At 42.0% G+C, this 144,179-nt stretch overlaps 1 protein-coding gene across 1 annotated transcript; it reads left to right on the forward strand.

The window, feature by feature from the left end:
* Positions 1–12,995: 12,995 nt before the first annotated feature.
* Positions 12,996–41,375, forward strand: midn (midnolin). The gene is made up of 8 exons (XM_030727142.1): positions 12,996–13,159; positions 15,448–15,676; positions 17,358–17,445; positions 17,599–17,661; positions 28,576–29,103; positions 30,332–30,455; positions 30,635–30,958; positions 37,882–41,375. Exons 1-8 carry the CDS (start codon positions 13,084–13,086, stop codon positions 38,142–38,144), a joined length of 1,695 nt encoding a protein of 564 aa, XP_030583002.1. The 5' UTR covers positions 12,996–13,083; the 3' UTR covers positions 38,145–41,375.
* Positions 41,376–144,179: the final 102,804 nt, after the last annotated feature.

The following is a 144,179-nucleotide window of genomic DNA, read 5'->3' on the forward strand; positions in this document are numbered from 1 at the left end:
ATAAATCTTCTATCAAACTCTTGTCAAGAAAGTGAATATCTAGCAGTTCCTTCCAGAGTGAAAGGTTTGTTCAGTATTATTGGTGTATGCTTTATTACCCATTCTGATATTGATGTTTAAATGCAATATTAACTTGTTACTTGTGCACCCAGCCACCACTAAAACACATTATTTTATTGTCATATTAAAATCTACATTTCAAAGCAGTTTCTAAAACCAAAGCTAGCATGTGAACCATGTGCAAACATGCATGGAAATACAGTATATAAGGCAAAAACAGCGTTTGTCTGGCTTATTTCTAACAAGCTTAAAAGTCACTATGTGGAATAGTTCTTCAGGCTTTTTTAAGGTCATTCCAAAGCTTTGGATGTTGGCTACCTTTTGTTCCAATATCTGTTAAGATGATCCCACACTGCTTCTTTTTCCCCCCCTATTTCTTAAAGACATGCTCTCATGAACCGGCTAACTCAGAGCTGAGAACTCAGGTGCAGAACCTACATAAGGAGCCACGGAGAACGGTTTTGACAAAAACTTTTATTTACACACAAGATTAATGCAGGGACTGAAAGATCCGGGGGAATCAAGGAGTCACGCTGGTCTGGGTGGGGAGCAGTCTTAGAGGGGAGAGATGAGAATTAGTCCAAGAGACAATTTTTTTTCCAAAAATGGTTATGAGATTTTCCAAGCAGTGGTGTGAGGAGATCGCTGCTGAAGGCTTACTTGATGTTTTCCAACAGCGAGTCCTGAGAGGTAGTTGGTGTCCACTGGCCTTTTTCTTTTGCCAAAAAGGAGTGCTGATGGGCAGGCAGGTAAGCAGCAGGTGTGAGTTTCCAGTTGTTGTCCTGTGAAGAGATGGCCAGCTCCTGGAGAGACGGAGGATTGCGAGGAAGTGGTGTCCACTCCTGAGGCCGACGGACGAATGTACGCTGGGAGCACAAGGAAACACAATATCAGTTCACAGAAGAAGAGATCACAAAGAGCAACAAAACCGAGCCTGTTTACCGCTCCGATGAGGCAGATAATCAGGCAGAGACTGGATCGTCGAGCTGACCCATAAATACTACAGGTGATGAGGCTTTATGAAACACAGGTGCTTGGCTGGAAAGTGGAAAGGCTCCACCCAAGGAGGCGGAGAAACTTGCTCAACTCTTCCTGGTTAAACACACAGACCAGTGGCAGACTATGACACATGATTTTCAGACACTGGTCATCTGCTGTAGATATATATATATATATATATATATATATATATATATATATATATATACATATTTATATTTAGAACTGCCACTTCTTCTTTTGCCCTCCCTATTTTTTTAAGGACACACGACATACTATGCCAAGTATACCAAATTTTTTTGGCTAAAAACAAAGAAACTAAAGAAATGGGAACAAATGATGTGCTTTTGCAACAGGCTTCTAGTAACAAAGTGCCTAAAGATACAATTTAAAATCAGTCCTTGAATGATCTTGAATGATTCAGAGGTCAGCATTAAGTAGCTTAACAAACAAAAAAAAAATGGTCAGGTACAAGGACTGGACTGAAAAGGGAGCCAATGTCTGAAGAAAAACTAGGAGGAGAGCTATTACTCAAGACCATAAATAAAATGTCTGGCTACTTGGAAGCAAAATACACTGCTCAAAAAAATAAAGGGAACACTTAAACAACACAATATAACTCCAAGTAAATCAATCTTCTGTGAAATCAAGCTGTCCACTTAGGAAGCAACACTGATTGACAATCAATTTCACATGCTGTTGTGCAAATGGAACAGACAACAGGTGGAACAACCCAGCAGCAGGACCGCTACCTCCACCTTTGTGCAAGGAGGAACAGGAGGAGCACTGCCAGAGCCCTGCAAAATGACCTCCAGCAGGCCACAAATGTGCATGTGTCTGCACAAATGGCTAGAAACCGACTCCATGAGGATGGTATGAGGGCCCGACGTCCACAGATGGGGGTTGTGCTCACAGCCCAACACCATGCAGGATGCTTGGCATTTGCCAGAGAACACCAGGATTGGCAAATTCGCCACTGGCACCCTGTGCTCTTCACAAATGAAAGCAGGTTCACACTGAGCACATGTGACAGACGTGACAGAGTCTGGAGACGCCATGGAGAGCGATCTGCTGCCTGCAACATCCTTCAGCACGACCGGTTTGGCAGTGGGTCAGTAATGGTGTGGGGTGGCATTTCTTTGGAGGGCCACACGGCCCCCCATGTGCTCACCAGAGGTAGCATGACTGCCATTAGGTACCGAGGTGAAATCCTCAGACCCCTTGTGAGACCATATGCTGGTGCGGTTGGCCCTGGGTTCCTCCTAATGTAGGACAGTGCTAGACCTCATGTGGCTGGAGTGTGTCAGCAGTTCCTGCAAGATGAAGGCACTGAAGCTATGGACTGGCCCGCCCATTCCCCAGACCTGAATCCGATTGAGCACATCTGGGACATCATGTCTCGCTCCATCCACCAACGTCACGTTGCACCACAGACTGTCCAGGAGTTGGTGGATGCTTTAGTCCAGGTCTGGGAGAAGATCCCTCAGGAGACCATCCGCCACCTCATCGGGAGCATGCCCAGGCATTGTAGGGAGGTCATACAGGCATGTGGAGGCCACACACAAAACTGACTTGTTTTAAGGACATTACATAAAAGTTGGAGCAGCCTGTAGTGTGTTTTTCCACTTTAATTTTGTGTGACTCCAAATCCAGGCCTCCATTGGTTAATAAATTTGATTTCCATTGATGATTTTTGTGTGATTTTGTTGTCAGCACTTTCAACTTTGTACAGAACAAAGTATTCAATGAGAATATTTCATTCATTCAGATCTAGGATGTGTTATTTGAATGTTCCCTTTATTTTTTTAAGCAGTGTATAAAGAACTGGCAGGTGGGTCAAGACTTTTGCACAGTAGTGTAAAATTTACAACATAGTTAATGATTAGGACATACAAACAATTCAAGGGTCAAGAATCGTATTGATTATTGTTAAGATCAATGTGAGCATTAATAATTACAAGAGTCAGGAAGTTGGAGCAAAGTAAATTAGTATATGTGTTTGTTCTCTCAATGGTACAGAGTTCATTAAGGGTATGCTCAAAGAGGCCATAACAATACTGATTATCACTGTAATATCTGAATTAAGACAGTTTCCTCTTATTTCTGTCTTTAAATAGCACACAGAGCAACTTAAGTGGAAACAGCTTACAGTTTGTGCATAACACTTGACAGATATTTCACACCCAAAAGAGCATTCAGAGGTCTGAAATAATTTGATCTGCTGATTATATCTGCTGAAAAGAGAAAAAAAAGTCTTTATAAGTATACACTATGTACTAGTGAAGTCCTGCCTCCACCCCCATTTGTAGTCTCAAATTGCCCTTTAAACTGCCACTGAACTTGGCATATCACAGCCAACCCACTATGAAATGTGTCTGATTATATAATTTTTTTTTCACAAACACTCGTGGAAGCTCAGTAAACACATCTTTAACAAGCAGTCAACACTACACACGTCAGCTGGTACAGTATAAATAGACACAACTGACTAATTAACTGTGAACTCATATTTGGCTGCATCAAGTAACATCAAAGAGGAAGAACAGACATGACTAAACATAGACAAAGTCTGGTGGAGTGAGTGAGATGAGGTTAGTTGTCATTAAGTTTATATTTCAGGTATGCTGATGTCCAGGACTCTGGTGAGACACAGGACTGGAATGGCAAACAGCAAGGATCATACATGACCTAATGATTTCTGTCTGCTGTGATTATTCCTGCTTCTAAATAGCTATTCTAACTGCTGCTGCTTGCTGTCATGAAACCAGCAGCGGTCAATTAGTGCAATGGGCTGGACTAAAGTTGCTGCCAAGCATTGTCTAGCTGTGTCTTGACAGTGATATATGCGCTCTTGTTTTAGGCAACCAGCAAGCTGTGGCTGTCAAACAACAAGCCTAAGAACATGTTCCGCTCTTAAAACTCCCACAAAACCAATATGACAGCATTGGCTACACACGTGATTTAAAATGACATCAGACTGAGGCAGATATATCAGTCGCTAGCGATCACTTAAGGAAAATCGTATCTCCTCCCCTGTCAGAGTGGAGTGAAAATCGGTTAGAGTGGAGGCTGAAGCTGGAAATCTTTTGTAAGTAGCCGACTTTTCCATCTGATATCAGGTTAGCTAAAGTGGCTAATGTGGTAATGTGCAAAAGTCTTGAGCCACCCCTCATTTATTAATCTATTGCTAGGGTAGGTGCAGAGATTTGTTGAAATCCACTATATAAGGTAAAAGCCAAGCTTGTAAATTCTAACAAGCTTGAAAATCAATATTTGGTATGACCATCTTTATCTTCAACACATTCTGATCTCTCTGAGGCGGGTTTGGTATAATTGAAGTCGTTTTCAGGAACAGTTCTCCAGGCTTCTTGAAGGACATCCAAAGCTCTTCTTTGGATGTTGGCTGCCTTTTGTTCTGTTCTCTGTCACGATGATCCCACACTGCTTCAGTAATGTTGAGGTCGAAGCTCTGGTGAACCCAGTCCATGACTGCACATATCCACCCTATCCAGGTATGCTTTTACTGCATTGGCAGTGTGTTTGGAATCCTTTTCATGCATTAAAATGAAGGTGTTCATTTTTTTTAGATAGTATAGTATTCCTGGATCAAAATCTGATGGTTCTTGTCTGCATTCATCCCCAACACCACTCAGCCACCCTTCCATTTCGACCATTAAGCTTCAGCGAACAGTAGATGGATCAACTGAACGGTCAAATGCATCTCTCAGGTCCTGTGTCAGGTCTTTGCTGGATTCAGTCTTATTTCTTTTGATACCATTCATCTGCTGTGGACAGTTTTTTAGGCCTGACACTTCTTCTTTTGTCCTCTACCTTTGTAAAGAACATGTGAACAAATTATGTGTTTTGTGGCAGGCTGCTAGCTAACTAAACAATATGGGCACAACACTGGTTCATTCCTTGAGTTAGGTGCTAGTTTGTTTATGCTTGATTCATAGATCAGAACTGGACCAAAAAAAGTCTGATGTTGGAAGCAAAGGGTCATTGATCTATCTATCTATCTATCTATCTATCTATCTATCTATCTATCTATCTATCTATCTATCTGTCTGTCTGTCTGTCTGTCTGTCTGTCTGTCTGTCTGTCTGTCTGTCTGTCTGTCTGTCTATCTATCTATCTATCTATCTATCTATCTATCTATCTATCTATCTATCTATCTATCTATCTATCTATCCATCCATCCATCCATCCATCCATCCATCCATCCATCCATCCATCTATCTCCTCGTCCTTTTATCTTACCTTAGAATTAAACTGTCAGTGGCCACAGATCGTCACAGTTTGGGGAAAATGACTTTCCTGGTTCTCTATATTCAGGATAGATTGTATATGATAATGACAGTTTCAGGATGGCCACTGCGTGGGTGATGGAGCTGTCATGCCAGAACAACTGCAGCCACGGTTCTGTATAGGGTTAAACTGAAACCCCACCTTTGATCATTAGTTATATGTTGTAGATACAAAGGGTCAGTGCAACCTTCCCTCTGTGACTCATTGCAGCTTCCAGTTTTCCACCCATACGCAGTAAATATTTAACCACACGTCATTGGTGGCATTCTGCATTCAGTGTCCAAATGCACCTCTTCTCCGAAATGATGCTGATTTCAACAAATAATGCTTGACGTTTTTTTTTCCCAAATGTCGGGACACTGGCAGGTCATGGAAGGTAGTGTCCATTTGCATGTCAATGTTATGATTTTTCAGAAGGAACCCTGAACGGAGGTTCCCCTCATTTAAATTGTTATGGAACATATTTTAAAATTCTAGCCTACAGTTTACAGATAGCTGTCAGCTAGAGAGCAATCAGGGCAAAGTACAGTGAACTCACTTTTATGGAATTAGTGCTGTTATCATGAAATACAAAGAGAGAGAGGGAGAGAGACGGCCAAGAGGAGGAAGAAAAAGGGGCAAGATGGGGGGGGGGGGGGGGGGGGCAAAGCCTGGAAAACTGGAGTGTACTTGCGGAAAAAGAAAGGGGGGGCTGAGGGTGGGGGTGGGGAATAAAATTGCAGAGAGGGATGAGAGGGAAGGGGGCGGTAGAGCCAGAGGGAGACGGGAATACATGACGTTGTCAGTGGGGATGGAGGGCTATTTTGAGAATGTGATAGGGAGAAAGCTGCTGCGCACTTCTCTGGGCTGACGTAACAGATGAGATCAACTCTCTGTGCAGCCTGCCAGCCCGATCATGTGGCCCTTAATGACCTTCACTATCAGTGCTTAAATTACTGCATATCAACTGCAAGACAAATACCAGCTTTTTGGGGGGGGTGGGGGGTGGACACACTGCTGCATAGAAAACAACAGGAGAAAGTGAAGAAAACAAAAGTAAAAAAGGAGAGAGACAAAAGTCCTTTTCACAAGAAAACAAGTTGGGGTGTAAAAGCAGAAGAAGAGAGAGAGAGAAAAACTAATTAGCAAGAGTGTGAGTGGAAGGACCAAGGGTGGAGAACAGAAAGACAACGGGAGAGATATAAAACAATGCTGCGCCAGCCAAGATTGAATTAGCCTGCAGCTTTGGCTACCCCTAAGTCTAGGATGGAGGAGGATTAGTGGGCTGGGATTCTAGAGAGTGTGTGGGAGTGTGTGGAAGTTTTCAACCATGTGGGAGGAGAGCAGGGCGATTTGGCAAGTTCGGAACTTGCTTGCACCAACAAAGGAAATGCCTGCATCTGGTATTCATCACCAGTGTGTACTGTACACACACACACACACACACACACACACTGCTATTATCTCCTATCTGTTTTCTTTCTGAGTAAAAGTACTAGGAGCACTGGTGCACATCATAACAGGTTGCTCTTAAACTGATTTTTTGTCCCCTCTACACACGCTGACCTCAAAGGGCGAAATTTTTACAACTGATACTACTCAGTGAATGGGTAGGGCTATTACAAAAGTCATATCTTTCTTTTACCAGAAGTAATACGCAAGAAGTCCATTCTGCATTGCCAAAACCACCTACCCAACCACCCACAATTCCTGCCCTGAGTCTCTCTCTCCTACACTCTCTCTCACTTCTGTTGTTTCCAGTCTCTCTCCCTCCTTTGTTCTGCTCTGTTCTATTTTCTGCACCCCACACTAACACATAACCTTTGTCGGACCACCAGTCCCTCTAGCGCTACGCCATAGGCTGTCAAACAGACAAATAAACAAACAGATACAACTAACACCCTTCCAGCCTGGCCGAGTTTCACAACTATAAAGGTTCTTATCGTGCCCGGCTTGTGTCCTGTGGGTGGATTTCATTAGCTTATTTAGCACATTCAGCCCAGTTCCAGCCTGTCCTATTGTGGGCCTTTTTAGTCTGAGCAGACCGGCTCTGTAAAAAGCAGCAATTATCAAGTCTACTTTGCGGGGGTGTTGAAGTTACACCATTTGGATGAGGTTGTGCAGTAAGCGGTTGACAGGCTCAGATCTGGGCTATGGAAGTACAGTACAGCACCACTAGTGTCCTGTGAGTCGTGCAGCATCACGACACAACACAGACTGTGAACCAGACTAATGTTTCTCTGCACATAGACAGAATATGGAACACGGTGTGAAGTGTCCCGTTACAAACGTGATAGGCTAAGCCATAACAGTACATCGTATTCTCTCACAGGATCCATGTGGACGCTCAAATCACAGTGGTGTATGATTCATATTACTATGCTACTATGAGGCAAGGGTTTGAATTGTTGCATATTGCATAAGGGGATAAGTCCGTATTTTGCAGATTTTAAACACTGATTGATAGTCCTCCCATATAAGTGTAACATTTAATTTTGTAACCAAAACCAGTGAATTAACCCTATAATCAGACTGCGCAACAAAGAGGAAGGTAATTACACCTCACTGCCACTTGTTTATAAAAGGAAATAGTTTGCCAAATCATGCTGATCAATACATATCAAAAGTGTTCACATGACAAGATTTAAGAATCAACATTTTGATTACTTACTTTGTACACAAACTATGTGTCATCAACTTTATGTTTCACTTGGGAATGTGCTGACTAAGTATGGAGTGACCAATGTGTTCTTAATAATATAAAGAAACAAACACAAGGAGTTCCTAATGTTACTCATCATATATGCATGCACTCCGTCCAATACTCTGTGATGAATGTGTAGAGGATGAATGAGCTTGATTGTGAAATATTTGGACTTTATCCAGTCAGTGTGCCTCTGGGCACAGTCTACAGATGTTGAATTTAGCCGTTACTCACTTTCTCAGTCAATCACTCACTCACTCAGCAGCAACTGAAAAAAAAAAAATATATATATATACTCGATAATATGCACCCAAGTTGATAATATGGTTCTTCCAAGTTGATAGTGTGGTTCTTTTATCAGTTCTTTTCTTTTTTACTCAAACAGAAGAAAGTCAGCGAGTCAAACTATCAGCTTCTTGAAAAGTTTCAAGGAAAAGTTTTTTTTTTGGACAAAAGTCGGGAATGTCGTGACTCTGGAAACGGAGGTCTGGTTGTTTTGTCCTTGGCTTGGCTGTTCAGAAGTTACTGTAAGCCGTGACTAAATCAGTCTGAAGTGACACTTTCTTTTCTTGTCCCCTGTCATTGCATGTTTTGCACAAATTCTTTTTCTCACTCATTTTTTTCCCCTGACACTCTCGCTGGCACGCTGTCTACTTCAGTGCGGAAAGCAGCAGAGCTCGAGATGTGTCATCAATCATCTGTGCTGTGAGCCGGAAGGGCAAGCGAGCAGCACTTCAAACAGGGCTTCTTCTGCAGGTGTGGGATCAGAGGCCTCGTCCACACTGAAACCCATCCCACTCAACTTCTAACCCCCTCTCTTTTTTAACCCTACACTGTATCCTAAGTTCTTGTGTAATCTATCTCACTACTGAATTCTTATCTTTCTTCACATTTTCCACTACTTTCAGTTATGTCGCTGTTTTTGTAGCATAATCCCCGAGGTACTAAAAGGTATCTGTAGCAAAGTGCAAATAGAAACTTGTATTGCAATACACTCCAGATAAACTATAATTTAAGTTACTGAAAAAAAAAAAAAATCCTCCTCACAAATGTATCTTGATCTGAGTCACTGAAATATTTTTCCAGTGTATTTAGTTTAAAAATAACACTGCATGGTGTGAACTTTAATGTGCTGTAAATTAATTCTCCTACTGAAGCACACAGTTAAAAAAAAAATCCTGAAAGTTCAACACATCTTTTGACCTACAAAAAGACACACTCACTAGGTCAGTGACTGAAACGTTTTGCACACCAGAGCTATGATTACAAAGTTGCTATTGGGGCCCAGAGTATACAAGTATTATTATTATTGTCATTTTCAGTTGAAAGGAAACAAGGGAAGTGATATTATGCTTCACAGCTTTCATGTGGATTAGCAGAGGAGAAACAAGCAGACAAACTTCCAGGAGACCTGCAGCTGTGCTCTCGCCACTTCCCTCTTTCAGTCGCCGATCACCGAAGAGCTCAAAAATGCTGCTGACTCTAAGCAGCTACTTAAAAACAAATGCAGTGCCCTTAATTTTTCTTCCACAAAAAGGATGGGCCATTGGAATGCATTTTTACCATAAAACACAGTCCGATCCATGCGCTTCCTACTGACAGCTCTCTGTCCCTGCGCCGACACCAACGATTTTACTTCTTCGCCTCTGTGATCTGTGTACATTTTAAATAATGTAGGGTATTTTTTTTCTTTCTTGCTTACATTATACTTGCGGTAAAATTGAAAAGGCTGAACATGAATAATAGGGACGAGGCAAGAGATTGGAACAAAGACATTTCTGACTATGTGATATCACTACCCAGACTGCGTTGAACTGTAAACAATGATGGAAAGCCCTTTCTAGACTTAGGCAGATCCTGTCTGTGACTTCACATACTCTAATACACTAAAATCATTGCAATAAGTGATAGGCGTGTAAATACTTTAATTTCCTTTTTTTCCCCCATGATCGTACGCAACCTTTGTGGTACTGATGATCAAATAATCCAAATGTTTGTGTTTCAGAGAAGATGAGTTTGATATGCATTTTTTAGCCTTAAGTCATATACATTCCTTATCTGTTACTTTTTTCCTGGCACTATTTGTATCAGCATGTATACAGGCATCCTTACTGCATGCGTCAGCTTCCTGTGGCAGTTTTGTGAATGTAGCGTTGCGGTGGCTGGCGAGGTGTGTCTTTCCAACTCACAGCCACTTAGGGTGAATCAGGAGGAAATGGTGGCAGGAGGAGCAGAGCAGCAGCAGGCTGAGTACGTTGGGCATGGTTCATTTTTCTCCTGAGGCAGAGGGCGGCCCACTGGTGACTTTGATGGATAGGAATGCTGCTCACCCACACACACACACACACACACGCCCACACATGTCCCACACACTGAGTCTCTCACACAACTCGCACGTTTTTGCTTGCACATGACCCACACAAACTCATAGACTGCTACACATACAATCACACACGGTCTGCTCTGTCCCACCAGATCTGATATTCGATGTGAAATGTTTACGACCCACCCACGCAGCCTTCCACCCTTGTCAATAAACTCTTCCCAGAAGTGTGCGTGATGCATTATCACAGAGATGGCCACATGTGGGGGTTGCTCCTGCATCCTTCATCACAGGCTTGTCCATGTGCATCGTAGTGCAACATGTAGTGTAGCAGATTTAGCTTTTAGTCGTCAGGATGATAGATTTGTGCATTAATGCATTTTTTCCCTAATCACATTGTGATTTGTCACATTAGCAAAGATAGAATGAGGGAAGATACTACACCAGCTAATGTAGATTAAAACAAATGACATGCTGGAAAAAATCATCTGTCCCAAATACAAAAAAGGAAAAAAAAAAAAAAAAGTCCTTTAATTTCCATTAGAATAAAAAAAAAACTCCCATTTTATGAAAAAATGCCAAGATCTGGAGTACTGTACATGTAGAGCGAGCTGCACCTGTGTCACCAAACATGTCAGATTGTAAGCTCAACTGCCAGGGCTAATTTGGGCAAACAAGGTCAGAGTGTTCTGCATCACCTGAGCTGTGCTGACAGCCAGACCTGCTGACGAGCACGGCCAAGCCATCTCATGCCTGAAAGAAGAACTTGAACTCTCAAGTGGCCACGGTGACAAACATCAGTGCACATTAGCTCCTTCTCTGCAAAAGTCATGTACACACAGATCCATTAATGCGCCGCTGCCAGCAAGACCAGCGTCAACACAAGCTGTAAAGTGCAGCGTTTGACTCGAACAAAGGGTTGGGTTTCAAGTTAGTGAGGGAGTTTAACCAACTCCTTTCACTTTGCTCCACTGAGTCAGCATCTTCTAAAGAGAAATAACGAGATGGCAGCAGATAAGGAGGAAGAGGGAGTTGTTGGGGCTAAGCAAAGACAGGCTCCTTTGTCTGCTCATGCAGCCTCTTGGAGATAATGCCAATGTTTCTTTTGAACACAACTGCCTTCTCTATCTCTATCACACACACACACACACACACACACACACACACACACACACACACACACACACACACACACACACACACACAAGGATGATTCAGGTCTCAGACAATGTGATAATATGCCGGTGGGGTGCAGCCTCCCCTGCACAGTGGGAGTGTGTCTCTGTAATCAGACAGACAATCTGTGCTAGTCCTGAAGCAGGAAGGACAGTTCTAGCCTGGTGCATGTTAGCTAGCATTTTCTGATGGAAGAGTCAAGTTGTTTCTTTCTCTTTTTTTTTTCTTTAAATGACACATTGCACAACATCGCTCTTGTCCCTGAGGTGAACCGTATTGTGATGATTATCACATTTCTGACCACAGGGACGTAGTCACTGCGCAGGCATATTACAACAGGCTATCCTGATCTACCTCATATCAACATCCACTGGTGGAAAGTACATTTACACAGGTACTTAAACGCAATTTTGCCTACTTCCTTCTTTCTGCCATAGAGAAACGTCAATTGCTTTAAATTACAGCCATAGCCAACCTTGACTTTACTTTTTTTTTTTTTCACAATTGTAATAATTTAAAGAAAAAAAGATTAATTATGTAAAATTATATTAATAGACTCATCTTACAGTAATGGACCAGTAATTACAAAGCAACAATAGCTTATAATACCTAATAATGAGGCTGATCTCTATAATGAGTGTTATAGCTTGTAAAATAGCAACAATAGCTAGCTACAAATTAGAATATATATACTTTATTAATAGATTTGAGCCGATTTTCCATTTCGGCATCTCTGCTATTCCAGCAGCAGCTCACAGAATAAACTGGCTTCTTCTTCCACTAACCTGCATTCTTCTATAAAATGCTCATAGACTTTGTGCATTATGCGCATCAAGAATCCACATTAGGTTATCAGCAGGGCATTAATTCCTCAAACACGAGGAAACAGTACCAGGAGTGTTTGTTGATCGGTGTACGTGTGTCGTATCCAGGGAGCCTGTTTACCTGTTGCCCGGCGACATTTTTCTCTGTGTCGTCAAAGGTTGGCAACACCTCCGATATCGCCAAAGATTTAATTTCATTGACTCTCTCGCTCTCTCTTTTTTTTTTTAAGGTGGTAGGTCACTGGCTGTCGGTGCTTCATTTGTCTGTAGGCGTATAGGTACCGTTAAAACTGCTGAGAGCCGCTGCACTGACACAGTTGGATAGTTTTATCTGCTACGGATCCCACGTAGGAGCATTCTTTCCCACAGGCGACAGCAAGTTGTACTTGTTGGGCAGCAGGGAAACGAGGCCACCTTAAATCACATGCTGACATACGAAGAGCATTACTCTCCACCCATATCCGAGAAGAGTCAGTTAAGAGGAGTCTCACCTTTCTGACTACGTCCTTATCACCAAGTAAGACACCGGTGACCTGACAACACACGAAGGCATCTCGGAGCCCAAGTGTTCCTTAATGGCCAGGACTCCCCACGGGTCTGCAGCGTAACGACGTGCACGGGGCCGCCAGAGAATTTACTGAGACGTTATTGTGGATTTTCAAGTGTTTGGATTTATCTGAGAGTTTTATCGCTGTGTGGGTTTACTTTACATGCCAAAGCTGGGGGAACAGACGGGAGCACAGCCGACTTTTCCGCGAAGCTTTACAGTTTTCGCCACGGTAATTGGTAAGTTCACTTTTTATCTCGTCTGCGCTGTAGACGCGTGTTATGGGTGATGTGTTAGTAAAGTTTGACATGCGCTTTATGTGTTAGCAAGAAATTGATTAGAGACAAGTCAATTACGGATCGATGGGAGCGGATCAGCTGCTTGTGTGAGACAATTGCGCGTAAATTCTGGAGACAGCCCAATAGGTTTTTATTGACGACAGCAGAACGTCATTGTTCCTGTAAATTATAATTACTAGAAGACAGCAAATCGTTGTTAATTATGTCTGATTAGACAGAGGATTAAAAAGCTCATCAAAGCTTTATGGTGACTGCACTGCTCACCTAACGTAAATTCTATCGTTGAGCCTGTAGGGGAACAAGTTAATACATATTTAAAAAACAAACAAAACTTCATGTTCCAAAGTTAATATATTTATACGTGTATATAACAGGAGTAAACTATGAGTCGCTTGCAGGTTCTCCTTGTAAAAACTGATTACGTGGCCACTGGGTGGCGACCAAGTATCTTTTTACGGGAAAGCGTCTACTTCTGTCGGAAGAAACTGCAGAGGTGAACTCACTCTGTGTAGGCTTTAGATGGCCCCGGGCTATATGGTAATTTAAATGTTCTTAGTCTTTGTGTGTTGCTCTGGGTCTTTCTGTTACGGATATTGCTCATGACACTTATTGGTCACCTCAGACTTGAGAATTTGTGCAGCACCACTGCAGTCTCTCGGTTACATGCATATACCCGCAACTTACCTGACGAGATTAACCTACTCTTCTCCGGCGTGAATTTGCGTAGGATTCGCGATCACTTTAAGGGTTTCTGCCTGTTGCTGAGGTCAGGGGAAAGAGGATGGCGTCAGCACTATTAATGTCGTTGCAGTACATCTGATAACTTAGAGTAGAGGGATCTGGTCTGTATTCCCAGGGTTTAAAACTCGCTCGTCCACGCTAGTGATGTTGGTTGAGTATTCCGCTCTAATAAAGGAAATACAGAGAATCCTGATCAAAACTCTACTCTCTAGTAGTGTTAAAGGTTTAAAGTGAGCTGCATAAAGTTAAAATAAGTCTTTATTTGTACTGATTTCCGTGCGTGTATATTCACTCAATGTGACGCTGCCAAACATTTCTTCAGACTAAACATTTCCAGGATTAATGATTATTGCTATTTTCAGCCTGTTGCACTGTTTCCACACAAGGAGCGCCTTTAAACACGCGGCGTTTTTAGAGATGTGACCTGGCACAGATTAATACTGCCTCTGTAGCCTAAATATAATTAGGCTACCTCATAAAACCAGAATCCAGCCGTTAGTGGTCTATGATTAACGAATAGTAAACAATTCGTCATTTTTAGGGGACCTCTCTTTAAACCGTCCAGTAACCTGTAAAGACACACAAACCTCGGTTTAGCCACCACTGGCTAAGTATACTGTGGTATGGGCACATATTTTGCTCTGTGCTGTAATTTATTATGAATGGCCTAAACTTGCTTGCCCTCCACGTGGGTGTCGATCTCATCTCTCTATTGGCTGAGGTCATCAGCGTCCTGAAGGAGCTCTCCTGTGATTGGTCGGGCGGCTTCGGGGCTGTGGGCGTATTTTATCGATGGTGGAAGTGGGATACTTTGTGACAATGTTCATTGTCGATATTTCAGTGGGGCTGCCGTGGGTATGAGTGCGCAGCGGAGAGCCTTTTACTACAGCCGCACGAAGCTTTGCAGCTCCGGATCGTGTGTTCCATCATCCAAAGCCTGAAAAAGCTTATAAAACATCCAAAGGGATTTGTTATTATATATATATATATATATATATATATATATATATAAATTTTTTTTTTCTTTATCAGACCTTGGAGTTTTTGTTTTAAATGTAACTGCCTGCGTAAATGAGCGCCCATTACATTTTTTGCTGACCGCATACTTGCGTTTCTGTATGGCAATTGCCCATCTATGTAGCATTTCGAAAGACTTGCTTGCACGCTGGAAACGCAACAAAGAAAACGATCAGACGAAGGGAAACGCTACTCTTGTGTAGTTAATTTTCCTCGGGGGATATTCTCTTGCTATTGACCGGAGACACGACGGACTGGGTTTTATTCTGACTCGCGGAGAGCGAAAAAAAAAAAAAAAAAAAAAAAAAAAGACACCAAGAGGAAGCGAGAGAGAGCTCTCTGAATGCTACCTCTGATTTGCAAGGAGATCAAGGGACGGTAGTGGAAGCGACGGATCTGCTTCACTATCCTTCTCACCCTTTTCACACCCCGGCTCTGCTCGTCTTGTGTCCCCCCTTCTCTGAGCACAGGTTATCGGATGGACCAGCATCCCAGTGCCCGAAGCTGCACCAGTCGCGGGGCTTCGTCCTGCGAGGCCGTCCCGACTGAACCCTCCATGAATCTGTACATCCACTCCACCACCGGCACACGCTTCGAGCTCTCCCTGCCACTAGAGGAGACCGTGGAGGGACTGAAGAGGAGACTGTCGCAAAGACTCAAAGTACCAAAAGAGAGACTCGCTCTGCTACACAAAGAAACGTGAGTAAACCTGAAAGAAATGCATTTCACTTGAATTTGTTTACTAAAAGTGGTGTTTTGTTATAGGAACATAATTACGTATACTTATTTACGTGTTTGTGTTAAAGGGCCAACCGGTACTTCAGACTCTCTGTACTATGCGCTGACATCATAAGCCGTAATGTCTAGGATAATCCGCAATTTAAAATGTGCACAAACCGACTTGAGGTGCATCCACCTCCGGGGTCGAGGTAATATTTTTCAAACTATACTTTAACTGGTTAAGCTCTCTGGAGCCTTGGAGGCAAAGATATGCATGCTTTGGTGATCGATACATTCAAGGAAACTATTGACCGTGAGGGTGCACAATATCGGAATTGTGCACTGGGACTCACCGGTCACTGGAACAGTATTGACGAGGCAATCTGCAGACTTGCATTGATTCATCCCCCCTTCTTATAAAAACTGAAGCATGACTGAATTGCTAATGCCGTGTGACTCAAACGTGTTACACATAAATGAATAAAGTTACACAGACTTGGTAACCTTGAATTTATTCATACTACTATTACACAGGTACACAATGTTCATCTGTGATGTGGTGTTGTACTGAAGGTGGATGCATCTTGTGGTCGGAGGTGAATGCAAGTGTGCAGTTGCGTGATAATAGCCAGTAGCTTTAGAAGAATAACAGCAGTTTGTGTGAGGGCTTGGAAAATGCTGCTTTAAAAGCACGTTAAGGCAGAGCTGCATGGGCGAGAGAATAGATAAACTCTTTATTATTTAAATGTAACCTAAAGCATTATGCAGCTCTGAAATGAATCAGGCACAGGTTAAATGAGCTCACAATAGTGCAGGTGGTGTTATGCAAAAAAGAAAGGGGGGGGCTTTAGTACATGCAAACAGTCAGCATTGTTTTCAGCCCCCATCCCCTCCCACCCATTTTAATCACCCAATAAATCACATCATCCTTTAAAACCTGAAAACCCCTTTTTAATCCTCTCGTGCGCCTCAAACTGTAGACCTACAGCAAGTCGAGGCTGACGGCCTTTGTTCAGCTGCATAGCATGAGATTTGGGTCATGCCTATAGAGCAGGCTGTCCTAAACATCCTTCACTAACCTAAAACAGACGGAGGGCCAGACACGGGTATGAGTGTTTCATTGTGCATCATTTGGCTCTGTGGTGAAGCGCTCCTGTTCTGCACTAAACATGAAGCAGTAAAGCTCTGGAAATGTGTTCTGTATCATGTGGTTAAAGTTTCATAATTACAGATACAGCCTGCAATGTAATGCAGGTTGGCTGAGAACTATGCCCATGCAATATTAGCAATAGTTGTCATTCTGTGCATTTATTCTTTTACCTATTAAAAATATTGTGGTTTTGGTTTCTGCATGGAGTATTTCTTCCTCATTTATGCAACTGAAATTGCCAAAAAAAAAAAAAAAATCCTTACTTCCACTTAGGCAAGTGGCAGTGGTGCCAAATATCCACTGCAAGCAGTTGTCAAGCTCTACTATACTCGAAATTGAAATATGACAGCCCAATCAATATTTCTTTTTCATGGAGCTTTTCACCCACAGCTCTTTTCCAAACTAGTTTTGAAGTCTGTCTGCACCCCCTGGCTGAAGGGTGTTTGTATGTCTGAAGAGAGAAGATATTGTCAGCACAGTCTAATTATCTTGTTCGCTCTAACCCTGCAGGCGACTAAGTTCAGGCAAACTCCAGGATCTAGGCATCTCGGATGGGAGCAAGTTAACACTTGTGCCAACAGTTGAAGCAGGATTAATGGTATGGGTTCACTTTGCTGTGAATTTATTTTAGTTTGGAGTCCAAATCTATAGAAGACATTTGAAACATTTCATGTGCTTCACTTAGTATTTTTTTTTCCCTCCTAAGTTTTAAAGTTTTTTTGTTTTGTTTTTTTTTTTTTCCCCCATGCAGTCTCAAGCATCAAGACCAGAACAGTCAGTAATGCAAGCTTTGGAGAGTCTAACAGAAACTCAGGTAAGGATTTTTGTGAGTGTGTTTGTGTGTGCACGTGTGTGTGTGTTGACCCTACGTTAAAGCTGATAAAGCAAAGTTAGTGTCCTGCAACTTAAACTGAGCTTCAGACGTTTTGTGTGGATATTTGCATTATGGGCAAAGAAGGTGGTAGCTTCGGTAAAGCACAGAGCAACACCCAGATATGGCAGAGAGGGAGATGAGATGAGCCGGCTGCGCAAGCCTCTTTGCTTGTCTAATCTCAGCCTCTTAAACAAGCCAAGCCAAGCTAGACAACCAGTGTGAGCTGTTAGAACATAATAAGCAGCAACACCCTCTTGTATCCTAGTAACATCTGTGATACTGTGTGTATGTGCATGCACAGCCCTGTAGGAAACTAGGGTGGACACCACACAAGAAAGGCTTATTTATGTGCTGCTGAGAGGGCCAGCACTTACTTCCATCTTTCTGTTTTCACCTTTATCTATAATCTCTCTCCCCTCCTTCTGTATTTCACGCTCTAACTGACAGACGCATGTACACACACGCGCACACACACACACACACAGGCAATCTTCCAGGAAGTGTGCTGTGGCTGCATGGAGACTGATTGTAGTCTCACTCACTCATAAACAGAGTGCTGGATCATCAGATGACAGGCTTCTCACTCAGTATTAGCATAGGGTTCCTGGAAGCCTAGTATGCGTGCACAGGCCAAGTGGGGGCCTACACCCTGTGCTTGCACTGAAACAGTTTTGTAGGCCTGCTTAAGTACAGTATGTATTTGAGTCATAGTGGCATGACTCACCAAAATGATCAATAGTAAGTGTGAAGTTTTAAAAAAAAAAAAAAAAAAAAAAAAAAGTCTCTGCTGGCCAGAGAGAAACTGAGCGAGAAGAGAGGCGATAAGGCCGAACGCTCGCAGACAACAGTGACGTATGACACACTTTGCAGCTGACTGACTGACTGACTCAGATCAACTTCCTTTTGTGCAGTTGGGCAACAATGAGATGTACGTAAGCTGTGCGCTACTGACTGATGTCAAAACAGTACAAGTTGGTGAAACAATAACACTGATGTAAGGCGTTAACTGGAACTCTTAACGGTGGTTACATCCTGAAGAATTTGCCTGATGCTGTGCGTTTAGTCGAATAATTATCAGATGTGGGCTGTTCAGAGATAGCAGTGTGTGGTTCATTATGGCTTCTTGCCCTGCTGATAATTTTATGGTGGAAATCCTAACCGTGTGTGTGTGTGCGTGTGTGTGTGTATGTGTGTGTGAACTCAGCATGCATCTCGTAGCACTGACAGCAGATGACTGCATGTGTGTAGGTGTGTGTAAGTGGATGTGTGCATGTCTGTTACTGGATATGTGTGCATGTCACACTGTAAGTGGGCTGGAAGCAAGCCTTGCCCATCATGTGGTACGCCTTTGCTGGGTAGTCAAGAGTGACTGTCATTTTCACCAGAGGCAGATGATAATTCAACCGCCAACCCAGAGGAGGAGATCTCGCACTCCGCCTTCCTGTACAGCTTCTTGTCCATGTAACCTTATTATACTTAGATTTGTTATGAGTCAGGTGCTTGCGTTTTTCTCAAGAACTGCTTACCACACATACCACTTTTGCATACATATTTATTTCACTGTAAATGGTAATCTGACAGCTTGCTATAGAATGAGTAAAGGGCAAACAGACCAATATCACAGTGAAATATTAAAAAAAAAGGCGTAAAGCTGCTTTAGTGTGTTTATATCCACAGAAATTGATTCTTCTTTATAATTCATGAAACGAAATGGAATGATATAGATTGCGGAGAGATTACAGATCTGTGTAAGATTAGAAAATAGGAACACAAAAGCTTTCCCTCATTTCCTCTCTCCTCTCTAACTCTGGGGCTATCAAAAATCAATCAATGCACTTAGCCCTTAAAAGTGTCTGACGCGATAACTGATATGCCCATGCACCCAAAAATAGCCTGAGGGTGGTATGGGGGAGTTAGAAAAAAAAAAAGAAAAACCAAAGACGAGTTGGGTGTAAACCTCTGGACCCCTAATAATCTATCACCCCTCCAAATATTTTGGTCATGAAAGGTCTTATTTCCAGATTGGATTCCAGGCTGGTCTGAGAAGATCACCTTATGTCTTCTCATTTATCGACATTGTGAAGACGTCTGCAGCTAGCAGGTTGCTAGCCAAGAAACCATACAGAGTGTGAGAGCCTCTGAGGGCTGTTTTAGGCTTTTGTGGCATTAGTTTGAGGGGGAAAAAATGTTATATGGAAATTCTGCCCCAGCAATGATTAAAATGGTATTTTTCCCCCCTTCCTTTGCTTCATCACCCTCTCTTGTTTCTGCTTAGGAGCTCTCCTAGGGAACTATAATTTATATGTGCTGTGGTTTGCAAGTCCGGCTAGCTGCCTCACTTTGACCGTGATGGCTGGCTTCTTTAGCAAGGACAATCATGGCTGCCTTAATTCCTCCTCTGGCATCCTGCTAGACTTTTTGCATGACATCTAAGCTGTATTAAGCCACTGCCTCCTGACAGCTCATCAAAATACAGTTGCCTGCACTACTCACTACTCTTTTCTCATTCTGTCTGCTAAATAGCGGCTGTGTGTACAGCTTATATTTGCAGTCATACACGGGCGCGCGCGCGCGCACACACACACACACACACACACACACACACACACACACACACACACACACACACACACACACACACACACACACACCAAATTGAAAGGATATATTTAAGAGGATTTCTGGTCATGAGAGAATGGAAAAAAATGTCTGAGCCTCGTTGTAAAATAAATGTATACTTATATGACAAGCAGTGAAATCAATATTTACTCTTTCTAGGCACATGTAGACAGAAACAACAGCTCTTCATCTACCGAGTTTGGCATTTGACAGAAACAGATTATGTCCTTCTTAACACACAGGGACTATTTGCACATTGATGCTAGACACCACCACCAAATTGCCCTTCCCCCATGCAGCCACCTCTTTGTTCCCATCTTAAAGCATGAACACCAAACTGGCTCAGCTCACAAACCATCAAACATAAGGCAATGATTAGTCACCTTTTCCACTTCAGAAAGCCTGGGCAAGCACAAGGTTGGACAATCATTTACTTGAACCCGCTCCCTAATCAGTCCTTTTAGCTTATCTCCTTGCAGTGCAGTCTGAGCTCCAATGGACTCTTGGATGTGACATAATAATTTTGTGTAAGCTTTGATGGTGATGTCAATTCTGAGTGTGGCAAAACGATATAAGTCATGTAACTATGGATCATTGAGACCAAAACAGTGACAGGATTGGATGGAGCCAAGATGGTTGCTGTGTTGCTGTTTGCTCTATCTATAGGGTGATTTTTTTATATTTATGGTGATGTATGAGAGAGCAGCTTTTTGTTGGCTCACTTCTTAATTTAGGCAATCAGCTCTATGCTATGTACTATGCCCACCACCCTGCCAAAAATGCCCTTGAGATAAGTCATACAGGTGCAGTTCCTGTGGCCAGGATACGTACAGAGGTATGGGCCATCCTAAAATGACTAGTTCCTTTGGGGTGGGGGGTGGGTGGGGGTGAAGCACCCTCCCTCCCCCAAAATAAAAAAACAAAACCGCCTAATGGGCTTCAAACTCCAAAATCCCATTGAGTGCATACTGGTTTCAAAATCGATGCACAACCCAGCTGGAGTGAGGCTCAGCAGGCTGCAGATTGACAAATTTTGCCTTGAACAGTAACACAGATTGCTTCAGGAGGAGGCTGTGTGTTGCCGTTCCACATGTCCCAGGGGAATACGCTGTTACATATCTGCTCTACTTTTCTCGCTCCCACCGACAAGCACCTCCTGTCCTCGTGCGCTCCCCCACCCCCCTCCTCTTCCTCAGGCCAGGATACTGCACGGTTTTGTCTTTGTGTCTATAAGCAGACAGATGCAAACTAACAGGCTCTAACAATCTGTGGGGAGTCACCTCGGGGTCACCCTTTCCTTATTTCCTCTGCTAGCCTTCCCTCAGGGGTTGCCACAGTGGGCCTGACAGGTGGATGAGGAAAGAAAGGGAGAGCTTTGCACAAGTCATTCGGTAACATGTCTATTTGTGTTTGTGTGGTTAAGTCCTATTGGTTTGAGACAGCAGGAAGGAAAGCTACACAAAAATGAAGAAATACAGGAAAGATTTGATGGAACAAGAAAACTGAAGATAAGGGGAGTAGAGGCTACTAGAAAAGGAGACAAATGAACTTTTACCTGTGCACGTCTTTGTCTCTGTATACGACTATGTGTAAAACAGCTCAATGCACACGGTCAATGTTTCTCATTGCAGCCCCGCACCCGGCATGTCACCTTATCTTGATGCCAGTTAATCAGCAGGATTGACACTACTGGAAATCATTGGGGAGTAATTGTATTGAGGATTTGGGAGAGCAAAGAATTGAAAAATGACCAAGTCTGTCTGTTGGTCAATATGAAGGGGTTCCTCCCCTTCTATAGCCCCCAGCTCCTCTGTCCTTTCACTGCCATTGAAATGAAGGCTTTTTATATGCATGCAGCTTAAGAGATGGAGTCTTTGCTCTTTAGAATGGTAATTTGCTTTATTGTAACCTAAATGAAAGCTACAGAAATTAATTTTGTTGCTGAATTTGTAAATCAAATCGTGTATGGAATAGAAAAAAAAACAATACAAAACAATGCTGATCTAAAGGCCTTTTCAGTCCCTCCTCGTGCAAATCCTGGCCTTGAAAATTGCATTAATAGGCTGATCGTGCAGTATTTTTGCACCTGTGTAATCCCCTTTGTGATGCTTAAAATGCATAGTAGGAGGGGAAGTGCTGGGATGGGTGGAGGGAATCAAGGTGTGCTGTGGGGCAGTCAAAAGGGAGCTGGATTTTGCAGGGAATTTCATTGTCCTATTATGTGTATTCATCTCGCTGCATGTGTCTATGTGGGTGTGCGCATGTGCCAACATCCATTTTTAATGTTTCTCTTTGTATGCTCCATCGTTGAGCGACCAGGGGAGACTTCTTTCTCCATTTTTGAGTCGTGACCGTCATTGTTTTCCATTCCCTGGCGATGCAGTGCTTTTGTGATTCAAGTAGCAAGCATCGTGACTAGTGGGGCTACTGTGTGGGAGGATGGAGGCCAGGAATATCACATTCGATAGCCACTACCAAGACTAATGAAGTCAATGCTACTAGGCATATGCTGCTGTTGACAGAGAGATGCAGGGGGCAAAAGAGTCAGGTCATTTCAGTTAGTCTGGCAAAAATGTAATGAGGAAATGGGAAATTTTCTGGAAAAAAAGAAAAAAAAAAGGCAGTATTTTTGCACCATCACCGTTGGGATTACTTACCGCCTTTTTGTTATCGTTCCTCCATCTGTTACAGAATCCCTACACCTCTCCTGCCTCTTCATTTCCCCAGACCCACTTCATTTATCTCAAAAAGATGTGATGCTGCTTCTTTCTTTATTTGTGCTGCTTCGTGTGATGTTGTTTTTCCAAGTATCCACAAATTTGTCTCACTGGGTACAGAAAATGCTGTGAAGTTGTTCTTTGCCAGCACAGGATCCTGATTAAATTGTATTAATCAGCTGGTGTAAATGGCTTTCAGTGGCATGGGAGGAAAGTGAACAGCAGGGGAACAAGTAAGTGAAAATTTCTTTGGTATTGCTTGGCTAACCTGAACTGGATCTAATGCGTGATAGCTGGAGGTTGAGAGGCTTGCATGTACTTATGAATATGCTCAGTTTTGCTGGCCAGTTGTTGGCACACTTGTAGTGTGAGGAGCGGCTTTTGCCGGAACCTGATCATCTTGAACTTTGCCATTCTGATCTCTCCTTTCACAGAGCCGATCATATTAGGTGACGGCCAGCTGTTCCTCTTTTACTGCACTCAGCCCCCTCTGTTTCTTATCAGGTACTGTTACAGATGCCTATCTTTCTAATGGTGCCTTTGAAGACCCCCCCCTCCCCCTCCCCATGCTGCCTTTAGGATTTGGGGCATGATGCAAGTCATTGATTTTTTTTTTTTTTCCCCCTCCCTTCTCTCTGTTGAGAGCCTTTTATTGCATCTTTAGCTGGTGTGTGTCTGCCCAAAGATTATCAATAGTGTCCTGGTGCGATCAAAACATTTAGGTCGATAGGCAGGTTAATAAGCCGCTTTTGAACCATAACTTTCACCTAGCAGTCCGACAGGTGAGCAGCTGCACTGGAACCAGAATATGGCTGGAGAAGACGACTTCCTCCTCTTGCAGCTTCTCCCTCTCCTCCCCCGCCTGTCCCGCCTTCCAATCCTCTATCCTCTTTTCCCCAGCACAAAGCTGCTCAGTTGTTCATGAATGTCAGCTCAGTGCTGGCAGCACGCTCTATCTTTTCCTCTCTCTCTTCACCCGCCCTTAGACTCTCAGCCTCTCTCTTCCTCCCTCACTCCTTATCTCCCTTCCTTAGTTCGCTTAGTGTGCAAAGGAAGAACGACTGCAAATGAGTTCCTTGAACCACAGGGACCCCAATAAATAAAACTGTCAGCCAGAGATGTCGAAAGGGAAGAGAAAAAAAAAAGAGGGAAGGAGCCAGAGGCACACTCTCACTGAATATTTCATCACCCACCACCACCACCACCACTACTCTGACACCCTACCCTCATTGCCAGCATCCCCATCCCCCCTTACCATCCTTGTTCCCTCGCTCTTTCATGCCATCCTCCCCCCTCTTCTTCTTCTCCTCCATCTTGTCTCCACCCCTCCTCGCCCAGCTGCCCCTTATCATTTTCTCTCCTATTACTGCATAGCAACCAAAGTATCCTACAAACCTCCCGGACTCTAACAACTAAAACAAAATGGCTGAGAGGACTGGTTCTGGGGTCACTTGTTAAGAGAGGTGGCAGTGATGGGTACTAAATGGAAGAGCACTTTTTCAGTGCCTGTATATCACTAAAGAACCTTGCCCATGCAGTTTCTGGTGAGTATAATCAACCATGTTTGGCGTCATTAAATATACACCTTGGTTTTTAGGCATGAGCTCCTTTTCGCCCACTGTGGCTACATTAGAAAGAGTGCACTGAGGTGCTGGCTTCTTTCTGTCTGCCTTAATACAAGAAAGTGGCGCCCTCCACTCTCCCTGTCTTATGGCTCTTGAACCACAGCAGAGAACCTAAGATGCTTTCATAAAGGACTGGAATTTGTTCAGTATTCTGCGAAGAGCAAGGTGGGAAAAAAAAAAAAATGGAGGTCTGTTGCAGACTTAAAGACAAGCTATGAAGCACTCTTTTGTTTGCCTGTGATGTTCCACAAAGCGCTATCTGGTGTTTGTCTTGACGTCAATGGTAGCCAGCCACATTGGCTGTCTTGGCTGTGCTCCTGAGAGCAGACAGGCATGTTTGGACTGGAGCTGAGCTGCTAGCCGAGACCTCTGGGAATCATTCGCTAGCCAGCTCTCTAGCAAGACAGAGCCCCCCCCCCCAGCAGCACACACATATATGCACTCTCTAATGTGCTCCCTCCCCTTGTTTCTCTCATAGTCTCTGTCCGTCTGGAAGAGGCTTGTTGTTACACGATCACTCTCGCCAATCTAGCCTCTGGCAGGCAGGCAGGCCGCACTGTATCATCCTCCGCCTCCTCCCTTCCCTCAGGAAACGGGCCCTATTTCAGGTGTTCCACTCCACAGCTCCCGGCTCCCAGCTACACAAGCTGTTCGCCCTCCTTTTCGGGAATCGTCAGGGAGACAGCGTGTCAGCTGAAAACGATATAGCTGTTAGTTTGGACGAGTGGAATTCCACACCTGAATATCTAGCTTTGATCCCCCCCCCCCCCAGAACATTATCAGAAAGCATCAAATTAACCACAAATATGAGAGTGACTGCTAAGATTATAGTAGTTGAGATGTCCCCTGTCATTTTCCTCGCAAATGAGACGCCTGTGTTTGTGTGGGTTTGTGGCCTTTTAATTTCTTGCCTAAAGAAGAGGTTCTGGTGGGTGGTGTGTGTATGTATGGAGACCCCATATGAGTCACATGCATGGTTACACACATTTTTAGCTCGCGTATACATGTGAAGGTTCGTGTGAGCAACTTCTAAATTGACTTTATGAGTCAACGACTGAGACTCTGAGACCTGGAGTGACAAAAATCAACTGGAGGCGGGAAAAGAAGGAAAAAAGGTGTGAGGAAGCAAGCTTGCTTCTCTCGCAGGCTAATTTGAAGCCTGTTATGTGGTGTTGGGAGCTCAGTAGGAGTACATGAATTCTATCTTGTGGTTTTGAATAATCCACACTAGTCATTATAAAGGTAATCAAGCCTCCTCTCTGTTTCTCTTGCTGTCATCACAGTTGGTCTTGTTCTCTCACTTTCACTGCATGTGCTTGTGTTTATGTGTGTATATACAAATATATAATATACATACAAAGAAAAACTGTGATAAAGCAAAGATCCTGTTCAAACTTGGATCTTGGCATCTTGGATGTTACTTTCTGGAAGGAAATGGAAGTAGAGTGTTGCAGTCTCCTTTGGTTTCAGCCTACAAATTAGAAATTCTTTTTTTGTCATTGCACATTTCCGTGCAACAAAACGATGTTGACCCCATGACATTCACTCTGACTAGCTGTGGCGGTACCCAAAGTCATGGAGCCCCCCCCCTTCAAATCATAGATTTGAGCAACAGACATCTGTTTAGCAGTAGTTGCAATTACGCTGCAGATAGAATCAGATCCGTGCAGGGGCATTAAACCTGATCTCACATGGTTTTTCTGGAAACGAGATTCTGATGCGACGTGTGAAATGCAATCTGTTTCCACTGGACGTTGACTCAGCCTGAATATATTTGGATACAGGATCAGAAGTCTAAAACAGATACCCACAGGGGTGTCCCCCCCTAACCCCCCTTTACCTTCCTCCCCACCTTCTATACATTGGGTTGACAATGTCCCTTGGGACTTTTGATTTTGTATGCATGCCTGTGTGTTGTGGGTTAGCAAACTGTCAGCACTTTCTCTTGATTGCTGTCAGTCACAGACACAGTCAGTGTCTCCTCCCCCTCTTCTGGTCTGTTCTTCATCTCTCCCCCCACCCACGTTTTGGACTTGGCCTCCCCATTAGGTCTCAAACACATGCACACCTCTTCTCCTGACCTTTTATGTATGGAGTTTCCTAGCAATGTCACATGTAGCCCCCCTGCGCTGTTCTCCCCTTCACACCCCACCTCGGGTCTGCTGAGTGTATTGCCTCACCACGATGGGGTAATCGTGGTGAGGGAAGATCGTGTCAATAAGCCATTAGTGGCTGATTTTTTTCATTCTGAGGAGGTTGAGTTTCAGTTTATCTAGCAGCCTCTTTTATTCTGATTTTTGCTGCTTTAGCCATTGATTATTTACAATTTGAGCTGTAGCCATCAGATCATCCCAAGCCCCTCGTCCTTTCACCTGCCCCTCCTCTCCCTTCATCCTCTTTTTCCACATCATGTCAATACCAATGTGCAAAGGTCACCCTGGCAACAGAGAGGCAGCGGTCGATAAAGAAATAAATAAGCAGAAGAAAAGAGAGAGAAGTGATGGAGGGCAGAGCCTGGTGATTCAGAGGGTTAACTACAGGCGAGCATCTTAGAAGCACACTTCAAATGCTGTACTGTCAGGGGGAGAGTAAGGCCTTGTGTGGATTTTTTTTCTCCTCTGTGCTCTTTTTTTTTATCATTCTCTCCATCTTCCATAGTCCTTGTGTCCTGTTCTGCTCTTGTGTAGCTTTTCTTTGCTCCTTCTGTCTCCTCCCTCCCTCCTTCTCTGGGGACCAAAATCACACATGCAGTGGGGATTGTTTAAACCTTTTTGGACAGGGGCGTCACTTTGTATTTGCTAGTGCTGGCCATTCCAGCTTGTTTCTATTTATAGAGAACCTGAGTCATTATTGCTGAGTCTTCAAGGCCCAGTGACACTTTCTGGCTCCTGTATCACACTCACTTGGAAAAAAAAAATCAAAATAATAATAAAGAAAAAAAGTGTGTGTGTGTGTGTGTGTGTGTGTGTGTGTGTGTGTGTGTGTGTGTGTGTGTGTGTGTGTGTGAGCGCGCGCGCGCGCACATCACACCACACAGACATTGCCTGGACTTCAGCAGCAAGTGGCAATGCACAGCATGAGAGCCACAGTCATACAAGAGGAGGATAACAGAAGTTTTGTTATTTAGTGTGAATCTTCCAGCCAAGTCGTGACAACTCTGTACGTGTGTGTGTGTGTGTGTGTGCGTGTGTGTGTGTGTGTGTGTGTGTGTGTGTGTGTGTGTGTGTGTGTGTGTTCATCCAGGCCTTGGGTGGGTCACTAAAGGCCTCCACACTTGGCTCCAGTTAGCCATTGCCACTGCTCCAAAAATGGGCAGAGCTTCCTGATCCACAGACAATTGACTATGTTGTGTTTGAGATGCGAGGGGGGGGGGGGTATATTTCCTGAACGTGGGTCTGATTTTTCAGGCTACGGGCCAAGCAGAAGGGTGGCCTTTGTCTTTGAGCTGAATGACACTGCTGACTAAGAACAGACTGAGTGGCAATGGGGAGCAAGCAATAGTGGGTTCTGTGTGTGTGCGTTTTCCACTAGCTCTCCCTATCATTGCACCCCAAAGGAAGTAAATAGACATCTGTTGCAGGCTAGTGTTTGACTGCACGATGGGTTTATGTGGTGTGTCTGTGTCTCTGTGAGAGGAGAAGCTCAAAGAGCTGTTGTGTGCACTTTAACTGCCATCCATGGCCCAGATTGTTCATTTACTAAGAAAGAAGTCCGTATGCATGGGGAGGCTTTCTCTTTCCATAATTTTAGTGAGAACAGTTGTAAATACCAGAGTGCCATTAAACCCATGTATTAAAGTTAGACTTTGTCATGTGGCTAAGCTGTGTTGATGATATATATATAAAGACAAACACTTTTTCACTTTTTTTTTTTTTTTTTTTTTTGAACAATAGGTCAGTGACTTCCTGTCTGGCCGCTCCCCCCTCACCTTGGCGCTGCGTGTAGGTGATCACATGATGTTCGTCCAGCTCCAGCTGGCGGCGCAGCAGTCTGGCGGTCCCCAGCTCCAGCACAGGCACCTCATCACCCGGGGAAACGCAGAGGGACAGCCCCGGGTGCCCCACACTCACCCGCACTCCCATCAACACCCCCACCATCCACATAATCACCCCAGTCCCCACTTGTCCCATCCTCACCCTGTCCCTTCCTCCCCCTCTTCCCCAGGCTCCCCTTCTTTTCCCCTGCCCTCCACACACCACCAGCCCCTTCCTCCCATGTACCACCAGTCGCCCTCCTCTGCTCACTGTAGCCCCCCTACTCCTCCACCCCACTCGCCTCGCCCATCCCACATCCCTGGGGCTCTTTTCCGCTCGCCCGCTCATCATCATCACCACCACCACCACTACCACCAGCCTTCCTCAGGCCAACCCAGCCACGACATCGGCCAGGTCAGCCCTGTAGCCCCAGTCCTCTGCCCTGAGGTAAGCTTAAAAAAATATTCTTAATACTTCATAAATATGTTTTGTGTTTGTACCACTTCTACATTGTCATCAACAAGGAAAAAAGAAAAATGGTCTATAATATGATTTGCTATTTGTTCATAAAGATGTTAGAAATAAAAAGGATTCAGTGCTAAAGTAGAGTCTGTGATAAAAACGATGGAGTGGATGGGTTATGACCATTTGACCCAAGTGCCATGCTCACAACTAAATCATTCTCCATTAAATCAATTAGATTAATGAGATATCCTTGTAGCATGAGGGTGAACCCGTGGTTTAGTCAGCTCTAGAGAAGCTTTACACATGATGCACGTGTGTGTCTGTGTGTGTGCGTGCGTGTTTTCAAACCACAGTCCATTTGCTCATCACTGGAGTGCACTGTGCTTCCCAAAAACATGTAAACAAGCCAACACACATACACCATGAGAACACAGCATTCGTATGACCTTAGCCTTTCCAGGGTAAAGAGTGGTGGGCTAAAATTATAGGAGCAAAACTATTCCTCTGTTGTCATTTGTCTTTCAGCATTATGCTCATTTGTTCAACTTGGGATTCATGAACAGCTGCACATACATGCAGAAACACACTTAGTTTGGCTTGAGGAACACAACTGTTTAGAGTTTCTGTACCTCCTCGAGCTCTAGCCTGTGAAAGGTGAATAGTGACCAAATATCAGCGAACTGTGTGGGAGAGATGGTCCACAACCGGAAAAACAAGGAGACAGGCCAATTTAGTAGTGAGAAAACTGATATGGCTGTTCCTCATCAGGCTTTCACACGCATGACAAAAAGACACACACGCAGAGCTTTCTCTGGGTTTCAGTTTCGCTTTCAGATCTCAGCTGAGTAATCCAAGTTAAGCCAAGGTGAAGTTGTGAGGTGACCATGTTTAGTTTGATCACTGTTTGAAGTAACCAAATACCTTGGGTCTTTAGATGTATGGCATGGCAGCAAGCTCAAGTTTCATGTTTTCTGGAGTTTCTTCTAACCATCAGCCTTAACTGCAGAGGTTAATCACATAGTGCAAATAGTAGTTACACCCTAAAGTAGAAGGTCAAAGTCACTGACAGAGGTTCTGAAACTGTGGTTTCAAGTTTTCACAGCTCATGTGAGATGTGAACATTTTGACTCTTAAAGATTGTATGCCCTTGTGTCCTTTTTTTTTTGTCCAAAAGCATCACTGCATGCTCCATTTTTTTCCCCCCCTCCAGGCTAACTGCAGCACCAACACCCCCAACAGTGGCACCAGTTCCTCGCCACGTTCCCGTAAACCCGGCGCCATCATTGAAAGCTTTGTCAACCATGCTCCCGGAGTCTTCTCAGGCACCTTTTCAGGTGAGAAGCCACAGAGCTCATAATTGACTTATTTCTACCTTATCCACAGTCTTCTCTGTCAGGTCTTAAGAGTATTTTGTAGATACATTTTGTGTGTGTGCACGTGTGTAACTTTAATTGTTTAAAACCCAGTATATACCATGTAATAATATTGTGGCCTGTTTTGTGCTCTCTCGCAGGCACTTTGCACCCTAACTGCCAGGATAGCAATGGGCGTCCCAGACGGGATATTGGTACCATCTTGCAAATTCTCAATGACCTCCTGAGTGCCACACGCCACTACCAGGGCATGCCCCCCTCCCTCACCCAGCTTCGCTACCAGACTCAGTGCGGTTCGCCCACTTCTCCATCCCCCTCGCCACCTCCCTCACCTCCAGTTGCTGGCATGACGGGCCTCTCTGCCAAAGCTACCTCCGTGCCCACCAGCAGCCCGAGCAGCCCTCCTCCAGCTCTCCATCCACTCGTGCAGTGCGAGAGCCAGATCCGCATGTGCAAACCCCCTGGTGAGTGACTCCATTCCACTCCCCCTCTGCACATACAAACATGTCATGAACACAAACAAAAACACCCCCTCACACATTAAGTCATTGTGCATCCCTTAAAGCCCTTATGGAGCAGATGTTCCTGCAGTTGCCACAGCTTTGGAGGAGTGCGTGTGTTTGTGTGTGTGTGTGTGTGTGTGTGTGTGTGTGTGTGTGTGTGTGTGTGCGTACGTGTGTTAAATTACATGCAGTTTAGACCCAATCATTTTACTGAGTTCTGCGTTCGCCTTGCAACCCTGCTGAAGAGTTCACTGTCATCTTTGTCTTTCTGTTTCTTTTCTCATATCACATCATGTTTAGCTCAGTTCTGCTGGGATGCTTTTACATCATTGTCTTCAAGTGCTTATTTTCATCTCTAAAATACTGACAAAACGAGAACAGAAAAGTCAGATTAAAGAACAAAAACAGTCATGCATATATGTCTCTGGAGTTTTGAAGCAGATGAGAGAAGAGGAAGAGAGTGGAGGGGGGTGGGGGGTAGGGAGGTGAGGGGGCTTCTTAGTAATGCAATACTAGCTTCTCCAGACCTGTTCAGTCAGGCTTCGCTTGTCAGGCAATGGAGGTGGCTTTGTTTTTGTGAGCTGTGGAGATAGGTTTACCCCTTCAAGCCTGGGCTGGGCTATGTTTATATTAGAAGAGGTTTTGGGTGATTTAACCTACCTCTTAAATAAAGGCTGCAGCCTGGGCATGTGCAAACCTCCACGTACCCCTGCTTGAGTGTTTGGCCGAGGCAGGTGCTGGTGTTCAGATGATGCCATTTAGGGACTGGGCTGGGATGTTTTAAAACCTCCTTTCCTTACAGCGACACAGGATGTTGTGTGTCAAACAGATGTCCAGAGCTGATAACATCCAGTCAGCATTGTAAGCTTGGAGTGAGTCGGCAGAGAAAAACAACATTGTCCTCTGCTGCCTCCTTATCTCAAGCTAGTCTTTAGTGGACTGCTACATTTTCACAGAATTTACCAGCAGTTGTAGAATAGTCTTCTGGGGAGGATCCTAGAAATCAGCAATTAATGTTTAATGTTTTCTCCTGTTTGAAAAAGCGAGAGTGTCCATTTCTATTGTTGTATTCTGGCTTTGTTCCTTGTTTTATGACCTTTTGTTGCAAGCAGAATGAAGTATTTCAGTTGTAGCTTCTAAACACAGACTCGCTGGGGATGTCCAGTATTCCACCGCATCACCCTGAGTGCCCTTAAAAGTGTTCACTGAACAGTTGGAATAACACAGCCTTATTTTCCTAACTCAGGAACGACCTTTCCTTCACTGCCCCCCACCTACATGCTCACCCCACCCTTCCCTTCTTCTCCCACTCTTGTCTTTTCTCCTCATCTGCACTCAACAGCCCATGCCACTGCCCCCCCCCAAACCCCAATTTGCTATCCAAAAACAGTCTGTGAAATCCATCTCTCTGTCATCCTCCTAATCACCCCCTTCTTTTTCCATGTCTGTGTTGTGCATCAATACATTGTCTGTGTTCATTTGGCCTTTAAATAGATTTATTCCAAAATGCAGCTCTGAAAAGAATTTGCTTTGTGAACTCAAGGCCAGAGAGAGGAGGAGGAGGACGCGGAAGACGGGGGTTGTTAAAACTACAACACTAAGCCTCCATTCATTCATTCATCATATGGGTGTTTATATCCTGTCAGTCTACCAACTGTCCACTCATTAACCAAAGTCAAAGGGTGAAAGAATAACCCCTCTACGGCCGTTTTCCGTTTTGACTGACACAAACTAACTTCCTGCTCACAATACGCACTTCCAGAATGCCAATGGGTAACCTGTCCAACTAAGCCCAGTTAAGCACAGTAAGACAATGAATGTCCTGGTGTGTTTGTGTGAGGCTGTGTGCCTGTTTGTATCCTGTTCCACTTGGTGTTCTAAGGACACCGGTGACTAAGCGCTCTCAGGCAGTCTTATCAGCCGACACCTGATGGAAGACTTACTGGACTTAACACCACAGCTTAACTCTGCTTCACAGAAACCTGCCTTCATTCAGCTACAGGACAAAAACCCGCACTTCCCAGCTGCCTGAATATGTGTGCGCAGTCAAACTCAGGTTGAGGCAGCCTCTTGAAAATGTCACATAGCTTCCCCATCTCCTGAGAGCCTTTACCCTTCCTACTGCAAGTTCATGCGTGAGGTGGAGAAGACAAATGTAAATAGGAAGGTGGAAAATGTGCGTGTGCACACACACTCTATCCCAAATTGCCTGGTTAAAGGCTCTGGCGACTAGCTTGATTTCATGGTTATGCCGTACGTGCTGAGTTGTAGGGATTTGTCAACCCAGGACTCATGGTGAATTTGAACAGGAGGGTTTTAGGATGGCCTGGCAGGTTGATTGTTAGCTAAATTCCTTTGCTGAGTTGGCCGGACCTCCCCAGCATCCCCCTCCAGCCCACTAGCCCCCTGCCCAGTCTAACGCATTGTGTGGGGGACAGGGGCAGTATACAGGGCACCAGCCTGAACCATTGTGGGACAGAAGAGGGGAGGGCTATGGGATTATAGGGCTGCCTTTTAGTCTCACTCCCACTGCAGCTGGCTTAGTTCAACACAAGCACAGAGAGAGGGGCGAAGCGGGGGCAAAGTGAGCTCTGGAAGCTTCTCTGAACCCCCCCTTCCTTTCGTGTCTTTTCCGCATCCCTTCACCACCTCCTAACCCCTTTCGATTTGACATGTCAGGTCATGTTAGCTTTGTGCAGGCTGGGACTGCACAAGCCAAAGGAAGAGGGAGGATGGCAGAGAATGAGAGAGACGCATAGAAGGAGCCTTTGCCCTTAACCTCATTGCGTCCTGTATTTAAACCCTGACCTGCTTAGCCGAGGCATGGCACATTATCCACTGGCAGGCTTTACTCCTCTCGTCACACACAGACATTTGCCCGGACACACGTGCACCACTAACTCAACAAATGCCCCGTCGATGCAGCGCAGCACAGAGCTATCTAGCAAAGGCAGCCAAGCACATCAGGTGCCCTTTCATTGTCGACAAGGAGAGCGAGAGAGAGAGAGAGAGAATGCAAATGAAGTCTAAAAGTCATTGAAGAGCTTGTGTCCCTGCAGGGCTGTCAATGCCCTTTCAGTGGCTGTCAAAGTGCTCATATTAGCTTCACTTTGATTGGTTGCTTAAGAATCTTGTCTGATTGGTTTAATTTTGCTTTCTAGTGAGTAGAGCTGGGTGGGTTATTTATTTCCAGAGAGGTTAGTTCTATGGCTGAACTTTGCCCTAGAGAGTATTTCATCTGAATTCATGTGTTAGAACCATAAATTTTTCACCTTCTTCTAAGAAAAGGTACAACACAACTCATGTTCAATAGTTACAAAGTAGCAAATTAATAACATATTAGCTTGATTATTTCCATACAATAATACTGTAATAACAAATGGACTTTTTGACTCAAGATTGTTACAGTTTTTTTGCATATTAAATGCACCATTATTATTTCCACTTATAGTGAAGAGGGGCTTCAAGCAAGCAGAGAGTGATACTATAAGAAAGAGTGATTTTGCTGCAATGTGATTTTTTTTTTTTCCCTCTTTGTCTCCCTCCTCTTTCTTTCTGTGTCCGTCCACCCCTCCCTCTTTCCCCTGGTTCCCTAGATGCTGAGCAAACACAATGTTCTCTCTGCAAGATCACAAGACTTATCAAGACAAACAAACAAACAACAGCAATAAGACAACTGCAAATGAAGGCCAATCTTTATACAATCAATAAAAAGAGAAGCTCCTTTAATCTCCCTCTCCGTCCTGCACACTGCAGCCCTCCTCCCTTTTTCTCTTCCTCCATCCTCTGCCTCTCCTCCTCCTCCACCCACCTACTCCTCCCACCCTCCCTCCTGTTTGCTCCCCATCTCAGTCCTTGCTGTGTTGCTGGGCTGGGCTCAAAGGCAAGGAAAACTGACTGACGCATCGATTATTCATAGATCACCCCTTCTTTCTCTATCTCTCTGTCTGTCTGTCTCTTTTTTTTTCTGGCTTTCTCTGCAGTGCCCACTGTATTTACTACAAGGCTTATGTCAAAGTCTTTGGAGAGGAGAGTTCGGGGAGAGAGAAATGTGCTGCTTCAGGTTGAGTTTTGGTGTAAAAGGCAGGCAGGGGAGTGGTTAAAAACAGAGAGGAGGAAAAAGAAGACTGGTGTTTCCTTCCTGTGGGTACCCTTGACCTATCTTCTGTTTGAAATCTTCCACTGTGTCTAAGAAAAGATGCAGTTCCTTCCTCATCTGTCTTTTCTGTGCCACAGTGGGCTGTATATGAGCATGGATTCTCTGTGCTCTCGCATTCATTCCTTATGTCTTTTAGTCACCTCTCTGGGTTCTCCAAGGTTATTGTGTTCACGTCAAGCTCTAGTCTTTGCAGCGAGGCTCCAGGCCAGCCTTTGTGTATGTGTGTGTATAGTCTGTCCTTCTTAGCCAACCCTAATAATAGCCCTAGTGTCATAAACATAGTCTGGAGATCCCTGCGGCCAGCTGTGTCCGGCCCAGCCGCCCAGGGCTCCGGTAGTGACGCTGATGAATGGCTACACACACTCACACACAAAGACACACACACACACAAAGACACACACGATTGGTGTAGCTCCAAGCACATTCCCAGAGCTCTTGCCAAGCCAAAGGCCAAGACCTCCTGCTTCACCACCAAACTGCCCTTTACTCTGTTTGTGTGTGTGCGCATGTGTGTGTGTGTGTTTGTTCTTTCATATTGTTGAGCCATTTTGGTAAATTACCCCTTTAGAAAACAAAATCATGACTGAGGGACTACCTTAGTGAAATAACTCAGACACTCCAGACAAACAGATTTTCTATGTGGGCATGTGTTGGCTTTCTGCCATTTCATTGTGTACGGCCATATTTTGACAAAGCTGAGGGGCGGTTTCACTTTTGGCTAGTCAGAGCAGGGGAATAAGGGGAAGAGGAGGGACCAGAGGGGGAACAAAGCCTTGAGGCAGAGTATATGGATGTCACATGGAGCTGAGGCAGCAGAACAATAGCTCTAATGTAGGAGAACCCCCCCACCCGTGGCATAGCCCCTGTTCTCTAGAGATGACACGCTGCCCTCACACATAGTGTACACAGCATCTGGATGCACACATACATTTATATCAGGACAGAACATATTGACAGGAAGTGGAAAAACCCAAGTCTGTGTGTGTGGCTGAGTGAAGACGTGCGTGTTTCAGTTAACTCTGAGCCACTATTCACATCCTTTCTGTTCTCCAAAAAGCACCATTGAGGCTGCTTGGCGGCAGTTTCCTTTAGTATGCACTGCTAGAGAGTGGTGAATATTTATTGCTGGAGTAAAGGCTCTGCGCTGCTCGATCCGATAAGCAAATGAGGGAAAGAGGTAAATTAAGCCCACACAGAGTCCGGAATTCATTCCTGTGGGGGGAGGGGGTGCACAATCGATTTGGAAAACTGACACCTACGGCTGATCCTTTACCCTCCATGCTTTTTCCTCTGTCCTTTTCTCTATCCCCCTTGCCCCTGGGATAGGAATTCCTTAACCCCCCTCCCCCCACACACACACACACACACACAAAACCAATCACCCGCCTGTCCCCTCCTCCTTTCCCTTCTTCACACTGCCCCACCTAGCTATCTCTAGGGAGGCATGGGGCAACTGGACGAGGGAGGGGGAGAAGGGGGGTTTTCAGTGTGTGTAAAGGGTGAAGGGGTAGAATAGATTTTTTTTTGGGGGGGGGGGGGGGGGGGGGGGGGGGGTGGTGAGGTCAATGAGTAGAGCATACGTAGCTAAAGCCATAATAAAGAAAAAATAGAAGGGGGGGGCAATCTTTGCCCCTCTCTCTCTCTCGCTCTCTCGCTTTCTGCTTACAATTTCCATTCGCTTGCATTTTCTATTGAAAGCCAATAGCGTTGTCCTGGGCCCGAGATGGATGGCTGCACTAGAGCTAAGGTTTAATCAATAGGTCTTTTTAATTTGCCATCGATCCACGTTAAAAGCTACTGCGGCTGTTGCTGCTGTTGCTGTGTGCGTGTCTGTTTATGCGTGTGTGCACCTGTGACTTGTGTGAGGCCCTGTGTAGTTTAGTGCATGAGTATACACGTTGTGTATGTGTGTTTGTGTGAATACATGATGTACCCGAATGCGGATTTGAGCGTTTCTGTGCATTTGTGTGTGTTGCGGTGCGAGCAGCAGACACAGAGATGGCCGCTGTGCTCCACTTTATTGACATTCTAGCCCGTTATTTAATTATTTAATTCCCAGACAGATACTAATGGAGCTAGCTAATAGATTGCGGTTGCTTTCCCCTCCTTCCAAGCCCCTGAATATACGTATAAATGGAATTAGGCTCGACTTGGCCAGTGTAGGAAAGCATTCACGGTGCAATGCAAGGCCGCTCCCTTGAGACTGGACTCTCCGATAGGCACATCAACAGCTAGAAATGCACTTAGGAGCACATCTAGTCACTGAAGCATGCCATGGGTAATTATGTTTGTAAATATCATAGGCAGCTATCAGAAAGTATCATCTCTGTGTTGTGCTTGCGTCTTTTTGACCCTATTAGGAGTTTCAGCCCTGAGAAGGTCTCCCCATTCAGTGATAAGGGGATGAAATAACACTGTGGAGGCTAATTATGCTCAGTGGGGGAGGTTAACCAACAGATTCCAGTGTTGCATTGTGTGAATGGTGTGTGTGTGTGTGTGTGTGTGTGTGTGTGTGTGTGTGTGTGTGTGTGTGTGTGTGTGTGTGTGTGTGTGTGTGTGTGTCAGAGCCAAGGTTAAGAACCTGGCATGTCCTAGTATTATCATCAGCTACACAGGCACACACATCAACACCCCCCTCATACCTGTTAATAGAAATAACTGTCGATCATTTGCTATCTAAAGAGATATACCTGACCATCTTTCCACTCTTCCTTCCTGTGTCCAGGTGATCGCATGCGTCAGACCGAGAACCGTGCAACCCGGTGTAAGGTGGAACGTCTGCAGCTCTTGATGCAGCAGAAGCGTCTGCGCAGGAAGGCCAGGCGGGACCAACGGGCTCCTTATCAGTGGCTGCCTAACCGCAAGGCCGGACGCAGCAATAGCAACAGCAGCATGTCCAGCGAGGGCTCCCTGGACCTGGACTTTGACGATTCAGTGTGGAAGCCTGATGTAAAGGCTGACTTGAAGTCTGAGTTTGTCATGGCCTGAATTATCTGGTCCCACATATGCATTCAAAGCATTGCTTGGGATTTCTTTAGAGATAATTTTGAGGGAGTGGGTTTGCAGGAGGTGACATGTAACTGCAGAGAGGAAATCGAAGTTGTCCTTGTGACAGTCATGTGTCACATGAAAACAGGCTCCCTGCAGACTTTAATCCCATTCTGCCCTTCATGGCTGACCTTGTGAAAAAACAGCAACTTTAGCAAAAGAACTTTCATGTGATGCTTGGATTTGGACAGGCAACTACTGGACTTAAAAGTGTGCAAGACTTTTTAAGGGTATGAGTACAGAGACCATACCTGTACTTGAGTATAGCAGAATTCAGTGGGTGGTGGTGGTGGTATTTTTGGTTTTTTTTTTTTTTTTTTTTTTAAGTGCACTCTGGGCAGAAATGAAGAGATCCACACTGGACATAACAGGACGGGAGCACCAGAGGCTTCAGTGTATCCTAATCAGAAGAAAGGCAGAGCTGCCGGACTATGGATTATTTCAGTGGGCATTCTAATTGATCTCAAAACTCATCAACAAGAGTCCAGTTTTTACCTGTTATGGGGTGGTTAAACTTTTTCTTTTTTCCACTTTTAAACATATTATATTTTATAAACAAAAAATATGTAGCATTGTTCACAAAGCATTCAGGTTTTCATATAACAGTTCAAAGTAGTTGTTGATTTGCACATATTCTTGATTTATAACAGCTGGTCAAAATGTGCAAGGAGGAGGAGATGGGGCCTGAAACAGAATAAATAATTAATATGGAAGTACTGATATCAACCTCAGTGACATAGGGTATTGATAGGAATGATTAATAAATAAACAAAATAAATGAATATTAACAGAAAGTGCTTTAGAGGATTTTAAAATCTTTAAAATGTATATGGAAAAAAAAAATCTATTTTTATTTCTCTTCCTATCTGCTGTTTTCAAAAAACAGCAGCCCTCTGTGGCTTTAGTCAAATCATTGACTACCAACAAATATGTGCATCCGTTCAATCATTCATTAGCTCATTCATAAAAATCTTCTTTTTTTTTTTTTTGTCTAGCCACAACAAAAGTTACAGAAAGATCATTTTCATGCAGCCAACATCGTGTGATACAAACCTGAAAGGACTGAGGGATTTAGAGTTTGTGTACATAAATGTGACAACTGGCAGATGCTTGTAAGGGTGTGTGTGTAGGTTTGTTGTAAATTGATTTAGAATATCTTATGTTTTTGTCCGGTTGTCTTCTCCCAAACAACCCCATACTTTCTCAAATTCATGAAGATCAGCTGCAGTGAGCGCATGAGTCACTACTTTGCAACATAACCGTATAAAACAGCAAATTGGTTCCCAGTTTTATGTCCAGTTGATGTGTACCTTTTATCACAAGTTCTCATAATGATGACTTTTTTTTTTCCTGGCCAAGAGGGAAAAGAAATGGGATCTTTATCCAGCATCATTATCTAGTGCCTCCACCAGTGCATCCATTGACATATCAGGTTAGGCCTTTCACAGTTTTGCTGCTACACACGGGGACTTAAAATGAAAAAAAAAAAAAGCAGGGAGGGAAAAGGGACTTTTCTTTGCATGCAGAAGTGTGTAATTACACTGATCTTTTTTCTATTGATGGAATTAAAAAAAAAAAAATTTGGTGCTGTGGAAATGAAGGTTAACAACATGCATGAATTTGTGAAGAAAATAAACAATGCTGCTTTTGTTGGCTAGGTTCTTTTGTAACTTTTCATTTTTCAATGTTAGAACAACCGTGTCCTGCTAAAGTATTACGACACAAAACCAAAACAGATGAAGTTAAGTGTGGGCTCGCTTTGTTGCTCGGCACTGAACATTCCTGTTGTGCGCAGTGAAGATGATGACGTGATGATGAGCAAAGAGCAACTGACTCTCTCTCGACTCCCTAAGCGCTGGTTCTTATCCCCCGTGACTCTCAAGGACCCAAACAGCTTGCAAACTGTTAAACCACTTCCCCTCCTCCCAGCCTGAACACCAGTAGAGGCTTGTGTGGACGCATTCTCACAGGGAACCAACAGACCGGTGGATTAACAGTACTGTCTTATCAAACCTACCCAAGAGAAGCATTTGGTCTGTCTCTTTTATCTGTCTGTCTGATTGACCACCCAACCATGATTGCACTCCCAGAGATTGCAGTGAGAGATTACCTTTTTGGTGAACCTCATCTTTTTTTTAAGTGGCCTTACCTTTCACTAAAAAAAATGAGACACTTGGGGACAAATGGGGGTGGGAGTGTTTTCTTTGTTTTTTAAACTTTCTGTGCATATCGATGTTGGACTTGTTGTCATAAAGGCACCATTTTTGTCATAAAGGACACTGGGCATCTGTCGTTTAGTGCTTTTAGCTGGTGGAGTCTCTATTATGTCAAGGCTTCTGTGCCTTAAAATGTTGCCCCTGCAGTGTCAGTGTCAGATTTGAGCTTGTTCTATTTTTTTTTTTTTCTTCTTTTTTTTTGGTTGGTTGATACACATGACTGTAGTATTTTGGAGCAATGAGAGTTGTAGATTTTAGGGGTAAAGCTTGTTTGGGTGAACAAATACCTTTGAAAAGTAGGTCTTGTTCCTCAAATATGGTCTTTGTCCCATTTCATTGTGTTGCCATGCTTGTTGGTCTCTGTTATTAACTTCACATCCCTCTTAACTCAGTACCACCCTCCCACCCCACCCCCACCCCAATAAGCTGCAAAAAGCTATAAATCTATGTAACTTTGTATCTGAGTAAGTTTACACCACAGAACATAGATGACAAGAAACAGCCCCGATTTGGAATAAGAAAGGTCCTATGAGGACTCCAGACTACATGCACTTCCTGTTTCCTTGGACCCATCATTTTTTTAAAGGACAGTTGAACCCCTGCCCCTCCCAAATGTTCTTTTTCTTTTCTTTTTTTTGTATATGTATGAACTATACTCTGTGTGTGCCTCACTTCTGTGTGAAACTCAAAAAGATGAAACAAAACAAAAAAAAATATGACAAAAGCATTACAGAGAGGATTAAAAACAGTATGTCGGTGGAATTCTGATCATGTCATTTAAGTTGCCTGTTCTTTCTTGTAGCCAACTATTGAAAATAACAGGATTCAAGAATACAATTTACAATGTTCTAGCTCTAGACCGGTGTAGCACATGTGTGACTGTATTAATTTATAAAACCAAAATGGTAACTGTGAATTATGTATTTCTTTGTGCATTTTCAAAAAACAAAAAAAACAAAACAAACAAACAAAAAAAAGCAGTGGAGAAGGTTGTTGGGACATGACAGCAGCTGATGTTTATGTCCAGGGGTGGGGGTGGGTGGGTGTGTTTGTTTTTTTATTTTTTATTTTATTTTATTTTATTTTTTTTGGTGGAATATAATGGACACAAAATGTGTTTCTGAAAAAGAAAAAAATGGAAAAAAAGAAAAAAATATATGAATATATTTTTTTTCTTAAGCAATACATTTCAGTGTGACTTGTGATAGAACATTTTCTTTTTTTAGGTAATAAATAAATAACAAAATGAGTACATCACATTGTCTCCGTGAGTATTCATTACTAAATCATTTAATAAGATTTCTGAAATCTGCAATTGAGTTTAATATTTCATGTGAGATCTGTTTCATGATGTAACTTGATATGCGTGGCATATGAAAAGGGAGAGAAGCTTGGAATTTCTTGGGTAAAATATCACCTTACCCTGTATCAAGAGCTTATGCAGTTGACAATTGGCAATAGTTATCTCAGAGAACTATTTCTGTTCTCTGAGAGGTAGACAACCCTACAATAGCAGAACTATAGCTCAGGAGGTTTTCTACTCTCAGAAGGTCTTTGGTTTGATTCCTGGTTTCTCAGTAAACATGCTGAAGCATCCTTTGGCAGTATGCTGAAACCCAAACTGCTCCCAGTTCATCACAATTCATGTGAGTGTGTGTGATCAAAAACTCCTAAAGTGCATAGAATAAAGCGCTCTATCTTTTTGTGTAAATGGTTAAATGTGGGTTATGGTGTAAAAGTGCCTTGAGTATGAGTAGAAAAGCACTTTATAAATACCAGTCTATTTATTGTATTAACTGGGCAGCATTCTTTTGGTAATTATTTTGTAATAACATGCAAAAGACTAAATTCCACATGGAGTTTTTAGGTACCAACAGCATTTTGGCATTTGGTTAACCTGGAAACTGAAGCGATCCATATACGTACTGTATGTAAAAGACTGACACAGCCACTGTGATGTCACCCACTGGGAAGAGCCAGAAGTAGTGACAGTGGCGATTCTAGAGTCTGTTGGGGCTCTAGGCAAAAATTCACCCAGCGTTCATCACCATTATGTTATAAATAATACTTTAATTACTTTCAAAATGACAAAGGGTATGTTCATTTAGGTAACAATACCCAAGATCAAGCTGACTTGTTATGAAGTGTTCATATTGTAACCATTAGCTTCTGTGTACTGTTAGCCTGCTAGCTAAGCTAACAAGTCGACTGCCGGTGTTCTGACTGTACACTCAACTTGGCCATGTGCAGCCAGCACACTAGCCTGCTCTGCTATCTAAGTTAACTAACATTAAACATCATAGTAAACCAATGTGATGCTAGTGAAACTTAGTTATTCAAGCATTTCTTCCCCACAGTTAAGCCTCCAACTCACCATGGCCTTGCGCCCCCCCCCCCCCCTCTTCCTCGTCCTCTGGTTTCTTTGTTCTTTTTTTAACTCCCTGAAGAATAACTCCTCTTCAGGTGCCCCCCCTTAGCGAGGTCAGGTCTCTACTACTGTCACTACAAACTTTGCACATCGCCACTGCTACAGTTTAAAGCTTGTCAGATCTCAGGGGCTCCCCACTGACCTGGGGCCCCAAGCAGTTGCCTGGTGTAAGTGGCACCTCCGAGTACTGACCATGTGTAAACGAGAGACTGGAGCACAGCTGGAGCTGTCTAGCGAGCTTGTTTAGCCAGCTACATAAATGAACAGTATGGGGGAATTACACAGACTTAATAAGTATTGCTAGTAGACTAGTGAAATAGGTAGCAGTGCTGTGTTGCCATCCATCCGTCAGTTAAAGTTAATTATGTGTAAATTAAGTTGTTAAAAATTAACTCCTGCAGTTGTTAGTTTTGGTCTCTATAGATATAAACATAACAGAAGCATAATACCAGGCAGTAATTATGTTTATTTCTACTGTAAGGCAGTAGAAATGAGATTGACTTGCTTTTGAAGCCAGTCTCAAGTGGCCAGTTGAGAAACTAATTTTTCAGACTTTGCTTTGGCTTCATTTTTCACTGTTCACTGTTGAAGACGGTGGAACCAAGGGTCTGAGTATGTAGCTGGAAGGCAGCTGAAGTGCGGAAATGGCTCAGTGAGAGAGCCTACGGAAATTTTCTCCACATCTGTGAGTACCGCCCAACTCAAGATGAGACAGAATATGGAAGTGCGGTGACAGACTGGAGAAGGAGTCTTGCCTCATGTGCAGCCTTCTTCTTGACACATGTTCTAACAACAAAAGGTGTTTTGAAGCAGCTTCCTGCTTATGTAAACAGTGAGGCTGAGAACTGAGCTTGACTTGGAGCATTAAGAAAAAGCTGAAAGAGGAAAGGAAGATGAAAGGACAAACCTGTTGTCAGTCAAAGCACCAATAACACAACATACATGCTGTGAAACGTTGCAACATAGCATGGTGGCAGCTTCTGTTGTTTATTTTCAGACGCTAGGATGAACTTAATGAGTCAAAATGATTTAAATGAAATTGGGTTAACTCATATTTATACATGCATTTTGACTTTTATCTCTGATTTCTAGCCAGTAATTCCAGTTAAACCACAGTTTTTTGCTTTTTAGTGCTTTGTGTTGTTTGCACCTTGGTTTGATAGTGACTAAGGACTAAAAATGTGTCCCTTGATCTTTTCTAATTCTTGGCATCACTTCCTCTTTCTGCAGATATGATTCTGGTAATAAAAGCCTTCTACTTAGTGTCCCTCTGAGTAAAAGCAAACACATCTCCCCTTTGTCCATGGCCTGGGGTGAATGCAGGGCCAGCATAGTTTGATAAGACTTTTGAAAACTGATTGTCAATAAGAGATCATTCGCTGATTAGGTCATCAGTAGCTAACGTCTGAGCATTGTCCTGAAACCACAAGGATACATGGATTTAAAATTTTTTTAAATATGAAATAAACTATTTTGTAAGCTTCATAGTAGCCTACATAGCTTTTTAGCTTCATAGTAATAAGACAAGCCCAACCTCTCTCACTTATTGTTCAGCCTGTTTTAGGAACCAGCAACCACAATTATTCTCAAGCATTCAAAACTTTACCGACACTGAGTGGAATTTCAACATAGCACAAAGCTGTCTGCAATTCTTAAGAAATGAGTAACCAATAAAGTCACTGCAAACTTTATTTGTAACCACTGTACACCTGTACATTCGTGTAACCAGCCAACCATCTGGCAGCAGTGCAGTACATAACCTGTTTTCACACACACAGCCATGAATGTTTCTAGGACTCACCCAACAGAGGTGCATATGAGCATGCAAATATCTGACTCAATCAGGCCAGATATAAGCCACTCCTAAACCTGCCAGTTTCCTAGTACAAAGTCCGTGTGAGGTTGGATTGCAGTCACAAGGTGGGAACAGACCAGGTAATAGTCTGGTGCATTTATCACTAGAAAGTGGATGTCATGTTTTGCCTGCTCCAGGAAGCTCCCTCTCCTGAAACATACAGAGCATTTTCAGTAGCACACGTACTTCTTAAGTACAAAGGCATCTGTTCTGCTGTATTTACACAACTACTCTAAAAAGTACTCGAACCTGATTCTCCTAAAATTGCTGGATATTCTTTTGTGAAAACAAATACAAGTCAGGAGCTTCAAAGGCAAGATTGCTGGTTGGTTTGAGCTGGTTTGGAAATGTATTTCGGAAATTATTGTGCTCTTGGGAGCTTCACTATAACAATCTCACTTTACTCAACATGGTGCAAAAAAACAAAAACCTCCAATGAGGATGAACAGATTTTGGAAACACCCAGTTCATAGGGGAGGTGACAAGAGAATGGCTACTGTGACTCTTACTGTGGTGATCAGAAAAGCATCTCGGAATGCACGTCACAACAACAGGTTCAGCTTCAGCCAAGAGCACCAAATCTGTCTGCTGAAGACTGGAACATTTAGCTTTGTCTAATAATTGTCAGTTTCTGCCATTTGCAGACTCAGAATTTGGGACAAAAACATGAAGATCTCCTAGATATTGTTCTAACATGGCACAGAAACTGAACATGTAACAGTATTTGGTGAAAGCCCTCTTGTCTGATCATTTGTTTAGTAATATTTAAATTTACAATAATGGCAGTGGGGAATAAATTTCATTCCAGTAGAAGTCTTTCTGAAAGTGCTGTAACTAAGTTCAAGGATATGATTCCTCCACTGTTAACTTCAATGCCATGTGGCAACACAGTGCAGAGCAGCTACCTAAACCTAAACTTAAAGCAGATAACCCTTAAGCTGGAGAGGAAATGGTATCTCACTAATATAGAACATCTTCATTTAGCTGGAAAAGGCAGTTTGTTGCTCTATTTTTAAAAAAAGCCCTCTGTAAAGCTAGGACATCTTACTATTCATCACAGATTGAAGAAGATATAACCCCAGGTTTCTCTTCAGCACTGGAGCCAGGCTGACAAAGAGTCAGAGCTCTGTTGAGCCAAGTTTTCCTTTAACTTTAACTAGCAATGACTTCATGAATATTTTCACAAATACATTTTAACCATTAGAGATGTATCATTACATAAAGTCACTTTTAGTACTACTGATATTTATTTAGACTCTTTCTCTATGATTGATCTTTGAGTTAACTTCACTAATTACTTCCTCCAAACCATCAATATGTCTATCAGACCCCATTCCCACAAGACTGCTCAAAGAATCCTAGCATTAATTAATGATTTGATCTTAAATACGATCGATCTATCTCTATAAATGGGATAAGTACCACCGGCCTTTAAGGTGACAGTAAATTAAAAAATTACTTAAAAATCCATCACTTGACCCAGCTGTCTTAGCTAAGTATAGGACAATCTCCAACCTTCCTTTGATCTCAAAATTTTTTGAAAGAGTAGTTGTAAAAGAGTTAATGGATCACCTGCAGAGGAGTGGTTTGTTTGTTTCAGTTAAACGTTTTAGTAAAGTTTCAGAATTCATCACAGCACAGAAGCAACACTAGTGACAAATATATATATATATATATATATATATATATATATATATATATATATATATATATATATATATATATATATGATTTCTACCTTATTGAATTGAATTTAGGTACCCAACACATCTTGTGCGACCATTTTTGAATCCAACAGATCACCTTTGCCTATTTTCCACCAGATCCAGTGCAATTACTTTTGAAAGCCAGCTCCGCTTCCTAAAGGTTTTAAAACCAAATGTTACTTAGCATCACGTAGAGGTAATTTCCATGGGAAGAAAGTGTGGTAAGACTATTGTGTGTGTGGATTCAATCTGTAAATCTGTGAATTTTCAGCAGCAGCCCCTCTCACATGCCATGGTTCCAAATTTGGGATGAGCAATTTTTGTGGTGTACCTGAAGAAAACCTGAAGGAATTACTGATGCAGTCATGTTGCCATGGAGCTGAATGTCAAGGATTGCTTCATTTTGTGTTATCCACAAAATGAAATGATACAAGAAATGAAACAGTTTGAGACCAAAGTGAGGCCCTAACTGTTGTTACTGCATAGTGAAGTGTGCGTACCTTCACCTATATTAAGGGGTCAGTCATTTTTTAAAAGAGATGGGCAGTTTTTAGCAAGTATTACCTCACAAATGAGTAAATTGTTTGCTGGGCACTATCTCCAGTGTTAACACATTTTCTGCTCAATGTGCACTATTTACAATAGCACACTGATAGAAGGGTCGTACACTATATGGCTTTGACTCATCTATGACAACAATATAAGCAGATGCTTTTGATAAAGGTGTTAGTTTCATGTTCTAGTGTATACAGTGAGTCAGGGTTATTTATGAAAGAAAAAAACTTCTATAAAAGTAGCATTAAAAGAAGTGGCTCGTAGCCCATGCATCACAATAAGTGGGTTCTGGCATTGGTCTTGCTAAAAATAAAACAAAATAGAGAGAACCACAGTTTATAATTGCAGAGTGTAACTTTGAAGAGCAGGTTATCCCTCCATCTGTCAGTTAGGTGAGACTCAAACAAAACAAACCACAAGTAAGAATGTTGACACAAATTTTCAGAGAATATTGCAGGTGTAGCTAACAGACTCTTCATATTCCGCTCTTTCTGTTTACCGATTTACATTTTACTGGATATAACATGAGCAAGAAGCGTAGCTGCTGATTCTCATGGCTTCCAGTCATACTGCAACTACCAAGAGCCTCTTCTGAGAAGTCACTGCCTATTTCTGACTGCATCTGACTGTCAGTCTCAGCCTCCACACCTTTCTGCTGCTATCTGCAATTTTGCTGTCTGTCGATGTCACTCTTTTTAGAGACAGAAAAGAACAGAGAGTGAGAGAGAGAGAGAGCGAGAGAGACAGACAGACAGACAGACAGCGAGAGGAGAGACAGGGCCTCAGCTGCCACCGCAAACTGAAACCCTGTGGCTCTGGGATTGAGAGGAGTTCCGCAGAGTTGGGGTTTCACACGTTTGCTGTGATCTAAGATAAGACATGCTCAGCTGTATCCTCCCTTCACTTAAAAAACATACACATACAGACATAAAAAAACACACACACACACACACACACACTCACAAACACACACAAAAGCATAACGGAAAATATTTCAGGATGTCATGCTGTAAAAAAGCAAGTAGCATATAGCTTATTGTCATAATGAAAGTCCATGGTGTGTGTATATATATATATATATATATGTATATGTGGTCTTATCTCCACAAGTGCTGCATGCATACACTTGTATATGCTGAGAATGTACCCGTGTGTACTTTTCCCATGTACTTAAACTCTTTCATGTGGCTTTAGTATATGCTAATTAGTGATTTTGCTGCTTGATTGCTAAGAATTTGATTAGAAAACAGTGAACTGGAAACTAGTGGTCTGACATTAACGCAGTCCATCTACCTGTAGCCCTAAAGCTAACTGATAAACATGGCACATCTTATTTGTTTATTTGTCCTGAAAATGAAATGAAACTCAGCTCATCAGAAACAAACTATTCCTTGAAAAATGGCTACTTTTGAAGTTTCTGCTATAGTAACATAATCCATAAATACTGATTTTTTTTTTCCATGCAGTGACTGCAAATCTCATACTAAGATGCCCCCCCAACTTCAATTTTAAATCTAATTGTGGCTCCACCCCCCCCACCCCCCTTTTCTACTCTTAAGTTTAGTTTACATGGATTTTGCTGTCTTGTTTAAGTGCATGTTTTCATCATTTTTACATAAGGAAAACAAACAACCCCTTTGCTCTTTGGAAAGCACCATCTGTACATGAGAGTAATGGAGCAAACACACTGAAGATGCATTTTTCTTCAGGTCAGGGCATAAACATCAGAGCTCGTCACTATGTCTCCTCCGCAGTAAGACCCAGGGCTGCTCACATGGTCAGCAGGGACTTTGTTGTATTTTGTCTGTTTTTGTTTGTTCCCTGCACAGTTGAAAGAGAAGAATGGCTTTCTGTTTGGAACATTACCTGATGGATATTTATGCAGCTGCGAGGCTGTGAAGAGGACCTTTGATATCTTTTTCAACATTTGTGCGCACATACGCACGCATGCATGCATGCACGCACGCACACACGCGCATGCACACACACAGGATTCATCTACATTGACTTATTTGTATATTTTAGTGTCAGGACAACTCCAAAAATTGAATAATTTACATGAAGACTTGTGCTATTTCCTGTAAGTAAGGTATGTCCCCACAGTGCTACTGGGTAAACAAATTTAGGTCCCCACAATATGAGTAATATCCACCCACGCACACACATACATGCACATGCACAACAATTACTCTGTGATGTGCATGTGCAACGCCATCACTGCCTTGCACATGCAGACTGTACACTCAGACCTATTCAGCTGTCTTTCCTCATTGCTGTGGAGTCGACCTCAGAGTTAGACCTTGTGAACCCCGGGGACTCCTGGCACAAAGGTCATGGCTGAAATAAACCCTGGAAACTGTGTAAACAGGATGTGTACACCCAGCCAGGCATGTGGTCCAATTTGCGCTGGATCCTACGGGAACAGGGTCTAGGACCCCCCAGACTGGGACACCTTATTTGACTGGAACCGGGACTTTCTTTGTCACTATCAAAATCTGTATAGATATTGTATAGTGAGAGATTTAAGCAGAAAATTCTTTTTTGTATTCAAGAGGTACACTACATGGTACACTCCAGTGTACACTGCACTGTGATAATCAAATCTAGATGTTTGCAATTATCTCAACAATGTCAAAATCCTTTAATAATTTTAATTTGTTGATTCATTTGCATTTTTGCACACAAGTCTTCCGCTCCAAAAATTTCCTAAATTTTTCCTCAATGTCCTTAAAAATGTTCTCAAAAATTATACAGTATATAACATATGTTGGCCACTTATCAGTTATATGCCTTTTCTGCTGTGTTTTTGCAGTGACATCTTCACTGGTATGTAATTTTATATATATATGCCCCCCCCCCCCCTTTTTTTTTTTTTTTTTTTCTTTGATAAATATTGTAAAGAATTGAACTGGGCAATCTCACAGAAGCTCTCTTCACCTTGAATATTGCTGTTACTCACAGATTTCTGTCAGCTGTCATATGTCAAATGCTCTTTTTTTTTGTTGGTGTCCTCCACCTTTCTTTCTTCTAAGAGGAAGATCACGTACCTTTCAGCAGTTGCTCCGGTGACCTTTAGCAGCTGTGGGAGTGAAATTGGCTCAGCTTCTAGTTTCCTTGCTCTTTTTGGGTGCCTCTCTTTATACTCTAAGTACGTGGCCCTGAATTACAGAGCTGTCTCACTCATTTGCAACCTCTGCATTGAAAATGACTATAGCTTGTCTAACAATGAAGTAATAGTAGTAGTAGAATAAAAACTGACCTATGCACCACAAGGCAGTAGCACATGCTCTTTCAGGTCTGTTCAGATGATGATTTAAAAAAAAAAGAAAAAGCATTGCCCAGCATATACTAACACAGACACATGACAGTGGCTGTGTAACTGGCATGTACAGTTCAGCATTAATATGTACCAACTAGGTCTCCTCTGTGGCCTGGCAAGCTTCTCTAGACCCTCATATGTTGCAGCTGTTTGGGCTTGCTGCCTAATTAGGCCTGTGTGTGAGTTAATTGTAAAAGGTGTACTGTTGTTGCTCTGTGCTGACCATGCTTCCTGTACAGACTTCCTGTGATTTCTTGTGCTAAGCACTCAATGAAAAAGGGCAGACCAGTGGTCTGGATGCCCTCCAACAGGTATTCACAGCGGCCAGAGCAGGCAGGGCATCTTCCCCTTTGCAGTCCACCTCACCTCCTCAATTCCTCTTGCCCCACTTATTGAGCCACTCTCCCATCCATCCACCCTTGGCCCCCATTAGTGAATGTGGTGCTATGAGTTATGGAATGCTATGGAATACAGTGTGCTGAAACAGCTGAGGTCATGGATATGGCCAGAGTGCGTGCAGCCTCGTGTGCTGAATGTAAATGAGTTGGCCTTTCTCCAGGCAGGAGCTAAGCAGATCTGTGCCCGATCTTGTCTGCCTCTTCGAGACAACAGGAAAGGCAGGGATCCTGTTAATCAGCCCAAAGTATGTGGGACAGTAGTCAGCATGCAGCAAAGGACAGAGACTCTTCCAACGAAGCCAAGCTTCTTCTTAAACCCAAATGATTTTTGAAAGCAAAACCCTGTTTTGTTACCTTGCAGAGCATGTAGTGAGGAAACACCGGTTGTATGCGTGGGTTTAACACAGTTTCCACTGAGAAAAGGTGAATTGCAAACCTCCCCCAAAGAGCAACAAACTCAACTGCAAGAGCAACAATGAAATGGTGAAGAAGAAAATCTCACATTATGGTCGTTTATTGGGTGCCAGTGGCAGAAAAATAGGCTGCCCTCATGCAATGTAGTGCTGGTAACCAACCCCCCCCTGCATAATTAACATTAAGATCAAATAACAGACTCTCTCCCAACCTAAACTGCTTTATGGTTTAGTTTTAGTTCCACAGTCCCTGGAAATCCCATGTCAAGTAGGATACACATTTACATTCCATTTAGCTCTAAGTGGAGATAATTGTGTGCAAATGGGTGCAGTTTTGAATGCCTGATAAGAAGCATGCACAAGGCTATTGGTGTGTGTGAGTGTGTGTGTCTGCGTGTGTCTGTGTGTGCACAAGATTGAGCATGCGTATGTGTTGTGTGTATTTGTGTGGATACAGTTAATGGTGTTTGGGGGAAGCCCTATGCCCATTGTTCATAAACCCCATATATGGTAATGTAAACACTGTGCTTCGTAACGCCTCTAGAGCAGACACACAAAAATGAATGAACACAGGAAGACTCACTCTGGCAGGAAGTGGCAGCTGCTGCCATGGTAACAAACTGAAACCCGAATCAGAGAGGGAGATTCGCCTTTTTCACCGCCTTGACGTCATTTCTAGTACACTACGACTATAAAGCTGCAGCTGCAGAGCACACACGGTGCAAAAGAAAAATACAGAGAACGTTTGAACGCGCGCATGAAAATAACGAAAGGCAAAAAAAAAAAAAGAAAAAGAGAAAAAAAAAGACTTTGCCCTTTGCCCTTTCAAAGAAATCATTGTACTGGAAAATCCCCATATGTTCACCACTATCAAGGACAATGATTAAAAAGCAGCATTGATATCACTGGCTATAACAATAGTACATTATCAAAAGCGTGACCATATGGTTCATGTGCAAGTGGCAAATGTATAGTTACAACTTTTTTGTAAACTCTAACAACTCTCGCTTTTACAGATTAGCGGTGTGTGAAGAAAGTGGATTTTATTTTCTTATTGTTTACACAATTAGTAGTTTAGCAAGCATGTGCTTCTCAGTTCAAGCTGATGATGCCAGCATGTCTTTACCATAATGATAAGGGAGGATGTCAAAACAGTCAGATAAATCTAAGAAATGTTGCATGGCTTCAGAAGATAAAAACTAATGAGGCACAAAGCAGTTATCAGAACCAGGTTAAAGATGGTACAAACTGGGAAATGGCGGGTGTGCACACGTACATTATGGATGAGCACACACACACACACACACAAAAAAAAAATTGTCAGAAGCACAATGCCATGCTGTCAATTTTCAGGTCATGACACACATGCAGTATGCCATAGTCCTTGATGCCCTCTGGGCTTAAACCTTGTTTTTTCTACTTTCTCTGCTGGTGAGCAATTTTGAAATTTTGAAACAGTAACTATCTGAAAAAAGCAGCCTTTTTTCTAACAAAGATGCACTGCTTTTGTTACTCACTCTGCTGACCCATTTGGCTTCAACAGTCTTTGTTGTTCCAAACATGAAACTCAGTGAAATAAAAACACTATAAAACGGGGAAAATTTCAAGCAACCCAACAATGGCCACTCACTGTCAAAAAAGGTGATTTGTTGCCAATCAAAGAACCCTGAGCCCTCACAGCCTCATTCATCTTTCTCTCTTTGTCCCCCTTGCCACCTAATTAAAGACTCTGCATCCATACAGATTTCAAGTACTCCATTCGTCTGTGCAACTGAGCTGTGACCTTATCCTTTGTAATTAGCTGTTGCTTTTTAATGCTGCTGCTGTTTATTAGGATTGAAGTTTAAAGAAAAGGTGGGGTTCCGATTTCACTTGGCCCTCAATGCTAAATCCACAGATGACTTTTAAGAAGGGGAAGGGGAGGGGACACAAGTGTGTGTCTGTGGGGCTGGCTATTGAAAATACAGGGTCTCGAGAGGAGTTGTGTGTGTGTGTGTGAGTGCAAATACAGGTGGCTTGTATGATGGGAGGCTGGGCTTCAGTTACACACGCAGGCACTCCTCCTGAAAAACATCTGCCTTTTTGGACCTACAATCACCCAACAACTCCACCCTCCTACCTATAGCACTCCAAAAGGTGATGGGCAGGTGTTGGGGCCTTATGCATTTTATTTTACTTTTTGTGCTCTTTAGAAATTGTGATTAAGTTCCTTGCACATCCCACAAACACACATGTACATATACAGTACCAGTCAAAAGTTTGGACACCCCTTCTAATTCAGTGGTTTTTCATTGTTTAAAAAGTGTCTGCATTGCAGATTAATACTAAATTCATCCAAACTATGAAGAAATACATATGGAATTACTTAGTAAACAAAAAAGTGTTAAACAAACCAGAATATGTTTTATATTTTAGGTTCTTCAAAGTAGGCACCTCTTACTTAGATGACAGATTTGCACATGTTGGCATTTTCTCAGTCAGCTTTATGAGGCAGTCACCTGGAATGGCTTTCAGTTAACAGCTGTGGCTCGTCAAGAGTTAATTTCTTATATTTCTTGCCCTCATAATCTTTTTGAGATCATCAGTTGTGTTATGAAGAGGTAGAGTTGGTAAACAGTGAATAGCCCTATTTGAGTAATGTTCTAATCCATATTATGGCAAGAACTACTCAACTAAGAAAAACAACAGTCCATCATCACTTTAAGAAATGAAGGTCAGTCACTCCAAAAGGTTTCAAGATCTTTGAAAGTATCCTCAAGTGCAGTCACAAAGAGCATCAAATGTTATGATGAAACTGGCTCTCATCAGGACCGCCCCAGGAAAGGAAGACCAAGAGTTTCCTCTGTTGCACAGGATAAATTCAGTTACCAGCCTCAGAAACTGCAAGCTAACAGCACCACAGATAAGAGCCCACCTAAATTCTCCACAGAGTTCAAGTAGCACACACATCTCAGCATCAACTGTTCAGAGAAGACTGCCTGAATCTGGACTTTATGGTCAAATTGCTGCAAAGAAGCCTAAGAAAGAACAACAAAAGGAAGAGAATGGCTTGGGCCAAGCAACACAAGGAATGGATGCTAGACCAGTGGAAATCTGTCCTTTGGTCTGATGAGTCCAAATTTGAGATTTTTGGTTCCAAACGCCATGTCTCTGTAAGACACAGAAAAGGTGAGCGGATGGTTCCTACGTGTGTAGTTCCCACCGTGAAGTATGGAGGAGGAAGTCTGATGGTATGGCGGTGCTTTAATCCAAGGCACACATAACCATCACGGCTACCACAGCGTTCTGCAGCGAGATGCCATCCCATCTGGTTTACGTTTTTTTCAACAGGACAATGACTCCTCAATCACCTGATCTAAACCCAACTGAGATGGTTTGAGATGAGTTGGACAGCAGAGTGAAGGCAAAGCAGCCATCAAGTGCTCTGCACCTCTGGAAACTCCTTCAAGACTGTTGGAAAACCATTTCAGGTGATCACCTGATGAAGCTGATTGAGAGAATACCAAGAGTGTTTGACTATTTTTACAGAATCTATCAGGTCACAAGTAGTCAAAAGACACTATTTGTAGGGTTGAAACGTACTTACTTTTTTCTCTTTACAGCTTCTGCATAATGTCTTGCTGGGGCTCATAAACTGAACAGTGACATGCATGAATAACAGAAGATGTAGAATTTGCAGATTTAAATTTTTGTGTAGGCAAGCATTAAGAGTGTGAAGGCCAGGTGAAAAAAAAATACTCAGGGTGTCAGCAGACATATCTCCTACAAAATATGATTATGTATTCCTCATTTCCTTTGCCAGTATATATCACTGCTCAGATTATGTTCAATGGCAGTTTGTTTCCCCTATTCAAGGGGTTTGCTGTTTAGCAGTACACAGGTCTGATAAGATGACTGATAAGAAGGGGATAAACATGGATGGTTGGGCACTTTTTTAACCTTTTAATATTATAAATGCCAAAATTACAAATAAAAATGTGCATGATTTTTCAGTACTACAAAATTTTATGTTCTCCCTCTTTATTTGAGTGTTTTTGTAGATTAAACTTGACTAGTTTGGAGATTTGAACAATAAATAAGATGACATTTTATAAATGACATTTGTTTTGTATTTTCAGTGAGAACAATTCACCAATTTTCTCATTGTTTTTCTTTTTACTATTATTTACAATTACCTCTAAACAGATTTTATACTTTATCTTGGGTAATATTTTTGATTGCTGGAGTTATAACATTTGTGTAAAATAGAGATGTTCTTATTTGTCTATGAGTGACACATCATCAGCCTTCCAGTAGATACCACTGAGTGTGATCCAATTGTCCATGGTGGGATCAGTGGATCATCCGGGACCCTCCTGCTATGCTGCCCTCCCTCCCCCCCCGCCTCCAGAACAGTGTGAGGCCTCGGGTACAACAGGGGGGGCCATGATCAATAGGGATTTTGTGTGTTTGATTGTCTGTGTGCCTATGTGCGTCTGGTTCAGTTTCTGTTTCCCAGTATGTGTGTGCGTGTTTCCATCTGTGTGTTAAGTGATGCAGGGAGGGGGTGAGGGGTTGGAGGGTGAGCAGTGTCTTTTAGTTCAGTGTTGTGGTTGTGACTGATAGGGTGGCGGGCCCCAGCATGTGGAGGCCCAGGGGACCGGCTCTGTATTGGCAGACTCTGTAGAGAGGCTTTCTGTTCCCCCATCGATCCCAACATGTCAATTATACAGACTCAAATAAATGTGCCCTCAACCTTAGCAAGCCGGCCGTATGCAGAGCCTCCCATGTAAACGACACTCACACATCAACCCTCGTGTCACCGGAGCTGGGGCAATAGCAAAGGGCCTTCTGGGTTAAAATTGAACGAGAGCTTTTCCGCTACACAGATTGTTTTTCACTTTGACCCCAGCCTTTGCTCGTGAGCAGTCATTGTTTGATCCTGTGCAGGTAAATTACCTTTTCTGGTTCTAACTTTCCTTTTGGTTGCTCTGAAAAAAACAACTGACATTTACAAAAGTGAAAGCAAGCTAGGTTGTTTTTGTTTTTAGAATTTAAAAAAAAGGTTATTTTGTAGAATAACATAGTGAAACTGAGGTTGTTTGCTCTTGTGAGAATAACTTTTGATAGTTTTTCAGGAAAAGAGTTGTTTTTACCGAGAATTCTCAGAGGTTATTTTGACCAGTAAAGTTACAAATATCGAAAATTAGAAAAGCCTGTCATTATAACAGTTTTTCCTACTTCATCAGTTGGCACTAATTCAAATCATTTTCACAAATACACTAAATCTGTCTGATTGTGTGTTTATTCCTTTGTCCATCCTCCAAGACCATCAAGACTTGAGCAACCAGACTTGGGATACGGAGACCCCTCTAGGCCTAAGAAGGCCTGGTTTGAGTATTTTTGCACTTATAACGCTTTAATGTCACAACAATACCATCTAATTTATATCCACGAATCTTGAATTATGCACAATATACCATGATGCTGTCACATTATCTGGCACCTAGCAACAGGCTAAAATTAATTATTTGTAGCATTCATGGACCTACAACACCTTATGAAAGCATCCTGTCATTTTAATTTAACATCTCATTTATAGCCACAAAAGTTGAATTACACATGCCTAGCAACCCCTTAGCAACAGGCTAAAAATATCAGTTTTTAGCATGCAAATGCCAAATCTATTTTTTTCTTCTTTTTTGTGCTGTGATTAATAAGACAGTTTTTATCAACAGCACGAACAGGCTAATTAGCTTAGCTAGGCTAAGTTAAACTGGATAGCAACTGGCTGTAGCCTTGTTCTTAACGGACAGACATAAATGTGGTGTCAGTGTATTTATCCAACACTTTTTTTTTTAACCAACACTGACTGACTAGCTTAAAAAAATATATATCTTTAAAGCTAATTTTTCATGCTCATTTTTACCTGAACACAAAAGACTCAAAGAAGCACACAGACACAAGCAGACACTGGAAGAGCCAGATGAGCCTATAAAACTGACTGTGTCCAAACAAGCCCACCATTATAGAGATAGATTGAGGTTGGAGCCTCTTGGAGATAATGACAGGGAGAAGTGAGTGACCCCCTGACTGGAGGTGATAAACCGATACTACCTGTGTCTCTGCCCCTCACTACATCACCCTTCATGCCCCATATTCACTACTCTCCATCACCCCTCTAAACCCAACTCTTCATGCCTCCTTCCCATGCGCAGACACCTCCGTGAGCTGCCGCCCCACCCTTCTTCCACCCCCTCCTCTCCACCTCTCTGTACTGATCTGTAGGATTTACTGTGCGCTCGTCCACAGTTCTCAGCCGGGCACACACGCCCTCTGGGTCGATCTCGGTCGAATTCAATTTGTAAGATATTATGTATTGATCCCTGTGCTCTGTCCTGTCCCCTTTCCAACCCTCTGTGAAGCTCAGGCAGGCACTCATTGACCCACATGCATGGTTCCTTGGATCATCATCACGAGTATGGCAGTCTGAGTCAGTATTACTGTATGTTTGGAGTGTTTATGCTTTTACTGGTGATTTATTTTGTTTTTTAAACAACTGCTGCCCAACATGTATTTGATAACACAGAATACGGTAATAAGCTTCAGATGAAAGAAATACACCCTAAAAATCTTTTGTGAAAGCTTTGTCAGTGTTTAAGTGATCTCCTTTTTGGGGGGAAATTAGAACAGAATTTTTGGCCTTTGGTAATAGTACATCTTGAGAAATTACTTAAATGGAAAAACAGATGTGTTTTCTTCTATCCTGCAGATTTATTCAACATATTCTTTATTGAGAATGGATACCAGACCTCCCAGTGCTTCTATTAACCATCTCATGCTGCCATTTAACTTAGCCAACAGGCTTTAAATCTTTGAGATCAATAGTCGCTCCCATGTTTCTCCATAAAACACACAGGTAAATAATTCAGATGAGGTTGTGAAACCCCTTAGAATATAAATTGTAAGGTGGGGGTGGAACTAATTTTAATTTGGATGTGCGATTTAAGGGTATAACATTTAGTGACACTGGGCCATCTATAAATTTGCAGGTTAAATCAATGACCATTTTGACTGGATAAATTGAGATATGCAAAGCATTTATGACTTACCTCTCACATTATCATCAAATATTCAGGAGGCTCTGCATCACTTTCCTATGAGGCAGCACTACAGTGTTGTTAAAATAAAAAGCCAATCATGTGTTCAGCCTCCCCCAAAAAACCCCGAGCCCCAGATTGTACCTAATATTATGGCGAACCATAAGCAACTGACACATAAACAGATGAGCACAGGTCTTTCATGGCTGCCACAGATAAGAGAAATAAGGTCACATGCTAACAGGGGGGGAGAAAGCTCTCTACCAAGGTGAACAATGACTATGACATTTCACAAACCTGGATAATTCCCCAGAAAATTTAGAAAGGGCATGTTGCATATTACTACATCATGATGTGATCATGTTCAAATCATATCACTATAGCTCTTTTTGTTTTTTGTTTTTGTTTTTTCTTATGCCCGCTAAATAAAGCTCAACAAAGCGGAAATACACTAAAGTAATGTAGTGGAACAAAGCAAAAATCTTTAAAGAACAAATGAGATTTAAATGCTTATCACAGCCAGACACTGCACAGAAATCCTTTGTCTCACACTGAGGACATGAGGGACTGTGCATGCACATGTGTACTTAAGAGGTTAGCAATGCATTCATGCGTGACTGTGTGAATGTGTGTGTATAGGGGAGAAACAGAGAGAAAAAGAAAAACAGGAGGTAGTCACAAGAGTCCCTGCGGGGTGAGTGGAGGACGGCACTGCAGAGTTTCTTCGTCAGTGTTTGGGATTCCCTCTGTTTACAACTTCCTGTCCCAGTAAGGAAGCATAAAGCACTCAGACTCCCCTGGCAGGAAACATGAGCCTGCTCTGCTTTGTGACTCACCATGACCTCCAGCCAAACCCTAATTACATGATGATTTTAGACGTACTCAGGGGAAAATTTAAATGAGCTAAGAAAACAAATGTCTATGCTGACAGTATATTTCTCCTTCTGTGTACAATGTATATTTTTTGCCAAGGCCTTTAACAATATTGGCAGCTAAATTTACCCTACCTTAAGTTTACAGTACTGTACAAAACTCTTGAGCCACCCCTCATTACTTTACATTTTGCTTCCAATGAGCCAGACTTTTGTGTAATTTTTTTCAAAAGTGGTCTTGTGCAACAATTGTCCAGGCTTTCTGAAGGTCTTTCAAAATTTTTTCTTTGGACATTGGCTGCTTTTTCACTCATTTTCAGTCCAGTACTTGTGCCAGCCCATTTCCAATAGAATGTTTGTTAAGCCACTTAACACTGACCCATGAAGAAAAAAAAAGGCACATAAGTGGAGAGATGGATCAGTGTTGTGTCTACACATAGCAGGAGTCAGCTTTGCCCATTTTAAATGGTGTCTTTAGGCACTTTTTTAAAACCAACAGCCTCTCACTAAAAGCCATAATTTGTTCTTTAGCTGAATCTATGAAAAACATCAGTTTGACATAGTATTCTTGCACTAACAAGGTGACTCCCAAAGAGCTATTAGTTGAAAACGTTCTATATCTTGGCATAGTGTGAAGTATCCTTAAAATAAAAACTGAGGAAATTGGACCTGTGCAGGATGAAAACAAAAGGTAGGAGGCCTAAAAAAAATATCTACAGCAGATGAAGAGTATCTGAAAATCATGTCCTTAAGAAACAGAGGAAAAAATACAGCAAAAACCTGACACACTACACTATGTAGTCACTCATGTAATGATGGACCCAAATTTGAAACTTGTGGTTCAGATCATTATCAGCATGTATGGAGATGGTCAGGAGTGGGGTAAAACACAGTGGAGGTTCTGTCATGGTTTGGGGCTGCGTTTCAGCCAGTGGTGTTGGAGATCTTGTCAAAACTGATGGAATTGTGAATGAACGAAAGTACCATCAGATTTTGATCCAACATGTAATACCACCTGGAAAACGTAGGATTGGCAGTGGCCTCCTTCTTCAGCCCGATAATGAGCCCAAACACACTTTCAATGCATAAAGCATCCCTGGATAGAAAAACACTATGGAACACTATCAGTCATGGATTGGCCTACTATACTGAGCCCAGGCTTCAACATTATTGAAGCGGTGTGGGATCTCTCATTAATGTTATTGTTACATAGTTACTTGCCCAATTCTAATGGGAAAACAATGCATTGAATGGGTTATTAACAATCTGGTGGAGTACTAGACTCTAGCAGATTTGTTTTCCTATCTGCTTTCACCGTGCCAGCACTGAATTAAAAAAAAATGGAGTGTGTAGCACTCTTGTAAAGCTTTTGCTCAATATAATATGTGTTGTTAACCTTGATGACACCATGCAGCTACAACTTTTCTTTTATGCCATTAGTTTTGTGCCCTCTGTTCCACAGAGATCATTTACAAGTTTGTCCTGAAGTGTCCGCCCTCACCTCTGAACTTATTAGTGTGGAAAAATACTTTTTCCCAGCTGTGAGCATATTGACAAATCTCACCATGACAATTAAAACTCTGTGTCCAATGTTGAGCCCATTACGATGCAACAACTACTTACATAAAGCACTGTGCTTAGCAATTTTTTGCTATTCACAAGATAATAAATACAATCAACTGCATGTATTTTACTGGGCTACAGACATTTCATTTTACCATTATTGCCTTCCATTGGTGTTTTAGGGACCCACTATCAAAGCTATATGGAAAATATGGAACAACAGCCAGTAGCTGGTTAAGTTAGCTTAGCATAAAAACCAGATGCTGGAGGCCTGCTCAAAGGACAAATAAACAAGACCATCTGCCTATCAGCACCTCTAAAGCTAACCAAGCAATGCTGTAGTGGTTGCTTGTTTATTATACACAAAGTTTTGGGGGTTTATAATATGTCTCAACATTACTTTCTATTTACTTTTCAACTGGGTCATTATAAGTCCCGCTTATCCTATTTCTAGTCTTAGTGAAGACTAGCAAACAAGGTCCATCATTTTAGTAAGGCAGCTAATTTTCTGAAATTAATTAAGCTACTGCTGTTATTTTGCCTATAGATACGTTCAAATATGTACACATCACTGCTTTAACAAGTCCCTTTTATAAACACAGCTTTTAAAAAAAAACACTAAATAAATAATCAAGAGACATTGTGTGAGGAATGAGCTTCATGGCTCTAACATTTTGACACAACTGGAAAATGATCTTTTTAAATATCAATAAACCTGGAAGCCTGACATTAATCTTCTTTTGGCAAAACATTTCCACATGCACTAAATTTCAGAAAATTGTGAGGAAAGTTCACTAGAGCCACAATGAATAAAACACACAGAGCAAGAGCAGTTACTTACTTATAAAGGTTAGTGCTACAGGCAACTCAGACGTATGCGGCTCATTAAGGACCTAATGAAAAACTTGGTCTCTGTCCAATAACAGCATATGTAGATTCTCAAGCCGCTGGCAAATATTAAAACATAATTTCCTACTAATTTTTTATTTGCTTAAAAATTACATTATTAGTCATAGGGAGGAGCAATTTCTTACACTTCCTGTCGTGTTTTTTTTTTTTTTTTTTTTTTTTTTCAGTCCAAATCATGGCAATTTAAAGCTGACTTACACATCTTTGTAAACTTAAATAATTCACTTCTGGTCAGTTCAGGTTTATCTATACAGCACGAAACAACAACAACAGTTGCCTATGTACTATGTGATGTTGGGAAGGAAAAACTCCTTTTTAACAGGAAGAAACTTCCATCTGCGATCTGCAGCCATCTGTTGTAACTGGGGCGGGCATAGGGAGACCGGACAAAGCACAGAATAAGTGAGAAAGAAGACAAAAAGGCATCATGATAGCATGGTGGGTAGCACTGTTGTCTCATAGCAAGAAGGTCCTCAGTTCGAATCCATCTGGCTGTGACCTTTCTTTGCAGGTTTGCACGCTCTCTCCGTGTACTCCGGCTTCCTCCCACAGTCCAATGACATGCAGTTAATGGGGTTGGGTTAATTGGTGATTCTAAATTGCCCATAGGTGTGAATGGCTGTCTCTCTGTGTTAACTGTTGAAGTTAACTCCGAAAGATCAATTGCAGAGAAAGAGTATAAATAAATATCAGCAGTACTAAAAGTAGCTGTAAACAAAGATACGTCTGTGAGAAGGTGTGGTTAAAGTGGTGGGTGGGCTCATTTACATTTTGAGAGAAGCCAAATGATATAATAATAATAGATTAAACGAAGCGTTGAGGCTGTCATTTTCAGCATCTAAATGGATGTTAAAATCACCCACTAAAATGATTTTATCTGAACTCAGGACTAAGTCAGATAAAAAGTCTCAGAAATCAGACAGAAACTCTGATTAAGGGTCAGATGGATGATAGAGAACAACAAATAAAACAGGTTTTTGAATTTTCCAATTCAAGGGTTGACAAGGCTGAGAGTCAAGACTTTCAAAATAATTATAACTCTGTCTGGGTCTTTGATTAATATCAGCAGTTATTAAAATTGCTGTACTTAATGATATGTCTGTGGGATGACAGAATACTTGTTTCCTCTATAAAGGTTAAAATTAAATTTGCGAAGAAATTCATAACATCATTACTAGAGTTACGGGAATACTCAGCTCACCAGAGCTCTGACTCTTTGTCAGCCTGGCTACAGCACTGAAAAGAAACCTGGGGTTGTTCCTGCTTTCCTCTATCAGTGACAAATAGTAAGATGTCCTAGCTCTACAGAGGGCTTTTTTTTTTTTTATAGAACAACAAACTATTTACCATGACAAAGATCTCCTAAATAAGTTCAACATCGTTTTAGAGTGATCTGCTTTAAGGTGAACATTTGTGTGTTATACCACAAAATCAAACCACTGTGATTTGACACTTTGTTTCACAGAGGAGCCACAAAATCCAGAGTTTTATACAGCGAAGATGTGACAATATTAATGAGGTAATTGACCTTTATGGGAGTAAAGTTTTGGTAGTTGCTCTGCATTGCCTTGTCACAAGTCACTGAAGATGACAAGAAGAAGGAAGCACTTCTTTAAATTTCATTCAGAAACACATCTAGTGCACTCAATTTGTTTTTCCAGTGCTGTGTAGTCTATTATTGTGAATTTCACTGTCATTAAGAAATGGACAGACAAAAGAGGGTTTTCAGAGAACACTGTTAAATGTTCAGTTTCTGACATATTTCAGGACAAGATCCAGAGTGCATTTAACATGGTGAGTGGGTTCATTTACATTGTGAGAAAAGCCATTTGAGTCTAATAATAAATTAAACACAGTTTTGCGGTATTTTTAACATCTACATGAATGTTAAAATCACCCATTATAATTATTTTACCTGAACTGATCACTAAATCAGACAAAAAGTCTGAGAAATCTGGTAGAAACTCTGAATGAGGACCAGGCAATTATAGATGAAAAACAAACAAACACAATTTTTGTGTGTGCGTGTGTGTATGTGTGTTTCAGCTAGGGTACGCAATGCTAAGAGGAAGATTTTCAAATGAATTGTAACTGTCTGGGTCTTTGGTTCATTGATAAGCTGGAGTGAAAGATTGCAGCCACTCCTCCTCCTTGGCCTGTACTTTGAGGATTCTCACAGTTAGTATGACTTGCAGATGTTGATTCATTCAAACTAACATATTCAACCTCCTGTAACCAGATTTATGTAAGGCAAAATAAATAACATTTTGATTTTGATTGTAAAATACAATTTTTTTTTTGGTGGTATTTTGTGTATTTTTAAATAGTGTGGGAGCAGACAAAGCCTCTGCAGGCTTGGGATAGCGTCTCTATTCAAATGATTTCCTGAATTTGTGGGTCTGTGCCTATTGTAAGTGGTAATTAGGTTGGGAGAACAAACCCTTAAGGGAGTGATCGGTGATTGTGGCGATTGGGCGGTACATGTGAGCAGGCAGAGAGAGTGGTGTTGACAATAAGATATATTTGCCAACAACATGTGAAACCAGCTCTTTCAGGGACTAGAACCATGTAGTTCTTGTGAATTCTGGCCTACCTTTGCTTTTCTTCCTGTTTCCCTTCCTCAAGAATGGCTTCTTGACAGCCACCCTTCTACTAAGACCATTTCTGATGAGGCTTCAGTAAACATTAGATGGATCAATTGAAAGACCAGATGCATCTCTCAGGTCCTGTGTCAGGTCTTTGCTGGAGTTTTTCCTATTTCTTAAGGACATGACTTTCATGATCTGCAGCAGATAGTTTCTTAGACCTGCAGCTTCTTTTGTCCTCCACTTTTCTACTTTCCTCAAATTCTTTAAGGACAGACAATACACCATTGCTGAGATATGACAAGTTTTTGGCTAATAGCTCTTTGGAAATTGCCTTGTTAGTGCAAAAATACTATTTTATGCCTGTCAAACTATGTTATCCATGGCATTTTTGTAGATTCAACTCAAGAAATGGGAACAAATTATGTGTTTTTGTGACAGGCTGTAACAAAGTACCTACAGATACTATTTGAAATTGGTTCTTTGCTAAGTTGTCTGTTATGTGTAGACACAACATGGATTCATCCCTTGAGTTAGGTGCCTTTTTATGCTTGAATGATTCGTAGGTCAGTGTTTAGTTGCTTAGCTAAATAAAAATCTTCCTCTGAAAAAGGACTGGCCTGAAAATGAGTGGAAAAAGCAGCCAATGTCCAAAGAAAAAGTTTGAAAGACCCAAAGAACTATTGCTCAAGACCTCCTTAAAAAATTTGTCTGGCCCCTTAAAAGCAAAATATAAAGAAATTAGGGGTGGCTTAAGACTTTTGCCCAGTATTGTAAGTCCATAGGAATAATCATCTGCAGTCTGTGGATGTACCAAATTGAATGGTAACCCATCAGACAGCTCCAATCTTGAACAAAGCATTAGAGTGACATTGATGTCATCCCTTCTGCTAGTGTGGCGAAAAAGGAAGATTCATAACATTAATTCTTCTTTTCTTTTCTTTTCTTTTTTGTTTTGGAATGTATTGAAAACAAAATAGCAATATCCTTGGACTATGCCACAGTGTATAAGCACTGACTGAGTGATGACTGGCTGTTGTTTTTCTAACTAAGCTGACTGTCTTGGAAGCTCGCTTCCTTCCTTCCGCCTCTCCAGATTTCAACTCTGAGTTTGATGTCATGGACCAACAGTGAGCCTGGACTACATCAAACGTGCACCAGACGCTGCAGCCGGAAGACAGGCAGGAACTGTGAAGCTCTACTCAACTCTGTCACTGTCTATCATAAAAAAAAACTGACCTAGAACGAGCAGAGATGGGGGTGTCAGGCAGGTGGGGAGGGATGTAAGCCAGCATACAGGCTGGTTTTTGTCAGGGTATTCTTTTGTTGAGCATTGTCTGAAGAGAGATAAAAATTGAGAGAAAATGAGAATATCAGAGTTCATGCCAAGTGGCAAAAGTATACTTATTTATCTGCAGTCCTTTCTCTTTGTACAAAGCAATTGCAAAATGCAGTACATGCCAATTTTCTGAAGGAAAAGGTTATTTTCAGAGGATGAAGATAGGCTTTCCACTTGACCTGTGTATAATCAAAGAGTATGACAATGAAACCAGGTTCTGTCTGTGGTTTCCCCCCCTGCAGCTTTCTGACATTTAGCAGATCTGTCTTTGGACTTAATGACTTGTGAATGAAGAGAGGCAAGGCAGTGTGTGTGATTATTGTTGCATTCATTCAATTCATGCAGCTATCTATCATTTTGTAGCTGATTTCTATGTTTGCAACAACTTGTAAAGCCAATTAAAATGGTTTGCCCAAAGACAAGACATGAATTTGAAGAAAGAAAGAAAAGCCCATCAAAGGTGTACATAAATTAGAATAACTGCTTTCAAATAGCCAGCTCTCTCTGAAATATTGATTAATGACTTGGCACTTGTTCAGAAACAACAATGTGTCAGATGTGAATAAGACCAGGCAGGACTTAAACCAAACCAAGATAAACTAAGTCGATACACAACGAGAGAAAACTAGCACAGACCGGACCGGATCAGACCTGTCAGATGTCTGTCAGTCTGCACAGATCGTCTCAGTCAGTCTGGGAGGAATTGATCTCTCAGATTGATCTAAGGCTCCGCCCATCTGCCTGATCCAGACCTTAATGCCAGAGAGTACACAGGAGGAAGAGATGGGGAGGGTGGAAAAGCATAGCAAAGCAGAGATAAACAGATACCAGTGCAGATAGGTTGGTACATCGGGAACTGTAGGAGGGGATAGAGTCTAGTCAATCTAATCTGGACAGCTGGTGTTGATAGCTAATCTGCCCATTGCTAGCACTTTTTGTAAAACATGAAACCCGGCAACCTGATAGCATGAATTAATAAATGAACAATTTCTCTTACAACAGGGCCCCCTGTTCCATCTGGGTTTTCCTTACACAGACACAATAGACACTTAGAGGGGCCCACAGGGGTGTTCATTCCCTCAAGTACTAACTACACAGACCACTGGATGACTGAGAACCACTTGATCACATAATGACATGAAGAGTTGATATCACCGCTCTTGCAGCCATCAGAGTTATACACAGTGTGGAATCTGTGAATAGCTGCTGCTTCTCTGTTCCTTTTTTGGTTATTTAGAGCGGGCCTAATAAGCAGTGTGGGTGGTGAATGAGGAACCATTAGTTCAATAGCTGAATGAAACCAGCACAGCCTCCTCTTACTTCTTTGCTTTTCACCCCCAGCAATAGGAACACCTGCACCAAGAGACAGGCATAGTAGGAGGAGTAGAGGGACAGGGGGTAAAGAGTGTCAGGGTTAAGAGGTGGAAATGGATAACAGGGGAGGATGAGGCAGAGAAAAGAAAGATAGACATTCTTGCCAAGAGGGAGAGGAGAAGATCAATATCACTCTTATATTTATCCTTTAAATATCAGGTCAAGGCAGCTGGTTAGCTTATCTTAGTATAGAAAATGTAAATGAAATAGCTGGCTTTTAAATGGTTTTTAAATGGTTTCAGTACAATATACAGCATTTCAAGCACCAACCTGGAGGTGCTATTAATAGTTTTTGCAGGGAAAACAGCTTCCACGTATTTCCTCCTTTGCACTGTTGACAACTACTGGATGCAGCCTGATAGATAAAAGATTGTTACAACTATTTTTTTCCCCTAACTATCTGCATGAAAATAAACAAGTGTAGCTCGAGATGTTGAGCTATCCTTTTAAAGTCTTCTTATTTGTCTGTTCTCACTTTCTAGAGACGTGGTTTATCCTACTTGTCTGTTTTGCAATTGACAGCTGCAATTGATGAAACTGATGACGAAAGGTGAAAAGAATGAAACCAAAGCATTGTGGGTGTTGAGTGAGTCTGTCAGGCTACTGATGTATGGCAGGGCAGATGTGGGGGGGGTGGGGTTATGGGATTGGCTGAGGTAAACTGGCAGAATAGAAGAGAAAGAACAGCGAGAGACTGAAGCGGAGCAGGCATGCAAGCTATGTGATGACTATCAGAAAAACACAGGGGCAGTCTGTTCTTTTTTACCCTGCCTCGACTGGGAGGCACAGGGCTGGGTCCCTAAGCAGGTGTGCGGGGTGGGGAAACACAGGAAAGGGGTGGGGGCGTGGGGGGGATGAACAGAGAGACAGCAAGGGAAATGAAAAGTCAAGTAGGAACAGAAAGGAGGAGAAAAGTACAAACAGTGGTGAGTATTGATAAAAAGACTGAAAGGCAGACCAACGCTGCTGAGATGAAAAAAGAGGTCAAAGTCGGTGGAGGAGAACGGCACACAAGGCTTGCTGGAAGCTATCCTGGTCATTAGTATCTCTTGAACGGCTCAATAAAATGCTCAGACAGTGGAAGACAGTATGCCTTCCAGCATTTGTCTGTATGTTTAGATGTCAATACAGAAACAGCAATGTATCAGAGGAATCAGATGGATCAATGGAGTAGAGAGGTAAGTGCAACTGAACCACTGTGACCCTCAGTTGACCTTTCATCATCAGGACACATGTCTATCTCACCTGTCCCCGAGATGCGCACGTGCTGCTCCCTCATGCATGCATGCATGCACACACACACACACACAATTGATCTCTCACCTTATTAGTTTATTACTACAGCAATGAATTCATAATACTTGTGTCTTTCTTTCAGCATTGCATTGCAAATATGTATTAAAGGAGAAAACACATGCTCTTGCATACAAGTGTAATTACTGAGCTTCGCTTGTAGCATTTTTGTGGTGCCTTAGTTGTTGTCTATCAGCCATAGCATGGTTTCCCTGGGCAGACACTGTGCCAGTTTTACTAATTGTATAGCCTACAGTGTGTTAATTCAAATTATGCAGAGTCTGAGTTTGTGCACCCAGAATCTAGAGTGTATCTACCATCTGAATCACACTCTGTGCGTAAATATTCGTGCCAGTCACGTTTTTCCAGTAAGACTTTTTTCAGATAAGATGGCTATTTCCTTACTGCTGACACAGAGTTTCTCAAACTCCCTACTTCCATAATTACACTTGCTATTTTGAGGGCATAAATGACTTCACACTACTACTTATGACAACACGTAGTATATTACATGTATCTGACTGATATACAGGTCAAAAATATACGCTATACTTCTCACTTTAAGGAGACCCCCTTGGATAATAGAAGAAGGGGAGCCACCACTTCTCTAAAGACATCATATTTGCTTTTGGTCATGATTTTGTAAGTTTGTGATATTACCAACTACTGTTGTTGTAACAACATTCCTCTCTATGGTCACCAAATAACTGTTTCTGCAACTTTGCAGTAACCTTATAGAGCTTTATAAATGCAGTCTATTTTACTAATGTAAATATGATTTCAATGAGGAGAGATCATTTGGAAAAGTTGAACATTTATTGACATACAGAATTCAATTAATCTATTTGGCGGTCAGACTTCGATGGTCCATCGAAGCAGAACAGAATCCCAGCGATGATAGGAATTAGGGCTGGACCCCTGGAGTCTAGACGCTGGTGGTGGTGAAGATAAAGATGGAGGCTTGGATGGCGCACTGAGTGATTTGGATAAAGTGGAGGTGGGTTGCACGATTGAGTCTGCAAGGAAGAATGGCAGGTAAGCAGTGAGACTTAAAGTGTGCAAAAGACTGACTGGCTTGAAGTAAGCGGGCAGAAAGATGATTGGACAAGAGCAATGATGTCAGCTTTGAGTTTGACAGCATGGAAAAGCAGTAGTGTTGCGAGCAGCCAAATACCCAGAAAAGCAGACAGAGGATTGAAAACAGATCTTCCTTATTGAACTTATACCATAGCGTCATATTATACTAGAGTCAGAGTAATGCAGATGCCAGCAGCAGCTTTTGTTTTCATATTTTCTATTCTTTATATGGGACTTATGTTTGCCAGTATAGTTTCTTTATTTGACTAATGACACTTACCTTTTTATGTTCACCCCTAGGTGCCAAAGAACTCATTAACTGGGTGAGAGGGCTTCTTAAACACAATGAAAACGGAAAAATCCAACAGTGGAATGTAAGCAGGGGGACATGGTATAGGGAACTTTCAAAGAGTTTAGTTTGTTCTTGAAAATATTACTTGTAAAAATATTATTTGTTATTTAGTTATTTAGTTTATTATGTGTTTTTCTGAAATATTTATGTTAAATATTCCACTTTGTGTCAGATTCTATTTATATCTTCCTGTGTCAGTTGTTGAGTCAGTTATGTTTAGTTAGCTTAAGTTGTGTTCTTGTTTGGTTGATCTCATTTTGAGTTGGGCTCTGCTCAGCAGCAACTATATATTATTAGGGCCCGAGCACGAACTGTGCGAAGGCCCTATTGTAATTGCTTCGTTTATTATTTTTATTAGGGCCCGAGCACGAACTGTGCGAAGGCCCTATTGTAATTGCTTCGTTTATTATTATTATTATTATTTTTTTTTTTATTATTATTATTCAGGCAAATGAATTGGCTTTTTGGGGGCTTTATCATATTCAAAAACTCATGAAACTTTGCACATGCGTCACACCTGGTGAAAATTTAAGTATTTTAATGGGCTCGGGCAAGGGCGCGCCCAAATGGCTCGCTAGCGCCCCCTAAACTGGAGCCCCACCGCTGTGTTTCACGTACATGAATGAAACTTCATACACATGTATATCATGTCCAGGCGCACAAAAAATCCTCTTGGAGCCATGCCCTAAACCCAACAGGAAGTCCGCCATTTTGAATTAATTATGCAAATTTGGCGATTTGCAGCCCTCACACTTTTTCTAATAACTCAGAGGTTTTAGACGTTATCATCTTCATATTTGGTTTGTCTAACCTACACCCCCAGGGGAATCTAAATCTCGAAAATGGTGAGTTTTTGCCAAGGGGGAGGGGTCCTTATGCCCCTTTGAACTTTGATCATTCGCCATGAAATTTTGATTGCCTCTCATTCATACCTACATGATCCAATGTGCATCAAACTTCTCCAGTAGGATGACGGTGCCCCCCTGAACACATACATATGACAATATTTAATATCAGTCGCAGCGCCACCTAGTGGGAACAGGAAATGTCATATTTTACACTTGGAGGTCCAGCTCCAAGGTGGTTTAGCAGAACCATCTCAAATTTCACCTGGAAAGCCTTAAGAAGTTGGACTTACTGTGTTTTCAAAACTGTGACTTTTTGACAAAAGGGCGTGACCCTTATGGGACGGCAAAGTTCGATGATTCGCCATGAACACAAAAATGGCTGTAACTCAAAGCCAACTTGCCCAATCTGGCTCAAACTTCAGTGGTGTGATAAGCATGCTGCCCTGAACACATTCATATGCATAAAGTCCATAAACGTTAGAGCGCCGCCTAGTGGCAGCTCGGAATATCTTAAAATAGCAAGTTTTTTGAGTAGCCCCGGAGCTACGTTTTATCTACATGTATGAAAATTTACATGCTCATGTAACATACTAAGACGTACAAAAAAGTCTCTTGGACCCATACCCCAAACCCTACAGGAAGTCGGCCATCTTCAATTGAAGGTGTCAATTTTTGCGATTTCCACGCCTGCTATTTGAACGAACTTGTCCTAGGGCATTTCACCCACTGACACCAAATTGGCTCCAGATCATCTACACAAGTAGCCCATCAAAAGTTATTCATGGTTTTGTAGAATATTGAACGGTGTTTCCATGGCAACCCTCTGAATTTGGACTTTTTTCAATTTCAAATTCACAGAGATTCTAAACATCAGCCCCTGGGCTGTGCTTTCTCTGTGTATCTGAAAATGTGCCTGCTGATGTAAGATGCTAACATCTACAAAAAAGTCTCTTGGACTGATAGCCGAAACCCAACAGGAAGTCAGCCACGTTCACTTTAAAGTGTCATTTTTGCAGCATTTTTCGCCTTTTTCAGGCCTTTTTGCCTCAACTCCTCCTAGGGCATTTGACCCAGTGAGACCAAAATGGCTCCAGATCATCCACACAAGTAGCCCATCAAAAGATATTCATGGTTTTGTAGAATATTGAACGGTGTTGCCGTAGCAACCCTCTGAATTTGGACTTTTTTTCCATTTCAGGCCCAGATAGGTTCTAAACATCAGCCCCAGGGCAGTGCTTGGTCTGTGTACCTGAAATCGTGCATGCTGAAGTAACATCCTAAGACGTACAAAAAAGTCTCTTGGACCGATAGCCGAAATCCAACAGGAAGCCTGACATGTTCTAATTAAGGTGTCATTTTTGCAGCATTTTTCACATTTTTCAGGCCTGCTATTTGAATCATCTTCTACTACAGCTTTTCATCCAGTCACACCAAAATGGCTCCAGATCATCTACACAAGTAGCCCATCAAAAGATATTCATGGTTTTGTAGAATATTGAACGGTGTTGCCGTAGCAACCCTCTAAATGTGGGATTTTACTCATATACCACAGTGCACCACATTGTTACATCTCTGACATACATTGTCCGATCTGCCTCAAACTTCACAGGCTTAATGGGAGGGTAAGGGAGACTGGACACACCCCTCTATCAGCTTTGTTTCACACTCATAACGCCACCTAGTGGCAACAGGAAATCAGTAGGACACTGATACTCATCATCCTATGGTCATTACAGTTTCATTGATGGCTGCAGGCATTACATAGAGCATTGTGACATATTAATTAGTGGGCACTCACCGACGCCACCTAGTGGAAGCGGGAGACGATCGACGCGAAGTACGGCTAGCCTGCTGAGCCGTCAGCAGCCGGGTGAGCCAGCTACTCTCTCGTCTGCGAGAACCTCCGAGCGCGGTTCGGCTGGAGCGTGCCACGGGTCGACGCGCGGCTTGGCTGGAGCGCGCCAGGGGTCGACGCGCGCCGGGTGCGAGGGCCCGCTCATCGCCGCTTGCGGCTTTAATTATTATTTTTTTTATTTTTATTATTATTATTCAGGCAAATGAATTGGCTTTTTGGGGGCTTTATCATATTCAAAAACTCATGAAACTTTGCACATGCGTCACACCTGGTGAAAATTTAAGTATTTTAATGGGCTCGGGCAAGGGCGCCCCCAAATGGCTCGCTAGCGCCCCCTAAACTGGAGCCCCACCGCTGTGTTTCACGTACATGAATGAAACTTCATACACATGTATATCATGTCCAGGCGCACAAAAAATCCTCTTGGAGCCATGCCCTAAACCCAACAGGAAGTCCGCTATTTTGAATTAATTATGCAAATTTGGCGATTTGCAGCCCTAACACTTTTTCTAATAACTCAGAGGTTTTAGACGTTATCATCTTCATATTTGGTTTGTCTAACCTACACCCCCAGGGGAATCTAAATCTCGAAAATGGTGAGTTTTTGCCAAGGGGGAGGGGTCCTTATGCCCCTTTGAACTTTGATCATTCGCCATGAAATTTTGATTGCCTCTCATTCATACCTACATGATCCAATGTGCATCAAACTTCTCCAGTAGGATGAGGGTGCCCCCCTGAACACATACATATGACAATATTTAATATCAGTCGCAGCGCCACCTAGTGGGAACAGGAAATGTCATATTTTACACTTGGAGGTCCAGCTCCAAGGTGGTTTAGCAGAACCATCTCAAATTTCACCTGGAAAGCCTTAAGAACTTGGACTTACTGTGTTTTCAAAACTGTGAGTTTTTGACAAAAGGGCGTGACCCTTATGGGACGGCAAAGTTCGATGATTCGCCATGAACACAAAAATGGCTGTAACTCAAAGCCAACTTGCCCAATCTGGCTCAAACTTCAGTGGTGTGATAAGCATGCTGCCCTGAACACACTCATATGCATAAAGTCCATAAACGTTAGAGCGCCGCCTAGTGGCAGCTTGGAATATCTTAAAATAGCAAGTTTTTTGAGTAGCCCCGGAGCTACATTTTATCTACATGTATGAAAATGTACATGCTCATGTAACATACTAAGACGTACAAAAAAGTCTCTTGGACCCATACCCCAAACCCTACAGGAAGTCGGCCATCTTCAATTGAAGGTGTCAATTTTTGCGATTTCCACGCCTGCTATTTGAACGAACTTGTCCTAGGGCATTTCACCCAGTGACACCAAATTGGCTCCAGATCATCTACACAAGTAGCCCATCAAAAGTTATTCAGGGTTTTGTAGAATATTGAACGGTGTTGCCATGGCAACCCTCTGAATTTGGACTTTTTTCAATTTCAAATTCACAGAGATTCTAAACATCAGCCCCTGGGCTGTGCTTTCTCTATGTACCTGAAAATGTGCCTGCTGATGTAAAATGCTAACATCTACAAAAAAGTCTCTTGGACCGATAGCCGAAACACAACAGGAAGTCAGCCACGTTCACTTTAAAGTGTCATTTTTGCAGCATTTTTCGCCTTTTCCAGGCCTTTTTGCCTCAACTCCTCCTAGGGCATTTGACCCAGTGAGACCAAAATGGCTCCAGATCATCTACACAAGTAGCCCATCAAAAGATATTCATGGTTTTGTAGAATATTGAACGGTGTTGCCGTAGCAACCCTCTGAATTTGGACTTTTTTTCCATTTCAGGCCCAGATAGGTTCTAAACATCAGCCCCAGGGCAGTGCTTGGTCTGTGTACCTGAAATCGTGCATGCTGAAGTAACATCCTAAGACGTACAAAAAAGTCTCTTGGACCGATAGCCGAAATCCAACAGGAAGCCTGACATGTTCTAATTAAGGTGTCATTTTTGCAGCATTTGTCACATTTTTCAGGCCTGCTATTTGAATCATCTTCTACTACAGCTTTTCATCCAGTCACACCAAAATGGCTCCAGATCATCCACACAAGTAGCCCATCAAAAGATATTCATGGTTTTGTAGAATATTGAACGGTGTTGCCGTAGCAACCCTCTAAATGTGGGATTTTACTCATATACCACAGTGCACCAAATTGTTACATCTCTGACATACATTGTCCGATCTGCCTCAAACTTCACAGGCTTAATGGGAGGGTAAGGGAGACTGGACACACCCCTCTATCAGCTTTGTTTCACACTCATAACGCCACCTAGTGGCAACAGGAAATCAGTAGGACACTGATACTCATCATCCTATGGTCATTACAGTTTCATTGATGGCTGCAGGCATTACATAGAGCGTTGTGACATATTAATTAGTGGGCACTCACCGACGCCACCTAGTGGAAGCGGGAGACGATCGACGCGAAGTACGGCTAGCCTGCTGAGCTGTCAGCAGCCGGGTGAGCCAGCTACTCTCTCGTCTGCGAGAACCTCCGAGCGCGGTTCGGCTGGAGCGTGCCACGGGTCGACGCGCGGCTTGGCTGGAGCGCGCCAGGGGTCGACGCGCGCCGGGTGCGAGGGCCCGCTCATCGCCGCTTGCGGCTTTAATTATATTTTGAATTTTTTTGAACATTTGTTACAGTTTGTTACAACATTTGTTTTTCTCTTTAATGTATTTATAAAGATTCATATCAGATATTAACGTTACAGGTATTGATTTTTGTGTGTGTGTGTGTTCATGTGTGACAAGTTGTCCAGTTTGCTGTAGGAGAATCAGTAGTCAAAGGACGGAGTTATAAATGTTTGCACAAGGCATTGGCAGACAATCGCAATCAAATGATTGATTCACGACAAGACTAATAATCTGGAAATCTGCATATATAAATACATAGTGTACACACTATTCTACATGAAAAGGTACAAGCAACATAAGACACAGTGGAAGGAAATTTCTAAAACCTAAACTGCTCTATTGCCTTTAATAGTTAATATATCCTGAACATTTTGCATTTGAATGAAATGAAATAATTCAGTTTGATTTATTTCATCCTTAAACATTAAGAGCTTAGAGTCTTTCCTTTTTCACAGGAGGCAGAACTCTCACATGGTCTGTACTGTCATTTTTTTAAATATCAGTTTCAAACCAGGAAACTGTGTGATCCGTGTAGTATGTATTGCAGTTTTCAGTATTTCACATACAACAGTGATGTTGACTTGACTCATGCACTGCTGCCACAGTGAAACCTACAGATGTACAGTGTACAGATGTACAGATAGTATTTTGGTTCAGTAATCATTAAAAAGGTCAAATACACTAGAGAGAACTAATTAAAGAAAGTTAGCTAGCTATTTAGTGTTGATCTACTGTTTGTTCTTTAGGGTAAGTATAGTCAGTACTCTAAGGCATTAGTGACAAATATAATATTTTGGTTAGGCTAACACAATATATTCTGACAATAACCTATTGATAACTTATTTTTGGTGTTCATTTAAATGACCCATCAATGACAAACTGGGTTGCTGTGGAGCAGGAGGAACAGGTGTGCACTTGTATGACAGGGTCTGAAGAAGTATGCTTGTATTAAAGGCTATGATTCACATGCAGTGCCATACTCTGGGCTTCACTAGCAATTGTGAACAAGCTCATTCTTTAGGCCAGTAGTGTATCTGATAAAACAGCTATCCAGCATTTGTCTAAAAAAAAAAAAAAAAAAAAAAAAAGCTGATAAATATAACCGGCAGCAGGAAGCCTTGTTTTCCCCTCTATGCATGTGTTCCCATAATAATCTGACATCATATGAAACGGAAGCCCTGCTATCTACTTTTAAATATTTAGTCACATTACAAGAATTTTTTTTTCTTGTTGTCTCTGATGTAATGAAAGCAAATCAAACCTGATATTCATATTGAACCTTGATTTTTGTGTGCCATTTCTGGTCTTCCAAAACTATCACTCATTTCTATTTCCGAGTATGTTCTAAAGCTTTGAAAGGGCAAATAATTGGCTTGTGACTCCACACTGCAACATAATTAAGGACCGATAAATCTGCAGAGACCAGCGCAGGTCATGCCTGTGAATACACACACAGACACACAGTCATAGCCACTGTTGCTTTGTCAGCTGCTGCTGTTTCTGGTAAAGAGCGCAGGCTGTGGGAGTGCAGGGACATTTCTCGCGAAGGGAAGTGGTGGGGCTTTGCGGTCTTGTTTTAGCCCTTCTTTTTGAGAAATGGCCAAACGCAGCTTTCATTTTGAGCCGAGAGGTTGGCAATTAGACTGCGGGTCACATGACCGAGATGCATGGCTTTTTACTGAAACACTAAGACCCTCCAAGGCTAATATGCCAAGAATGAAAAATAAAGAGATGACCCCTCCCCCATTACCTCCTCCACCACTATGACTCTCTCTTTGCACGCACTCAAATAAGCATGCACACACAAATGCACATAGTTGGTATCTTGCCCTTTGAATAGCTTCCAGCCCAATTTGTGCATGCAGCTCATCTTTGCATTAATCAGTCTCATATATAAAGAATGCCTTGCCCTAGAATGAATAGATTTGCCAATAATGCTCCAAATGTTCTGGGGCTAACCTGGCTGTAGCCCATAATGCTCTTATGGTTCTCTGTTGTATTTGCTTCATTGAAATCTAATCAATATCCAGAGACAACAGATGACCAGCAGCATCAGATGAAAAAAAGCACTCATTTAATTGGTGGAGAGTCATCATTAATCTGCTCCAGTGTGTGATTTTCCTTTTGTATTGAGCGTGCTTCTTATTGTCTGTGCATCCTCTTACTTTGTTTTAAAGTGGAATTTTTTTCCTTCCCCTCCCAACGACAAGGCAGCTCGTCTTTTTCGTCTCAAGGAGGACGTTGATGAATTGCCAAGAGGCGAGCCGGAGAGCCACAATTAAGATTCCATCAGGATAACAGAAAAGGTAAATTATTTACATTAACAAGAAGGCTCAGATCACCCAAACATTCCCCCACAAATGGACCAAAAAAAAAGTGCCCTTACCTCTCGAAGCTAGTGGAACTGGCTTCTTTAAATTGTTTGCGCTGATAATTAATGAGCCAAGCAAATGTTTGCATGTGTCTGTTTGATAGGTATGTTAGGCTTGGGTGAGAGAACATAGAGGAGGTAAAGAGGAATGATGTGGTGGGTGGTAGAAGAACAGGTTTGCTCATTAAAATAGCCAATGAGCCACACAATATCCTGTCTTTTTAAAAAAAAAAAAACTTTCTTTGATTTTTTTGACTTATGTGCAAGCTTTTCCTCTTTAGGATATGGGGACGTTCTTTGGATGCAAAGCTAATTGTTCAATTAAGTCAATTCAATTATTTGCTGAAACAAATGATTCAGCAGCTGCTTTTGTAAGCAAGAATCCTCCTTTCAGTTTTTTGTTTAATGTTAATGAAAGTCTAAATCTTTTAAGAAGGATTTGATCTCTAACTGCATTGTGTAGACTCCTTATATATATATATATATATATATATATATATATATATATATATATATATATATATATATATATATATATATATATATATATATAAAATCACAGCTCGCCCCCTATGAGCAGTCTTTTTTGCCCTCCAAGTTCGGGTCCTCTACCAGAGGCCTGGGAGCTTGAGGGTCCTGCGCAGTATCTTAGGTGTTCCCAGTATTGCTCTCTTCTGGACAGAGATCTCAGATGTTGTTCCAGGAATCTGCTGGAGCCACTCTCCCAGTTTGAGGGTCACTGCCCCAAGTGTTCCAATTACCACGGGGACCACCGTTACCTTCATCTTCCACATCCTTTCCAGCTCCTCTCTGAGCCCTTGGTATTTGTCGAGCTTCTCGTGTTCTTTCTTCTTGATGTTGCCATCAGTTGGTATTGCAACGTCTATCACTACAGCTTTCTTCCTTTGTTTGTCCACCACTACGATGTCCGGTTGGTTAGCCACCACAATTTTTTCTGTCTGTATCTGGAAGTCCCACAGGATCTTAGCTCTGTTGCTCTCAACCACCCTTGGGGGCATGTCCCATTTTGACCTCGGGACTTCCAGGTCATACTTGGCACAGATGTTCCTGTATACTATGCCAGCCACTTGGTTATGGCGTTCCATGTATGCCCTGCCTGCTAGTATCTTGCACCCTGCTGTTATGTGCTGGATTATCTCAGGGGCATCTCTGTACAGCTTGCACCTGGGGTCCTGCCTGGTGTGGTACACCCCAGCCTCTACTGATCTTGTACTCAGAGCTTGCTCTTGTGCTGCCATGATTAGTGCCTCTGTGCTGTCTGTCAGTCCAGCTTTGTCCAGCCATTGGTAGGATTTCTCTATGTCAGCCACTTCTTCTATCTGCCAGTGGTACATGCTGTGCAGAGGCCTGTCCTTCCATGATGGTTCCTGTTCTTCATCCTCTTCTTTCTCAGGTTTCTGCTGCCTGAGATACTCACTAAGCACATGATCCTTTGTGGCCATCTTCCTGATTTATTCATTGATCTTCATCGTTTCATTTAGGACAGTGGTTCTGACACTCACTCTTGTCTTAACATCAGTGGCTTCCATCTCCTCCTTTGGCCAACTTATTATCCCAGCAGGGTATCTGACAACTGGCAGGGCATAGGTGTTGATAGCCCGGATCTTGTTCTTCCCATTCAGCTGACTCTTCAGGACTTGCCTTACTGTCTGCAGGTACTTGGAGGTTGCAGCTTTCCTAGCGGCCTCTTCATGGTTGCCATTTGCCTGTGGGATTCCAAGGTATTTGTAGCTGTCCTCAATGTCTGCAGTGTTGCCTTCTGGTAGTGTAATCCCCTCAGTTCTGACTGCTTTTCCTCTCTTAGTTACCATCCGACTACACTTCTCCAGTCTGAATGACATGCCGATATCATTGCTGTAGATCCTGGTGATATGGATCAGTGAATGGATATCTCGTTCACTCTTAGCATACAGCTTGATGTCATCCATTTACAGGAGGTGGCTGATGTTTGCTCCATTCCGTAGTCGGTAGCCATAGCCAGTCTTGTTGATGATCTGGCTGAGGGGATTCAGGCCTATGCAGAACAGCAGTGGGGACAGGGCATCTCCTTGGTAAATCCCACACTTGATGTTGACTTGTGCAATGGGCTTAGAGTTGGCATCTAGTGTTGTTCTCCACATACCCATTGTGTTCTTGAGGAAGGCTCTTAGGGTCCTGTTGATCTTATTCAGTTCTAGGCATTCCAGGATCCATGTGCGCGGCATCGAGTCATAGGCTTTCTTGTAGTCAACCCAGGTGGTGCACAGGTTGGTCAGTCGGTTCTTACAGTCTCGAGTGACTGCTCTATCTACTAATAGCTGGTGTTTTGCTCCCCTGGTCTCTCTGCCTATCCCTTTCTGGACCTCGCTCATGTATTGTGCCACATGCCTACTCATCTTAGCTGCTATGATGCCTGACAGGAGTTTCCATGTTGTACTGAGGCAGGTTATGGGCCGGTAGTTGGATGGGACTGGTCCCTTCTGGGGGTCCTTGGGGATCGGGACCGTCCGTCCCTCAGTCAGCCATTCTGGGTGTGTCTTAGCCTCTAGCAGCTGGTTCATTTGTGCTGTCAGGCGCTCGTGGAGTGCAGTTAGCTTCTTTAGCCACTAGGTGTGAATCATATCAGGGCCAGGTGCTGTCCAGATTTTCATGTGTGAGACTCTTTTTTGGATGTCTGCCACTGTGATGGTTACTGGGGCCTGTTCAGGGAGGTTACTGTGGTCTGCTCTTAGATCCACTAGCCACTGAGCATTGGTATTGTGTGACGCATCCTTCTCCCATATGCTCTTCCAGTATTGCTCCATCTCCAGCCTTGGTGGGGGTGCTGTTCTCATATTGTTCCCCTGCCACTGAGAGTATACCTTGGATGATTCGGTGGAGAACATCCGGTTTATTTTCCTGGCTTCTATCTCTCTGGTATACCTTTTGAGGTGGTTAGCCAAGGCTGTAAGTCTTTGCTTGGCAATCTCTAAGGCCTCAGGTATGGACAGCCTGTTGTACTTCTTAGGCACTGCTTTCTTCTTCATTGTATCTTTCTGCAACTCTGAGAGCTGGCTAACTTCCCTCCGTGCTGCCTTGATCTTAGCCTCCAATCGTCGTTTCCATGGAGGGTACTGCTCCTTAGTGCTGTTCATCTTATAGCCAAGCATCTCAAGGATCACTGCTGCCGTGTTATACATCAACTGATTGTTTTCAGTGATGTACTGGTAGGGATTGTTTGTAGTGCTGCATTCGCATCTACTAGTAGGTCTTCAGAGAGTACTTCACATAGTCTTGGTAGTCGGCCTCGAGGGGTCCAGTTTGCCTTCTTAGCCATGATCTTAACTTTCAGGTCAGCTTCTCTGGTATTCAGTGTACTTGTTGTTATTATTATTGGGGCTTGGTACCCAATCTCGGAGTGTGGGGATGATGAAATCTCCCCCCTGACCTGTTGTCCTGGCTCCCCCTTGCCGTAGCATTTGTGTTGTACCTCATCAATCTCTGGCTGCGATAGCAGCTGCTTCCTTCGTATGTTGGAACACTGAGCCACAAGTTGTTTCGCTGTCAGTGTGGATGTTGGGTTTCGAGGAATCCATAGGTCCCACATCCTCTTCATGTAACCCCTCTCGCTGGGATTACATGTATAGTAGCATTCCAACAGTTCCCGGTTCTCATCTCGTGTCCACTTATGCCGTACCCTTCTAGTTCCAGTAGCCCACTTATCATCAGAATGCCCTGGTTCCTCAACACCTGACGCGGATTACTTATATATATATATATATATATATATATATATACCTATCAGTGGCAATTTGCCCCTGCTAGGGCCTTCCACAGCAAAATAAATTTAAGAAAACATGTTAATTCACCTGGGATAGATACCCAATATTTGAGCTAGGCTTGAGGAAGGGGCATCTGCAAATTCTTGGTGGTTGGGCCATGGGATGACAGGATTCTGGCGCGTTGTCAGTCAGGCAGCAATCAAAGGTGGGGACCTTGGCTTTCCAATCACCAGGTGCTGAAACTGGCTTTGAGGACACATAATTGAAGTTTTTCAAATGCCTCAGTGTCTTATTTCTTACAAGTGGGCTAAAAATGGAGCAGATGAATGACAGGTGGAACAGTAAAGTGCCTGGAGTGATGATGATGTGCTACCAATCCTATTCTCACCAATAGTGAGAAATTAGCTTTTTCCTAAAGAGTTTCTGGGCTCACACCTCACTATAATGTAAGGATCTCAGTAATTTGGGAGACTCCTCTGTGTCAAAAGAAGCCAGTTTTCAGGTGATTTGGGTGTCTGTATAGGATTCCTCCTGGATGCCTCTCGGGTGAGAGCATGTCCAAATAGAAAGAAATCATGAGGGAAGGTGTAGGACATGCAAGAGAGATTATGTCCCCAGGAAAAAAAAAAAATAGAGCTGGTGGTAGGGAAAAGAGACGGTTTGGGTAGCGCTTATAGTTTCTATGGTCACAAGTAGGGTCAACTTAGGTCTGAGTGGTGTGAATTTTGCCATCAGACATTGAGCTCAAGGCTCTGTGCAGACATCTGCATGCCTGCCAATTTTATGTGACCATATGGTTCTGTTCATAGAAAAACTACACAACTATGCACCAACTGTACCTTCAGGTAGATTTGAAGTAGAGTTGAAAAATGTATATCAGAAATGGTCATCTGTGCAGCTGTGTGTGTCTGCATGGCAGATTTTAGAACTTAAAGATGCTAAAAAGCACCAAAAGTAAAAGTATGAGCAAGCACTTTCATATGATCCAATACAAAGAATATTGGTTTGTAGCCTCTGAGTTTTGCTGGGAGCAAGTTACTGAGAATGTGCAGCCACATAATAATAAAAATCTCCACACTTAAGATAAATAGGGTCAAAAGAGGAATACTAATATGGAAGGAATCAGAAACATAAACACATCTGTGCAAGAAAAAAGTCACAGTGGAAAGCTATCTGATTATGAAAGATGGATTTTGGACTGGCTTCTTTTGTCAAATTCCAAAAAAAAGGAAAAAAAAAAACCCTTTCCATCGTGTGACATTTAGATAACATTTTTTAAACTGACAACCCTTGTCACAGTTATGTGTATTTGGAACGTATACATGCAAACATTTAATGCACCTTCTCAGATTTCTAGTTCTGTGCTGTCTCCTTTTGTTTGCTTTACTGAACGCTTGAGTGTTTTTTGGCAGTATTCAGGCTCCTGCTCCTCTTTCTTGAAGCTTACAGAATCCAAGCAAGGCGCATACATCAAGAAATCCAGATTGATAGCATGTGACAGCTCAATCATCTCAGAAAATGTGTATCGTTACTCTCCCTCTGCACAGTGTTTGCCTAGTGTTGTGGAAAAAGTCGTGAATGTTTGCCCAAATTGCAAAGATGACTTAATAAGTGCAGCATATACTAGTAGTAACTAAACAAAAAATTACTTTGCTCAACTTTGCACAGTTAATATTATTTTATTGAGTACCTGGTTAGACACCACGTCTAAAAGATCTTTGGGTCCAACAACAATGACCTCAGTTTTATCTGACTTTAGAAGTAGGAAATTAGAGGTCATCTAGGCATTTACGCCTTTAAGACATTCCTGTAGTTTAACTAATTAGTTTGTGTCATCTGGCTTTATGGATAGATATGGGCATCATCTGCATAGCAATGAAAATATATACTATGTCTGCTAATAGTATTGTCTAAGGGAAGAATACATCCATTGATCTCCTTCCACTTACCCAACTCAGGGTCATGGAGAGGCTGTGTTCCCATGCATGCATGGGAACACACCATAGCCATGTTGTGTTCTAACCTCTGTAGTAAAATATTGTGGTCAGTGATATAAAATGTGGCACTGAGGTCTAGTGGGATAAGCACAGAGATGAGTCCACAGTTAGAGGCCATAAGAAGATCACTGGTAACTTTCACTAGTGCTGTTTCTGTGCTTTAATGCACTTTAAATCCTGACTGAAACTCCTCAAATAAACCATTTATCTGAAAAGGTCAAAGCCACAGTGATGAATAGTAAGATGCACGTTTTTCTTTTTTTTTTTTTAAATAGAGTAACAAACTATTTTTCCACACCAAATTAGCATCATCTAAATGAGTTATTATCAGTTATTAGTTATTTCCACATGTTTGTGAATTTTACCAGGGAGTCAAACTTCTCTGATTTTGTACTTTACCAAACTGGGTCTTTGGGAAATACTGTTACTGTTTAGTTTCTATGCCATGCCACATGTCAGGACAAGAATGAGAGTATGATTAAAACGATGAGTCAGCTTTATTACATTTTGAGAGAAGCCCACTGAGTCTAATAGTGAATTAATCCAGTGCTGATGCTGCCATCAGCATCTGATGTTAAAAGCATCTACAATCATTATTTTATCTAGACAGAGCAGCAAATCGGATAAAAAGTCAGAGAAATCATATGGACACTCTGATTAAGGGCCTGGTGGACGACAGATAATAACTAAAACTGGTTTTTAGTTTTTCAGTTGGAGTGGATAAGACTAAGAGTGAGGCTTTCAAAGTTTAAACTAGACACAGTTAAAACTCTGTCTAGGTCTTTGGTTGATTGATAAGCTATAGTGAAAGATTGCTGCCATCTGTCCTCCTCCTCAACCTATGCTTCTGACAGTTAATATGACAGTGTTGCTGGTAGGACCAGAATGTAGTGTAAACAACATGAAAGCATGGATCCATCCTGCCATTTATCAAATGTTCAGGCTGGTGGTGTGGTGGAAGGTATTTTCTTGTCACAGAATTTTCTTAGGCCTCCAAGTACTTGACCATTGATTAAAGACCACAGCCTACCTGAGTATTGTTGCCAACCACATCCATCCCTTGGGATGTGCAGAGGTGGCAAAAGTACTGACATTCTGTACTTAAGTAGAAGTACAAGTACTTGTGTTAAAAAATACTTTGGTAAAAGTCGAAGTACTGGTTCAACTTCTTTACTTAAGTAAAAGTAAAAAAGTACAGGCTCTGAAATTTACTCAAAGTAAGAAAGTAAAAGTAGTTCTTTGGAGGACGTTTCTACCTGCTATTTTTGTGTAAAACAAACTGAACCTTATTATATATTATTGTAATAATATAAAATAATACATGAGAACACAAACGTTATTCCAATCTAAATTTTAATCCTAATGAGTGCACTCAGCTTGAATCTGTTCTGTAGGACACAAACTCATCTCTGCTGCACTGATGTAACCTGTAACTCTGACCATGAACACAAAGTGCACCAACACAGAGCGTTACTGTAAATACAGTACAACAAGATAACCTGTTTATTACGTACTAAACTGCAGTATTTTCATACAATCTTTGAATTACACAAAGTCAGCATACTTCAGTTTATTTTCCGGTCCTTACCTTTAATTCTAGCCTCTCTTCTTCCTCTCCTGTCCTCTTTCTCCATCTCTGAGTGAACTTCTCTCTCTTTGCTCTCCCTGAAATGCAGCAGCTCTTCTTTTAGCTAGCAGACACACTGTGTGACAAACTGCACACACTTTGTGTGTTTGCTGATATTTGTTGAGCATTTAAAAACGTTGCATTTACCTGCCACACGTTACTCCCTTCATGCTCGCTCCTCTTCAGTAGCGCTAGCTAAGCTGTTTATGTGCCGCGAGCATAACTTACGGATTCGGTCCGGCCCGCTGTGACCCCTGATTATAGCGCTATAAATGACACATTAATTATATGGGTTTGTGTATTTAATCCCTTTGTACCCGATAAGCCGGTGATGGAGGATACGCCAGTACGATTGTCTCTTATATGTTAATATTCCTCTGTTTAGACTCAGATCGCTTGATGACTGACGGCGCACTGACGCAAACTTCTCCCTGACCTGTTAAAAAGTAACGAGTCTGTTTTGAAAATGTAAGAAGTAGAAAGTACCGATACTTATGTAAAAATGTAGGGAGTAAAAGTAAAAAGTACTCAGAAAAATAAATACTCAAGTAAAGTACAGATACCTGAAAAATCTACTTAAGTACAGTAACGAAGTATTTGTACTTCGTTACTTCCCACCACTGGGGATGTGTACCCATCTTCTGATGGCTACTTGCAGCAGGGTAACTTACCATATTACAAAACTGAAATAATCTCAAACTGGTTTCTTGAACTGCACTCTCCACAGTCAGCAAACCTCAATCCAATAGCATACCTTTGGGATGCGGTGAAACAGAAGATCCACATCATGGGTGTACAAATCTGCAGCCACCGTGTGATGCCATCATGTCAATATGGACGTAAATCTCTGAAGAATGTTTCCAGCTCCTTGTTGCCTCTGTGGCACAAAGAATTAAGGCAGTTCTGAAGGCAAAAGGCGGATCAACCCAGTACCAACAAGGTGTACTTAATAAAGTGGCCAGTGAATCTGTGTGTGTGTGTTGCATGTATAAATATATATGTGTGCGCTTGTCCTTGTGTGTGTGTGTGTGTGTGTGTGCGTGCGTGCGTGCCTCCAAATATGTGTTTGCATATTTGCACAGCTGTGTGTGTTTATACCCACCAATGCATGTATGTGCCTACGCATGCACAACATGAAAGTTTGTACTTGTGTGTGTGTATGAGAGCCAGAAAGAGAGAGTGTGGGTGGGATACGTTTTGACAAAGTTCCCCATTTTTCAGAAATAATCACTTGTTCCCGTTACAGCGACAGAGTTGTATGACTCCGGGCTGCTGAGAAGGCAAAGCCAGAAAAAAAAAGGCCCTCTCTGTTTCTCTCTTTCCTTCTGCCTGTCTCTGTCTCTCTTTCTCCCGGTGCATCCGACCCTTGTCCTTGTGGCTGCTAACGAGGGGGTGTGGTTGTCACTGGAGGCGTTGGGGCTAAATTACCATATTAATTAGCTCATCTTTTGACCGACAAACACAGAACTGAAATGTCACCACACTCATAGGGGCCATAGGAAACACAATTAGGGGAAGTCATTATTGTTTTAGCAATACCCTTGTTTCTCTGTCCATTTCCTGCATTCTTTATTCCTTCAGCTCCTCATTTCCTTGTTATATACTCCCACTCCTATCTTTGTAGTTTGACCCTTACAGGCTTTTATGAATTGCAAAGCTCATATAAGAAGCATGTAGGATGGAGTTAGTCATCAAGCATTTATGTCTGTTTTGAACCTGCTACTCGGGCCATCACACCGAGCTAACAAGATTCAGGAAAAGCAGCGAGGTTTCACTTCCGCATATTAATGACAACAGCTACACATACCACAGTGATTTCAGTTTTGACAGGCATGACATGTTGCCACCAAACCATGACCTATTCCTGACCGTCCCTGCATCGAGATTCTATCATTCTTAGATTCTGCAGGCACGCATGTGTGTCACGCGTTTGACCATAGCGCTGCTTACAGTGGAATAAAAATTAGATTTCACTGCATTTCTTTTTAGGTCAGCAAGAAAATCATTATGCACAGTCTCCTGTCTTTACATTTGGAATTTCTGACAATAAGAACCATTCTCTACCAGCTGGTCCGTAAATTTTGTCATATATCAGTGAATCGACGTGAATTTTCACCTCTCGTCAGCTGTGCATTGTTGACTGCTGGAGTATTTGTGTTGACTTGATTTAAACAACCATAACATGTAACAGTGCATAGAAACAGGAAAGACATGTAACATCACACACACTAGCATATCTTGTAGATAGAAAAACAACAACACCAAAAAACAAAAGAAAACTGTTTTAGGGAACCAAACTGCCAACCCTGCAGCAAATACATGTATTGCTTCTTTAGTATATGCAAATATTTAGAAAGGAAAGGAAGGAGCACTGCACCTGATTTTAATATGGCCATCTTACATTCAAGATCATGCTATTTTCATACTTGTGACTCTGACATAAGTGCTGAAATACTGGTGTGTCAAAATGGTAATCCTTCATCTTGATATTTATTTGGATGAAGGCAGGGGAAGTTAAATATGGAGAATGGGGTACAGGGTGAACAAAGATTGCATTAATATGGCCAAAAATCGCCCGTGTTTTCAATGCACTGTGTGCTGGCACCGGGTGGCGTTTGGCACAGACCATACTTCAGACTCTTTCTGCTGAATGTTCTCCCTCAGATGCCTCAGGTGGACATACAGTAGCTCACAGCCTCATCATGCAACACCCGAGGAATGTAAAAAGAAAAAAAAACAAAACAACAAAAAAAAAACTGTCCTAGTCAGAGACCCAACTGTCCTCAGCAACAGTGATCCTTTCCATTAAATTCAGATCAGTGCATGTTTGTTCTCTGTACAGGTTTGAAGACCCTGGTGAAATATCAGGGCACACAGTGCAAGGGGTCAGAGTGCAACTTCAGGGAGCAAAAATAGTAGTCATGATGGAATCCATTTCAACATGACAGAGAGGATGATCTTGAGTGGGGGATTGCTTTATATGCTTTTTTTGAATCCATATTAATGGCTTTTGGATTTTCCCACTTAAACCATCTGATGAGTCGATTAAACCTGAGTGTTAGGCTGTGTAGATCTGACTCTGGACCACTAACTTTGTGTTCTTCTGTGCTCTCACAGCACACTCATCATGTAGACATGAAAATACATTATCCAGACAGCAGCACCTCACATGTTTTGTAGATAGAACTAACCTTGGTGCTTCCTATAGATGCCTGCACATCACTGTGTGTGTGAATGTGTGATGGCATCCTTTTGGTATTTCTATAGAAGAGATCTGGTAGATGTTGGACTGGAAATAGTTTGTTTCCTGTACTGACTAATCTTGTGCAGCCAGACCTCTGAGTCATTAAGGTAATGGATGCATAAGGTAAATTGGACATAGAAGTTAGTAAACGTGTGGAAGCACAATGAAACTACACAATGGAGAATTTGCTCAACAAATGCTTCCAGAGAAGGATGTTTTTCTTCTAGCAAGCTCAGCAATCAGATGTGATAGTGCTGATTTCTGCTTTTTAGTTTGATTAAATGAGCTCTTCCAAATGCACTTCTATGACAGTTTATCATTTCAGGCAAAGCATTTAATCATTTTCCATATATTCTTTGGTTTTACTTTCCGCTTACTTTTGTTTTTGGCTAACACTGTTAATTAATCTAATACAACTTCAGCTCAAAGGTGAAATATAAACAAAATTAAAGCCAGGATCATATGGCCAATGTTTATATCTTTTAATGTGTGTGTGTGTGTGTGTGTGTGTGTGCGAGCGCGCGTGCTTATGAGACTTTGTATGTTAAACTCTGTCAGGTGCTGCTTTTTTTTAGCCTCTGTGACCTGAAAAGCTTTAGATGGCACACTTTCTCTATGAAATTATTAGGCATTCATCACTGTGTGTGACCTTATGTATGCAGTCGTGTATAATGTGATCTGTTTATGGTAGTGTGTGTATGTGTGCATGTGCTCTGGTTCTCCTCGGGGCCTTCACTTAAGCCCACCACAAGAAGAAGTGGGTCAGTCCCACTGTGCTGAGGTGTGAGAGTCAAGCAGCTTCAGGTCTATGTGAAGCAGGCAGAGGGAGGAGCAGAGGCCTCAGTGAATCAAGGCGGTATCACATGTAGCATTTAAGGCATCCGTTAGAAACATACAGTGTGTGCAGCATATATGCTGTGTGGTGCCTATGTGGGTGGATTGAGCAGCGAACTAATCAGATGTGTTATGTGTGTTGGGCGAGAGCGTGGCTGCTTACAGAATATGCGAGAAATCTGTCTTTGACCTCGAATCTCACTTTCATACTGCAGCATTTGATGACTTGTCACATGTTCCTTGATTTAGACATGTTTTGAAGGACAAGTCAAGGGGCTGGGAGAGAAAGAACCCTTCAAAGCATCAAAGTGTGATGTCTCAAACTGAGAAAATTTGAATGAAGCACTATAAGATGATTATTTGGTTGCTTTGTTAATTCATGTTGAATTATTTCAATTGCACCCACACTTAAAGGTGCTCAATAAAACTTCTGGAAAACTGTAATGAGACCTGCAGCTATTGAGTTAACTACTGTTAGCATTAGGTTGCTTGCATTTCCATGTAGCACGTGATGCTGATGCTATTGTAATGCACTGTTATGCTGCACTAGTGAATGTACTGTATATTTTGTATTTTGATCATTGACTGAAAGTCTAGCATATATATTATGTGCCTGAGTATTAATATGATGACAAAGTTGACTGACATGGCAAAGCTACCAGTGTTAGTTACATGCTGTACAGCTAAGTTAGGCCCCAGTCACACTGGCTTTAGAGACTGTTGTGAGAGAAAAATGTGTATTGCATGACTGGTTAGAAGTGGTTGATGGCAGGTTGCTGTAAAATTGATTGCTAAAGCCCTTTTCACACAAGTCTAGAGACCAGTCAGTGACCCCCCCTGGCAGCTGCTGGCCATGAGGGAGAAGTATGTATTCTGCAACCAGTTGGTGAGTGATTGCTGGAGGTTGCTGGCAGTAGCTACACTGTACAAATCTGGTGATAATTCCAGCTAAGTTACTGTACCAAATACATTTTAGGATTCTGAATGAATTAGCCTGCCTTATCCACTCAAGAACATTGTCTGCTACATAAGATAGCTTGCAAATTATCTTTGTTATTTGACAACCTACCATTAGTTACCAGTAGTCAGGCGAAAGCTAGCTCAGGATTAGTTTTGATTCCCAAAATCGAACAAAAATCCCACCACAAATCAAATGCCCTGCTGACCTAGTCCCCACCCCACCCTTGCAACACTGGTTAAATTCCTTTGGCTATGTAGGTTTTATTAGGGTATGGTAACTTACCTGCAGCTAGGTGAGTAACATTAGCTTGCCTTCTCTCCTACGCTGTTGCTAGCAAAATACTATCTGAAGCTTTTTTTAGAGTTTGTGTTGGAGTCCATGTTGTGCTAGAAGCTGATAGTTAAAGTAGTGGACACCATTTCAAAACAAAGTATCTTTTTCAAGGTCCTTTAACTATGACCTCAGCAAACATAGTTAAGCTGTTGAGTCTGTCGTCTTATTGAATACAACATGATATTCATTTTGTAAATTATAGTCTCCTAACAGCAAACGCGTGTTAGTGATAAACAAGTCACTCCCATATGAACTTGGTGTGTCTTGTGTCTATAAAGAGGAAAAAAAATTATTGAAGGAAGAGGACCTTTTTAATTGGCGGAGAGTAGCAAAAAAACAAAAAAACAAAGCAGTAACCAAGAAGTACAAAACCCAGAGCAGCAGTCAAGAACATTCCATTAATTTACAATATAAAATAAACCCAGGGCATTAAAAAAAAGAACAAAAAAAAAAATGAAATCAGAGCAAGCTTGCAGTCTGACTGTATACTACATGCATGTGTCTTAACACAAATGCTTTAGAACCATTGCAGCAATCAGTCTTTCACCAGTTGTGTTCCACTGGAAACCACCTTTCATTGAGTCCAGCTCCTCTTCCACATCCAACACCAGTTCAACAGACAACTCCATGACTCGTCCAGGGTTTCCTGTACATCTATTTGCAATGTCTGTTTTGCTGCTTTCCCCCTTGTTCTGGTGCGTGTCTGCTCTGCTGCATCCATACTGTACGTCTGCTCCTATTTGACTGTGCTGATCTCCCATCTTTATACCGGGTAACTGAGCAGGTCATTTACTTGATTAGGAAGATGCAGCAGGAAGTATTAACTTTACAAATAAAAGCATGCAAAAATGCAATATAAAAACAAAACATTGAATAAATAAACCAAATAATACATTAAAATTACGTCCACCCCATGACATGTCACTCTGGTGGTGTCAGTGAAAGCGCTCAGATTGAGGCTTTACAGTGAACTTCATTAATGGGTGCGATGCTATTTTGATCTTTTAAATAGTCTGTTGTTAGAATACAGTAATTTCACACCTTGGTACTAAAGAAGTGCATAATACCTGAGAAATCCTCAGCTGAGGATTTTTAAATGTAGAATAACATATTAGTCCATAAACTGCCTTCGGTTATTGTGTAAGTGTATACCTTTTTTTTCATTTTTTAAGGTTACTGGATTGAGAATGAGTTTCCCATCCACTAAATACTAAGTAAATCTGATACCCCAGTTCTGTTAAGTTCTGAGTTATGGCTCTCACTTTGATTTTGTTTGTACAGTGGGGGTGTTCCTCTTTTCTTCTCTTCTTTCCTCTCCAAACCTAATAGAAGATGCTGTTAGAAGTCCTCTCCCATGGGAAGAATGCGACAGATCCCACATTGTTCATTGTTGTTTGCCTCTTTTTTTTTTTTTTTTTCGAAAGAAATGCACGAAAAAAACTTCACAATGGTGTGGGCAGGGATGGGGAAAAATGGAATTACAAAGATCACATTTTCATCTTCTTTGATCTGGTGTGTTAAGAGAAGGTTTTGGTGAGTTGGTGTGTGTGTGTGTGGGGGGGGTGACAATGTTTGTATGAGTGTGTCACGACAAAGAGTTGGGGGGAGGACAAAAGCAAAGTATAAGAGCGAAAGAGAGAGAGTGAAAGGAAGAAATGTATTGAGGTGGGGGTATAGTAATGTGTAGGCCTAGCTGCCCTTGAGGGTTTGAGACGCATGAAGGGAGGAGTTGCTCCATGCAGAGAGAGTGGGCTGTTTATTTACTGCAAAGAAGCTGTGTCCCTCCAGGGCTTTCCAGGGGAGCATGTCCCCATCGCTACCTCAGCTCCTGTACCTACCCTCCAGCTAAAGATCCCAGTTAAGCTCCACCTAGCCTAAAAAGACAGGCTAAAGAGAAAGAGAGAAAAAAAAAAAAGAGTGACTCTCCTCCCATAGCCCTTGGCCGTGTTCTTTTCTACCCCTGTCTGGAGCTGAAAATGGGGGAAACCACGCAGCGCCTCTGCCTCGGCACCAAGGAAAACAAGCAGACTCCTAATGCCAAAGAAGTGCTTATTAAATCCCAGGCAGCCTTGCAATTGCGCTGTGCAGCCAGTCAAAATAAGAAATTGTTTGTTGTTGGTTTATTCACCCTGCCTCCCTCTTGTTCCACATGCTTTCTTAACCTCCTCCAAATAAGCCCGGACTTTCTGTTTTCTCCATTTCATTCTCCCCCCTCCCTGCTTTCATCTTTCTGTTTGTGAGAAATGATGTGTGGCTGAGGCAAAAACATGGGACATGACAGCCAAGCAGCGAAAACATGCAGATGTGACAGTATGAGAGGGCCACTGGAGGGCAGAAAGAAGGAGGGAGTATTAGGGAGAGAAAATGACAAGCACAAACATAAAATCAGATAGAACTGAAATGAGACATTGCAAAAAAAAAAAAAATGTGTTGTGCAGGAGGGAAAAGGAAAGAGTCAGAGGGATGAAATATTTGAAATAGTGAAGGAGACTGTTAGTGTGGAGAGAAGGAAAGGGAAAGGGTTGGGGTACACCGTGAACAGCAGATTGTGGGGGCGCATGTTGTCGAGGTGGCCCAGGTCCCTGGTGCCCTCCTGTTTCATGGCTCTCACAGCCTGTCAGTGAAAACAGCCTAGCCATGTAGACAGCTGTGCTCAGGAGGCTGCGGGGGCGAGAGGAGAGGACCTTTGTTTTCCATTTCGCTCCTCATCTCCATCAGTGTCCTCATTTCTCTCCCAGCTCGCTCTATATCCATTCCATCCAAATTTCTGAGCTCTGCCATGTTTGTTCTCTTCTTCTACAAAAGTACCACAAAAGGAAAAAAAAAAAAAAGCATTGGTTTTGCATTCAGCAGCCTTGACAAGATTTACACGTCTGTTTGTTCAAGGGAGTATTGGTTATTTTTTTTGCTGTTGTGACTCCAGTCAAACAATGTAGACTGAAATGTCCCCCTTTTTTGGTCTGGGACACATATTAACCCATTTCCTTGAGGCTATATTTCATTTGAGAGAAATGGGTGAGTGTATATGTGTGTGCATGTATGTTGGCATATTAGTGTTGGAGACATCTGAATTGGAAGCATCCCGCTAAGCAATAGATGTGCAGAACTATGAGGCTGTCATTTCCACTTGCTTGAAATCAATCACAGGTTTGTTTGAGTGATTTTTATTGGCCCTAAAAAGTCCTAGCCACAGGCTAATGGGATAGATTCATCTTCACTCTGCAAAACAATTCATCTCCCAACGTGGAAACTTAAAAGAGTATGACAGCTTGTCGTCCAGAGCGTCTCTGTGTGTTAGTACCTTTTTGTGTTCATGTCTTCAACATCAGAGGGATCACAGAGATCAATGCTCTCTCCTGTTTCCTTTGAAGGGACAAATGCTGTCCCTGTGGTGCCCCCCTCCCCCCCCATATACCGGCCTCTCTGTGCCTCACGAAGGCCTCCTCTTTACCTCCTCATCTCCCCCCACCTCCTCCCCAGCATTTCCTGCCATCTCGGCCTTGTTTACGAGCCTCTCCTCTGGCAGGACAGGTTAATAGAAGACCTGGCTCAGCTCAGGTCTGCCTGGTTCCCATTCCCTCCTAATAAGACATTTCATTCTAGTGCCTTACTGCCTGCATGCCAGTGGCAAAGTTTTCCCCATAAGCACTGAGTCCAGTGTGTGTGTGTGTATAAACATCCTTCCTGGCTATTGTGTCCTTGAAGTAAAAAAAAAAACACAACCAAATCGAGTAAACTGTACAAAACTGAAGAAACGGCTGCATTTCAGGTAACACGTAGACCTTTGAGTTGTGCAGCGTTTCAGGTTTTTAATGAAAAATACCTGTTGTGTGCAGTGATGTTTATTTGTTTTCCTGCAAAGATCACTCAGCTTTCCCCAAAATACACAATATCCTCATAGTTTCAAACAGCAAATGTACAAAAACGAGGTGCAGATTTGTGTTTTCTTCTAACTACTCCATGATATAATGTAAACAAGCTGACAGCAATTGTATGAGAACAGATTAGTTAGTAAATTAACTACATCGTCACACGCTGGCATAGTGGGAAAAAGAAAAAAATTACTACCCAGTTAGAGAATGTAAATTAGTGGCGCTGTTGTTCACAAGCTCCCCCTGACTCCTGCTCATAAGAGAGAACTGGAAATCTGATACTTTGAGTCTGTATGTGTGAACGGGGGGGTTGCGGTAATGTATAAGAGCATTTGTCTCATTTGTTTCAATGCTACATGTGAGTTTGCAATATGCTATAATAAATGTAACTGAACTGGGCTCCCATTAGAAATGAACACATTACTAACTTGATAAATGCATAAATCTCTAGATGCTTTAATGTAAAAACACTGGGAAGTTTGACCTGACTGTATCTCATGCTTTTTTTAAACAGTATAGGGTAATTATATTGCATTTCTGGCTTTGTACATTCATATGTATGGTGATTGGTGTACTTGCATGTGAGAAGCTCAGCTAATAGTCAGGTGCATGTAATGCTAGTGTGTGAGCATCATGTGTATTGCCTCCTATGCATAGCCGTAAGCCTCCAAAAGGCGAAGCTGTAATTCTCCAGAAATTGTCCAAAGTTCATGTGTGAAAATAGCTGAAGTCAGAGCACTGTATCCACATTCATTACTCCAGCCTTTAAACTCTTACTTTTCACCTTTAGCAAAATGGGGGCATGACTGTGAGTCATCAGTAATTATAGTTTAAGGAATGCTGGGTTGATTGGTGTAACGTTCTGCTCTAGTCATCAATGGATTAAAATGATTCTACTTCTTCCATATTCCAGTATAATGGTTTTTTTGTTTGTTTTTTTTAATGTTTTGTGGTTTTCTGACACTTTTTTAATTTAATGCTGACTGTTTTGGCATCTTCGTACTGCAGCCCACAATTAAAGACAGAAGAACAAACCACTGAAAGTAACCTCTCCAGCACATAAAGTTACCCTGTAAATCAGCTCCCAGGGACACAGTAACAGCCTTCTGGAAACACGGAAACACAAGAACTGTGATCTTTTTACTGGGGGACAAATGAAAGACAGGAACTGGAGGAATGGGGAGTCAGGCTTTGTCCATAATGCCTGGACTTTAGGTGGTTTAAATCACCTTTACTAGCTGGGCTCTAAACGTGAACCAACTCCCTCCGGTCCAGAGGGAGACACGAGAGCCCTGGCGCCTAGCAAGCATTGTCCAACTCAGCCTCTGCAACCCAGAGATGGAGAGGAAATGGCATGTCCTTCAGGCTTCAACTTTGACCCCCCTCCCTGATGAAATATGGGCCCTGCCCTGTGGTGTAGACTTGTTTGAACTTGAGTCTCTACTAGGTAAGAGTGTGCATATGTTTTTTATTGTGCCTTTGTGTTGGTGCATTTTTGTGCATTACAGAGTACGGTTATGTGATTGCTAATAACTCAGAAGGGCATGTTTTTATTTGTGTGTGTGTGTTTGTTGTGGTTGTGTAATTCTGATAAATACTGGCCTTAGCAAGGTTTAGGTTTCAAAGTCATCATGTGAATGAAAATAAATTGTTAACTTCCTATTATATTGATATCAGGACAAAAGAAATATAATTACCTTTCAGAGAATTTCTGTTACTTATGTTCTGTGGTGTGTTAATTATGAATCTATGCAATTATGAGTCTACTAGAAGAGTATTACTGTTTTATTATTAGAATGAATGAGCAGAGCTTGAGAGGTGTTATGAGCATGTTTGCACAGGCCTTTCTGGTGCTTTGATAAATGTGCTAGGAAATGACCTGTGTGTAATACCAGTTACTCTGTTCATTCATATTCGATATTACACTTGGCACATGATCCATGAGCAAAGCACAGTGACCTTTACCATACTGATGAGCAGCTTTTCACTCTGTGTTCCAGATAAGGGACCGTGTATGCCTTCTGAAGCAGTTGCATGTGGACTTGAACTGTGACATTTTGTGAGAATTCAGTGGGCTTTTCTTCCTCACAAAAAACCATGCGTGCAAGTAAGTCCTCATTTCACCTCATTTAATCTATTTATGTCAGTACATTCCCCGAGGTACTGGAAAATAGTTTGGCAGTTTCTGGCAATATGATGACATAGCAGAAGATGGATATATTGCTTTCATGTATTAGCTCCAGGAAAAAATGAAAACACTTTTGCAAATATACAACAGTAACAAGGTATTCTAAATTGCATTCATATCATGATATATTTGATGCTGGCTCAGTGACGGATAGCATTTCAAAAGAGACGCTGGTATTTGCTTTTTAAACATATACGGGAACACAGAAGCGAGATTTGAAATTTTCCAATTCCCTTCAAATCCTCCTGCTGTGGCTGTTAGTTGAGGTAATTAAGAGTTGTCTCTGTTTCCATGGCACATCAGAACTACAAGCCGGCTTTGTACAAACTGATCTGACGGATGCCCCTCGTGCTGTGCCTGGTGTTCCCCTAATTGGCAATGCACATGTTTCCATTTCTGCTCTTTTAAATTTCAAATTATGGACGGCAAAGAAGGCTGCCTTTCACCGATGCAAAAAGCACCTTCAGACTGTGGATAGTGGCTGCAAGTGTCGTAACCTAGCAACCAGAAAGTCGCTGTGTGAGTGTGCACTGAGGGAGAGAGAAAAGGACAGAGGGAGAGTCTGGAGCTTCCTTTTGATAATAATAATAATAATAATAATAAAATAAATAATTAAAACCCCTCACACCCATTTCACTTTATTCATGCCTTTGTTTGACCGGCTATTTTAGGACCTTTCTCTCTCACCCAAAGATTCATTTATTTTTAGCGTCATCTCGTACTTCCTGTCTTTTTCTTCGTGGGTGAACACTGCTTAACCCTTTTCTATTTTTGTTGTGCCGCCTGCATCTGTTCCACAGAACCACATGGGAGGACCATGAAGGGAGGATGGTGGCAATGTGTGTGTGTATTTGTGCGAGAGGGCTTAGAAGAGGGGAGGAGAGACAGGAGGGAAGAGAATGAGGGAGGAGAAGAGATGGAGGGAGTGCTTTCCATCTGTTTTTTGGCTGAATGTAGTCTTTTTGTTTGAGGCCATCATGCCGGGCAACATGTTCTGTTTTTGAATATGGTTTTTCACCATCTGGGCTTTCACCTATTACAGAACATTGTTTTTGTCTTTGTTTATAGGACATTTGTGTTAGCCGTGTGCAAACACTCATGTTAGACTTAACAGCGCTCTTATATGTGTAGTCTTCTGTTGTTTATGCAGAAATACAGACTGGTCTTGCCGCAGCCATTTTGATGATAATCACTTTTTTTTTTTCACTTTTATAATTTTAAAGGGTGAGGATGCAGATAATCCAGTTTTGTTATTGTCAGCCCATTTAATCGAAAATCCATCTCCCATTATTTCTGACTCCTCAGTCATGTGGACCAGATGGACCAAATTCTGATATCAAAATTTTGGGAAAGGTGCAGAACACAGGTGTGTTGTTACATTCTGTAGCCACTATATAGCTAAAATTACCACGCATGCCTTGAATATGGTGGTATAACTAACATAACTTGAGCCAGTAGGTTCTATTAGGAGAAGGCAAGAATGGTCTGGTAAACTGAGGAAAAAGCCACACTAATACATTTTCCAAAATTCTAACTTTTACTAGGTGCCACTCTGCTTAAGCATTGTCCTTTTTACCCCATGCCTGTGTTTTCCATTGCCATGACCTCCTTATATCCTCATCTTACTTTAATCAACAGTTCACTTCATTGTGAGTCTGCATATGGAAATCTCTGGTCTTGCATTCTGCCATTGCCTTCATCCTATGAAATTTGTTCTACAAGCAAACAACCCTCTGCCTACTGTTTACACTGGCACATGCACACCAGTGAATGTGAATGTGATATCATATGCAGACATATTACAGACAAGTCACAAGTAGTCCATATAATTAAGTGTTTAAAAAAATGCTAATTCAGCCTATCAAAAGAACAGTTTATGCGAGGCTGACGTAAAATAAACTACAGGGTTCGTGTTACATGGTAGACGCATCTCATCCAGTGCAACAGTGTCGATCATGGCTGTTTTTTTTTTCTTGGCTTTATTGTTCCTTTGTTAGTGCGATCATTATTGAGCCTTTTTTAGCCTTTGTTGTTGACATTATGAACTATAAAAAACATCAACAGAATGACACCAAACTTATTTTTTAATGTGCACTGCAAAGCATTTTCAGTGTATCCGCAGTCAGCAGTCAAGGAAAATCACATTAACCTTGTGAGGATAATGTGATCCTTCAATTACAAGAATCTAAATTAACCAAACCAGTTAGATTGATATATTGACTTGTTTTTATATTGCAAATGTTCATGGGTCTTTCTGGTATATATATTTTCTCTTAATGACACTGATATTACAACTGCATCTTATTCTTTCTAACCCTGAATTTGCATTGTCAAAGCAGTGATCATTTACATGAAGGCACTGGCGCAATTCATTTTTAGTCTGAAGCCACTCCCTCCCCCTGGATAAAGCACTGCAGCCCTAGTCTCTGTGCCTGCAGGGAATGATGGGGAAAAACAAATGAGAGAATGATATAGGGGTGCTCAGGAGCTGATGTGTAGCTCTCCAGTGGCAATGTTATTTTACTGTCATTGGCTGGAGAAAGGTCAAAGCTAAGGCACATTGAAATGGGGGAATAAATAGGCAAGCATACTGCAGTGCATAGGGAGAATGGGCCTGCCAATGAAGTCCCAATCTATTCCCCTCACGCTCCCTGTTCACTCCCATTACAGACCTCATCAGCATCAAATCCCCACTAGCAGCAGCAGCACGCCCTCCCCCACATACAGTATGCTCCCTATTTCTCATGGATGCAAACACACACACACACACACACACACACACACACACACACACACACACACACACACACACACACACACACACACACACACACACACGTGGAGGCCTTGAAAAAGGACAGCTATTTGTTTAAATCTTCTGGACAGTGTGTGTGTGTGTGTGTGTGTTTATGTGAGTTTATAACCTTTTAATGCATTTCTGTGGGCATTCATAGGGTCATTATCTATAATCTTGTACCAAAATTTAAATAAGAGGCTGCTTTCTGAAAGTTCCTAATCTCTTGTCTTTATGTGTTATGTCTTTTAGTATACATATAAGCAAGTATTTTTAGACTGATGTCATTTAAACCTTCAAATTTTTTTACCAATCATTGTAAAAGATAATAAACATTTTATTTGCTTTGTGGTATTGACTGACTGGAGGTCATAATTTCAATCAACTTTTGCATCCCTGCCCCCCTATTCTCCCCATCTCTTCCCTCCTTCAACACTGCCGTGTCCCTCTGCCAAAGGTAGTGGACCCAGATACCTTTACTATACCAAGACAGGTACACCACAATCTCCACCTCCACCACCTTGCAATCTTACATCCCTTAGTGTCCACCTCAGCTCACTTCAGCTCAGCTAACATGACAGGATGGGCAGATGATGATAAATGCAGAGGAGGAAAAGCAATTACTGGATCAGTTAGGTGTAGTGGGGAGCGCTCAGGGCACTCATTACCAACAGACTATAGAGTTTGGGATGCGTGCACGCACACACATACACACAAACCCACACACACACTATAAATTTAACTAACCAACATCAACCCTTACATGTGACAAGGTGTTGATCTGTTTCTTTGTTTTATTCTTTGATTTATTCTTCCAGTTCAAGTGGATTGAACCACTGAAGCTATCATTATTAATTTGATGCTGTGCATGCAAACACTGAAAACCGTAGTGATGATTTAAAAAAAAAAAAAAAGCTCAGAAGTGGCAAGCAAATGACAACAACACTGTTACAGATGCACAACATGAATAGGTTAATAGCAATGTAGTGGTAATGTGCTGTGCATTTGTTATTGTGAGCTATACAGTTGTGTGACGTGCCATCTGCACACCTGTCAAAGCTGAGGATGCTGCATGTATAGAATATAAACCAACAAGGATAAGGCAGCCTTGGTGATTGACAGTAGCACTGAGGTTGTCATAGGGACAGCTGCAGTCCTCGCTGTCCCCTGAGGAGGCTGTAGAAACACTAATAATAAGGGAGAGACACATTCACACAGAGGGAAAGAGGCAGATTGAGAAAAAATAAAAAAAGAAAATGATGATTTGTATTTAGCCTGCAAATGCATACACACACACACACACACACACACACACACACACAACACACATCAACGTTCTTTCTTGCAGGCTAAAACAGAGAGAGATGCATGAGCTGTGTGTGTATGCGAGTGGTGGGTGGTGAGATCGCAGGTCAGGCCCACGCAGTCCCCATTCAATGGTACAGTATGCAGCACGCACCGGCTACACTGAGGCCAGAATGGCAGACAGAACAAACAGGAGCTCATGCACGCACACACGCACACACACACAAACACACAAAAGAAGAAAGTGCACACACATAGTTACACACACAACAGGTTCCCGTGTCTGCATCTCCTCTGTGTTGCTGCCCCCTCGCTCCATCAGAGACATGATGGTTTTTATAACATCAAGAAAGCAGCAACATTAACAGGATTAAAGCCAATAAAAAGACACAACATAATATCACACATAAAAATAGGTTAACAGGAAAGATTTACGTTAGTTTTCCCAAAGGTTCCCTGAAGGTATTACTTTCGTATAGAGCTAAGAAAAAAAATAATGAATGTATGTTATAGTGTTTTAAGACATGATCCTTTTTTTTGCCTTGAAAAACTTTCATTTTTCTCTGATCAAATGTCCAGCCACAATTACATAAGAGTCCACAGGTCTTAATTGTGGGTTTTCTTTACCACTACACACAGTAAACATGTGATTACAATAACAGCTTGATTATGTTGGACATCTAATCACTGGTTGCATTGCGGTTCACCGTGATATCACTTTCCTTAATCTTAGCTGTCAGAGGAGATGTGTGTTTGACTTTGATATTATGTGTGTTTAGTTATTTATCCTGCAGGGGCATTTTGTCACACATCTGACCATATTTAGACTGGACAGGATGTTCTAAACAAGTTCATGCTTGAACACCGCTGGGAGAGGATGATGTAGTGCCACTGTAGGTGGCAGAGATACACAAAGTCTTAAAGAGTGTTTACATGTGTGTGTGTGTGTGTGTGTGTGTGTGTGTGTGTGTGTGTGTGTGTGTGTGTGTGTGTGTGTGTGTGTGTGCGCGCATCAGAGCTGGAGTGAATGTTTGTGTATATGGGCGAGTGGGGGTGGCAGGGCTATAATCTGCTCCAAACTGCTTGCGGGCAGAGGCGAGGTGGGCGAGACAGTGATACAGAAAGAGAGCAAGGGAAGGAGAGAGCGAGGAGGGGTGGAGACGAGGGGGGGGGTGCGGACCAGCAAGGAAGAAATGAGTTGGCAAGACGGAAGAAATATGGGAAAAAAAGGAAAAGTGGGCGGGGTGTATACAGAGGTGAGATGAGAGCAGACTGGATTCACATGGCTTACTGATGCGCTACAGGTACTGTACCCACTGTCCTCTCTTCTCTCCTACCCATTGTCATGCCAGGCTCCGTGGGCGCCAGCAAGGCAGCTAATTCCTTTGACATTTACGCTGCTTTCTCAGTCATGGAGTGACGCAAGCTTGGCCGCAGTCTCTGTCAGCACCCACAATGGTCTCAGGTGAATGAGTGATAGTGAATGGTACATAGCTGACGTTGAACTCCTCAACCCTAACTAGGGCCTAGCCAGTGAGGAGGCTCTAAAAAAAACACTCTTTGAGCCAAGGTCCTGCATATTGTGTTATATTATACAGTATGTCATGAATAAAATAGGATTAGTGTGGGTGGAAGAATAAAAGAAGATAGTGGTGCAGAGGAGACTGAAAGAAAGTGATGGAGAGAAGAGGAACTGGAAGAAATTGGATATTGATAGTGTGAGGAATTTGCTAAATTTTTACTCTTCCGTGCCAAATAATGCACTTGGGTTTTTATGAATTCACTCAAAACCTTAAAAAAAAAAAAAAGACTTCAGGACTTTGGCCTGTTGTTCACCACAATAATTCAGTAATCCCTTGTTACTGTGTAACCTTTACATTTTTTGTATCACTTTTGGCAACATTCATTAAAAAAGTAGTATTTAAAAGATAAATTAAAAAAAAGTATAAATAAAAGTATTAAAAAAATATTCAAACTATTCTGACTATTCAAATTCTGAGAAACTTTCAAATTACATACATATACTCTGTGGGATTATTGCCAGATAAATACCAACATAAATGAATATCAATTGTTTACTCACTCTTGTTCATACATCTTGCTTATTTTTTCTTTATATTTCTTTATTTATATGTGTATGTATATGTGGCAACACATACAAATGCCCCTTTAGAACAACAATGGTAACTAATAATTGAAGCTGCTTCAGTAGCAGGGACCACGCCTCGATTAGGATAAGACAATGAATCCTGAAAGAAAATGATGGCCGGAAAGAGCAAAGATCTAGGCCTGAAAGTGAGGTTTGGGGAAGGCCTCAGTGAGGATCAGCGACAGCTCAGGGCCACTCAGATCCCCCCGGGTAGCGACAAGAGAAGGCAGGGTGGGGCAAGGAAACGAGAACAAACGGGAGTGTGGGGCAGGAAGGCGGTGGGAACTGTGTGAATTGAGGTCCCTTCAGATAAACTTTTTCAGTTTTTGTGGATTTGGCTTTGTATGTAGATAGAGTTAGAAGAGCTCAGCAAATGATAAACTGCAATGAAAGAGTTTAAGCTAAGCTGAAGAGAAACATATTGTAATATAACTTGAAACTTACAAAAATTAATAAAAAATTTAGAAACTACCATGATTTTAGGAGAAAAGAACAAAACAAAAAAAGTATGTACAAATGACCAGCTAATCTACTAATATTACAGTCATTTCAATGATTCTGTTTGAAGTTGTAACTGCAAACTGCACCTTAGTGTGTGTTGTGCCTAGCTTCGTGCCTGGATCTCTTTGCTTTTATTGATCATAAAATGACCAAGGATAAAGCACATATTTGACCATGATTTTACTGTAACATCTTTGCTTGTTATTTGGCAAACAGGTTTGCAGGTTTGAAGTTCATCTGTCTTCCTCACAAATGTAGGAGAAGCCATATAGCATGGCAGATATATGATCTGACTATGTTTCTGTTTACCGTCTGAATAGTCACACAGTCTCACAGTCATTAAACATACAGATTCCAGTCTGCCTATAGGGCATCCTTTGGGCTCTCAAGGTTCACTCTTTCAACAGTATCTTATCTTCACCTCATTTGCTGTTTTGTTTTTTTTCCTCCGTGTTCTTGTCTGATCCATTTCCCCACCTTGTACTCCGCAGGCCTCACTGATAGATATAATTGTCCGGGCACTCACAGAGCCTGAGGGAACAAACTAACGCACACAAGCATAGACTCACAGACATATTCAATACCACCTTACATAACTCCCTCCAACATGGACTTTAAGGTTGTGGAAATCCCAGTGAGGGGCAAACTAACAGCCATGACATGTGAATCAGCCGGTCCAATGACAAGGCAGATTTGAAAAGAGCTTTTCTGACAATGAGCAGGAGGCACCTTATTAAAGCACAGTCACTTTTGTCATTCCTCAATTGCCTTTGCAAATGACTGTAAAGAGAATGCAAATCTCTCTTTGTGGGTTTTAACGCTTCAAGCTGAAACATGCAAATGATAGATAGAATCCATTCTCCTGCCGAGTGCAGCTTTGTTGACTGTTCCAGTCCGTCTCCTCACCAGCTCCTCTCCTTCTTTTTCCAAATATCTCAGAGACCCAGCACCTATGATTCAGTGTTTGTGAGAGCGAGATATTGTGCTGTTTCCTCCATGTCCTGTCGATGGTTGTCTCGCTAAATTCATTTTGCGTGGCCTTGAACTTCCACACAAGGAAAACAAGCGCTACCGCTGTCCTGGTCATTGACCTCTCTTTTTATTTCTCTCTGATGTCATATCTTTGTTTCTGCAAAGGCGTAGGTTCAAAAAGAGTTCACAGTCGGAATGGAAAAGATCTGGAGGGATGTTATCACGGGTGGGATGATAGGAGTGGCACTGGCCATCCAGTGATGAAATGGTAAGATGAGGAGTTTATGACTGATTTGATTGTTCCTTTGTCATCAGTAAATGATGACTCTTGATAAGACACAACAGATTGATTTATTGTCCAACACTCATATTAAATTAAAGGTAATTTTTGGGTTTAATTCTGTCTCCCTGCCCACCCAGCTCCCACGCATGCCAAACACACACATGAACACATGCATGCAGATTGGATACAGACATGGCCTTGGCATCCAGGATAAGACAGCACATTATGATTGAGCCGCATCTGCAACCCCTTCCTTGCAGCCTTCAATGCTCACCCGGATAGATCTAAATGATATTGACAGTTGAATAAATTTTCTGCATGAAATCACGTCAGCTTGAGCAAACCATCCCTCTGCTCCCCCCTTCCCCACACCTCTATGACCCACTGAAGTGCTAAATAATTATATTAGCTTCCAGAGGCTAATTTGACTGAGAGTAATAATTCTGGTCCCATTTCACCATAGCTGTTTTCATACAGTTTAAATTGGTATTGGTAAATGAAAATGAACCAGAGGGTACTGTAAGGTGATAATCAAGACTTTGTACTGTTGAGTACCTGCAGGGTTATTGACCATGTGGGCGCTCTCTGACATCATCAGATCTTAGGACTGGCAATTATCAAAGTTCCTCAGTATACCAAAAGGAAAACTGTCATAGGAACCATATCCATGAGTACTTTGCAAACCTTCAAAGATCCTGCAGTAGCAGTAATAAAGGTGGAGAAGTGAAAGATGTGGAAATTTCCATTCAAATGCAAGTACATGTGGGAAACACTGTTTAAATTTGTAGCTCCAAATATGTTACATATGAGTGTTACATATGAGGCTTACATGTCTTTTATGTCTGTTTAATGACATATTATGAGCCTCAAATAGATAGCGTTTACTGCTCAAGACCTGCTACCCATAGCGCTACATTAACATTTCAATTAATGCCTTCTTTAGATCTCTTGCGTCTCTTTACTAACATTGCAATTACCAAAATAACACAGTGCTAACATGCTGTATAATAGCGTGCATTTACTGCTGACGAACACTTCGACCTTTATGTGTTTCCAGGCTAAAGTACAATGAGACCGTTTGGCTGCAATTTCCTAAGATGGGTTTATGTGTTTTGATTGTAGATTCTTTGCTGTCTGGAAATGATGTTATGTAAGTGTGCTGGGTTTGACTGGTCTTTCCACTGCTGGAGTTTCTGCCCCCTGGTACTTGGAACAGCAAACGTCTGACTCCTGTGACTGCATGACTGGATTCGCTTTATTGTGTGCATGTGTGTGATTGGGGGGGGGTGATCTAACAGCATAATAAAGAGCAGTTACATCATCTAAGAAAAAAGAAAGAATTCTCCCTCTTTGCCTACAGCCTTTCAGTCAAAACAAGGACTACTCTGTTGGTTCAGCATTCATGTGAGGCTCAGCATGTTTTCCATTAAAAGAGTGGTTGTAGTGTGTTTTCACTGTTCAGTCATTGTCACACAAAAAATGAAAATCTATTCTAAGGTTTTTTTGGTACATAGTCATATCTTCTGGGAAGAGTTGTGCTATGTGAGAGCGGAAGTTCGGGAACCAGAGGACAGACAAAGGTCGGTGGCTGCAGGGTTAAGGCAATATGGGTTAAGTAGCGTTAAGGCTTCCTCTCAGTGAAAAGTCCTTTAATCCTGATGAGGACAAACAACTCGCTGGCACGCGTGCACACACACACACACACACACACACACACACACACACACACACACACACACACACACACACACACACACACACACATGCACAAAGTTTGCTGATGAGAGAGCCAGGGGTCACCCTGAAGGATAGCTGCTGATAATGATAAAAACATTCCTCCCTTAAAACAGCACCACAGCTCCTCTGACATGTGATCTCTGTTCTTATTTATGTTTTTTAATTCTTTTTTTGTCCCCCTTCTTCTTAAGAACTTTGTAACTGAGCACATAAATTGTAATGGTTCTAGTTTTAGGAACCAAAATAATGTTCTGAGAGTCAAATGTATTTCCCAGTTTGAAAATAAACACATGTTCACTTCCCCTCACCGCTCAAAGTAGTTTTACAAAAAAATTCTGTCTCAGTCATCTCCGCTCCCATGGCATCAGCGTCAACACCCAGAGGCCTATAGTCTTAAACAAATCTTCCGCACCGCCATTGTACACCAGGCCACTCCCTTGCACGGGAAGGCAAGGCAGCACTGACAACTCTATAAATGTTGGCAGTTCGTCCCAGAACAACATTGATTTTGTTCCAATCAATCCAGAGTGATTGCAACGCATGGTAAATGACACAGTCTGTGTGCCATAGCATACATTTCAGCATTAAGTGTTGCTGGGCAGACTTGACCAAATGGTGGGTTGGTCCCATGAGTGTTACAACAGTGAGAAACATCAGTGTTCATTCCGCTCACTGGAGCTCTGTGGGAGGCCCAGCTGTCACCCATATCTCAAGTCCAATTGGACAAACTTGATCTCCGTTCAAATCGTTGCTTAATTTAAGTGCCCCCCCCCCCAAAAAAAAGAGAGACCACAACTCATCTGAACATATATTCCTTTTAAGAACTGATGAGAAGATTGATACCACTCTTTTGTCTGTCTGTATTGTCATGCTATGTCAACAATACCCACAAGCTAAGAAACTACCACAGATGGTTAGTTTAGTTAAACAGTAATCACTTGGCTAACTCTATCCAAAATGAGCAAAATATGTCTACTGAAACCTTTAAAGATAGCTAAAGATGACTGTCATTATTTGTTTATTAAATATATAGATAAAACTAATTCGAAGGTTAAAATTCACTGAACTAAAGATGCTAAGGTGGATTTTGTTGCCATCTCTTGGCTGTAGCATCTTTATATTAGGTGAATTGATAAGAAAGTTGTATCTTTTGATCAAGATAGCTAAAAAGGATTTCTCTCATAAGCTAAGCACTCATTGCTATTGGTCATTTCCTTCACCTATGAGCTTTTGATTGCTAATGTAAATTGATATCGCAGGCTCTTGCCCACAGAGCGTATGAACGGTCAAGGAACTGCTGTGGATGTTATTCTAGCTGTCAGGCTTTGTTTACCTTTCATTTGAACATTTTCCTGTCTCTCATTCCTAAGTTTTGTATGTTTTCTCTTCACCCCGCCTGCTGTTTTGTGTCATAACAAAATTAGTTTTACTCCCTCCTCCAACAGTTTTCTCATCCTTTCTTCTTATGGGTGATTTTGCTGTTTATGTTTCCACTCCATCATTCTTCCCTACTCAGATGGAGCAAAGATGGGACAAAGCCTGCTTTTTTACTCTCTGTGATGTGGGCTTAGGTATGTGTGTGGTGGTTCTGGTTTTGGGTTTTGAAGTACATCAGGAGAGGTCTATGCGATAGCTGTGTGACGTCAGTAACAGGGTGATGTGGGTCTATGAGTTTGCATCTTAGACAAGCTGCATCATGTTGTATTTCATCTGTATTCATCATCATAGACACAGACTGTAAGGGGAGGGGAGTCCTGTGCTGCCAGTCAGCCCTGCTGCCTCTTGACTGTAGAAAAATATTAATGTGAGTAGGAACACTGCCAGCACTCCCTCTCTCTCTGTGTCAGTCCATGTCTGATTGCTGGAAAAGACTTCTAGAGTTCTATGAGTTTTGCTGCTGGACCTGCCGCGGGCTTGGCTCAAGGCCCTGACAGGGATCAGAGTGGCATAGCAGCACTCACGCCAGGGCACACACAAACATCAGTGTATGCTGTACACATACAAACACTTTCACACACCCGAGTAAATGTGTCTGGTAAAAAATGTCAATCACATGCTTGTCCTCTCGTTTCCTCATTGGGAAATCTCAGCGATTGAGGTGGTGATTTGCAGTGCTATGGCTACACAGGAGCATGCTGGTCCCAGCCTTTACACAAACATACATAACCACATTTAGACCAAGCAGGAGCAAGCTGCAGACAACGTGAACAACCTTGGGCCACTACACTTGTGAATACACCACACATGAGTGGCTGCCTGTCAAGGCAAAGGGCACTGAGAGCAGATGTGACGTAATGCTAAGAATTCAGTACGTAATCACATACGGCAGAAGGGCGATAATAAAGATAAACATTTTCTCCCGAGGATATTTAGTGCACTTTGTGCTAAATTTAGAATCAGTGACAGCCAAGCAGTGTATCATGCAATCCGGCCAACCCATGCCTCAGGGCCATTTCCTGTTGCCTTTGACCTTTTCTTCTGCACTGCCATTCTCTCTCTCTGTGTGTCCCTCTAACAGATATCATCTATAGTACACAGACTTTATGCTGACATATACCTAGAGGAAAGGCAGAGGGAACGAGACCTTGTTGCACACTGACAAATGAGGGCACATGAATGAATAGAAAGTCTAAAGCAGAAAATATAATGAGTGAAAACAGAAAGCGGAGAGAAGACCTGAACAATACTCTTTTAAAGTTGATGGTTGTGTTGTAAAAGCAGCAGAGCAGAAAGCGAAAAGAGGTACTGTCCCCGTTGGTAAAGAGCGCTCGCTGCCCTTTGTGTTTGGTTTAGAAGAGGAGGGGTAACTGCTGACCACATCAACCACAGGCCTTTAACTCACGGTGCAAGCACTTTCTGCATGACCTTCACATTAGAGCAGCATTAAACTGTTGTCTGGAGTTCAGGTTTCAAAAAAGGAAAAAGATGGACTGGAATGGTACCTTTCAGAGTACAAAAGCTTGACACTGGGGCAGAACCCCATTAAAGTACAGTTCAATGCCCTTTCTTGCAAAGCTGTTTTTCCCCCTATTTTAACAAGACAAAATATGTACCTTGAGTGAAATTGGACCTTTAAACAATGGCATATCTTTAAGTGATGTTGAGATTTAAGTATGATCAAATTTAGTTTTTACATTCTGGTTCTTAAATGGGTGAAATATATCATATATAACACTGTTCACCAAAGAAATGCCAAAGAAATAACTGCTAAAAAAACAAACAAAAAAACAAAAAACAATTGCAGTCATGTTCCGGTAGTTATTAAAAGTTAACTTCATGTGTGCATTAAGTCTTATGTCATGTGTTAAAATACAACCACGGGGATAAATTGAATACATTAATTAGCCATTGATTAGTCAACCTAATGCAATAAAATGTAATAATTTTATCAGTTTCTTTCAACAGGATTTGTGTTGAGATATGTGCTTTGATTAAACCCTGACATAGAATGAATTCAGCAGAAATAAATCTTTAATGATGCCCACAGAGTAATCTGGTCATTAGACAAGAAAAAAATAGCAGAAAATGGCAATGCAAATTTGTCCTGCTCTGGATGCGCTGGTTCACAGTAAAATATTTCAGGCTGCCCCGCGTCTTTCTGAGGAGTTTAATCATGCCACCGGTTTCACAGAGCTGCTTCCTTTCACCTCTGACTGTGTGCATTTACTAAACACTGGTCTGGGAATGATTACCTCCCTCCTTCTGCTCTTACTGTCTCTGTATATGTCTGCTGATGTTGTTTAGAGGAGTACCGACCACTTCAAATTGTCCTCAGTGTGGAATGGAAATGCTGGCAATCAGGGGGAGTGCTGCAGCACATTCTTATATGTCACTTTTTAGCAAAACACACAAGCCGAGCTCTTGTTCTCTGTCTCCGCATGGAGTTTGCAGTGTGGGCAGAGGGTGATGAATACAATGGAGAGAAAATAGAGGAGAGGAGAGAGGGGGAGTGGGGATGGAGGAGAGTGCGTGGGTGAGCAGATAGGACTGGAGATGAGGGGGAGGGGGCAGGTTAAGTTGGTGCCTACACAGGGCTCTATCCCACAGGCTCTCTCCTGTCTCCCACGCCTGGCCCCTCTAACCTGGCCTAGCTTCTGTTTAATGTCTAGCTCTGTCACACCTCGGCCCACTCCCTAGAGATCTGCACGTCTGTGGAGTAAAGTACATTTCAAACTATTTCTCCAAAAGAAAAAAAAAAGCACTAGAGAAGACTTCAGTGTAGATTTTTTTTTTTGAGCCTTTCATCTCTCAAGCAATTTCAGCTTGGCTACATCTCTGGCTCTGTTTCTTTTGGCTCTTTTGGCTTAAAGTCTTTTTACCTCTACTGTTGAAGGACTTGCATCTTCTAATAGTTTATTTGGCTACGCGTTTAAAATTATCCATATACTTATGGCACGTTCAAACAACCTCTATTCACGCTGTCTTTCTTTTTATTTGGCTTTTGATAGAAGAAAATTAATATGAAGTTGCTTATGTCAGTATAATGGTTCTCCTTATTTGCTTACCAAATTTGAGACTATTCTTGACAGATAATGGTGATGGTGATAAGTAAAAGGTTTCATACATCTGTGGTATAGGTATGGATTTCTGAGACTTGCTGCCTGCACCCTCAACAATCTCAAACATTAGAAACTTGTACGTCAAAACACAAGCAGTCAGGGTATGAAATTCTGTGATTCGGTTCGATTCCCTTGGTATTGCAGAGATATGTACTTTGGTGCTGTTTCCTTGATTTGCTGCCCTACACCGGGCAGATTTGGAGGTTGGGGGAGAGGCAGTGGAGTACAAGTTAAACATTTGTCAGCAAAATCCAGGTTGTTTTGTATTTTTTCCATTGCTGTTTGTTTCTGTCAAAATAAAAAGGTGGGAGAAAAGAAAGCTTGCAAGAAAATCACTTGGTTAGGATTCAGAACGTATCGTGGTTTGGGTTAAAATATGCCCCTTTACAACATTAACCCTACACAATGAAAAATTATTCATATCCAGTCCATGTAAACGTAACGCCAAGAAATCAATTCATTCCCAGAAGGAGCAAAACTGACATTTAAAAGTACTTGTAAAGATCCATCTGCATGTGCTCATACTGTATGTCCATATCTGATTGTGTTTGGAATGGTCGTTATTTATTTATATATATATATATATATATATATATATATATATATAAATAATTTAATGTAAATATGGCACATAAAATGATCCACACTAAATAAAACTACATCAAATGAAACATGAAGGAACACACTCACTAATCTACCCTGCTACTTTGTCATTACTGCTAGCACCAACTCTGCTAATAAAGTTAATGTTAAGACGTTTGCACTTTTAGTAATCAGTGATTCCTCTGGTTCATATAATGGTTATATGCAAGAGTTAAAGTGTGATTTGGCAGATGGGAGAACCCTAAGTTACAATTTAGCAGCACGGGCGGGGGGGCACTTAAAAATAAGTTTCATAATAATTTCTATTGTGAGCTCCAGTAGAAATTCTTTGTGGACAGGCTGTAATCAGCTGACCTGTGCTGCTACCAGTTCTGAGATTTACATCTCTTTGTTGATTTACCCAGCTACAGTATATACCTGAGCCAGTATAATGTTACTTGGGAAGTGTTACTAAAGCCTAAATTCAAAATGATGACTCCTAGAAGCAAGACTTGTTACTCAGCAGCCATACTGAAACCCACTTTTTGAAACATTATATAAATTAATGTCAGTGGGACATGAAAACTGCATGTGCAGAATAACCAGTGAAATCTGATAACAGTAGTTTGAAAGTCTTCTGGCTTTTCACACAAAATGTGTTAAAAGCTTTTAATCACCTGGATGTCATATTTCCACAGCCATCTTTGCTGTTCCAAAACTATCCCATAAATCTGAATTCAGAATGATTGCCAAGTCTCTCTTTTATGTCTGTGCTGCTACCCAGAACCTGATCTAGCAGCATCCATGGAATCTTCCCTGCACCAGTGAAACATGCTCCATCACTGTCAACCGGAACTGCAATCTAACAACCAAAAATATATATATATATATATATATATATATATATATATATATATTATCTTGCAGTTTGTTGACATTACTTGGTATGAAATTTCAGCAGCACATCATGTACAGATCCACCGCCACAACTGAAACGTTATCGACATCTGCATGCATGAACGTACGACATGGGTGAGAGGGAAAAAAGGATGTGTGCAGGTCAGACCGTGTGCTGAATTAACACATCCTGACATGAACTGGAAGGGCTGAAAAACAAACTCACTTTATAGTATTTTGCATTATCAGACTGAATTACTCACTAACAAGCTGCTGGAACACAGTTGAGTATCGTACCCACTTTAACCCCTGCTTATATGGTATGTAAACGCACTTAAAGTTTAGATTTCTTCCTCAAGGAGAATGAAGGATTTACTATCTGAATGGTGCTTTCCTTCATCTTGGTTGGCCTGGAAACAGGTAATGCTTTACCAAATGTTGATTTACTGTACATAATCACTGAGATATTCAGATCCACATGAGGGCTGGATGAGCAGATTAATAGTATTGACAAATCCTAATTAGCGTCATGCTGAATCAAATGATTAATGTGAACAGTTGTTAAGGAGGCAGTGTGTGTCTAAATAGACCCAGAGGCTAGATAATACAGTAATAGCCTATGACTCACACTAGCACTGTTTTAATGAGAAACAGACAGGAAAATACAGAAAGAAAAAACAGAAAGAAAAAATGAAGAATGTCAGGAAAAATTGAAAGTAAGAGAAGGAGGGAAAAAGGAAAAACAGAATGAAATGACAGTGTTTTGCATCGCTGTGCTGCTGAGTGCCTATCTTCCGGCCTGGCTCCCCCAGTGTTTTTACACCTCGAGTTTTAAGCAGCGATGGGATTAGTTTGTAGGATTGTTGGCTTGCATTGTGTGCTGAGAGGATAGGCAGTGAAATCCCTTTTTCAGCCACCACTACTTATCCTTGTCCCTGTGTTGTCTCTTTCAAACAGAAGCGCCTCGCTCTACATGCATGTAATCTAGGTGACAAGAAAGAATGAAAAGAGAATTGAATGTGTATGAAGGGATTGAAAATGGGATGGCTGACAGGGAGAAGAATGTGGCGAGGTTAGTGGAATAGTCTCGGGAGGAAAAGCGGGTGTGAGTGTGTCTTGAATGCGAACTGACTTTGTGGTACACAGGTAGCTTCCTTGGCTCATTTAAAATTGGTGTGTAGGCCCATAACATGAGCACTGTGCATTTATATCTGACATCAGCATGTAAATAATTCATTCTCAACTTCATGCCTGAATTATTGATGTCTTAAAGATTACAGAAACAGGCAGCAGAAAACAGGCGTCTAGAGGGAGGGAGCGTGATGCAAGATGGAGAAAAGAATAATGATTTCATCATTATTTACAGTTTCATTCCAAAATGAGTTTTTCACCAAATGAAAAATGTGACATTTAATCAGATAAAAAATGATCACTAGCATGAAAATAAACTTGTGGTTTAATATATTTTGTTATTAGCTGTTTGTAATTTACAAAACAATAACATTTCAAAACAATATAATTGAGCAAAACAAAACTAAAAAAAAACATGAAGGTTGTCTGGGAAAGCAGAGCGAGAAGGTGGTATTGTGCCGTATATACTCTACAGAAGCACTTTTTTTTTAATAATAGTATTATGAATGTGTTGACCTGTTGGCCATCCAAAACCACTGGGAAAATATGAGTCCAACAGCATCAAGTGGAGAGTAGTTTTCAAGAAGTGTAATCTACAGGCACCAACTTTTTGATGGTATTCACTCAAATTTTAAGTATTGTTTTTTACTGGTTGAAAATACACTGCCCCCCTAAGCCAATCAAATCCAAGCAAATTACTCTCAGTCAACTGAGTTTCCAATGCCCATGACCAGCCTATTGTACCAACATTATACAGTGTAAAGCTCACTTATGCAGTCAGCATCTAAATGCTTGATCTTAAAGAGGAAATATCTATAGCCTATAGATATGTGCCACTGGGTACCTCTTTAGCATATGTTTTCAACGTGCGGTGCTGTACAACTAGTCACACTATAGATCTTTCAGGATCTTGAAAACAAAGAATATGACAAAGAGTTCATACAGAGGTGGAGGAACAGTGGGGGGTATAAGAGATTCAGATTCAGGTGCTTTTACTCAAGAGGCTAGGATTTGTGCCCCGTGTGAGATGTAGTTGTCTGTTGGTTAAGTTTAGATAACTTCTCAGTAAGCTTTAAAAAAAAGAGTCTGGTTTTTCTTAGAATACACCCTGTCACAAAGTTAACCACATAATAGAAAGCAAATGTTTCCATTTGCAGCTACCGTCTCCTCCATTTTCTTGGTTAATAGGCTGATGAGTCACACCGTGGTCTCGCAGCATCTATTATGCTGTTGTGCTAAACTATGTTGAAGGGTACTGCCCTTATACCAGTGTTAGTGAGGTGTGCCTAAGTGTATGCACATAAGTGCATGAACTCTGACACAACTGCTTGCCAAAAGGTCAAGTAGTTGAGAACCCCTTCCAATATTTTTCTGACATCAAATGTCATAAAGGACACGCAGGACAAGTTTTGTTATTTTGAAGCTATTATGTCAATGAATTGCATGTGGAACTCAATATATCAATAGCACACATATCTGTGATTTATCATGTATGTTGCCTTTTTAGACAAGCTTCCACCATGAATAAACTGCACTAAAAACCTGCTTGGAATTAGTCTACAGCATAGAATTGGAGCACAACAACACAAGACAGTTATGGCCATGTAACATTATCCCTTTTTCCCTTTTGGATGGATGGATGGATGGATGGATGGATGGAACATACAGAAAGTGTTTCTTTTCAAAGAATGAAGCAGAGACCTCACATTTCTCTACGTCTTTTGTTTACTTTGTTATCCCCTTTCTGCAGCATCCAGAATGAGACTTGTGTGCTTACCACATCTTTTTGTGGGTGTAACTGTGTGTATGTGGTGGCTGTGCTGCCTGCTCAGGGAGGCACGGGGCCCAGACACTTGGAATCATTTAGTGAGAATTTCGAGTGTGGGAGGAGAGGAATGTGCGCCCAGATAAAAGAAAGAAAAGTGAAAGAAAAACAGAGCAAAGAGAGGGGGTGGAGAGTGCGACAGATAGACACAGATATAGACAGAGAGAGGGCAGGCACGGAGAGTGTGGCAGGTGAGGAAGAGGTGGAGGGAAGATAGGGGGATGTGCCACCTGAGAGAGAAACATTTGGAGTGGAGGAAGACAAGCTAAAGTCGAAGATGGGGGTGAAAAGGAGGGCATAGAGAGGGAAACAAAACAGAGAAAGGGAGGGGAGAGCCCAAAAGACATAGATCTGGAGCAAATGACAGACAGTGGGAGAAGCAGAAAAAGAATAGAAGAAAAAGCTCAGGAAAAAAGTACAAGCTGCCCACTCCTTACCTACTGTTCTCCATTAAGCTGATTTTTTCAAATGGCTCTTGCAGGTCTCGCTTAGGGGGAACATCTATTCCTATCACAATGCTGCCTACACACACCTCGCAGTGACAGGCAGAGCAGGGGAGAGAGAAAAGAGGGGGGCCCAAAGTATAAATGAACGAAGATTTATAAGAGAGAATAGTGGAAAAGGAAGGGGGGGGGGGGGGGGGGGGGGGGGGGGGCAGAGCATATTGTGTAACTGAAAGTAAAAACCAAAAGTACATGTTATATTGCTTTTATTATTAAATCAAAGAAAATATAAATGATGTAAGCATTTTTATTACTTCAGTCACTCAATTCTGAAATTTGGATGAACATGTTCCCTTTTTGCTTTGAAATCAGTGGCAAACCACTTTGTACCCAATATGCACAGACTGTTCAGACCTCTTTTCTCTTTTGCATATATTTATATTTTTGTTGTCGACAAATACACTATACCCTCCCACATCCCCGTCTCATGTTTCTAGTCTCTCTTGCCTTTCTCTGATTTGTGCCAAAACTAACAGCCTTCTGTGAGCATCCCTCAATACCGACTGTCTGTGATTGACTGTAAGTGCATCTGTTTGGGTGTGTACACAGGTGTGTCTGCAGGACAGCCAGAAAATGCAAATGCTCTGTGACGGCCTGAAGAATAGATGCCAAAATGTGGGTCTGAATCAACAGCTGATCAGCGTGGTTCAAAGCAATCACTAAGGCTTCCAAAATCAGACTTCTAAATTTTCTCCTCATCCCAACCAGTGACAGCAGATGGCTGCCCTCCCTCTCTGATTCTGCTTCCTGTTAAAAGATTATTTTCTCCCCATTGTCGCCAAGTGCTTGCTTACTTATAGGGAATTGTTTGTTGTGAGGTTTATATTACTATATAAAGTACCTTGACATGACTATGGCTGTGATTTGGTGCTGTGCAAATAAAACTGAATTTAAGTAATTAATTAAGGAAAACATTTTTCTACCAAGACATGAGGAACAAAACTGCAGTTTCACCAGAAGCCTTTTTTGATGTTCTCATACAAGTAAAAAAAAAAAAAAAAATACAGAGGTAGCCATGCAAATATCCATTCTTTCTTCCCTCATACATGTTGAAAAGCCAAATCATATGATCGAAAGTGTCTATCCATGCAAATCTGGAACTGGCCTCCTGAGGTGATGAGCTATGTAGTTTAGCTGGATGGATTATAGACTGAAACAACACCAAATCAGCAGCCATTGTTCACTATTGACAAAAACCAATCCCTTGCTAGACCCCCTGCCTGCAGGTCAAGATGATTGCCAGCCAAAATCAATCTCAGGGAGTATTGTGTGCATCTCTATGGCCATTCCTCTATCTTCAAGGGAATAATATGCAGAGGACACAAATTTAAAAAATTTAATGACGTATCAGAGTTGAATTGATGGACGTGAGGCAGTATTGACCAGCTGAGGTCACACAATGAACTCGGCCAAGCTGACCTTCATGGCTCCTGGCAACAAGGCGGGCACATTCAATCTCACTTGACCCACTCAGCTTTGACCCTTGACCTGTGGCAGTGCTGCCCTCATGTGAACTATCACCTCAAGGGATCAATAGCTCTTGACCATCGCCACAGGCTTTTGGCCAGAGCGCTCATGGCAATGGAGGGGCTGCAGAGATGGTGGAATTGGGGTGCAGGCTGGCAGAAGCATCTGATTTCACAAGGCTTAGACAATGAGCAATGATGATGTGGAAGATTTATACTGAAATAGGATCCAGTGAGGGGAGAGGGTCACTGGAAGATGTATGGGTATGTAAATTTAGAATACATCAAAGCAAATAAATTTGATCCGTTTTTAATTTCCTCTCTGAGTATTTGAACCACAAATGTCAAATTTAGTCCACAGACTTCAAAACCTCCAGCTGAAAAGTTGAACTCAGGGAGAGGAATCCTTTCAAGTTCTCCCAATCTATTTATGTCATACATGGATACCTCACTCTATACTTCAAACTAGGTTTTCATATTTTGATCCTTTAGTTATTGTGGTTTTGTTGTGTAGTTTAACAAGTCAGATCGCTAATCCTCTTATGGTAGAATGTGTAGCAGCGGCATCTGAAAGTTGAGCTGCCCTGCATTCTAATCAGCAAGGTAAAGTTCTTTGATCTCGAGTTGGAAAAGCTTCCTCAGTTTCTGCTTTAGAGCTGATACTGTGCATAGTAGCGGCTTTATGGTCTAAAACCCTTCCAGCATTTGCTTTGCTGTTGCTGCAGACTCTGGTATTAAACTACTTACAAAAACAGCCATTTCAATCCTTATTCCCACATGACAATTTCCAGCTTTATTTTAACATTCGACTGGAACCTCGGGATTTCAACGCGCACACAGTATCACAATGGCGAATCGCATACACAAACACACATAGTGGGTCTCGGTGGGTGTCAGAGAGATATGCTGAGGGTGTTTTAACAGCAGTGAATCATCAGCAACATAACACGACGGGAATACTGAATGCATTCTTTTCTGTGAGACTATGCACGCACTGGAAAATATGAAAATGTGGTGCATGGTGAAAATGGGGCCCTAAATGCATGAAGCCAAAGAATCAGACTGGAGGGTTGCAAGAAAAAAGTACTTCAGCTTTTGAAGACAAAGGACTTAATAATATAAACTCAACTCAAAGAACTAAGTGCTAAACACAAGGAGAGGAGGAAGATGGAGACTAACAGATGAATACAAAGACATGGTGGTGCAGAATGCATGCCCAAAAGAAATCACTGAGAACCAGCTGAAAACAAAATGATGCAGAGACTATGATGTGAAAAAAGCAGCAGAATTCATCAAATATATTGTAGAAAACCATCTGTTTATACTTGAACTGACGTGATGTAATATTAAGAGAACAAAAGGTGCATTTTTACCTCAAACCGACTAGCAAAAACTCCGATTTGGCCTCATATAGGTCTAAAAGTGTCTAATGTATGCAAAATTACGGTAGAGTAAGTGTAGCGCACTGAAAAAAAGTCTTGTTGCATTATTACTTAAAAAAGAAAACAAGCTAATAGACAAAATATGTGCAACATCTTCACTACATTGACAACAAATATGTTACATTTCGAAGTAAAACAGAAGCAGCTACGAAACACATTCACCGATTTGCCAACGCATATGTGTCGTAAAGAAATGTGCTGCAAATACTTAAAAGCTTATGTAAATGATAAAATGTTGTGAGTCCTACATAACACAACAGACGTTCCCACAATACATCAGTAACTGAGGAATCTAACAACCGCTCCAATGCTAAAAAAAAAAAAAAAAAAATTTACAAAACATTTTTAACACAATTGCTTGTCGAGGCATTGTGGAGGTTTCTACTCCACAGTGATTCAGACACATCCCAGTACATATACAAACGTACGAATATCTGTTTCTGTAGAAACAGCAAAACAAAAAGAAAAACATTATTTATTCAAAGTAAACCTAATGTTACAAAAACTCATCGAACTCTTGCCTCACAAAGCCTGAATCACTTCACTGCAACAGCCAATAGTCAATGTGAGAGACAGGTGCTTCAGTTTGGCTCGAGGGTTATTCATACTAGATGGTTCCTTGTACATAAATTCTGTGTGTGTGTGTGTGCGTGTGTGCGTGCGTGCACGTGTGTGAGTGTGCGTCTGTCAGCTTTTGTGCAAGTGTCTGTTTGTTCTCTCATTTCCCATTTCTCATATCTCATGTCTGTGGTTTCACAGACAGCAGGGCCCATCTCACGAGAGCTGAGGCATGACTCAGACCTACGCAGACTTGTGGCTGGCAGCTGTGACTCAGAAAGGAAAGGAAAGGATGGAGAGGGAAGGGGAAGGGAGTTAAAGAGGATCAGAAACTGAGTGAGGTGGAGGGTGTCGGAGAGGGAATGTCTTGTCCTCTTCACCCGACATTGCAGAGATGAGCAGCTGGCCATGAATACATGAGTGGCAGCATCACTCACACATGCCACTGATACGTGCAGACACACAGGAGCAGCTGAAAATAGCAAAACAGAGGCCTTCCGCAACATCTGCTAATTATCTGGCAGAAAGCAGGCCTGGGCCCTGGATCAGAGTAGTCCCAGCTGTGGGCCTGGACTGGAGGATGGCACTGATAGAAATGGAGAGTGAGAGGAGAGAGAGAAAGCTTGGTGAGAAAAATTGTCAATAACAAAGGGCTTTGCAACAAGCAAACTGGCTCCCCGTGCGGCAGGCGCATAGATCAGTCTGTCATAAACACATAGATTTATTTTATCCATATGTGCTACAGAGAAACAACCAGGGCCCCTGCCTTCCAACTGCATTGGCAGGAATCACAATATCCTTGACAGTCAGTCAGTTTGCCCACCTTCTCTCCGTCTCGATCCTTCTCTCTCTCCCTTTGGTCTCTTCTGCACTCAGAAAAAGAAAGACAAACTCATTTCCATACAAATGGAGTGAAAGCCTGCAGCCCAGGGACCCAGTGGAATTGCAAATATTTCATCTTTGCCTGGGAGCCTCACACTATTACACCTTGGCCATTATCGCCTCTGTTTTATTCTTTCACTTCTTTTACTTCCTTTCTCTTCTTTGATCTCTTACATGCTCACCTCTACCATCCACTCATGCTTATGTTGACCCCATGCACGTCTATATACCTACTGACCTTCCGAATTACCCATCAAACATGTAACAAAAATATCCTCCTACAGTGTTTATATCATTCCAGCCATTTACTACTCCCCATGTACTTTTAAAAATAGCTTTGCTACAAAGCTAGACTCAATTTAGATTACCAATCAGGAACATCAGTGAGGAAGTTTTGCAGCAACTTTTGGGTTGAACACAATTATGACTTTCAAGTGCCACAGTACAGCTAGAAACCAACTGCTGCCCCTCTGTTTCACTTTCTTCTTCTTTTTTTCTCTCCAATATCCCTCCATCCTCGCCTACTTTGTAGCATCTGCCCAGTGCCCACATTCTTGGGCACACATGGTGTCCAGCAGCTGCCAGGTCAGCATAGGTGCTGGAGCACAGATTGCCTGGCGCTGGCCTCCTACTCAGGCGGACTGCCAGTTGTGGACACAGAGACAGCCGGGAGGCACTGGTGAGGGTAGAGGATTTAACAGACTTTATAAAACACAGTGTGCTGGCAGCATTTTCTAATTACTGATCAAAAGTAAAGAAAAGCATGCATGAGATAAATGGTCTATGTAGACTATAAATGGACTACAATTGCCAAATGTGTGTTGTATTGGAAGTTTGAGATCATTCAATATAAACATTTTCATTTTGAGTAGGGTGGAGAATATCAATGGGGGTGGGGTGGGGGGGTGTTACCTGTACATCTCAAAATCATTCAGCACTCGTTTTTCATTGAACATAGAAGAGCTATTAGTTTTTTTCTGATTAATCCACATTTTATTCTCAAGAGGGAGGCCTTGGCCGAGGGAGGCCTTTACATGGCTTATTTTACTAGTAGGCTATACAAAGAAGAGCAAAGGGAAGACAGGCTAGGCCCCAGATGGACAGTGTGTAATGTTGTTAGCTATAGTTAGCCAATTTAGTCACACTGCCAGCAGCTCTCATTACATGATCTAATTCTCCCTCTCTATATCTCTTCTCCTCCTATTTCTCAAACACACACACACACACACACACACACACACACACACACACACACACACACACACACACACACACACACACACACACACACACACACACACACACACACACACACACAGGTCAGAGAGGATGGAAGAAGAGCCAGGAGGTGAAAGACAGACTGATATGTATATGTGTGTGTATATGGGTGGAGCTGATGGAGATGATTGCCGCACCACTATGTCTTCGGGAGGTTATGCAGGGCCCCTCACTCAAGGAACTCCTAGTTTTCCAACAAGAGAAAGGCATCAAAATTGAATGATGATATTAATAATTCAGCGTCAGATCTCTCAAAGAAAACAGGTTTTCTGAAACTATAAAATAAAAATCAATGCTGCCTCTCCTATTGCTGTCTTTCTTTCACTCCCCATCTCTTCATGCATGCATGGAGGAGGAAGGAAGAGGGGGTGGAGAGGATCAGCGTATGTGGCTGCATGCCTCTTTGTTTGTGCCCCATGTGTGGGAGCTTCTGTTGGTGCGCTTCTGTCTGGGTTCTTGCAGGTTGGACATCAGCTTCGTGCCCGGCGGTCTGTGCTGTTACTCAGTGAATTCCCTGGAGGCAAGAGTGCTGCTTCAGCCTTGCCACCTCCAGACTGGGTCAGAGGAGAGGAGACGCCACGTGGAAGGAGGTGCAAATCTCAGCAGGCTTAGAGAAAAAACAGGCTCACAATCACATGTAAGCATACACCCATCTGAGCACACATTAAACAAAAGCCCTGGCTGTGAGACAAACAGGCTGCTCATGCTTTTGAACAAAGCCGTTTCATTGACGTGGTCGTGTGTCCGTTGTGAGGTTGATGTGCTGAACAAACCAGCATACAGCATGAGCTAATTATCACCTCTGTATGAAGTTGTCTGAAGAGGAGCAGGTACACACCCACTGCATGCGCCTGTGTGTCTGTGTGTATGTGTCAGAATGTCAGACACACCACTGTGTTTTTAGTTGGCGCTGTCTCTTTTTTTTTTATATATCTCCAGTACACCAACCTGTCTTAGTCTGCTGCCTCTCCCACTTAGCCCACAGAGATCCAAATGTAAAAATAATACTGAAATCTGTCATTTCTCTCATCTTTACTCATTGGTTGCACGGATGCCTTGTCAGAATTTTCTCCATAGTCATTTTAAATTGGGGAGTTTGCAGCAGGACTGTGTGGGCAGGGTAATTTACAAATGTTTTTGGAAATACTAGACTCGCAAGGTTAGTTGGTTGGGACATTTCTGGCGCTGACATGATGAGGAGGAGGAAATGTAAATCAGAGACACAAACTGGAGGAGGACTGTTTGTCAAGTTGCTTCCTAAATAAAAATACATTTGAGATACTGAGATTGGGCATTACAACAATAACAGCTATGTTGTATTGTTGTTTAGAGTGTGCCAGAGAGGGGTTGTGTTTTATGTTTGCTTTTTCACCTAGACTGGGGCACCTTTTGGACTCTTGTTGGAAGTAGTTTAAATAAGGATACTTTAATGTTTACTAAAAAAAAAAAAAAAAAAAAAATCATATGCAAATATGCCTCTAAAAATATAAATATTTACCTGACAGAACATAAAATGTATTTTCAAGGTGAAAGGGTAGCAGCTTAAGGTGCATGCCACATACCTGTTTTATCATAACCTTTTATATACAGTATAAAAAAGGCCCTACACTACACTGCCTTGACTTTCTTTTCTTAATATGGGAAGTGAAGGGAGTTTTTGAAAACTTTTTTTTTTAATACATAAAGTTGCCCAACTCAGAGTTTGCTTTTAAATCTTGTGCGGCCTTGAAACAAAAATCATCAATACAAAAGATGAACAACTGTAATAAAAATCTGAAGATACAGATTCAGGCTACAAGGTTAAGTACAATGCTCAAGGTGCATTTAAGCGAGAAACATCCACTCACAAAGCTTAAAATTCTATAAGACCAAAACACACAGTCCGCAGCTTCAATCTATTTGCTTTCGTGCTGTTATAGGTTTTGGATGAAATGCACTGGTGTTGTGCTTTGTGCACATGTTCAGTAACAAAGCAGTTTAGATTTGCTGTTCTGATTCATGCATCTGACTGGCTTCTTCTGCAATGGCAGCTGAGGCTTATGAATACTGATGTAAGTAAAGCCATTAGTTCGACTTACTCATGGCCAAAATGTATATACTGTAAGGCAAAATCTAAAATTCTTATACAGTGTGGAGACATGGCATTATCCTCTCTATAACACCACTGTCCAAACAGCATTTATTTAAATGAATCAGTAAAGCAATGTTGATCCAAGCGGTTTGATGCTAATATGGGAGATGAATGCTGATTTCTATTCATGTGCTCTATATAGTGTCCCTATTTGCTGGAACACATCCTGCATGGGGAGATTAGAAGCAACACTGACTAACTTCCTGTGATTGTTGTGGACAAGCGACAAGGCCTTGTGTGTTTGTGTGTGGGTGGCACATCTGGCACTGGAAGCTAATAATCTGTGTGTGCGTGTGTGTGCATGTGTGATTCTGCCTTGTCTGTGTGCTTCAGGGATTCATATCTACTTTTGTGCATCTAAGTGATAATTTGTATTGTATGTATTTGTATTTGTGTCCGTGTATTAGTGCTCTCTGATGTATGTGTGAATGTTCCTACGCATGCACGACCCTGAAAGTTTGCCCATGCTTATGTGTGTACATCCATTCCGAGTGTGTGTTTGGTGTGCTGTGAGAGATGGAGGAGGTTCTGCTCCTCTGACACAGCCACTGTGTCATGCAGACATATCCAGAGTAGAAGAAATCATTACACTATGTTCTCTGTAATAAATTAGTGGGTTGAGGTAACCCAAGGCAAGGTAATACAAGGTTAATAATGCACTGTTATTCCCCACTGGCAGAAATAAACAATCTCCTCTGTTTATTTGCCTTCGCTACACTCCCACGAGAAGCCAGAAACAGCAGGACAGAGGCGTGGAAAGAGGGAAACGGAGGGAAAAAAGATAGCGGGATGAGAGTCAGAAAGATAGATGACAAATAGATGATGCTCCATTCCCGCTCTGACACCCACCTACCCCTCCTGCCGTGTCCTTCGTTTCACTGCAGAGAAAAATTAAAGCAGGTCGACCCACGTTTTTTTTTTTTTTTCCTCTTTTTCTCTTGTCCCTTTTTCCTTCCTCCACACTGGGCCATCTCTCTCTCTGTTTATCTGTCTTCCTTGCTCTCTCTTCCTCCCACTCTTCTGGTCATTGCATGGGTCAGGATGGGAGTCACGACAGGCTCTGGGATGACCCCCCTCCAGCCCTCCCCCCTCCACTGCTATCTGTCATTCATCACATCCCACAATTGACAGCTGCCTCTACCCACTCACACTTTCACCTCTGCATTTCTCACGGAAGACAATGCGTCACATATAGCATGATATACTATGACTATTCTTTCATTAAAAAATAATCTCTGCTATATTCACCAAAGCATTGCAGTTTTGCATTACTAATATTTCATTCTGTAGAATAGAAGCATTAGCCAGTTTCTCGGTGATACTATGCAGTGAGTGATTACCTGCCTGGTCAGTATGTAAAACAAAATGCTTTCAAACTATTAATTATGGGGAGCCGATTATGAGAAATTAACAAAGCTTAAATTAGAATACAATGCATTTATGTCTCCATGGACTTTTGTATGATGTGCTAATTGTGTCTGCTTGTACACACTGGTGTGTGGAAGAGTGTGTATATGTGTGTGTGTGAAGAAACAACCATTCATTCTGAAAGGCTTCCACATTATTCCTAAACTCATGATGTGCATACTCCACCTTGAGCGTGTAACATCCCTTTGAACATGGAAATAGCATCCACTAGGACACCGCCCTTCAGAAAGAAAGAACTCGTACTCCCTTTCGTGCTGTAAAAATGAACAGTGTTCCATGACTTCTGTGAGAACACTGCGAGCCTTCAGGATCATGCAGCAACACAACAAGACGCAGAGCAGAGCAAGGTGACAGATAACCAACTTGTCACGTTTTGTTGCGAGAGATGGCGTTTTTTCTTCATGACAGTTCTCCCCACGGTGACATTCAGGCCCCCACAGTCGTCATTCAATGATCTCATTTGTGACACTCACGCTCACAAAAACACAAACACACACACTCACCTGCCCAGCCATGACCTCAATGTACTTCCTGAAATGGAATTCTTAGAATTATGCTTAGTTTTAGCAGAAACTCAGTATGCTTGAGGAGCCCACACATTTTTGCAAACAAATACATGTATCCATGCAAAGGTTACAGCACAGCAGTGAGCTCGGCTGATCGGTGTACATGCAACCCCTGCTACCTGCGCTGTGAAACTGGGCAGATAATGCAGGAGTAGGAGGCAGAGACCACAGATACAGAGTGGAATGAGCAGCAGTGTGAGAGTCAGATAGGAAGTGAAGTAGCTAAAAACAGAGCTCACATGCGAGTCAAGCGTGTCAGAAGAACTACTGAAACCTACCACAGGGACTCACTAACTGGGTCACCAGGGCCTTTGGGTCTGGGTGAGCTCTGCACTTTTCAAAGATAGGCCAACTTCTCTACATTAAAGAAGAACAGAGGGGTTTTTAATCTATCATGTCCACCTTAATCTCCACCAAGGGAATGCTCATTACGCTCTCTATACCTCCATGATCATTTTTTAGCATTTCCAGTTCCCTAGGTAAACACTTATTTTCTCCTTAGGTCATTCGTGGTGCATTTGCACCACTGAAATGAGGTCGACATCTCCCTATTGATTCCTTTTAAAAGAATGCATCTTTGTAACATTCATTGCACATAAGGTGTGTTTAACTTGAAGCAATCTGCATTGTAAAAGTGTGTACTAATCCATCCATATTACATACATGCATGTGTAACACAATTGGTTTTCAGCAGATTGTGTTTCACTTTAAAAAGAAGAAAATCTTCCACTGAAAAACGTGGCAATGACTGATAAATCAGATCCCAGCATGCAGCAAAAAGCTGGTAATAGATGATTATTGACTTAATTAAATGAACCCCGAGAAGCCTCGGTGCATTCCTTTAAATCTCCAATTTTCATTCTGTGGAAATTAAAGCAAATAATATTTTGTCAAAAAAAATGCATACATATCAGAGCTTCATAGTATAAACTGATATATGAAACTGGCGCTGTAGTCTTCAGGTCAGCTGGGCAGGTTTTTGGTTTCATCTGATCAAATTCTGGTGTTACTCTCATAAGGACCAATCACAATATCTGTAGCCTTCTGGGATTCATGCATTCCTTTACATGGCAGAGAGTACCTGCGAAAAACAGGGTGTTTTCACAAATTTGAACTTGCCCAAACTAACAGAGGTTGCTAAACCTATTTAGCATTCCAAACTAATAACATCACATAAAAGAAGTCTTCAGTGTGGCTTTGTAGAAGCAAATGGCCAAAAAGTTGAGTTTAAACTCAGCAAAGTTTAATTAGCATAACTTATCTTTGCTAGGATGTTGCATCAACTTTGACACTTGCGGCAAATTATCGGAATTAGCATATTTTTGGCCCATTATTGTTTCATAATAGCAGGAGCATTCAGGAATGATTTCAGTGCCGCAAGTTTCAACCAGCAGTACACTCAGATCAAACTGGAAATTTAGAAACTGTATCATGATATGAATTATTTATCATTGCTCCGAACATAAAATTCTATCAATTATGTCGTGTTCCACAGGAAATAATTTACTGTCACAACTGTTCACCGTATGAGGTATGGTGCATAATGGCCTTGAGGTTTATAGTTTCAATAAGCAAACACAAACCATTTGGCTTCAAAGTGAAAGTTTGAAACGTGTTAGTTGCAGCAGTAACGTGCAGCTTTTACTCTGAAGGTCAATATTCTCTGTTTCTGGTTTGCGTCACAATTTTTTTACACTTTTTCAAGTTTCACAGCAGCTCGAAGAGTAAATGCCGAATGTTTTCAGACAAGTCAGCAACTTTTTTTTTTTTTTTTTTTTTATCAAAGTCTTTTTATTGTTTTGTTTTTTTTAAGTAAACATAAAACAACAACAAAAATGCACATACACTACAAAAATCCCTCCCACCCCACCCCTTCTATGCTGGACCTATTACATCAACATGTGTACATCTTGTGTTTGTAAAGTAACTAATATTAATCTCAGATTTGTGCATATATAATACAACCAGCAATTGATCACTACACAAGTTTGTCTGCCGAAATACCTTCAAAATAAGATAAAAATGGCTGCCAGGTATCATAGAATTTTTTAACAGAACCCTTGACCGTATATCTAATCTTCTCCAGATGAATGTAATACATAACCTTTTTTATCCAATGTCCGTATGCTGGAGGATGTGGATCTTTCCATCTACACAGAATCAGTCTCCTGGCCAGAAGAGAGCAGAAGGCTATCATATTCCTCTGGCGTTTGCTGAGAATGATATCTGCTGGAGCCACCCCGAAGAGAGCGATGAGTGGTGACGGGTGAATAATTTGTCCAGATACTTCTGATAAAGTATTAAAAATAGATTGCCAATACCCATGTAGTTTTGGACAAGTCCAGAATGTATGTAGAAGTGTAGCTGGAGTCAGTTTACAGCGATCACATGTCGGATCCAGGTCCTTTTTAAACTTGTGCAATTTATCTTTAGACCGATGTAGACGATGTACTACCTTGATTTGAACTATTGCATGCCTTAGACAAATTGAGGAAGAATAAATATTTTGAATAACCTTTTGCCAGTCTGAATCTGATATGGATTCCTCGAAGTCCATCTCCCACCTGTATTTCAGAGAATCCAAATTGGTATCACGGTATGAATTAAGCAATGTATAAACTCTACTCATGGATTGTTTTGTGTCAGACCTACACTCCAGAATCTTATCAACAACAGAGGTAGAAGGGCGTAGAAGAAAGCACTCAGAGTTGGACATTACAAAATGTCTCAATTGCAAATATCTGAAAAACTGTGATTTATTAATGTCAAATTTCTGTACCAACTGTTCAAATGAAGCAAACCTATTATCTACATATAGATCATATAATAAATTTATTCCTTTTCGAGCCCAGGTATTAAAGGCTGAGTCTGTTAATGAAGGAATAAACATGTGATTATTTGATACAGGGGCAGCCAATAATAACTCTGTACTTTTGAATGATCTTCTACACTGATTCCAGATTTTTACTGTGTGAATTACCACTGGATTAGAAGTATATGTTGAGACTGGTTGATTAAAAGGTAACTTGGAGCAGAGTAAAGCGGAGAGAGAACTAGATACAATTGAGCCTCTTTCCAAGGCCACCCAACTTGGGACAGGAGTGTCCTTTTTTAACCAATATAAAAAGGTTCTAATGTTAGCCGCCCAATAATAGTAGATTAAGTTAGGGGATGACATGCCTCCAAGACTACGAGGTAATTGCAGCATCTTCCTGCCAATCCGTGGCTGCTTTTTACTCCAAACAAATGCTGATAATTCACTGTCCAAATTAGAAAAGAAAGACTTAGTAAGGAACATTGGCACACTCTGAAAAAAATAAAGAAATTTAGGCAGTATAGTCATTTTAATTGAATTGATTCTTCCCGCAAGGGAGAGAGGTAGGGATTCCCACCTAGCAATGTCCTGCCTTAGATTCACCAATAGTGGTAGATAATTCGCCTTTTAAAGATCTTTAGAGGATTGAGTTATCCAGATACCTAGATATTTAAATTTTTTAGAACTAATTTTAAAAGGAACAGTGCCCATAGGCTTCCCTTCTATAGATGTCACAGGCATCAGCTCGCTTTTTTGAAGATTAATCTTATAACCAGATATTCTCCCAAATTTTTGAAGTAAAATAAGTAACTCAGGAAGAACAGTCTGAAATATATAAAAGTGCATCATCGGCATACAAGGAAACTTTATGTTCAGTGCCGAACTGAATTATACCTTTAATCACCTGACTTTGCCGCAACGCTACAGCAAGCAGTTCAATCGCAAGTGCGAATAAAAGTGGGGAAAGTGGGCACCCCTGCCTCGTACCACGTGTCAATTCAAAATAGCTGGATAGATTGCAACTAGTGCGTACAGCCACTATTGGCGAGGTGTATATCAACTTCACCCATGATATAAATTTAGGACCAAAATTAAAGGTCTCTAAAGTCCTAAAAGTCAGTAACTTCTGTGCAAACTGCGGGCAACTGGGGCTATGTGCTAGCAACCAAAGCAATCACAAGGAGGTGTTTGGTGCACCACCCTCTTTGGAACAGATTTCCCCCAATAACAGCCAGCAAAATCCAGCAACCACTCACCAACTGGCTGGGGATACACATTTTTTCCCTACTGACTGGAGGTTGCAAGTGGGTCGCCACCTGGTCTCCAGGCCTGTGTGACTGAGGCTTTACTTGATCATTTTAGTTATAGCTTTTATTTCTATGTGTACACTTCTGCTGTGTTTTAGCTCTTTTGCTCATTGTTGTCACACACACAGAAGCATTTAGAGGTTCTCAGCTCAAAGACACTAATCAAACCAACGCCCAGAGCCCACACAGAGCAGAAGGGGCAGGCAGCCCACATGTGCACACTCATTCACAGCAGAAGCTCACATAAACACTCTTTTGGCATTAAAGGCACACCTACAATCTATCGTGGCTCTAAGCACTTACCTGGAGTTGTTAATTGCACTTCCTGTGTTCTTTTTTTCAAAACTTCAAACACCCACAGTCTCTTTGCTGCCTACCTTGTTGATAATACCTTTTCTGTTCTTTAAGACACCCTGTGCGGCTGTTTTTCCAGTGACTGTCTGAGTCAACCAATTGCCTTGGCATTTGTCTCGGTTTTATTATTTGAACACGTGTGCCCAATCACCAGTCTCTTTATGTTCACATGGTATGTGGTCAGTTTCATATGGGCAGTCAGGCAAGGACGTGAATGAGAGCATTTCTGTATGATTAATACAGGATGACTCATTCACCCTGGCTTTCCATCATAAGACACATACATGCACAGACACAGACATACACGCACAGTTACACATTGTTGTTCGTGCATAGAACATGCACATCATTAAATACATAAAAGGAATATAGCTATGTATTCATCCTGCACACCCACGAACATCTCACTACTCATAGATTTCTTGCCAGATGTCAAATGCTTTATGTACATTTAATATGTAGGCTGTGGCAGTTGATGCTCTCATTGGTCTTGACTACTCTTAGACTCTGCAGCTGACACTCAGTCCATTCAGAGGCTAGCACCAGGCGCTGAAGCTTCATCACAGGAGTGTCTCCTTTCACGGAGCCAACCCATATTTTACGGTTTTCTGTCATTCTGGGTGGTTCGGAGCCAGTACAGTAATTCCATATGTGTCAGCAAAGAAGGAATTCAGTGTGGGTGATTGTAAAACATAATAGCTTAAACAAAAAACCTCAACTTTTCCTGAATGTGAATAATGTGTTGCTGGATGATCTGACATGTGTCATGCCCCTCCTTCTCCCCATCATGCCACTTGGACTCAGGATGAAGAGCCATCTATTTGGACCATTTTGAATTCTGTACAGTGGCCAAATACAGCATAAGAAGTTTTATCAATATTTATGGTTTTACACATTTCAGTAGAAGCATGCAAGCAGTGTTTATGGCAAACCTGTAGTACTGCAGGTAAATTAAAGCAGTTCAAGTATACCTCCCTGTTTTGTGCATGTTCAAGCCTTCTTTTTTTTCTGCTTTCAGTCCCCTGCACTTCGTCACTCACAGCTCCTCTGGTTACGACCTGGCCCCTCTTGGGTGCCTCTGGAGCCCGCTGGCTAAATGAGTTTCAGCAACCCCAGGAACTGGAGTAGCAGGCCTCTAAGCTCTCTTTGGATTATAGAACTCTAACCCGTCTCTCTGCCAAGGCCTCCCAAGGCCTTTGAAGTTTCTTATGGTTTTTCCTTCGTCACGCTACCCCATGAATGAATGCTTTACCCTCACCTCTGCCCTTTACCAACCTTTCCTCATGCTCTCGCTCTGTTTTTCTGCTATCTCACCACTCCTCATCCTCCCCCTTTCCATCTCATCCGCCACAGTGAGGTACCCCCCGCTTCTCCCACCCATTCCTCTAGCTTCTATCCCTTTCTTGCTTACTCTGGTACTTATTCTCCTTTCTTTGTCTCTTCAACTCTAAAGGCAATTCTGCTGTCTCCACCAAGTTCTCTCTTAGTCTGTTTTTTTCCTCCTCTGGTCCTTGTTCTTCATCACTCTTCTTTTCTCCAACAAGTCCATAAAATCTATTTCCTCTCCCACTCTTTTTCCTTCTTTCTTTTTATTTCCTTCTCATCTTATACATTTACACCAAAATTTCCACTTAAACCACTCTCTTTCTCTCTATTCACTTTACCTCCCCCTTCCTTCCTTTCCTTACCCCTCCCTCACACATTCCTTTGCGCTGACTGGCTGTGTTTACATTGACATCCCCTATTCGGTGTGTGGACAACAGTACCGCAAACCCAATGGCACAGAAGCACACAGAGATGCACAAACCCAAGTTCATTAACCCTCTTGTCTCACTTTCCAGACAAAATAAGTGAAAGTAATAATAAATAACATAGTGGGGAAAAATAGAAAGTAATGCCTTGTTTTCTATCTGAATATTCTATTATCACACGACTCTTTTCACACTAATTACACTTGAAGCTTGAAGTTCAAATTGAACTCAAACACATTACAGTGTATTATGCCAGCAGAGGTTACAGAGTAAAGTCAACAGCTGCCAAACTCTAATAGTGCCTTTAATCATATACCACCTGATCTTGCAGCGTGAAAGCACAGCCTAGATTCATTGATAAATAAATGCAGCCAAGTGGATCTTTTTATAGCTCCAGCAGCCAGAGGACAATATGCAACCATGTGAGCTATGTTTATTTTATTAAAAGGGCTAAGAGGGAGAACAAGGTTGCATGGGTGGGGTAGAACACAACAAAGAACTGTGACGGGGCTGGTGAGGGAATGAGATGTAAAAAGACCAGCACAGAGCATTAACAACAGTTTATCTATCATAAGGTCATCTTTTTCCGCCCCATACACGTCACCAAAGGACAGTCAGTTCATTCAAATGTCACTGCCTGCTTCTTGGGTTGTGTAATGTTACGTTCACTCGACCATTTCTGTGTGTTGTGTTAAGACAGAAGAGTAGCACAGAGGGTTCTTGTTTATTTGCCAAGCCCTACTCAGTCCATTCCAGGTACTGTGTTGTGCAAGATGCTCCCAACCAATCCACCACCTCCTCTCCTAAACCCATCCATATTAGGATATTAATTCTCCTTCATACATACTGTACAGTATGTGTGTCACTATTTCCTGTCTTGTGGTATTCTTGTATTCACCTGTCAGTCTGGCTTAATGCATCTTTTTATCCACTGAAATAATGGTCTTTTGTGGAAAAGCCTAAGATTTATAAAAGGGTTGACATTGTAACAGTTGGCTTTATCACTAATCTGCTATTATTTATAATGCTAATATAGTCAACATTCATGATTTAGCATAGCTTGACTAAACGCAGTGTTTATGGGTGAAACACAGGCGTGACCAATCCAGCGCTCCTTCTCGGTCTACACTGTTCCTTCTTGTTTGGTTCCTTTCCTCCATGATTGATCCTGTGTTATATCAGTCTGTGTGTGTGTGTGTGTGTGTGTGTGTGTGTGCGTGTGCGTGTGCGTGTGCGTGTGTGTGTAACATTATGCTGACATATCTGCTATGCCAGGTCACTGTTAATTACCATAAAGATTATAAGGTGTTGCCACTGGATAAAAACATTGGCAGAGTGAATCATTTTAACCTTACTGGCAAACACGCCTTCACTTCCAGTAAAGGTCCTTAACTGCACACCCGCCTCTTCCCTAAGCTTCCTTGAAAACTGACAATGATGCCAATGACTCTGGAACTGCCCAACAAGGAGTTAACACCTCAGATGCAGAGATATTGCAAAGGGCGGAGTGGGAGGAGAAGGAAAAGGATGGTGTGAAGGAGAAAAGGAGTGGCTGGCAGCAAGCTTAAAGGTGGTGAGCTCAGGGCTGTGGAATCAGGAACTGCTATTTGCTCTTTAGTCTGCTACGCCCCTGCACTACTGTCACCGCAACACCCACACCTCCACCCATGCTCTTTACCCATACAACCTCTGCTCCACTCCAGTCCAGCTGGAATGCTGACTTTCAACCCCCACCCACCCCCTCTATATTTCTCACCCCTACTTCTATTGCACAACAGAGAGAAAGAGGAAGCAGAGTCTCTGTTATAAGCTGCCTGCCATAAGCTTTGTTTGACCAGCAGTCTATCTGTGAATGCAAAATCAGAGAAAGTTACCTTCTGTGCCGTCTTTAACTTGAGTAGAAGTGCCACTGTCTGACTAAAAATATCTCTCTGAGCAGCAGAAGGAAAGTCTGATTCCATATGAGGCTCTATTAAAACCCACAGATTCAGCAGTGCAGACCTCAGTTTAATTCCAATGAGGATCATTCCTGCCTCTAGTGCTGAAGTTTGCACTGATTGAAACAAGGAAAAATATTCACATAGTCTCAATTGGGGCAGATTCCAGTAAAAGCAATTTGTGTAAATCTGTGTCCAGGGAAAATGGCTTCAGAGTGGGCGCGTTGATCTAAAAAATATTACTTTTCAGCTTTGAATGAACGTTATGGTTCTTTCTTTGGCACACAGCCAGTCTGTTGTAATATTTCTGAGTCATACTAGAGGTATCCTCTATGAGGTTCAGAAAAGAATGACAACTCCTTTTTCATTTAGCTGTTCTTCTTAACACATCAGCCTTTTAAATAAGGCAGGTCAAGTTAACCTTGCCTCAGAGTTCAGATACTTCAGGCATGGCTGGCATGAAGTACTCATCAACGTATTTTTCACTATCTATCTTGTGGTGGTAATGGACCATAGATGCTGTCTGTCTCCTCTTCAATGTTATGAGTCACCCAAACCTACTGCATGAATAAAAGCCTTGTGGGGTTTTTTTTGTTTTGTTTTTTTAAGAAACAAAAATTGCACATCACCACCTTATCATGGTGAAAGGGGTTTATGCATCCCACTGGTCCCAACGGCTTAGGACATAGAACACCACCTCTCTTATGGTCCATGGGGAAGGAGCCTGAGCTAGTTCATGAGGTTGAGAGATACCAGCTAGATATAGTCAAGCTCACCTCAATGCACAACCTGGGCTCTGGAACCAGTCTCCTTGAGATGGGCTGGACTCTGTTCCACGCCTCTGCAATGTTGCGTGGAGATCTGAGGCAGTGCCTCTGGATTGGCAGACTGGGGTAGTGGTTTCCATTGTTGCAGTATGCTGGACCAGCTCTTTATCCTCTCAAGGATATTAGAGTGTGCAAAGAAGGTGTGGGAGAAGGCATTTGATTGCATCCAAGGTATTCTGTGTGTGTGTGGGGGGGGGGGGGTGCTGTGGGAGTTGTTACGGGCCATTCAGTCCCTGTACAACTTCAGCAAGAGCTTAATCCACATTGCCAGCAATAAGTTAGACTCATTTCCGGTGGGTGTTGGACTCTACCAGAGCTGCCCTTTGTCACCAATTCTGTTCATAATTTTCATAGACAGAATTTCTAGGAGTAGCCAAGTGGCAGAAGGCTTCTGCCTTGGTGGCATCAGAAGCTCATCTCTGTTTTTTGCAGATATGTGATCCTTTTGGCTTCATCAGGTGGTGGCCTACAGCTCCTACTGGTGCAGTTCACAGCTGAGTGCAAAGCAGTAGGTATGAGAATTAGTAACTCTAAGTCTAAGGCCATGGTCTTCAGCCAGAAAATTATGGAGTGCCCACTCTGGGTCAGGGCCAAGTTGCTGCCCAAAGTGAAGGACTTTAAGTGTCTTGGGGTCTTGTTCATGAGTGAGAAGAGAGGACAGCGGGAGATTGACAGAGGGATTGGGGCTGTGGCTGCAGTGATGTGGATGCTGAGCTTAAAGAAAAGCTGTTTATTTATTGGTCGATCTACATCCCTACCATCACCTGTGGTCACAAGCTTGAGGTAGTGACTGAATGAACAAGATTGTGGATACAAGCAAAGAAAATGAGCTTCCTCCGAAGGATGGGTGGCCTCTCCCTTAGAGACAAGGTGGAGTACAGTCATTCAAGAGGGGCTCTGGGTAGAGCCACTACCTCTCCACATTGAAAGGAGCTAGTTGAGGTGGCTTGGGCATCTGACTAGGATTCTCTGCTTAGGCTGCTGCCCCAGTAACCCGGCCCCAAACAAGTGGAAGAAAATGGATGGATGGATAGATGGAGAAACAAAAATTACTACCAAAAGAAAGAAAGATTGTGGAAGTTGAAACATCTGTAATCCATTTGGATTGGGCAGGAAAGGATGGCTTTCTTCTTACCTGTGTACTGTTAGCCCAGGAGGGGCAACAAGGACATTTGTCATGAAGCCGGGGAGTAAATAGTGAGAACACAAGTCACCATCTGTCTGGGCCCATTGATTTTCACATGAAAAGCAAATACATCCATTCTGTTTGCGCTGCCTCACAGCTCTGTCTGCCGTTTGGGCAGGCACAGAGTTTAAGTTTACCTTTCGACATCATGTTCCTTTGATAATCCTTATATATGACTGAATCTCAAGTCTGATGTCTTCCTTTTGTAGGGTGTCACTGGCTTAGAAGCGGAGCAAACATGAAGTGCTCTGATCCCTAGTGAGTCACCGTAGGATACAGAAAGCCGGCATCACCAGCAAAGTGGAAGGTTGGCGAGGTAAGCAGATAGTATGGCTGCTCTTTAAACAACAAACAATACAGAGAGGTAGCGATGTGTACATGGGCAAATGGAATGAGGGCAATGACAAAAAAGGTCAAAGATCCAACCTCTTACATTCTGATCTTTGAAACTGCAACATTTTCCTTCTCAATCCTCCAGCCTACACCTCAAAGTGAGGTAGATGTGAGTGGACACAATATGTCACAAAGGTGTGTTTGAAGGTAGGCACAAGAAGAAAAGACAGGAAGAGCAAGATGCAGAGACTGATCCTGAGGGAGAGAGAAAGCTTTAATGTCTTGTGTCACCACCACCTGCCTCCTCTTATGAAATCTCTTCATGTTCCACCCACTGAGTTTCCAATCCTCCATTCTGCCCTTGAACAGACACTAATTCAACTACCGAATCTAATCCCTAATGCAAAGACCTGATAATTTCCTTTCACTGTCACCATGTAAATGTTTATCATTAAATGGGTGGTATTCATAGAATTATCACTGAGGGTGTAATGACTTTTTATGAGGTCTGACTAAGGTTTGTGGGTAGATAACCTAACAAAAAGTGCCTAGGTGCTCTCTGTGTGTATTATTCTCCCTATTTGGCTTTGATCGTTTTGACATTTTGCTGCAGACACTTTAGATATACAGCTGATGCAACCAAAATGTCATCCCTCTTTTTGTACAACCACTGGAGAGAGGGCCTTTTCATTTAGGGGGGAGAATTTGAAACAGCTCTAACCTTTCATCAACAATGCTGCCACTTTACGCGGTGGAATTCCTAATTCAATGAGAGGCGTACCAAGGCACCTGCTTTCATCAGTGCTTAGGTCCTCTGAGAAAGTCTGCAGAAAGAGAGAACAGGGATGGAGAGAGGCATTATCAACTTGTTGACAACAGTGGGGTGTCAAAAACAAAATGAAACAAGCACCTAAGGGCATGTGGCACAAACAGGCTTTTACTGTTGGGACAATAGCAAAACATATACACATAGTTACACACACATAGATGCACAGATACAGGTATGCATGTGCAATACATTACTGGGACCAAACTCTATGTGTAAGTGTGCACTTTTACCATTTATGCTTGCAAATTCTGTGGGTGCAAAACCATATGTGTCTGTTAATGTAATCCTCTGCATGTGAAACCCACCTGACTGGGAAAAAAACAAAGTGAACAAAAAGCCATGCCCCCCCCCCCCCCCCCCCCCCCCCCCCCCCCCCCCCCCCCCCCCCCCCCCCCAACCCGCCTGTCCAGAAAAAAAATGTGCACAATTTGTACAACAATGTGCATAATGTATAATGTGTCATCATTGGCTTTGTAGTTACATTCCTGTCCTTGTTCTCTAATTGTCAGGTGAAAAGACTTTGAGTATTATCATGGGGGCCATTTCTTAGTACTGTATTTCTAAAAAGATTTTGCTCAATCTTTTGTTATCATTTTACTTCTTTTCTTCTCCTTGTCCCTCTTGCTTCCTTTATATCCCCCATTTCTGCCTCTTACACCCCCACCCTCCTCTTTTCCTCTCTCCACATTCCTTGGTGAGTGGGTGGAAAGTTCAATGGGGATGTGGGATCCCAGAAGGGCAGGGGGTTTGCCTCTTACTAGCGCACAGCACGAGTGCAAATCAGGGGCTTCTTATCCACCAGTTCACTTTTCCACCCTGAATCACCACAATTCAACAGCAGCTGCCTGCGTCTGCACAGTATCAGCATTGGAGGTAAATGCATATTGGTGTGGAGCTCACTGACGGGTCCAAAAATATGCCCCACACGTGCATATTAAAGAGAATGAAGTTATCATCTCTTAGGATAACAAAGGCACAAAGTTCAGAAACTGGACGTACGTGTAGGACACGATCACCTAAGCATCTGCTCTTTTACACTGTTGTAGCCATAACAGTGAAACTGCTGTGGTTCACCTTCACCTCTCTTTACTGCTCTACTTCAAAACAGAAACTGACAACAGTTAATGAGAGAAGGACCTCTACTGGATATGCCTTAATACTACAATTGTTGCAACTTTTATCCCTGAGATCGAAGTAGTGTCATCTTTGTTGACTGCACTTTTAGAGTCAAAAAAGAACAGGATTTTGTTAGATGTTTCCTATAAAAGATAAAACTGCTCAAAGTGATCATATTAAGCTGACAGACTGCTCATTGTGTTTAAGAAAAAAAATCTGTTATCTGTTGTTGCTTTTGTTGCTGTAACGCTTGAGTGCCTCACTTATAACATACTTGGCAAGTGCAAAATGAAAGGGTAGGGCAGTGTGTCTAAGTCATCTCCCGTAAATTGCATAACCTTCCTATAGCGACAAACCCATCACTATGTTCTTGTTGCATTCCTCACCCATTTGTCACAGTGTTTACCTTTTATTCTGTCTTATCACTGTTGCTCTGCAAGCAAACAAACTGGTTTTAGAAGCAGCTCTGGTCCGTGGGCTGTGAACGTAGGAGAGACACAGGAAGTGGTGGGCGACCAGCAAACTGTATTTCCCCTTCCTGTCTATGTCCTCCCTCCCTGCTTGCTTGCCTGCCCTTTGGCTATTAATGTAACTCTAAGCTACCCACCACACACCCACATGGCCATTGGGAGATGTTGTGCTCTAGAAATCACAATCGTACATGGACACACACATGCATGCACAAAAACAAACACGCATACAGTCCCAGCAGCAGATGCCAAGTGATATCAGAGTAAATAATTAGAAGCTAAACAAGCAGGCAATATATCAGGTTGCAAAGTGTAGAGAACAGAATGTGCCCTCGTGGCTGGCTCTCGTATCGGTCTATTAGTTCATGTCTCTTCTTCTTACCTTGCTGGTGCATACACAACAGACAGCAGGGTGCAATTAAAAAGGTGTCTATCACTCAATCACTATGCCTGTCACAGTCAAGAAGGAGGTAACGTACAGTTTGCATGCACAGTAGGAAAATACCAGCTGCGTGATAACAAGGCCCTCTGTTCTTTAAGTAGCTACACCTGCCCCTGCACACAAACACACTCACATTTACAACAGTCAAAATTTTACAGCAACACACATTACAGTGGTGCCATTACCATTCAATACTGCAGTGAAGAAAATGATTGGTCATTTCTGTTTGCTATTTTTTCCTCCCTCCTTCAAGTAGGCCTGTTATTTTTGAAAGTGGGCTCAAAAGTGGGCTGAAAAATTTGGCACTTCAGTGGTGCACTTTCAGTCTCTACATCTCTTTCTCTCTTTGTTCAATTTACCACTTGTACACGTGGCACAGCCTACACACACAAGAGCGCACATACTACACATGTGCCCATGATCCATGTTCCCATCACAGCCCTTATCTCCTCCCCCTGGTCATCCAGCTCATGTGTGAGAACACAGAGAACACACACTGGCATGAATCACAGTGAATCATGGAGCCCAAATAGCATCCAAAGAAAAGTGTTGCATTTATCCAGGACATGTGCTATTTATAATGGCCTGGGCGTACACATTCTCATTATAGGCCACCGAGGATGCTGACAATGGACAGGCAGATGAGGGGGTTAGTGAGGTAGTGACTCCTTTTAAATGTCACCTGCAATGTATCTTCTTATCTACATGCTCTTGTGGTGCAGTCTGTCTGAATGCAATATTTAGAACAGGATGAGGTGGAGACTAGTTTTTATAGGACACAATGATGAGGGGGCACATGCAGCACATAAAATATTGATGTTAGTTTTATTTACTCAGTCCTGTAGTAGGGGGCTCTAATGTTTCACCTGCTTGATATCAAGCTGGATAATTCATATCAGTTTTAAACACTTACTATAGATTGTCCAGCGTTATTTATTATTTATAATTTGTGATTAAATTGGGACAAAAAAATTTTGCAAAACGTCCTACACCATAAACATGACTAAAAAAAGTCGAACTCCCATGCAGACCTCTGCCTAATAAGCTTGTTTAAGTCTAATTAGTGTAACAAGTAGCTGGAAAATAAACAAACATAATTATCATATCAAATACATTAGCTGTTGGGGGGATGATAGACTAATTTGACAAACACTTTGTTCTTCTGTTTTCTTTTGGCTTATTTTCTCTCCCAACATGCCAATCATGCTCAATGCATCACATCAGGACCGAGTTGGGAAGTACAGGCTCATCAATCCTTGGCAAGCTACCACTGAAATTACACTGTGTCTGATCTTGAAAGCAACAATAAACTGAACCCAACCCCCCCAAAATAGCCAAAGAAAAAAGAAAAAGCGTTTCAGGTGAAAGAGCTTAGAGAAGCAATCAGCGCCTCAACAATTACATCCAGTGAATTGATTAGATATTGATTGAGGGGAGCCAGACACCTGACCAGAATCTGCAAATCCAACACACCAACATTACCAATCGGCAGAGGCTGAGAACAACACAGCAACGAAATAATGTTTTTATTTTTTCAAACAAAAAAACCATCATAGCTATTCTGTTTTTCTTCTGTTCCAGTGGAAAAGGGAGAAAAGAAGGAAGGAGGGGCCATTTCATTATCAGCCAACATGTAGGCTCATGCTGCATGGCTTTACCCAACTAAGCGTTGTCATGGTAGCAACTTGTCACCTCATCTGTGTCTCACCTTGAATGAAAGGAGGCCTGCGGGACATGTGCCCTCCGCTGGGAGAATGTAAGGGGGCGTAGTGGAAGTGCGTCAGTTCTAGGAGCAGCTGGGGACACACCCACGGCAACCTGTGTTACCGTTTGTGCGCCTGTGCGTGTAAATGTGTATCTCTGTGATTTCGTAGGAGACAGCGAGGGAAGCTGGCTTTCTCAGGACCACGTTATCACCACAGGGACAAAATCAACATCAGTAACAACAGCAGCAGTAGCAGTCAACCAGCTGCTTCGCCATCTGAAAACTGCACTACGCTCATTGGCTCGCCAAGGAGAGCTACTCCTGTTCTTGTTCTCAATAAGAAGGACATGGAACCTTTTTATTAATTATACTCATGTACTTAGGATATGACCACGGAGTCTTACTTTTCACATGTATAAATTAGTAGCTGGTACCAGTATATGCAACATCAGTATATGTACATTTTAAGATTATTGCTGCAAAACTCATTAACTAATTCATCAACTATCACTCAAAAAAAAAAAAGCCCATTAGCTGTCTGTGACATGTCACTTCAGCATGTCTGTCTCACTGAACTGGACCGCTTCATCATGTTTGTGTGCTGTTGATGCCTTTTGGAATATTTTTAGTGCAGTTATCTGAGAAACAACATTAATTGCTTAATAACTGAAATTATAGTGTTTTTATGTTCTTTGGCATTCTTCCCCCTATAGTTTATGGATGCAGCTTGCTACAGTATCCAAACTCTGTAGCATTAGCTGATAAATTAGCACTCCACCCTCTCCTCCAAATATGGTCACTTCTGGCTCTAAACAACTAACTAACTTAAGTAACGACTTTAGAAAAGGCTGCACATATTCTTATTATTACTGTTAGCATTCTTTGCACGTTTTTCTTTGTTTTACTCCACATGGACTGGCACCACTGGTCATATGGTCCAATGGGATCCTCAAATGTGACTGTGTTAGTCAAGTAGAATTTCATCCCATATAAAACAAGGCTATGTGCAGAGTTAATTTACAGAGAACCAATCACGCGCTGTCTATATGATCTGACTTGTAGTGGTTTGCACTTTCGATGATCTGTAGTGTTTCCCAGTGTTTGTCTGTATTCTCACTCTGCCTGTCTGCTGAAGAGTCAGACGTCCCTCATTCTGCATTGCCTCTTGAAGTTATCCACGTCTCTTGAGTGTTCTAGAATGAGACTGCTGTGTGTGTACATGTGTGTGCGCGCGCCTGTGTGCGTGCATCTCCAAGTTTGAGTGTGCTGAGGGGGTGATGAGGGGAGAGGAGGAAAGGCACGCAGGTTTCCATGACAACAACTTTTTATTTGTGCTTCCTCAATGGCGTTGGTGGAGACAGACAGATGGATAGATAGATAGATAGATAGATAGATAGATAGATAGATAGATAGATAGATAGATAGATAGATAGATAGATAGATAGATAGATAGATAGATAGATAGATAGATAGATAGATAGATAGATGTGACAAAGAGAGACAGAGGTTCTGGTAGAGTAGGAAGACACAGTCTAGTGGGCTGGGGTGCACGGGCAGGCGGGGGTGGAAGAAGGCAGCAGAGTTGTATTCCTTCTTGTTTGCTTTGTCTAGAACAGAATGTCTCTTTGTATACACCCCTCCCTCGATGCAAGACAAGTAACCAACTTGCTTGCAGTCATCCAGAAATACACTTTGAATATAGTGAGATATGTGTCTACACTATCTGATAGAAAGAAAGTGTGCATCTCAAGAGCAGACAGGAACAATAAGAAACCCATGTGCATGTGCCTAGACAATAACTATAGGTGGGCGTTTGCCTTAAGGTGCCACTTTCCCCAAAATAAATTTCAAACTCAAGACACTATCTTAGCGAGATAAAAGATTAAGATCTGGCACGAGGGACACAAGGACCTGCTATTGAAACTTCTCACTGCTTTTGTTTACTTTGATGTTGAAGCCCAATGAATCTGACGCCCACCTAAAGCGCCGGAATTGGGTGGCCTAAAAAAGCAGAGTCACTGTGCTTCTGCAACATCAGCAAATCAACAATTGATGTGCATAGAATTTTGCACAAATTAATTTAATTATTTAGCATGCATAACTGATGAAATAAGGGAACTTTTTGCGTCATAGAGCAATGCATGCTTTAGAAATATGTTGCAATTTTGGCAAGGCCCCTTTTATTAAAGAAATCTTTTTCTTTTTTTTTTTTAAACAAACAGTGGAGATAAACTGTACGACATACTGCAGCATGCTTATAGCTCACAAGCTCATATTATCTGTTAAATACTACTAAAACACTGTTTACATTTATTTATGCTGAGCCACGTGAATCTCACACCCACTTTGGAAAGTAAAGTCAGCCTGCCTGAAGACCACTGGTATAATCGCTGCTCATCTGCACAATACACAGATTAACCAAAGAGATCCATTTTATACATACATACAGATACAGAAAATCACCAAAACACGCACAAAAATGCACTGTGTAAATACAACGGCATTCATTCTTAAGATGCATTGTTGCTCTCAACACTATTTTACTCTCTCAGCAACAATTTGAGCATACACATGCACACATACGTGCACACACACTGATAGACTGTCTATCTGTGTGGGGAATGACTCACCTCCTCCACCTGGAGTAGAGCCAAGCCTTTCTCGCCTCCTCCCCCTTCATCTGTGTGAGCCCTTCACTTCACTCACTCCAGTTCCACTATGGAAGCATTTCAATCATTCAAATTAGCTGTAATCACAGCCAAAGCCATAGAGTGGGAATGGCAGCACGTCACTCTGCATACTTGAGAACACTTAATACATTGATTTTATATTGAGCATGCTGTGTTTCAAAAGGGGGAGCTGGGGAGGAAATAAATAAGCTATCCAGGCCAAGCCTTTTTTTTTTGCCATGCATGCTTCCAAGACAAAGGATGGAAGCAGGGATGAGAGGCCGGCTTTATAATGAGCAGTGCTAAGACTCCTTTCAGTCTTCAGCATTGACATGTGAGAAGCAGCGCATCAGTAGCACCAGCTGCAGTCTTCACATAATGACACAAATTATTGGCTCGTTAATGGGTATCTTAGCCTTGAGTGTTCAGCCTGCAACACCATTCTAGAAGAGAGGGAAACACAGGATCAATCTCTGCCTCCTTGGATGTGCTGTAAAACATGGGATGCATCTAAAGGACATCTTATCCACATCTCTGTCTTTCCCTCTCTCTCTCTCTCACTCTTCCCCCCTCTCTTTCTAATGCATACTGGCCCCTGGAGACTCATATTAGGAGACTCCTACACTCGCCCCTCCCACACCCTCTTCCTCCTCCGCACACCACCCTCAGAACCACTATCTGTCCACCTCCACAGTCGGCTTGTGGACAAACCCAGAATAACAATGTGATCTTGCCTCTTAAAGACACACAAGCAGCTTTTTGCATCATTATATTCAGTTCATTATCTCTCAGTTCAAGACCGTGCTACTACATTCATGTGCTCCCCATAATGCTGATGTTGGGGGGCGAATAAAATGCAATCACTTATGATAGAATTGTTAGCTGTGGAATATTTACATTTGCATTTAAATGTGCATTATAACATGAAATAAAATTGGAAAAAAAAAAAAATCATAGCTATATAATAATCTAATACAAACAAAGCAGGCATCACAGTTACATTTGACCAGTGAGGGATCGAAACACCAAAGCCTCTGCAAAGCTGCAGCTCCGGAATAGCAATCAACATCAAAGAGAGAGTCAAGTGCAAGACACAGCACTTACAGGCTGCAGTCAATGAAGCTCTCAGAGAAGGTACTGGTCCTCACTGGCCTTTAATAGGTTTACTTAGAGTGCCCTCTTCTGTCATTTCAATGAATTTTATAAATGACATGGCAAAAATAGAAAAAATTTAAAATTATAATTTTACATATCTGAAGAAACACACATACACATGGGTGTGCGCATGCACACACACACACACAGATACACACACATCAACCTTATTGTTCATTTACTAATCCTAATTAACTTACTGTTTATTACTGTAAGTTTTATTG

Source organism: Archocentrus centrarchus, chromosome 4, assembly GCF_007364275.1.
Source record: "Archocentrus centrarchus isolate MPI-CPG fArcCen1 chromosome 4, fArcCen1, whole genome shotgun sequence".
Classification (NCBI taxonomy): domain Eukaryota; kingdom Metazoa; phylum Chordata; class Actinopteri; order Cichliformes; family Cichlidae; genus Archocentrus; species Archocentrus centrarchus.

What these genes read in the sequence shown, in the direction of transcription:
- midn (XM_030727142.1), top strand. Translation starts at nt 13,084, where the DNA reads ATGCCAAAGCTGGGGGAACAGACGGGAGCACAGCCGACTTTTCCGCGA. An exon ending in GCTCTGCTACACAAAGAAAC is followed by an intron (nt 15,677 to 17,357) that starts GTGAGTAAACCT and finishes CTAACCCTGCAG; the next exon opens with GCGACTAAGTTCAGGCAAAC. An exon ending in CCGCATGTGCAAACCCCCTG is followed by an intron (nt 30,959 to 37,881) that starts GTGAGTGACTCC and finishes TCCTGTGTCCAG; the next exon opens with GTGATCGCATGCGTCAGACC.